The sequence below is a fragment of the Bos javanicus genome, chromosome 13 (assembly GCF_032452875.1).
Source record: "Bos javanicus breed banteng chromosome 13, ARS-OSU_banteng_1.0, whole genome shotgun sequence".
NCBI classification, from domain to species: domain Eukaryota; kingdom Metazoa; phylum Chordata; class Mammalia; order Artiodactyla; family Bovidae; genus Bos; species Bos javanicus.
In genome coordinates, this window is record NC_083880.1 from 42,175,921 (window position 1) to 42,317,325 (window position 141,405).

General features: G+C 49.5%; 5 protein-coding genes and 1 pseudogene across 9 annotated transcripts; 4 read left to right on the forward strand and 2 right to left on the reverse strand.

Annotated features, from left to right (window-relative positions):
• The first annotated feature begins 272 nt into the window (after window positions 1-272).
• CST8 (cystatin 8) lies at window positions 273-8,794 on the forward strand. 2 transcript variants are annotated; one of them, XM_061436418.1, is made up of 4 exons: window positions 273-605; window positions 700-1,060; window positions 4,890-5,003; window positions 8,506-8,794. In XM_061436418.1, the coding sequence occupies exons 2-4, from the start codon at window positions 821-823 to the stop codon at window positions 8,587-8,589; spliced, it is 438 nt and encodes a 145-aa protein (XP_061292402.1). In that variant the 5' UTR covers window positions 273-605; window positions 700-820; the 3' UTR covers window positions 8,590-8,794. The 2 variants fall into 2 exon arrangements, with proteins under 2 accessions (XP_061292402.1, XP_061292403.1); XM_061436419.1 differs by having other exon boundaries at window positions 273-534.
• Window positions 8,795-20,146: 11,352 nt separating this feature from the next.
• Window positions 20,147-29,060, forward strand: LOC133259211 (cystatin-13-like). Of its 3 annotated transcripts, none has more exons than XM_061436423.1 (4): window positions 20,147-20,366; window positions 21,293-21,612; window positions 26,862-26,975; window positions 27,646-28,359. In XM_061436423.1, exons 2-4 carry the CDS (start codon window positions 21,385-21,387, stop codon window positions 27,646-27,648), a joined length of 345 nt encoding a protein of 114 aa, XP_061292407.1. In that variant the 5' UTR covers window positions 20,147-20,366; window positions 21,293-21,384; the 3' UTR covers window positions 27,649-28,359. The 3 variants fall into 3 exon arrangements, with proteins under 3 accessions (XP_061292407.1, XP_061292404.1, XP_061292406.1); XM_061436420.1 differs by lacking the exon at window positions 27,646-28,359 and adding an exon at window positions 28,890-29,060 and having other exon boundaries at window positions 20,149-20,366; XM_061436422.1 differs by lacking the exon at window positions 27,646-28,359 and adding an exon at window positions 28,890-29,060 and having other exon boundaries at window positions 20,149-20,366; window positions 21,296-21,612.
• Window positions 29,061-33,537: 4,477 nt separating this feature from the next.
• LOC133258776 (cystatin-9-like) lies at window positions 33,538-37,821 on the reverse strand (annotated as a pseudogene).
• A 2,795-nt stretch (window positions 37,822-40,616) lies between these two features.
• LOC133259212 (cystatin-9) lies at window positions 40,617-43,373 on the forward strand. Of its 2 annotated transcripts, XM_061436425.1 has the most exons (4): window positions 40,624-40,982; window positions 42,277-42,402; window positions 42,617-42,671; window positions 43,100-43,187. In XM_061436425.1, exons 1-3 carry the CDS (start codon window positions 40,737-40,739, stop codon window positions 42,641-42,643), a joined length of 399 nt encoding a protein of 132 aa, XP_061292409.1. In that variant the 5' UTR covers window positions 40,624-40,736; the 3' UTR covers window positions 42,644-42,671; window positions 43,100-43,187. The 2 variants fall into 2 exon arrangements, with proteins under 2 accessions (XP_061292408.1, XP_061292409.1); XM_061436424.1 differs by lacking the exon at window positions 42,617-42,671 and having other exon boundaries at window positions 40,617-40,982; window positions 43,100-43,373.
• An 18,696-nt stretch (window positions 43,374-62,069) lies between these two features.
• On the reverse strand, window positions 62,070-66,059 carry LOC133259213 (cystatin-C). The gene is made up of 3 exons (XM_061436426.1): window positions 65,688-66,059; window positions 63,168-63,281; window positions 62,070-62,374 (listed from the first exon to the last, which is right to left on the reverse strand). Exons 1-3 carry the CDS (start codon window positions 65,937-65,939, stop codon window positions 62,294-62,296), a joined length of 447 nt encoding a protein of 148 aa, XP_061292410.1. The 5' UTR covers window positions 65,940-66,059; the 3' UTR covers window positions 62,070-62,293.
• A 3,452-nt stretch (window positions 66,060-69,511) lies between these two features.
• On the forward strand, window positions 69,512-71,642 carry LOC133258777 (uncharacterized). Its single transcript, XM_061435502.1, has 2 exons — window positions 69,512-70,327; window positions 71,455-71,642. The coding sequence occupies exons 1-2, from the start codon at window positions 69,535-69,537 to the stop codon at window positions 71,640-71,642; spliced, it is 981 nt and encodes a 326-aa protein (XP_061291486.1). The 5' UTR covers window positions 69,512-69,534.
• The last annotated feature ends 69,763 nt before the right edge of the window (window positions 71,643-141,405 follow it).

Here is a 141,405-nt window from a genome sequence, read left to right on the forward strand (position 1 = left end):
TTCATGTAATGCTTTGCATTGATTCTCTCTCTGGTCTTTTATTATGCAGAAATACTTGCATAATTTCACAAAGATATTGGAAAGGTGCCCAGCAGAAGGGGTCAGAGGCCAGACGCTTAGGAAGCTGAGGTCATAGTGTGCTTGGCCTTCCACTCCAAGGGCAGAAGCAGGAGGGTCTCGAGTGCCATGTGAACCACCAGGACCAGGGACCAGGGGCCAGCAGGGGCGAGGCGCCCTCTGAGACAGGGTCACAGGTGTGGGATTACATCACAAAGTGGGACTGCCCTCTGAGGCACGGAGGTCGCAGGTGACCACAGACCAGGGAGCAGGAGCAAGAAAGCCCCAGACTAGGGCGTTGATGCAGCTGAGAGTGCTAGGTTCATAGGAGAACTCTGGGCTGGAACTAGGTCAGAGCGCAACCCCCCAAGACGGGGAGCCGGCTGGAAAGGGAGCCAGAGTAGGAAACCTCGGGCCGCCACACCCTTCACAGCCACCTCTTACAAGCCAGAGACACAGAAACAGGAGGCACACGGGGTAGGTGTGGACCTGGGGCTCTAAGTGAGCTCCCTGGAGGAGTCACCCAAGAGGAGCAGGGCAGCAGGCAGGTGGGGATTCTGACCTGGCTTCTCATGGGTGGGGCTCCTTGGAAGACGGGGATAGTCCCACCAGCTGACCCTGATGCTTTTGTCTTGATCCAAGCTGATTCTTTCTGGGTAAGATCTCTGGAAACTGGCGTGCCAGCAGCGGCCACCCCACACCACTCACAGCTCCTTCCCTGGGAGGACAGAGACGTTCACCTGTGTCCCCAAAAGAAGGGACCATGACCAGACTCTGGGGGACCTACCAGCTCCTGCTTGCCCTCCTGGTGGCCCTGGTGGCCCTGGGGGGCAACACGCTTGTATACAAGGACACGGACAAGGTCTTGTGGGAATTAAAGAACGTCAGCAGCTCAAGCGGCAACGTGAAGCAGTGCCTGTGGTTCGCCATGCAGGAGTACAACAAGGATAGCGAGGACAAATTCTTCTTCCAGGTGGTCAAGGTGTTGCGGGTGCAGATGCAGGTAAGGGCGCTTCCTCCCAGTTTGCATACTTGCTCCTGCTTGCCCCTGGCAGCACAGACCGAAGCCAGAATGAGAGGGAGGGTGCGTGAGCAGCACTGGAACCCAGTGGTGCTGAGCCCCACGGCCAGCTCCCTTTCTTAAGTGCCATGACGGCTGTCCTAGGGGCCCCAACCTATGAACTCGGTTACACCCCAAATGGCAAATCACACATCTGTGATCCATGTTTGCTAAGGTTGGGAGACAACTGAGCACCATGAATATGTTTACAATAATGCTACCCTGAGTGACATTCAATCTCCCCATATCCCGTGGAATGTGGGTTGACATGGAATAGGGAGGCTCATAAAGTGCCTCCTCCCAGATCCCTTCATGCTCTCAGTCCTACATCTTTTTAGCGACAGTGGTTCTGTCCATGGCATCCCTCCCTACAGGGCCTCAGGTGACCCAGTGCTGGGAGTCATCAATCACCTGATATCCATGTGGGGGACGCTCCATCCTCACCTGCCAAGTCCAAGAAGAGGTCCTTGGTGTTGGAATTCTGCAGACTTCTAGCCTCAGTCGGGTGTTTGGGGTGTGTTTGGGGTGTAAGTGCACAGGAGATTTGCAAGGATGTGTTGAAAAGACATTCAGCAGACAGGCCATTGTGACAGACTTACCCCAGGTGTTGGACTCCAGTCTTTCTTGTGGCAGGAGCGGGGCCAGTCTACACGTGACCCTGTCTCCAGGAACACGTGCACCATCAGCCCAGTGTCCCCAACACATGATGCTGGCGACTGCACGCTCCATCAGGGGCACCGCCATCACCCTTCATAGTAAAGGCTCCTGGGTCCTGTGACTTCCGCACAGGAAGCAAAGCCCTTCACGGTTTTCTCCTTTGGGACCCAAGTAGCTTGGGCAACAAGCAGTACCAGATGCTGTAGATGAGGCTGAGATGGAAACAAATGATCACAGCCTTTAGGAAGCCAGGGGACCAGTTAGAAGACAAACTGCAAGACTTCCCTGGCCATCCAGTGGTTAAGACTGAGTTTCCCTGCTTTAGGGGGCATAGGTTTGATCTCTGGTTGGGGAACTAGGACCCCACATGCTGCATAATGTGAACAAAAATAAATTAATTAATTAAGTAAAGAGCTGTCTTTCACTGGAAATCAGGTTCTACCCTCAGCCAAGACATGTTGATCAAAGAGAGAGTTAGTGGCTCATTCATTTCTGACTCTTTGTGACCCCGCGGACTCTAGACCTCCAGGCTCCTCTGACCATGGGATTCTCCAGGCAAGAATACTGGAATGGGTTGCCATTTCCTCCTCGAGGGGATCTTCCTGACCCAGGGATTAAACCCAGGTTTCCTGCATTACAGGCAGACTCTTTACTATCTGAGACATCAGGGAAGCCAAAGATGATGAAAAAAAATTAAAAAGAAAACAAAACCCTGAGCCAAGCTGGAGAGCTGGGATGCCGCCTATGGCACGTTGCTTGTGGGGCTTCCTTAGAGAGTTGGTGAGTCCCCTTCCTGCAGCAGCCACACCCTCACCAATTAAGTGAGGGTCTCTGGGTGGGACCTGGGTCCCCTGCATAGTCATGACTGAGACCTGCCTCCCCAAGGAAAGATGAAGGTGACGCCCGAGGGCAGATGGGCTACAGGGAGAGGAGGCTGGTAGGCGGTGTTTTTTTTGGGGTTTCTCAGAAGCAGCTTCTAGGACTAGTGTTTCAGTGAAGTGGTTTATTTGAGAGGCCATCCAGGAAGCACCTGGTGGTCAGAGGGGATTTAGAGGGGGCAGGGAAGTGGCCAGTGCAGGGTAGTCGCTGAGCACGTTGACTGTTGAGGGCATCTGGACTCCGTGTCCCTTGGGCCTCAAGGAGATGGTGCAACACCTGTGCAGGATTGGGCCTCCTGCAGGAGGGGAGCTGGGTTCCTCTCCCACCAGCTCTCGCCTGTCACTGGCTGGGAGCTGCTCCCAGGGCCCTTGGCTCCATCTGGCAGCAGGGAGCCCTGGGAAGCAGCAGAGTAGGTGGGTGCCCGGGACCCCGTCAACAGTCTCTGCTACAGGAGGTCAGCAGGGAGAGTTTAGGGGTGCAGGGGGGGAGAAGGAGTTTGACTCCTAGCCCTAAGGAATGGGTGTGAGCGGCCAGATGGGTGGGCTGTGACCAGGCCAGGCCGGGCCTCCCAGACTGTGGGCGAGATGTTCAGGCTGTCTTAGGAAGACTGAAAGCCAGAGGGGCATCAGGTCAGGGAGTTCTTGGGATCCCCGTGACCAGATGTGGTCTTTCAATCTGCCATTCTGGTTTTCTCACCTCCGGAAAGGGTTGCCACTTTCCTGGAATCAGGTCGTCCTCTGCCTTCCTGTGGCCGGAGGAGCCGAGGCCAGGACCGCAGCGGGAGAGCGTGTTCCACGTCCGATGCTTCTGTCTCAGTCCTGGGTTGGCCGCCAGCTGGCCAACCAGCTTCTCCCACGACAGCCCAGTCTCCCTGTTAGTTCTCTGGAACAAAACTAAGACGTCACTTGTTGTTGATGTTCAGTCGCTAAGTCACATCTGATTCTTTGCGACCCCATGGACTGCAGCTTACCAGGCTTCCCTGTCCTCCACTATCACCCAGAATTTACTCAAACTCATGTCCACTGAGTCGGTGGTGCCATCCAACCATCTCATCCTCTGTCATCCCCTTCTTCTCCCACCTTCAATCTTTCCCAGCATCAGGGTCTTTTCCAATGACTCTGCTCTTTGCATCAGGTAGCCAAAGTATTGGAGTTTCAGCTTCAGTATCAGTCTTTCCAATAAATATTCAGGGTTGATTTCCTTTAGGATGGACTGGTAGGATCTCCTTGCTTAAGGCTGGAGAGGCAATGTGGGAAAGCCTGGTAGCGAAGGTTGAATCCAGGGGAACCTGGACCCAAGCTGCAGATACACTCCTGTCTCTTGCTGTCTTCTTCCTCTTTGCTTTATTTTGCTTCCCCTGGTCATCAGAATCACCTGGAGGCTTGTTCAGACACTGACAGTGCATACCCCACCCCCTCAGCAGTTTCTGACTCAGTGGTTCAAAACCTGCATTTCCATCCACTTCCCTGGTGATGCTAATGCTGTTGATCCAGGGACCCCACCTACAAAGGTCTGGGACACCACTGTGGAAGGACTGCCCTTATCTATTCCTGCTCTGACTCTAAGAGCTGATGGGAGAAGTATTTTTTGCATGGCAGGCTTGGCCATCTCTAAACCCTGCCGTAATCTTTTAAAACCAGATGGGAGAAGATTTATTAATAAATCTACATACAGCAGCCTTCACCTCACTCAATCATTCATGAATTCTGTCAACCACTCCTGTTCTGCTTCCTAAACACTCAGAGAACAGGAAGACAAGCCTGGCTACATGGGGCCCTGGGGTAGGGTTAGGGGTCTTAGGTGGAGGAGCCTCAATGGGCAGGGGATCTCAGGTGACAAAATCTGAAGGGTGTGTATGTGTGTGTGTATGTGTGTGTGTGTATGGGAAAGGGCTCAAGGAGGGGATCCCATGTGGCTGAGGGTCCTGTTCCCAAGAGGCCCAAGTGAACGGGTAACACCCTGGGCGCAGAAGCCGGTTGTTCTTAAGTAGAACGTCTTGCCTTCAGGAAGGCCCCATACTGGATGGAGCCTCTGCCCCAGAGAATCCGGCTCCAGGTAGGGGTATCTTTGTGTGGTGGCTCCACAGGCCATCTCCTAAAGATATGTTTGGAGGAGGGAGGAGGAGGAGATAAGGAGAGGGAATAAAAGGAAGAGCAGTTTTTTCAGGGTTTGTTAAAAACATTAAAAAGTAGAAGAAGGCTTTTTTGAACAAAATTGCATGACTGGTAATCAACAGGTCACAGATCGTCTGGAATACTTTATTGACGCTGAAATCTCCCGCACCAACTGCAGAAAGCTTCCAAACAGTAACGAGAATTGCGTGGTTAAGAACACCTCCAAACTGGAAAAGGTAGGGGACACACCAACTGTCTGCGGTGGTCTTGGCTGCTCTGAGCCCCAGGCAGAACTCGAGGTACCCAGACCTTGTCTTTAAGTGGTCGGCACCTCTCCCAGGGCGGAGCCCCAAAGTGGTCAGTCCTGAGGCCCTTGTAGCAGACAGTGCGGGACAGCAGACGTGGAGGAAACCTCGGCCTAGGGACAGGGTGCTGTCAAGATCACTCTCAGTACAAGCACTCCATTCCTCTGGGTTCCTGGTGCAGGGAAACTTGCTCACACACATTCACTGGGTCCACCCTCTTGGACGTGGAGGTACCACTCTGCTGTGGCCTGACCCGAGGTTGCCCATCCTTGTGAAAGCACAAAGGGAAGTCCATTCATTCACTCAACTGCTCATCAAAGCTTACCTGGCCCCAGGTGCTATGCTGGGTGCTGGAGATTAAGCAGTGACCAGGTCAGGAGTGTCCCCAGCCTCCCAGGCTCAGCCATGGGAAGAGCCCCAGAGGGGCTCGAAGCAGAGGGCTGACATGGCCTGGGGGCTTTTGGCCTCAAGCCTGTATTTCTGACTCGGGGTGGGAGTATCCGGGGTTGACCTGAGGGCTTCCTCTGATGTTGGTGAAGCCCCCCGGGCTCTCTGCAGGTGGAGGTGGCCCCTTCCTTCACACCCATGGTCCTTCACATGAGACATGTCAGAATCATCTGGCGGCCTTGACACACGTGGATGACAGGGTTCCCCCTGCAGAATCAGACTCAGTAGGTCTGGAGAGGAATCTAAGAACTGGCCTTGCTAATGAGCTCCTGCAGTGGGGTCCTTGGGACCGTGCTCAGAACTGCTGTGGCATATGCAGTCACGGTGGGAAACACAAAGGTCCGTTGACCAGAACCTAAAACTTCCTCTGTGGGCTTGCTGTGAACAAATCCATCACTTCCAGCAGAGCAGAGGCTCCTCAGGACAAACATTCAACCAGGGAGCATGCGGGATACCATCTGATCTTCTATTTTAGTTTTATCTTTTCCTGGTAGTAGAAATATTGTGGGCTGAAGTTTATATTTTCTACTGGGTGCCTTGAGCATAAAGGAGAGTTGTTACTTTTTACCTGTTTGTAGAAAATATTAAAGAATTAATATTAAGATTAATTAGGAAACTTGTCTCCAGGAAGCTCTTTTATTCTTTGTAAAGTTTCCATGGCCCATCTCAGTTTTAGAGCACACATTTTTAAGTACACATTTATCGATGAACAAACCTTTGTTCCTTTCTTTCCAAGTGTTTGGAATAATGCTGAAGAGGAGTCATGCTGGGTGGTGTCTCATTCCTGGAGGATTTAATGGGGTTCTTTTCAGTATTTATACCTTATTAGTAAATACTATATCAGGTGTTGATTTTCAAAGTTCTTCCAACTCCCTCTTTACCAAGAGTTATTTTTTTTAATTAAGGATGTTTTCTTCTATTAATTATTCTTTCAACATCTACCAAGTATATTGAATAATTTTTCTTCTTTGACCCATTACTAAAATAAATTCAAATAATAGATCCCCTAGTATTGAGTCATCCTTATGTGTCTGGAATAGGAAGTACATGTCTTTTTTCGGTTGTTCTGTAACTGAGTGTCGTGGTTAATTCATCTGCACTGAGAGTGGTGTCAGGCGCACAGGTCAGGGTGTGCAGACTTTCTGGGTGAAGCCGCATCTTTGGCAGGGTTTCTGGACAACTGGACTTGGACATGCCAGCGGGGGACCGTCCTTGTTCCTCTGACCCGATCAGCTTTGTGGAGCTTGCTATGGACACACACATCTGGCATCCTCCTCTCCTTTATGGCAAATTTCTAGTTCTGTCTGATTGCAAGGGTGCAATTCCTGAAGGTCACTCCGTGGATGTACTTGTGCATGTGGGTGGCTAGTCTCAGGTCACTGCTTTGTTGTTGACAGGACAGCCTCTTTTTCTTGTCACCTCGCTTTGTGGGAGCCATCCTGCCGGGTCCAGGCTGGAAAGAAGCAGTGGCATGGGTGGGGTCTGCCCTCCTCTCTGAGAATATAGAGGGCTTAGTGAAGTGAAGTCACTCAGTCATGTCCGATTCTTTGTGACCCATGGACTGTAGTCTACCATGGCTCCTCTGTCCATGGGATTTTCCAGGCAAGAGTACTGAAGTGGGTTGCCATTTCCTTCTTCAGGGGATCTTTCCGACCCAGGGATTGAACCCTGGTCTCCCACGTTGCAGGCAGACACTTTACTGTCTGAGCCACCAGGGAAGCCTGGTGGCTTAGAGTGCCACTTTTTGTTTATGAATTTTGCTTTTCTATATATCAATATTAAGTACACTCAAACTCCCCAGAGAATGACTTGGAGTGTGGGGTACACACACACATACACACGCGCGCACACACACACACACACACAGATTCCACGGCTTCATCCCAAACCTACTGAATCAGAATGTCCAGATACAGACACTGTACACACTTCATGTCAAGGGAACGCTGAAGAGCACTGCACGAGGGCCAGCAATTGTTCACTATGCTGCCTTTAGTTTGCTGACTTTTAAAAGGATATTACATTTCATTTTACTAGGTAAGTCTGGGTTACAGTTATTTCTTGGTTGTGTTTTGGCTTCAGGGTTTCTCAGGTCTGGTGTAATGAGAACAGGGGCTTTTCGACTTTTTTCTGCAATTAGATCAGTTTAAAAACCAAAAGAGCTTTGGATTCCCAAGGTTTGACATAATTTGCCCATAAAATCATCTTGACTTGGTATCTTGTGGGTTTGTGGGGACGGAGACCCCATAATCCTCCTTTGTATGTGTCAGAATTCAGCCAAAACCTAACGTCCTTCTCTCTGACACTGTTTGCCCCTCACTTCTGAAATGCCCCTGTGTTTCCAGTCAGTTATCGAAGACGGCCATTGCTATTTTTCTAGGATGTCTACCTGCCCGTCCATCTGCCTAAGCCTCTTTCCACCCATTCATCCATCTATTACCCACAATAAAAGTTTTCATTTGTCATTTCAATGACATTTTTAAAGGGAGAAGGGGGAGGTTTGGAATAAAATTTATGTTAGGTCCTAGAATTCTCTACATTGCTCTTATCTGATGTATTTGTTGTCAGAGCAAAAGGCATTATTTGATTATTAAGATGACACATATTAGTTTATACCTGGCACAGAACTACAGTATTTACATTATAGAAAATATTAATATTTTATTTTATAAAAATAAAATCAAATTTATGTCTGATCTCCCACCAAAAATACGATGATTAGTATTTGCTGTCTATCCACGGATGGGATGGGGACAAACACTCCTCCATGTAACTTCTGGTGGCTACAAGGGTCTGCAGCCTCCAGCCGGCAAATTCTGTGGGGTGTTGCTTGACAGGTGGCGACCCGTCTTCTGGCCTGTTCCTATGCTGGCACCTAGCCCCAACGCTGGCACCTAGCTCCTGCGCTGGCACCCGGTAACAGAACTGATTTTTCTCTCGCACTTGGCACACTGCTGACTTTTGCTGTGGTGGTGGTCTTTTTCAGAGACAAATGTGCACCTTCTGTGTGGGCGCACTCCCATGGCACGGCTATTTCACTGTGATGAAGAAGCAGTGTGTGGACATCTAGAGGCTCTGGCACCCCGCCACCACCCCTCGCTTTGTGAAGAAGTGATGGCCTGTGAGCCGTTACCAACATGTTTTCCTCACACATGTGTCCCTGCTTGCTGTTCTACTTTCTAGTTTCTTACTATGTGGTAATGAAAGGTGGGCAAGACCCATGCCTCCTTCCTGGCCTCACAGGAGGCCACTTGCCTTTGGCTGACATGATGGCATGCCACTAGGAATAAGGAACGTTTGTCCCTCAGCACAAAGGGTGGAGTGAAGGCTGATTCCATTTTCCACCGCACACTTGGGAAGGAATCACTTTTTGATTGGATAACACCCCTCACACACACACACACACACACACAGACGTACACACACAGAGGGCTGAATACAGTGGGTGCTAACTCACAGGTTCCTTCTGGGAGCCTCATCTGGCGTCAGACTCCTCCCTCCCTGGGTCCTGAGTGGATGGGCCCCCAGGGGGCTGGGAAACCCCCTGGCAGAAGCGTCAGCCCTCCCCTCCCCTGCGGGGGCTCTGAGAATTGGGAGAATTTATTCTTCATTATATGTAAATGTCAACAGTGGTCACCGATAGAGAGAGATGAGGGCAATAAAGCTTCAGGGGAAGCTGAAGTACACATGTGTCTGGGGTGCACGTGTGTGCACAAGTGTGCACGAGTGTGCATATGTGTGCAGGTTATACTATGTATGCAGTTGGGTATGCAGTTGTGTATGTGCAAAGTGACAGAGAGGACGTAGGGGTCTGTGAAAGAAGTACAGGGATGATCAGTTCAGTTTAGTTCAGTCACTCAGTCGTGTCCGACTCTCTGCGACCCCATGAATCACAGCACGCCAGGCCTCCCTGTCCAACACCAACTCCCGGAGTTCACCGAGACTCACGTCCATTGAGTCAGTGATGCCATCCAGCCATCTCATCCTCTGTCGTCCCCTTCTCCTCCTGCCCCCAATCCCTCCCAGCATCAGGGTCTTTTCCAATGAGTCAACTCTTCGCATGAGGTGGCTAAAGTACTGGAGTTTCAGCTTTAGCATCATTCCTTCCAAAGAAATCCCAGGGCTGATCTCCTTCAGAATGGACTGGTTGATAGTAGGAGATAAAACTCCCTCAAAGAAAGCAGTCATTAAAAATAAGTGTGGCTGGGCTTCGCTGGTGGCTCAGTGATACAGAGTCCACCTGCCAATGCAGGAGACACAGGTTTGATCCCTGACCTGGGAAGATCCCACCTGCCATGGAGCAACTAAGCTTATGCACCACAGCTACTGAGCCTGCACTCCTGAGCCCGGGAGCTACAACTACCGAGTCCATGTGACGCAACTACTGAGGCCTGCACACCCCAGCGCCCGTGCTCCACCGTAAGAGAAGTCACCACCGTGCGAAGGCCATGCGCTGCAGCTAGAAAGTAGCCCTGGCTTGCCTCAGCTAGAGAAAAGCCTGTGCAGCAATGAAGACCCAGCCCAGTGATAAATAAATAACTAGGTGTGTCTGCGGGAAGATTCTCTGATGGATACAGTTTTAGTGCAGAAGCGGGAGGATTCTCTGATGGATACAGTTTTTAGTTTTGCAGGGTGAAAACCTTGTGGAGATCAGGGGCACAACAGCCTGAATATACTCAGTGCTACTAAATGTCTGTTTGAAAATGGTTAAGACAGGAGGTTATATATAGATATATTTGCCACAATTAAAATGTTTTTAAGTAACTAGCCTGTTTTAAAGGTGGCGTTGGGTACAATTCGGGATGACAACTGTGTTCCCAAAGGTCAGGGTTTCTCCTTAGGGTCTGGTGGATGATGGGGAAGCAGCGTTGCTGCCCCGATAGAAGGCCACAAGACCCCAGAGCCATTGCTTTCGTCTCTGGTTCTTCTGAACTGAGGTCTTAAGCGGAAACGTGGAGGTCTCAGTTGGGACCATCACGCTACCCAGGGTGACACCGGGCACTCGCCTGGCATAGCCCTTCCCTCTCCTTCCACTGTCCCTTCTCCCGACCCCCGTCAGTCCCCACGGTCTCTCTTCCAGGCCCAGCCCTGTGCCCCCCACTTTCCTTATACACAGCCCCTGCTCTGCCCCCCTCTCCACCAGGAGCCTCCACCAACTAAGGGCCCAGGATTTAGACCTGAAACAGGCTCTACGTCAACCTAATTCTCATACCCTGATTGAAAACTACTCTTTCCCACCAGCCAGGGGGCTCCATCTAAAAGTGCCCCTTGACACCCTGGTGGGACGCCCCCCAGAGGAGCAGCAGAGCCCCCACCCAGCCCGGTGCCCAGGTCAGCCCACAGACGCCTGCCTGTCCCCCCGGCTCCAGAGGCACACGTGGGTGCCCTGGGAAGGACCTTTTGGGATCAGCCCCTGGGATGGTCCTTCCTTCAGGCTTGTTGTGTGGAAACCACGGGGATCCGGTGTTCAACCAGGCCTGGGGACAGTGTGGGGCCAGCCAGACCACCACGGGGGTGCTACAGGTGTGCCTTGCTGAGAGATGCCTCATACAGGCCTATTTCTAAGTGTGTGTTAACTAACAAGAAAATTTAATCTAACCTCACCTCTTTCCAACCTACCTCTCCAAGGCTCTTCGTTTTCTCTCTCTTCACATGAAAAATGATGCCAAGCAGGCCTCGCTTTTTCTTGCTAGGTTTCATGTCATTTCTGCTAAGATGTCCCTGGAGTTTCTCTCTCTCTCTCTCTCTCTCTCTCTCTCTCTCTCTCTCTCTCTCACACACACACACACACACACACACATGTAGTTACTTCCCCTGAGGGGGAGGGGAGGGAAAGAGCCCCCAAGATCTGACCTGCAGCCTCTACTTCATCCTGCTGAAGCCCACCTGCGTCCTGGACTTTGTTCTGAGACCCCGGAGCATGGGGTCCCAGGAAGTCATGGAGACGAGGGAAATGGGGCCCAACCAGGCAGCCCAGGTGGATTTAGAGGCTGCCCATTCTCAAGACCGGTCCAGGGCTCAGTGGGGGTTGAGGTCTTTCCACCCAGTGAGCAGTCATGGCCATTCTAAGTGAGAACAAGGAATCCATTCAGCCCAGGCCTGGGTGGGGCTGGGGGAAAGGAGGCAGAGCTCTCAGGGCCTGTAGGCATCCCAGGGACCACTCGGGCTGCAGTGGCAGGGGGTGCAGGGCCTCCAACCTGGGAAAGGGCCCAGGGGGCTGCGGGGAGAATGCGGCCCAGTGCTGGTCTCAGAGACATGAACGCCGCACCAGCTCTGCCGTGTCCCCCTGTGACACCTTTACCCCTGACACACTGCAGGTCTGCTTGCCTTGAGCCGGGCCGGCTAGGGACTGCCTGGCTCCTGGGTCCTGCTGGACTGGGAAGCCATGTGGGTACACAGGCTCAGCTTCCATATGCGTCTTGGGAGAGTCCCCCTTTCTACGTGGTTGGTACGTGTAGACTCGGTGGGTGCATTTCTAGGGTCTCCAATGGAGTCAGAGACAAAGGGTCAAGATCCAGACACCGGAAGCGTGTGGAGCGGCCACCACTGTCCACCCTGTGCAGGGGGCTGGGTGGGATGACCACGTGCAAGCTCTGGGATGGACCCAGGCTGGCAAATATAAGGGGGTCTCACTCCAACCCTGGGATCAAAATACAAAGCCATTTTGTTTTATGGGATAAAGATTTGGGTCCTCTCTCAAGATGGATGGACACGGCCAGGGCAGAGGATGGGCAAGCAGGAGGAGGGTGCTACAGCCAGAGGGGAGGCCCAGAGGGTGAGATGGCCCTTCTGTGGCTGAGGGTCCCTGGCCTACCTGGCTGATTTCCTTGGTGAAGCCCACTCCCCTCAGGTCCACCATGGGGGTGCCCAGATTCCCTGATGACCCTGGACAGAAGCAGGCCATTGCACCATCTGCCTTCGGGCATCCTTAGTCTCAGCCAGGGCCACCCCACAAGAGTCATCACAAAATAGACCGGGCGGGACACTCACCTCCTCCCGCAGTCTCTGTCCCCATTACCAGGTTTCTCCTGGACATGTGGGGCCAGGTCAATGCAGCCATCGACGTCACCCAGGGCCAGCCAGAGGCTCTTCAATTCCTCCCTGAGGAGCTGTCTTCTCCTGTGGACTGACCAGAGTGGAAGGAGATGTGACTCGAGGGGCCTGGATGGCCCCTCTACAGCCCAGTGATGATGCCAGTGGGGACCGGACATGCCCTTGTGTGCCCACTTTGTCTACAGTGCCCAGGGCATTTTTAAAACTTTCCTCCTGCTATTCCCCATCCATGGCTTGGCCACACAGGTGGCATGCCCACTCTGGGCTGCTCACCACCCCCAGCTTTCAGCACTCACACACCATGTCCCCACCCTCAGTGGGATTGGCCTCCGTGATGGGCAGCCTCCCCACTCCTTGCCGCACATGAGTTCAGCCTTTGACGGGAAAGGATGGAAGCTCAGGAAGCCATGGCAAACAGAGGTGGGGGTGCCCAGGGCAAGTGGGCACCTGGAGCTTGTGATCAGGCTTGGCCAGGGAAGGCCCTCTCACCACAGTGTTTAACTGACCCTACGAGCAGAGCCTGGCTACCTGGGGACCAGTCCCAGCTAATGGCCTCCATTCTCGGACATAAATGTGTCTGAGCACAAGTAAATGAGTCCCGAGTCCTGGGTGGTCCACAGAGCCCCCCAGCGAAGGGAGTGAAGCCAGGAGCAGGGTCAGCTGTATGACCACCTCCCAGACACCAGCACCCCTGAGCTAGGGGGCTGCTGGCCCCTGCAGGGGGTGGGGTATAGCCACAGGCCAGCTCGGAAGATGAAGTTCTTATCCCAACACTGTCACCGTCTAGTTCAGTCCTTCCTGTATAACTGGGTCCTGGGGCTGCTTGCCTTCACCTTGGAGGACCACACGCCCACCTCTGTGAGCGGGTCCATGGAAGCAAGGGGTGTGCTGGGTCAGCTGCTCTGCACATCCCGGCCGGGGAGCCTGACCATTCCAGCTCAGCTATCAGGGCTGGGACACTTGGATCTGCGGGTCTCTGCTGAGGCTGGGCTGGACGGTGGCCTTGGGGACAATGAGCAGCAGAGGCCTGAGCCCTATCTCTGCAGGTCCCTCCCACTTCTTACTGTCAACGGCTTCCTATCTACAGTTGAAAAGTGTTATTTCTAAGGTCACCTTTGTTCTTGAACTGACACACAGATTGACTGTTTCCACTTCTAAGTAGGCCAAGGACAAAACAGACTGCAAGGCACTTCCCCAAAGAACAGAAAGTCCTGGGGATAGAGGGTGGGAGCGCTTGGGTTGAGGAGTACCCCCGCTCTTATCTGGACACCAGGCGCCTGCAGTGTGTAGCCTTCCCCTCCCACGAACAGGAATGTGACTCTGGGGACTGATCTTAGGAAAAGAATTATCAGTGGCAATGACCTAGTCTCCGGCCCCACGTGGTGCCCCACCATGGATACTGCAGGGACGGGCCTCTGAGCTGTCTGACTTGGTGGGCTCAGCCCAAGGTGTACACATGCCCACGGCCCTGCTTCTAGAACGCTGTCTCAGAACCACATCCAGCCCCCCACAGAGAAATGCAGAGAAAGCCCTTCTGCAATCACTGGCTCCCCCTCAGCTTGTCTGTGCAAAAAACAAGAAGGTGGGACTGTGCCCATTGCCAAGATGGAGAGCTTGCTGTGTGAAGGACTTAGCCTCACCCTCTCAGTGTCACAGCAAACTTAACCCGCGAGAGAGGCCCAGGAACAGGGCAAGGCTACAGAGCAGAGGATTGCTCCAAAGTGCCGGGGGCTGGACCCCATCCTCCCTTCAGACAAAAGGAGGTTTGTAATAAAGTGAGGGTGATTTCTGTAGGATCTCACCCATTCAGGCCATCCTTGGAGCAAGACTAAACAAAAGGCATTGCTGCAAAGAAGAGCCACCAAATGAGACGAACCAAACTGGAATTATGTATGACAGCCCAGTCAAGGGCAATGGCAACCTTCCCAAACTAGGACTGGAGCCAGGTGTCTGACCTAGCAGATATTAAGAAGAGGTGGCAAGAATACATAGAAGAACTGTACAAAAAAGATCTTCATGAACCAGATAATCACGATGGTGTGATCACTCACATAGAATCAGACATCCTGGAATGCGAAGTCAAGTGGGCCTTAGGAAGCATCACTATGAACAAAGCTAGCGGAGGTGATGGGATGCCAGTTGAGCTATTTTAAATCCTAACAGATGATGCTGTGAAAGTGTTGCACTCAATATGCCAGCAAATTTGGAAAACTCAGCAGTGGCCACAGGACTGGAAAAGATCAGTTTTCATTCCAATCCCTAAGAAAGGCAATGCCAAAGAACGCTCAAACTACCGCACAATTGCACTCATCTCACACGCTAGCAAAGTAATGCTCAGAATTCTCCAGACCAGGCTTCAACAATACATGAACCGTGAGCTTCCAGATCTTCAAGTTGGTTTTAGAAAAGGCAGAGGAACCAGAGATCAAATTGCCAACATCTGTTGGAGCATCGAAAAAGTAAGAGAGTTCCAGAAAAACATCTATTTCTGCTTTATTGACTATGCCAAAGCCTTTGACTGTGTGGATCACAATAAACTTCAGAAAATTCTGAAAGGGATGGGAATACCAGAACACCTGACCTGCCTCTTGAGAAACCTGTATGCAGGTCAGGAAGCAACAGTTAAAACTGGACATGGAGCAACAGACTGGTTCCAAATAGGAAAAGGAGTCTGTCAAGGCTGTATATTGTCACCCTGCTTATTTAAACTTCTATGCAGAGTACATCAAGAGAAACACTGGGCTGGAAGAAGCACAAGCTGGAATCAAGATTGCTGGGAGAAATATCAATAACCTCAGATATGCAGATGACACCACCCTTATGGCAGAAAGTGAAGAGGAACTAAAAAGCCTCTTGCTGAAAGTGGAAGTGGAGAGTGAAAAAGTTGGCTTAAAGCTCAACATTCAGAAAACTAAATCATGGCATCCGGTCCCGTCACTTCATGGCAAATAGATGGGGACACAGTGGAAACAGTGTCAGACTTTATATTTTGGGGCTCCAAAATCACTGCAGATGGTGATTGGAGCCATGAAATTAAAAGACGCTTACTCCTTGGAAGGAAAGTTATGACCAACCTAGATAGATATTAAAAATATTAAAAATATAGATATATAAATAGATAAATAAATATAGATATTAAAATATCTATCTAGATATTAAATATCTAAGTATTTAATATCTAGATATTAAAAAGCAGAGACGTTACTTTTTCAACGAAGGTCCATCTAGTCAAGGCTACGGTTTTTCCAGTAATCATGTATGGATATGAGAGTTGGACTATAAAGAAAGCTGAGTGTCGAAGAATTGATGCTTTTGAACTGTGGAGTTGGAGAAGACTCTTGAGAGTCCCTTGAACTGCTGGGAGATCCAACCAGTCCATCCTAAAGGAGATAAGTCCTGGGTGTTTATTGGAAGGACTGATGTTGAAGCTGAAACTCCAATACTTTGGCCACCTGATGCGAAGAGCTGACTCATTGGAAGAGACCCTGTTGCTGGGAAAGACTGAGGGCAGGAGGAGAAGGGGATGGCAGAGGATGAGATGGTTGGATGGCATCACTGGCTCAATAGACATGAGTTTGGGTAAACTGCAGGAGTTGGTGGTGGACAGGGAGGCCTGGCATGCTGCAGTTCATGGGGTCGCAAAGAGTTGGACATGACTGAGCGACTGAACTGAACTGTCCGGCCCTGGGCGGTGTCTCCTGTGTGTCTCGCTCAGCCTCTGCCTTGGCAAGCGACCAGCAAATGTGACTAGGGAGGAAGGTGATTTGGCTTTTTTCCTTCCAGGCTCTTTGCTTTTGAGCCTGAGTTTAAGTTTGGGCCTCAGCAGCACAGCCTTTCGTGGTGGCCTCTGTCTGGCCGAGAGCTCACCCTCCCTACCTCCAAGCAGACCCTCAGTCCTGCAGGTGGCCAATGGCTTTAGGTGGATGGTGGAGAACTTTGCGGGGAGTGGTTCAGAGTGGACAGACAGAGGCCTAGAGAAAGGAAGACTAAATCTCCAAACAACTTATTTCAGTAACGTTCTCTGGCCCTATAGCCCAAGTGGGTCCAGAGATCCTGCTTAGGAGGGCTCACCCACATTGATCCAGGTGGGAGAGGATCTCCCAGGTTTATACAAGAGCTGGAAAGACTCAATCATCCACAGGAAGAAGTGGAGAAGGTACTGATGTTTGGAAACATGGAGTGAAATGGGCTGAGGCCCTCAACTGAACCCTCTAGCCTCCCCCGGCCTGCAGGCCTCAGACTGGGACCTGTATCAGTGTGAGCCCCAGAAACACAGCCTCTAATGCAGGTTGTGAAGCTCCCTCCTCACCAAGGACCCACCAGGCATCCCTCCCCTCCACCCAAGCCCAGCCTGTGCTGTGCTGTGCTATGTCGCTTCAGTCGTGTCCAACTCTTTTCGATCCTATGGACTGCAGCCCATGGGATTCTCCACACAGGCAAGAATACTAGAATGGGTTGCATGCCCTCCTCCAGGGAATATTCCCAACCCAGGGATTGAACCCGCGTCTCTTATGTCTCTACATTGGCAGGTGAGTTCTTTACCACTAGCGCCACTTGGGAAGCCCCAGGCCCAGCCTAGGACCTCAAAAGTGGTCTGTGCTGACAACGCTGGTGAAGATGCTGTTTTGTAAACAGTTGTGTGTTTTCTCACTCCAACACAAGCCTGCTCTTTGCAGCCAAAAGTCCAGGATAGGGGCAGTCTATCAAAGCAGAAGAATTAGGTAATAACAGTTTTATTCCAGCCAAGAAAAACCAGGGTGCCCATGCTCTGTTGTGCACATAGACAAAAATTTCTGTGGGACAAATTCCTGGATTCAGATATGTTGGGGACTGTGTAACTTTTAAATGTTTGACAGAGATTGCTAAATCACTGTGAACAAAGACTGTTGGATCCCCAGGTACCAATGCTGATGAAGGTGGCTTATCAACTAGGCACTGTCATTGCATTCAACCTTTTTCCAAAGAGTAGGGGAATGGTGATACTTCATTGATCTGGATTAATTAGAATTTCTGTTAAAGATGCTGAGCATGTTTTCACGTGTGTTTTAGAGATATTTATATTTCTTTTTCTGTGTTGATGACTTCTCTCCAAGTTTCCTATTAGATTCTTGTCTTTTTAAAGACTACTTCCAAAAACTCCTTGATATGGTGAAAATTGAAATGTTCTACATCACACTTGTCAAGTTCTTACCACTTGTCTCCCTTCATGCCCACTAAAATTTCAGTTCAGTTCAGTCACTCAGTCATGTCCAACTCTTTGAGACCCCAAGAACTGCAGCACGCCAGGCTTCCCTGTCCACCACCAACTCCTGGAGTCTACCCAAACCCATGTCCAATGAGTCAGTGATGCCATCCAATCATCTCATCCTCTGTTGTCCCCTTCTCCTCCTGCTTTCAATCTTTCCCAGCATCAGGGTCCTTTCCAATGAGTCAGCTCTTTGCATCAGGTGGCCAAAGTATTGGAGTTTCAGCTTCAACATCAATCCTTCCAATGAACACCCAGGACTGATCTCCTTTAGGATAGACTTGTTGGATTTCCTTGCAGTCCAAGGGACTCTAAAATGGTGATCATCAAAAACAGAGGTCATAACCAGTGCTGGCATAGATGTAAAATTAGAACCCTCAGACACTGCCCATGGGAGTGCAAAATGCTATAGCCATTTTGGGAAATCACCTAGTAGGTTCTCAAAAAGTTAAATATAGAGTTCAGGTAACTCAGTAACTCAGTGTATACCTGAGAGAAATAAAAGCATACGTCCACACAAAAGCCCGAATAAAGATGCTTGGACCAATACTAGTCATAATAGCCAAGAAGTAGACACAACCCTCATGTCCACTCATTGGTGAATGGATAGATATAACACAGTACACACATATGCAGTTCAGTTCAGTTCAGTCGCTCAGTCGTGTCCTACTCCTTGTGACCCACGAATCGCAGCACGCCAGGCCTCTCTGTCCATCACACACTCCCGGAGTTCACTCAGACTCACATCCATTGAGTCAGTGATGCCATCCAGCCATCTCATCCTCTGTCGTCCCCTTCTCCTCCTGCCCCCAATCCCTCCCAGCATCAGAGTCTTTTCCAATGAGTCAACTCTTCGCATGAGGTGGCCAAAGTACTGGAGTTTCAGCTTTAGCATCATTCCTTCCAAAGAAATCCCAGGGCTGATCTCCTTCAGAATGGACTGGCTGGATCTCCTTGAAGTCCAAGGGACTCTCAAGAGTCTTCTCCAACACCACAGTTCAAAAGCATCAATTCTTCGGCGCTCAGCCTTCTTCACAGTCCAACTCTCACATCCATACATGACCACTGGAGTAAGCGTCTTTTAATTTCATGGCTGCAGTCACCAGCTGCAGTGATTTTGGAGCCCCCCAAATTAAGTCTGTCACTGTTTCTGCATATAAGTTATATGTACTCTGCATGTAAGTTAAATAAGCAAGGTGACAATATACAGCCTTGGTGTACTCTTTCCCGATTTGGAACCAGTCTGTTGTTCCACGTCCAGTTCTAACTTTTGCTTCTTGACCTGCATACAGATTTCTCAGAAGACAGGTCAGGTGGTCTGGTATTCTCATCTCTTTCAGAAGTTTCTACAGTTTGTTGTGATCCAGACAGTCAAAGGCTTTGGTGTAATCAATAAAACAGAAGTAGGTGTTTTTCTGGAACTCTCTTGCTTTTTCGATGATCCAACAGATGTTGGCAATTTGATCTCTGGTTCCTCTGCCTTTTCTAAATCCACCTTGAACATCCAGAAGTGCACTGTTCACTTACTGTTGAAGCCTGGCTTGGAGAATTTTGGGCATTACTTTGCTAACATGTGAGATGAGCTTAGAAAGGGCTCCTGAATTCCAGCCCAGGATTCCGTCTCAGACATCTGACCCTTCAGCAGGTAACTTTCAGGTCTCACATGCCCTGTCTGGATCTCATCTTACAGGTCTCAGGTATGATCCTCCTTGGGCTGTATGTTATCCTGGAAAGAGAAACAGTGATTTCCCAACGTCTGAGTTCATGGAAGTCCCTCACCACAGCTGAACCAGGGCCCTGTGCTGAGAGAGACGGAGTCGTGATCGTCAGGGGAGCCTGACTCGGGATGAGAAGTACACACAGGGGAGGAAACTGGACCAAGGGAGCCCATCTGAGACAAGCCTGGAGATGTGGAGAGATGGCTGCCATCTGTCCATCCCACGGAGGGTCACACACCTGTGGCCATCGCCAGCCTTTGGCTTCGTGTCCTTGGCACTAGCCCTGGGCTCCCCTCCTGAGCGAGGAGGCCCAGGGCCCCTGAGCCTGGCTGTTTGGCGCCTCCTCCTGCCTCTAAGACCAAGGGGTCCCACAATGAGACCCCGACAGAGACTCGCTGAAGGTGGCTTCACTTCCAGCTGCCCATCCAAAGCACAGAGATTTAGAAAGTCCAGAGGCTTGGGACAGGATGGGAACTCAGTACTGGCGGCAGATGCTGTGGGCTCCCCAGTGAGTCCATGGGCTTGAAGGCAGAGGGTCCCTCGTCAGAGGGGCTGGTCACTTGGGCCGCATCAGTGGGGCAGGGCTTAGGTCACAAAGGGGCCACAGAGGTGACCACTGGCAGGGAGGGCAGCTGGGGACAGAAGCATTCGACCTTGGCCCTGACAGACACCCCGAGCAGGCACATGGCTGTGAACTGAGTGGGCTGGAAACGAGCTGGCCACAGGCGGGAGCCACCGTGCTCAGGTCCTGGGGAGGGGGAGAAGCTGCCTGAGGCCGGTGGCCAGCTCAGGGCTTGGCCACAGCATTGTGGAAAGGGACTTGGTGCTCAGGTGGGTCTGGGGGTAGCCCTGGTGGGCAGGAGACGGCCCCGGGTGGCCGCCCATGTGCCCAGGCACATGGAGCAGGAGAGTCACCCCTGCCCCTCGTGCGTCACACTGAAGCTGCCGTGGAGCAGAGCCAGGGCAGGAAGGGATAGGTTACCGCCGGCCGGGAGGGTAGGCACCCTGTATCTGTGTGCGTCAGCCTCCCCACAGGTCAGTCTCTGGGAGGCACAGGTTTGGTTGGTGATTCCTGGCAGGGGGCACGTGGCAACCCCAGATGGGCAGCTGAACTAAGACCCTGGGAGTATTTGGTGCTGGGTGTCTATACCTAGGCCCCAGGAGTCTCTTGGTTTAGACACCACATCCTCTGTTCAGCCCGGACACTCGGTCCTTACTTCTCTGGGCAAACGCACCCCCCCCCCCCGCCATGGATTCAGCTTTGGCTCAGGCTGCAGGCTCCTGGTCTGCCCCCGACACCCGAACCTCTGCTTCGGCCTCGAGAGCTACGTCCTATGGGTCATTGTTGGCTGGAGGGATTCCTCTAAAGCAAAGGCATTTCACAAGTGGCATGCCATCCCTCGTACATGTGGGCGAGACTGAGCCAGACAGCCCTGGGCTAAAGCAGACGCTCAGTCCTGGGACTCTTGCCTCCTGAGTGTAAAGGATATCTCCACGGGGCTCGGAGAGATGGGGACACAATGTGCAGGGCCTTCCACGGGCTGGAGAGACTCACCCCCACTCAGCAGACAGGTCCCAGCACAAATAGGCAGCCATTAGGAAGATCAGGGGTGTGTGTGTGTATGTGTACACAGAGGTGTGTGTCCTTCCAAAAAGGAAGCATCCGTGCTGGGCAAATGGACTGAATTACATGTCTCGCAGGTGGCTTTTTTGGGGGCAGATGATTTTAACAGTTGTTCTCCACTTTCCACCTGCAGCAGCACTGGGAGGGGCTGGTGTGGAGGCAGCAGGGCCCACTAAGCCTTGGCAGGACAGGAGGGACTCGGCCTGAACACCCATTTGAGGAGCCATGGCCAGGATCTGCCCTGGCCTGCTGCTCTGGATGACCGTGGCGGCCCTCGTGTCCAGAGGTGTCCAAGCCTGGGATTCGAAGAAGGTGACGAGGGAATTCCAAGACATCCCAGCCTCCTATGTGTACGTGCAGCAGGCGCTGTGGTTTGCCATGAAGGAGTACAACAAGGCCAGCAAGGACACGTATGTCTACAAGGTGATGAACGTTCTGAGGTCCCAGGAGCAGGTTAGTGGCTCTCGCTTCCCACCCTTTGTCCCTGTGCCCACCTTTGTGGGAGGGCCATTGTCAGCTGAGAGCAGCTGAGAGGTACCTGGAGCCAAAATTTATAAACTTTAGGGGTTTGGGGAAGAAAGTTAATTAAGTTTTCTCTTTTATAATTCTGGGGTAAAACATAATATATCCATTCAAATAACTTAAAAGTAGTTATAGTCACATCAGAAAACAGGTAAGAGCACAGAGGGGCTCTTAAAGGGGCCACGTTTGGGATGGTGTGAGCAGATATCATCCACCTGAGTGTTGAAGGGGATGCGTTATAACACAGTGAACAAGCAAACAAACTCCACACCCAGCTTTCATTGTAAGTAGGAATCAGGGCTGAAGGGAAGCTTCCTCTTCTGCCTACTTAGAAATGTGAAAGAATAGGAAACTAGAAAATCACCTTTTGCAACCACCATGGTAATAACAAACTCAGGCAAAGATCAGCAATGGATCTGCCACCCAGGATGGAGAGAAGTAAAGGGAAGGGGCCATAGCTACAGGGATTGCTTGTTAATTAATTACAACCAGAACACGCTGGACAAACTGATACTACGTGCCTCTGATGGGACATCAGTGCAAGGACGTGGCATCACTTGTATACTGTGTTCTGCCCCAAATGTGAGGGTGCTCGTGAGGGACAATTAGACAAGTCCATGTTACAGGTGCTGCTTCCCAGGTGGTGTCCATGGTAAAGAACCCCTCTGCCAATGCAGGAGACGTAAGAGATGTGGGTTCAATCCCTGGGTCAGGAAGATCCCCTGGAGGAGGGCATGGCAACCCGTTCCAGTATTCTTGCCTGGAGCATCCCCATGGACAGAGGAGCCTGGCGGGCTACAGTCTATGGTGTTGCAAAGAGTCAGACACAACTGAACTGGCTGAGCACACACACAAGTATATTATGGGGCATTCTCTAAGACCACTTCAAAATATCAGTGCTGTAGATTTCAAGGAAAATAATACCGATGAACCTATTTGCAGGGCAGGAATAGAGACACAGACGTCGAGAATGCACTTGTGGACAGAGAGAGGGAAGGAGAGGGTGGGACAAATTGAGAGAGTAGCACTGATATATACACACACTGCCATGTGTAACATAGATAGCTAGTGGGAAGGTGCTGTATAGCACAGGGAACTCAGCTCGGTGCTCTGTGATGACCTAGGGGGTGGGATGGGGGCATGAGAGGGAGATCCAAGAGGGAGGGGATATATGTGTACATATAGCCAGTTCATGCTGTTGTGCATCTTGTTGTACAGCAGAACCTAACACAACATTGCAAAGCAATTATACTCCAATTAAAAAATCAATAAAAATTTAAATATCAGTGCTGTGAAAGACAGAGTAGAGCAGGAAATGGATCTCATGAAAGGAAATTTAGGAAGCATGATGATAAAGGCAAGATGTGTCTCTGTGTTGTCTCTTGGATTTAAAATAATACCAGGGACTTCCCTCGTGGTCCAGTGGCTAAGACTCCATACTCCCACTGCAGGGAACCTGGGTTCATATCCTGGTCAGGGTGCTAGATTTCACATATCACAACCAAGACGTGGTACAGCTAAATAAATAAACAAACAATAAAATAATGCCATAAAGGATGCTCTTAGAGCAGCTGGAGGTTGGAATGTGGACTGTGTCTTAGAGGAACCAGCACTGTGTTTCCTGAGAAAGAGTGTTGTCCTGCTGTCTATGCAGGAGCCCAAGGTGGGGTTGTTGGGGTGCAGGAAGCAGTAGTCACGGTGGGCAGAAGGTGATGTACTGTGGATGATGCTGGCCTGACCCACACCTCTCCTCCACTCAGCCCATCTTCCCTCCAAACTGTTCTACCCACCTTCCAGCCACTGCCAACCTGCCTCCCTTTCCAGCTTCCTTACGTGGGCAGAAGTTTCACTGTGTCCTCACCCCCTAAGAGGTGGGGACACCTGGCACCCTGTCCATCTGCACAGGCTGCAGCCCTGGGCTCCCTCTGGTCCTCTCTGTAGCCCCAGTTATGTGCTTCGTGTTTTTAGGAAGCAACACCTGGGCCAGGAAGTGCGTTCCCCAACGGGTGGCTGAATTAAAACCCCACATCCCTGGGGGCTCAGACTTAATACCTGTTCTTAATGAAGTTCCTGCCTTTCCTGGGACTAGTCCATTTTTCTTAATCTGTGCTCTCTGTTTATATAAACAGAAATAGATGGCTCTGCTTTATAGGCTGATATTTAATCTCTTGGGCTTCTCTGGTAGCTCAGTCAGTAAAGAATCCTCCTGCAATGCAAGAGGCCAAGGTTGGATCCCTAGGTCGGGAAGATGCCCTGCAGGAGGGCATGGCAACCCACTCCAGTATACTTGTCTGGAGAATCCCATGGACAGAGGAGCCTGGCGGGCTACATTCCATAGGGTCGCAAAGAGTCAGACACAGCTTAGTGGCTAAACCACCATTTAATAATAAAATAAACCAAAGACCCACATATCTCAAGACTTATATATCATTTCATACTGTTCGCTGGTTCTTTTCATGAATGTCCATTTTATTTCTTAGTTCACTGTCAGCTCTAGAATTCAGATAAGGATACAAAAGAATCAAGTGGAAACAGGTTAAAAAAGAGGCTAGGAGAGAGGTGTTTTAAGTTCACTTGAAAACATATTGAAGAAAGGAGTAAGGAAGAATACACCATCCCCAAACAAAAGCTAAAAGAAAAATACTGGGTGACAATTCAGATAAAACGTAACAAAATGCCCACAGGCCCTATAAATGGAAAATTGCTCTATTCCACTGAATGACTTAAGTTAAAACTACAAAGATATTTATCAGCAGTTGTCACTCACAGCCTGTAGCCAAATCTGGCCCATGGCCCTTCTTAGTACATCCCATGAGACATGAATGAATATAAGAAACAAAAGGAGACTATTTTGTGACATATGAAAATTATATTACACTGAAACGTATGTCCATAAATACAATTTTATTAGGACACTGCCAGGCACACGTTTTGAATGCTGTCTGGGCTGTGTCCGTGCTGCAAAGCCTGGAATATTTTCTCTCTGGCCCTTAAAGAAAAAACGGGTAGCTACCAGCTCCAGTTCACAGAGGAGGAAAACAGGCACAGAGACGTTTAGAAACCTGCCAGGGTCACACAGATACTAAGAGAAGAGCCAAGATTTAAACCCAGGCTGTCTACTCTTAATCCACCAATGCTACTGCTTCTGAATGATGCCAGCTGGGCCAAAGATACAACGGTGCAGCCAGCCAGGAGGGCACGGTGTCACAAGAGGCCAGGGGAGTCAGAGAGCCCTGGCCATGGCAGGAGTGAGTGGCTGAATCCACAGCTGGACCCTCATTTGCCTCCCTTTCCTGGGCAATCGGGGGTGAAGGTGGGGCTGGGGGTTGGTCAGTGGTTGTTGAGGATGATTTAGGGAAGTCTGTTTTTTTGGTAATTTTCACTTGGAAATTTACTCAAATACAAAGCACTCATTCTCAGTTGGGCATAGATTTTTGCTCTTCGGGGCATTTTTGGCCATAGCCTGAGATGTTTCTGGTCATCACCACTGAAGAGGCTGCTACTGAGATTTGAGGAACGGAGTCCAGGAATGTGGGTCATCACGCCTCAGGCATAGCATGGCCCCCACAGCCAAGAAATTCAAATGCCAACAGCCCCAAATGCCAACAGCACTGGGAAACTTGATATCCAGTCCTGGAAATGGAGAAGGCAATGGCACCCCACTCCAGTACTCTTGCCTGGAAAATCCCATGGACGGAGGAGCCTGGTAGGCTGCAGTCCATGGGGTCGCTAAGAGTCGGACGCGACTGAGCGACTTCACTTTCACTTTTCACCTTCATGCATTGGAGAAGGAAATGGCAACCCACTCCAGTGTTCTTGCCTGGAGAATCCCAGGGACAGAGAAGCCTGTTGGCTGCCGTCTATGGGGTCGCACAGAGTTGGACACAACTGAAGCGACTTAGCAACAGCAGCAGTCCTGAAAAATGTGCTTGGGGTACATTTGGAAGTAGTTTTGAAAGTGACCACTGATTTCTTTACATCCCCCACAGACATCGATCCTGGTGGGCACACCTGCAGGTGTCATTTCATACACTTAGTGCATAGCTGAAAATTTTAAAGTATGTTTTATACTCATGAAACCATACTTAGATTTCTGCCTACACCCATTTTGTTCAATGCCCAGGCGACTTTTCCAGAACTTCCAAAATATTTACTCTATTTTCTGAATTATCTCTTATTCTTCTGCACTCAGGTACAGAATCTAACTAACCTGGTCATCCTCTTTAAATATTCTTTCCTTAAAGTCTTATAAACTTTGTTTTCCTTTTCAGATTGTTTTTATGTCCTGGCTATTGTACATAGTGCTGCAATGGAACATTGGGGTACATGTGTCTTTTTGAATGATGGTTTTCTCAGGATATATGCCCAGGAGTAGGATTGCTGGGCCATATGCAAACTCTATGCTTAGTTTTTTAAAGTCATCTTCATACTAATCTCTATAGTGGTTGTATCAACTTACATTCTCACCAATAGTGTAGAGGGGTTCCCTTTTCTCCACACCCTTTCTAGCATTTTTGTTTGTAGGTTTTTTGATGATGGCTATTCTGACCTGTGCAAGGTGATACTTCATTGTAGTTTTGATTTGCATTTCTCTAATGAATAGTAAGGTCAAGCATCTTTTCATTCTTCAATCATGGGAGTGGACATTTACCATTGCTCATCTGGGTTTCTTTGTGAGGCCGCCTTGAGTACAGGGCTATGGTGGGCTCTGGATAGGGTAGGCAGTGGTGAGGGGAGATGCCTGGAAAGTCAGGAATTTGGGAGGGTGTATGACATGGAATAAGGTGTAGATAACTAAAACTGCCAAAGGGAAGCAATATATTCTAAGTGGATTTCACTGAAAATGTTGATTCTTTCCCAAGCTCCAGTGAACAAACCATTAGTTTTCCCAGGAAAATGGTCTTTAGGAAATAGCTTTCTTGCTTTATCTCGGTGAGAGCTGTCATTGCTTTAAAATTAAATATCATAATGAAAAAGATCGAGAAACAGAGAGACAGAGAGAACAAGGTAAGGACCACTTCTGCGTTACCCCAAAACTCTGTCCAAAGAAACTATAGGAGGGAGGGAGGTGGGGAGATGTCCTTTGCCCCAAGCAGTCAATGACATGTTTGTTTGTCAGAAATGACAACTGATGCCACATATTCTTTGATGATCTCTAACTTGAAATGATTCACGGACAGGTCACGGATAGTTTGGATTACCTTCTTGAAGTCGAAATTGAGCGGACACAGTGCAAGAAAATTTCAGGGAAAACTGAAAACTGTTCAGCACAAGAGGATCCCCAAATGCAGAAGGTAGGTCCTGAGACAGCCTTCAGCAACCTTGAATTATCTTGCTTGAAATCACTCATTAGCCTCCGGATAGTCTTTCCCATCTCTGCCCTTACAGGGCTCATGCAACTCTTAGAGATTCCCCATTTCAGATCTCCTATAGGTTTTGAGCTTATCTGTTTTCTTTATTGAGTCTTATAAAAGAAGAAAGGGTAACTATCTGATCTCCTTGGGGAAAGGTTTTAAAACCTGGTATTATTTTAAATAGTTATAGGCCTGGTTCATGGAAGGAAGGAAATTTAAAAATTTTCCAAAGTATTAAGTAGCTGAAAATCAACTACAGAAGAAAAAAACAAAATCAGCTATAACTACCCTTACGGAAAATTTACTGCTGTCAACTTATTGTTATATATCCTAGTTTTTTTTTTTATATTTTATATTTGTGTTTTGTGTAGTAGGGAATTGCACTGTATACTATTCCATAATTTAGATTTTTACTTAATAATAAAATATAAGAATTTCTGAAACTATACAGTTATTTGAGGGCAGTGTCACTGCAGACAGAGACTACAGCCATGAAACTAAAAGACGCTTTCTTCTTGGGAGAAAAGTGATGACAAACTTAGTGTATTATAAAGCAGAGACATCACCCTGCTAACAAAGGTCCATATAGTCAAAGCTATTGTTTTTCCAGTAGTCATGTACAGATTTGAGAGTTGGACCATAAAGAAGGCCGAAAAAATTGATGTTTTCAAACTGTGGTGCTGCAGAAGACTCTTGAGAGTCCCTTGGACTTCAAGGAGATCCAACCAGTCCATCCTAAAGGAAATCAATTCTGACTATTCATTGGAAGGACTGATGCTGAAGCTGAAACTCCAATACTTTGACTGGCTGAAGTGAAGAACCAACTTATTGGAAAAGACCCTGACACTGGGAAAGATTGAAGGTGGGAAGAGAAGGGGGCAACAGAGGATGAGATGGTTGGATGGCATCACCGACTCAATGGACATGAGTCTGAGCAAGCTCTGGGAGATAGTGAAGGACAGGGAAGCCTGGGATGCTGCAGTCCATGGGGTCACAAGGGGTCAGATGCAAATTAGAGACTGAACAACTAGAACAACTAATATGTTCCCCAACACTGCCAGGAACCAGCTCAACTCATCCTGATCCCCTGCAACCTGGACGCCCCCCCAGTCTGGATTCAGTTCCTCCATGGCCAGTTTGGGTTCCTGGTTGCTTGGTCCTTTCTCCCCCTCTACCTGACCCCTTAGTTCTTTGTATCTTACACAACTTCAGTTCTACTGAGCGCCACGTTGATGTAATGGAGGTTTTCTCACTTTATATTTTCATTCTGATTGAATAAAGATTTTAGGCGAGGAGAGGGACAGAGTGATCTCACCCAGGTCAGAAGCTGGGAGCACTGCTCCTTCTTCAGGCCCTGTGTCTCCTCCCAGCTCCACAGCTGCAAGCTTTTCCTGGTGGGACCTGGCCAGATTCTGATCCCCTTTTCAAAGCCTGTAGGACCCCAATTATTCTTGTGGTTCTGCCTCCCCTGGGAAGGACCCGCTGGGCCCTCCATGCAGCATGGGGTCTCCAGGGGCTGCAGGAAGTCTGCGTGGGGTGGTGGCGGGGGAAGTCCAGAGCTGGACAGGCGGATTTCTCCAGGCTAATTCATCTTGGGCTTCAATGCTTGCTCTCCTGGAGCAAAAGGAGCCCTGACTGTGATGGCCTCATATCACAGGGACATGAACCCAAGTGGCACTCATCTCAGTTGTGAAGCTGTCTCCTCAGCCATCAGGTCAACTGTTCAGGGGCCTGTAGGAGCATGACTGGCCCCTCCTTAAGCCAAATCTTGACACCTGGAAATAGGACCTTCTGGTTTTCTTTTTTTTGGAATTTTTCTTGCTTATGAGTTATTATTCTTTTTATCTCTTCCAGGCATTTTATTGCACCTTTATTGTGGCATCCAAACCCTGGAAATTTGAACTCCAGATGCTAAAGAAAGAATGCAGTCCTATCTAATGGTCAGCTAGCCACTCTACAGCTCTCATGTGCATTTCAAGAAGTGAAGATACTTGTAAAACACTTAAATAACACATCTGACCTCTCGACTTCCCTTTTGTGGCCTGCTTGCTTTTTGTGCGTTCTCCAGGCGCGAAGGCTATGGATGCGGTGCTGGTAGGGTAGCATCTTTCGCTTGGTCAGTGCATTTACCAGCGGGGACAGTCTGCTCCCAATGAATGGAAGAGAATGTGAACCTGTTACCGTATTTCACCGAGGTCTGGGCACAAATTACTTTCCACTGACAGCTCTTTGGAACTAACAGGAAGCCCCACTTCTCCATTGCTTTAGGTGGGGAGTTTCTGCAAGGCCCTGAGGATGCATTGAGAATGTCTGTCCACAGATTTCCACGGATTTCCACGGAAAGCTCCCTCCCAGGGCTGCAGAAGGCACAGCGTCATGGCTTCAGCCATAGTTTTAACCCCTCCCGATCCAACCTGGGAGGTAGTTGGGTGATTGGGAGACTTGTGTTTTACTTTCGTTTTTGAATTGAGGCAGGGAAATGAGAGTGATGGTGCAGGAAGAGAAAGCTGCATTTGGGCATGTGCCTGTGCATGTATGTGTGTACTCAACTCATATGTGTGCTCGCACAGAGTGGGAGGTATGATCTAATGCCTTATAACTGATCACCCTACCCTTGGTGCCTCAAGCAATTTATCTATTTCGCTGTGGCGTCTGTGGGTCAGGGGTCTGGGGTGGTTTGGCTGGTGTCACCTCTCCTGAGGTCACTCTCAGGCTCTCATGGCATGCCATGGTCTGAAGGTGAGCCTGGCTCTGGGGAGCCCGCTCCCGAGGTGCCTTGCCCTTGTGGCTACTGGCTGGTGTTGGCTGTGGGCAAGTGGTCTCTGCTGTCCTCTGTGAGGGTCTGTCTGCACAGCCGCTGTGTACTGGGTGAGGCGGACGGCTTCCCCCAGACAGAGTGTCTGAAAGTCCGGGTTGGAAGCCATGGCGCTCTTGGTGGCCCAGCGTCGGAGGTAACACAACGTCACCTCTTTGGGTTGTCGGCCACCTTGATTAACTTCAGTTCAGTGTGAGAGAGAGGGCTGCGAGGTGTGGCAACTGGGAGATGCCAACCAGGGGAGGCTCCTGCAGTGTGTGTGTGTGTGTATCTGTCTGTCTGTCTCTCTGTGTATCTGTGCATAGGACTGGGCTGAGATGGTGAAGTGAATTAACAAATGAAAAAGAAGCACTTTCCAGAACATAGTGGTGGACACGACAGCCCTGGAGGGCAGGTCAGGGCCAGCCAGGTAAGTGTGAGCAAGCACACAGGAGCAGGTGGGTACCTACCTGACTGCCGGGTGAATCTCCTGGGACTTCTCCTCCTGCAGAACCCACAGTGGGCACCTGTGTGGGGCAGACTGGTCAGTGTGGGATCTGAAGCTCCTGAGAGGAGCCTGCAGCCATTGCAGGACTTGGGAGAGAAACACCTCAGTTCTTTTTTTTAGTAACGTACAGTGTAATTGACATACAACACTGTTAGTTCCAAGTGTAGAACTTACAGTGATGCAATATTTCTCTATGTTACAAAGTGATGGCCATCATAACTCTAGTTACCATCTGTTATCCTCCAAAGGTATTAACAACATTATTGACTGTGTTTCCATGCTGGATGGTTCAGCTTCGTGACTCATTCATACCTAGAAGGTTGTCCCTCTTCATCTGTCATAGCCATTTCACTGCTTGTCAGCATACGTCATCAAGGATTTGGGGGGAAAAAAAGAAAAACTCACAAGCACATTTCCCAGCAGAACATGTTGCTTTCTGGGGCTGACTACAGCAAGAGGAACCCAGAGTCCAAATCCCAGGGTGACTCTAGGCCCCTGGGGGTCTGTGGACCAGGAGGGGAGATGCAGCCTGGGGAGCTGACTGAGGCCAAGGAGGTCCCACAGCTGGTCTTGCCCATCACTTGACAGCCCTGCCCCCACCCCTGTTTCCACGGGTGAGGTCCAGGGAATCTGCAGAGGTAAGGTCTCCACTTGCTTGTTCCTTTGTGTTCAATCCTTATTTATTCAACCCCGAATATTCATTGGAAGGACTGGTGCTGAGGCTGACGTACCAATACTTTGGCCACCTGATGTGGAGAGCTGACTCATTGGAAAAGACCCTGATGCTGGGAAAGATTGAGGGCAGGAAGCGAAGTGGGCAATAGAGGATGCAATGGTTGGATGGCATCACCGACTCAGTGGACATGAGTTTCAGCAAACTCCAGGAGATAGGACAGGGAAGAGTGGCATGCTGCAGTCCATGGGGTGACAAAGATTCGGACATGACACTGAGCGACTGAACAACAGCAAGGGCTCTGCCTGGACCCTGACACCTGGGAAAGCTGAGGAAAGTGTTGAAATGTTTCCTGGCAGATGAGAAAGTGGCCACAGAGCAAATCACAGGATCTAGAGGTAATGCATTGGCCATTGATGCTGTATTTCCTTCCATGGCTCTCCCAGGACCCCGCTGTCAGCCTTGGTGATGGTGCCTAGGGCCAGCAGGTTAGCAGCTGGGAAGGCAGAGACCACTCTACAGTCTTGTTTCTGGAGAGGGTGCGCCTGCCTGAGCTGTGGGTGAGGCTTGGGGCCCAGCCACTTCGCCTCTACTGGGGGGATGGGGTTGTTGCCCAGGGAGGGACAGCTGGGCCAGAAACCCACTCCCATGATTCCTCAGCACACAGATTCCGGACGGAGGAAGGGGCCAGGTCGTGCCATCCCAGGCGAGGTGCACAGGGCCAGGGAGGGAGCTCCTCCCGCCACGATGAGTCCCTCCATCCACACCTGGGCTCACGAAGCCAAGCACTCCCAGGGGCCCTCCCTTCTGGACAAGTGGGGCCAGTGGGGCCAGACAAAGCCAGGCCCTGCAGCCCCCTGCGGAGGCAGGACCACTGACACAGCCCCACTCCCGTGGGCTGACAGCAGCAGCGTCGTCCAAGTGGAAACACCGAAGCCCTCAGTACTTATAGTGGGAATTTCTGATAATGTACTTTCACAGCCTTGGGAAATTTCATAGAAATAGCACCTGGAAAAACAGCATATATCAAGAAACTGTGTTGATGATTATTTTCCACGTTTTTCTTAGAATAATAGTCTTGTTACAGACCCCAAGGCCAAACCCAGAAGGGAGTATGATTGGGATCATGAAAGCATGGGCCTTGGAACACTGGGTCAGCATCAGGCATGAACACTGCCTACGCACTTGCTAACTGTTCCCAAAAATTTCCCAGAAGAGAACAGCTCAGGGTAAAAACAAGGAGATCTGAACTATGTCAATGTAGTGTCTTAGGAAAGATAGGTCAAAGAAAGCCTTGTAGTCTGCAATCAGAAATAAAAGCTGGACTCCGAGTGGACTTTGCACCTCAGTCCAATAGAGGCAGCAGGTCCCCTGACACTGCACCAGATTTCATGTTCTGTTTTCAATCTCATCGCTCGCTCCTGGACCTTTAGGGCAACAAGTACCCCTCTTGGTAGCCCTGCCACTGCCCCAGGAAAGGGGTGAGCTCATGAAGGGCCAGCAGCTTCCCCACTCTGGAGTGACCCCAGGGAGACCCTTCCCAGGAGCTGCTTGAGGGGAAAAGTGGGGTTGATTCCTTGGAAACATGATGGGGATCACAGTGCCTAAAGGACCCTGAAAGCTTCCTTTGATGGAAGAGCCAGGAGTCAAGAAAAGCCTTGGAAGGAACAGAAGAAGGGGTCAGGGAGGGTTGTGGAGAAGAACCAGTGGGGTCTGTGACCAGGTGGCAGGGGACAAGCACACAGCTGTGCCCACACTGAGCGGTGCCCGCCAACAGTGAGGATGCCTGCCAACAGTGAGGATGCCTGAAGCTGGGCTCCCTTCAGCCCTGCCCAAGCCCCAGGCTGGGAAGCCAGTCAACCCTGGGTGGAGGACACTCACATGCTGAAGAGTTCTCACACCACGAGACTGGCCCCTTCCCCAGGAAAGCCTGCCGCACACACGGGAGCAGGTACTGACCTGAGAGGTGATCGCAGGCAAAGGGCTTTCCCTGGGGCTCAGCGGGAAAGAATCTGTCTGCCATGCCAGGAGCCACGGGTGACACAGGTTCGATCCCTGGGTCAGGAAGATCCCCTGAAGGAGGGCATGGCAACCCACTCCAGGATTCTTGCCTGGAGAATCCCAAGGACAGAGGAGCCTGGTGGGCTACAGTCCATGGGCTCACAAAGAATTAGACACAACTGAAGTGACTGAGCATGCATGCTCACTCAGGCCACACAGGGAGGAAAGGAAGGGGGGAGAAGGACCACACGACTGCTACCTAGAGTCCCAAGGCAACCACGGACTTCTCCAGCAAACCTACCTCTGAAGGGCTGCCCTGGGGCAGGGATGCTGAAGCCAGAGACAGAGCCCAGATGCACCTGTGCAGGTTGTTCCACCGGTGGTGGCTCAGGTGTGTGAAGGGGAGAGACCCACCCCCAGGCCCAGCCAGCTGCCCTGATGGAAGGATGGCCCCAGCTGCCCAGCTCCCACCCTCTGGAACCAGGCTGCACAAGGCTGCTTGCAATGCTGACGTTTAATGACCAGTTCTACGGGGTGACATAGACAAGGAGGCGTGTCCACATGGCCTGGGTGCGACACCCAGACAGGTACTCATCCAGAGAACAGAACCAGAGCCGCTTAGACACTGAAGGGACACGACAGGGTGGCAGGGGTACCCCCCAGGCTGGGGTGTGGTCTCACTCAGCAGAGCCCTCCAAGCAGGTGTCATTCAGGAGTTTAAACTTTGTTCTCCATGGGTCAGTGGTGATCGTAAAGTAGCAGATGTCAGTCTGTGGGAATAAGCACAGAGACAGAGTGTGGGGAGGCAGCCTCAGGAAGCTGGTGTCTCCAGCTCTAAAGCCGTACCCACCCTACCTACCTACCCCGGGTGGCCCCCGGGAGCAGCCCCAAGCTCATCCTAGATCTTCCCGACCTGGGACTCTCTGCTGACCCCAGACGCACCTGGGTCACTCTGGCCTTCCAGCCCTGTGATCTCCAGGGACTCCTCCCCCCGACACCAGAATGTCCCACACGATCCATACCCCCAGTGTCCCAACCGGGTCCTCTGACCTGACCTGGGCTTGTTCAGGGGCGGGGCTCACCCCCCTTGTCACTTGGAGCAGTAGCAGCAGGGCAGGGCCTGGGAGGGCATGGGGACTCAGCCTCCATCTGTCCAGCTCTGGGCAGGAGGACCACTCGGCCACGGAGATGCTGCCCCTCCCTCACACACTCCTTCTCCTGAAGGCGGGGCGGGGCAGTGGGTGACGACCAGGGAGGGGACATCTCGTCTTCCACCCAGGGACCCAGACCACGTGGTCAGGAACAATCTAACCCCAGGGGGACCTGGGATGTAGCAGCAGAAATGGGACCAGTGAGTAGACAGGCCAGGGGCATACGAGTGACCAGTGACCCCTCGGCTGGCGTGCCTGGCTGGCCTCCATCCTGCAGACGATCCCTCGGTGTCCTTTGGAATGCCATCGTCATCACTCCCCACACCGCCTGCCCTGATGCAGTGTCCACGGCCCTGTAACCTGAGGGTGGCTGGTGTGTGTCTTACATTGTTCACGTCTGGAGTTGCTTGAAAAGGACAGTTGCCGATGCCTTCGTCAAATTTCCTGCACCTGGTTCGGGCAAACTCCAGCTCCATGGAGAACACCAGGCCAATGTCCACCTGGGTTTGGACAGGCACTGAAGTGGACATAGCCCTCCTGCCCCCTTACGTACCTGGCAGGTAGACCCACACAGTGGGGCAGGACAGGGGTCTTTGCAGGAGGGGCTTGACTGCCAGCTTACTGGATAAATCTGGGCTGAGAAATGGATATTCCCTTTTGCGCCCTGTTGTCACTACTTTCACCTGTCCTACAGCGAGGAAGGAGCCCCATGGAGCTGCAGTATGCTCTCACACACAAATGCACACTCAGGCACACACAAGCACACACAGGACCGGGAGTGCTCCTTCTGCAGAATGTTCTTGGCATTTCTGTCTGCAGCCCACATGAAAACCACATACCCCTGGTTACATTCTGTACAGATTCCATTGCTAGGAGAATGTTTTAGGATGAAGAACGCCATCTGGGATGATTATAAATCACACAGGATCATTGAAACATGGACATCACCATATGTAAATTAGATGACCAGGGCATGTTCGCTGCATGCAGCAGGGCACCCAAAGCTGGGGCTCTGGGACAACCCAGAGGGAGGGGGTGGGGAGGGAGGTGGGGGTGGGGTTCACGATGAGGGGGATACATGTATACCTGTGGCCGATTCATGTTGATGTATGATAAAGACCATCACAATATTATAAAGCAATTATCCTCCAATTAAATACATTAATTTAAAAAATCACACTGGATCCATGTAGACGGAGGCCCAGAAGGAGCCCACAGCATGTGGACTCCGAGGAGAGGCTGTGAGCTCCCAGAGGCCCCTCAGAACCAGGGGCCCTGGCTCCTGACACTCCAGGCGCTTTCCTCCCCACCCTGCTATTTGTACATCTCTATCTCTTTCTTTTTCTCTCTCTCTGTTTTGTAAATTAACCTCTTAAAGTTATTTCCTTGAAATCTTTTCTGAATCTCTTTAATATTTTCTGTCTGCCTGTTAAAAAAAAAAAGGTAAGTAGCTTTATCCCCTTACAGTCTATATTTTGGTCATTCTTCTTTAAGCAAGCTCAAATATAATGAAAACTGAAAATACATTTTACATGTGAGTAGACTGATGGAGCAGAGAAGGCAATGGCACCCCACTCCAGTACTCTTGCCTGGAAAATCCCATGGATGGAGGAGCCTTGTAGGCTGCAGTCCATGGGGTCACTAAGAGTCGGACACGACTGAGAAACTTCACTTTCACTTTTCACTTTCATGCATTGGAGGAGGAAATGGCAACCCACTCCAGTGTTCTTGCCTGGAGAATCCCAGGGACGGGGGAGCCTGGTGGGCTGCCGTCTATGGGGTCACACAGAGTCAGACACGACTGAAGCGACTTAGCAGCAGCAGCAACAGACTGATGGAGATTTAAAACCCTCCCAAGTTATTTCTTTTCTAAAAACTGAAACTACCCCAACAGGTTGTATTTCCCTCTATTTTATGGGCTTCAGATGATGATCAAGACCCCTTGTTAAGCACCCCCAACCCCTACCAGACCCTCATTAACAGCAGGTATGCACCAGCAGCAGGGGAGGGTACCTACAGGATCCTTCCACGACCGCAGTACATGCACCACTTTGTAGGCGTTTCTGCCCTGGCTCATCAGGTTGTACATGTGCAAGACATACTCCACGGTGGCAGGGAGGTAGTTCTTCAACAATCTCTGGTCGTCATTTCACTCTTTCTCTGTGGGACCGCAGATGTGACTCCCCAGGAGCCAGGGACCTAAGAGAAGCAGGAGCAGGGTCCAGGGCTGAGCCCACCTGCACCTCCCCTATCGGCCCCTCATGGCTGCTGCCCCCAGGCACCAAGGCTTCACCCTTCCCATCTCTGGCTTCCACCTGGCCTTCCTGGGTGTGGGTCCAGTCTATCTGCTCCAGGACATACTCTCCCCTGGTCCACCCCTCTGGTCTGATACGCTGTCCCTTCCCTCTCGTGACCCTGCCTCCTCCATCTCAAGCTGATAACATTGCCTCCTGTCCAGGAGAGAGAGCGAGACCCAGGCAGGGTGGGTTGGGAAGGACCAACCGTGGAGGAGGGTCCACTGCTGCTAAACTCCAGCCACACACCCACCTTGGCATTTCACAGGGGTCAGAGGCTTTTGGGGTACGCCAGACTTGGATGCTGAAGGGTCCTGGGACACAGCAGCAGGTGAGGGTCAGAGAGACCAGGACAGACAGAGCCAAAGAGGATGAGTGGCCCAGACTCAGCTTGTGGGTTACAGAAGGTGGTCTGCAGTGGCTGGGAAGGATTCTAAAAGGCCTGCTTGAGAATCACTGGCCTGGAATGTGGGGGCTTTGTCTCTGTAGGCAACAGGCTTCCCTGGGCTTCTATTTCCTTGGTGCTCCTCCCCTGCTGCAGGCAGACTGGCCTCATGACAGAGACACGAGGAAGGAAGGAGGTGATGACAGCGGTCGTCGGCCACAGGCCAGGGAAGGGCGCCCGTGGTAGCAGCCTCGAAGGGGGAGAGGGGTTGGCAAAACCGGGCATTGGACTGGGAATCAAATTCCAGGGGAGTCAGTGACAGAGGAGGGAGCTAGGGGATCCAAAGACACCACATTATCAGTGCCTGGTCATTTTATCATGAACACAGCCAGGTACGAGTGCTACCAGTTACAGAGCTCTGACAAAGGGGTGACGAGGGATGTGAAGAAGCCACATCCAGGTCCGTGACACTCCCATGGGCTCATCAGGACAGCCATGTGAAGACCCCAGGAGTGATTTCAGCCCCATAATTATCAAGGACCCCTGAGTGTCATCTGGGGGGAAGGCTAACAAGAGAGGGTGGGGCACAAGACTCGGGCAGGGGGTTGCCAGGAGCCCTGGATGAAAGTGAAGGACGGATCCCTCCTCCTCCAGCCTGTCCACCTGGGTCACCCCAATGTCCTCCCCTCACTCCCTGGGGACAAGACTGGCACCCCCAGCAGCCCCACACAGAGTGGGCTCTCCACATGCGGGAGCTGCTGCCACTGTCCCTTCTGGACCTCAGAACCATGGGGGTAGCCAAGCCAGGTTCCTGCTCATGTTAGGACACGCACGCAGACTTGTCCCCCTAAGTGTAGAAATCCATAGAAGCATCTTCCTGTGGACCAATTTCCCACTTCCATCACTAGTCAAACGGCACCTTGAAGAAAGTCCACGGCATTGGTCCAGCTCATGACAGGATAGAGTGCTGTGACCGCCATAGCAACTGAGCCTTGGGATGGGCAAAAGAGACCTCATCTATCACCAGCTCTAATGCTCCAAAGGATGAAGATAATGTGGTATGAATACACATGTAATACTTCTCAGCCATAAAAAAGGACCCCGTTCTTCTAACGCAGCAATGTCAATGGATATAGAGAATATTACGCTGAGAGACATAAGTGAGAGAGAAAGAAACATGCTCTGTGTCAGCCTACATGCGGAACCCCCAATATTAATTCAAACAAATCTGTATGAAAAACAGAAGCAGATTCATTGATACAGGAAGAAACTAGTGGTTACCAGTACAGAGAAGAAGGAGGAGGGGCAAATTGGAGGTAAGGGATTAAGACAGACAAAGTACACAGTATACAATAGATAAGCAACAAAGATGCATTGCATAACACAGGGAAATACATTTGTTTTCTTGTAATAACTTTGAGTGGAGTACTCTTGATGAGGGTGAAAGAGGAGAGTGAAAAAGCTGGCTTAAAATTCAACATTCAAAAAACTGAGATCATGGCATCTAGTCCCATCACTTTCTGGCAAATAGATGGGTAAAAAGTGGAAACAGTGTCCGATTTTATTTTCGTGGGCTCCAAAATCATTGCAGACAATGACCACATCCGTGAAATTAAAAGATGCTTGCTTCTTGGAAGGAGAGCTTTGACAAATCCAGACAGCATACTAAAAAGCAGAGATACTGCTTTGCTGACAAATGTTCCATATGGACAAAGCTATGGTTTTTTTCAGTAGTCGTGTACAGATGTGAGAGTTGGATCATAAAGAAGGCTGAGCACCAAAGAACTGATGCTTTCGAACTGTGGTTTTGGAGAAGAATCTTGAGAGTCCCTTGGACAGTAAGGAGATCAAACCAGCCAATCCTAAAGGAAATCAACCCTGAATATTCATTGGAAGGACTGATGCTGAAGCTGAAGCTCCAATACTTTGGCCACCTGATGCGAAGAGCCAACTCATTGGAAAAGACCCTGATGCTGGGGAAGATTGAAGGCAGGACGAGAAGGGGGCAACAGAGGATAAAATGATTGGATGGCATCACCACTTCACTGGACATGAGTTTGAACAAATGTGAAGGACAGATAAGCCTGGCTGGTTGCACTCCATGGGGTTGCAAAGAGTTGGACATGACTTAGTGACTGAACAACAACAATAGCAACAATGTATATACACCTCTGTGTGCGTGTGTTAGTTGCTCAGTCCTGTCCCACCACTAATAATAAATCAACTATAATTCAATAAAAAATGTATAGAAAAATTTTCACCCTAAGATTCCTTGTAATAGCTGTAATTAGAAAATTTTCAATTCTTAGGCATTGACTAAATATGAGAATGAGTTTTTAGTTTTAGGAAGACACCAGCTCTGAGACTGTTTGTGCCAGGGGCAGGAAGGGGACAGGCTGACAGGATCAAAGCCCCACCTCTCCCCACACAGGCACCACCTACCTGCGGAGGCCGAGCTTCTGGAAACCCACTTTTTTCTCTGTCCCCAGGCATGGTAGTTTGACCCCTCCCTGATCAGTGATGCCCCCAGAAACCAGTCTCAAGCCCGCAGCCCCCAGCCCACATAAGTGCCTGACTGCTCAATGTGACTCTGCCCCGACCACTCCCGGGGGACTCTGAACTGGGCTACCCAGTCAGGTCGGCACCACCCCCTGGGAGCCGGCTAAGATGCACCTTCTCTGGGCCTGCCCGGACCTGCAGGGTAAGGATCCTGGGGATGGACAAGGCCCAGGGTCCAGGGCGTCCACAGGCCTCCATGAGTGCTGGGCCCCTCTGAAGTTCTCAAGTAGCTGTGGACGGAGCCTAAATGTCTGTTGCAGAGGCACAGGCCTGAAGTCTTCTCTGGAAAGAGTGTGCTGTGTCATGGTCCCAGGGCTGCTCTGTGCCCCAGCTGGAGGCAGTGAGGTTCTCTTCTGTGAAATGGCCCCTCGCTGCTCACAGGGAGTTGTGTGTCTCTGAGCTGTGGCCATGAGGCCCCCAGAGGGCGCCATCCCCCAGGACACAGCTCAGCTCCTGAGCACATGGGCTTCACGCTCTCTGCTTCCCCTTCACCCCTCCCCTTCCTCTGGTGACAGCCCCTGGACAAAGGGGACAGTGACAGAGGGGACAGCGAGGGCCCGCTGAGTGTCGTGGCCACCCCACCTGGGACACCTCTGAGGGAGGGTGTGTCTGTCAGCCGGCCAGGCCTCAGGCTGAGAACCCAGGAGCTGAGGGGTCATGTCAAGGGAGACTCAGGGATTCTGAGGGAAGCTCCTGGGTCCAGGACCTGCAAACCCTGCTCCCACCCGACCCCGGCACCCGCCCAGGGGCCTGGGAGCCCATGTTCCAGAACTCGAGGGCACTGGGGGCCACGGGGATGGGGGCACATCTGCACCTGAAAGACCCCAGCCCTCTGCTGCTTTCTTGGTGGGGACACCCTTCACCCCTGGGCGGGCCGCCTCTGTCACCCGCAGAGCTGACTGCAGGCCACTCATCCTCTTAGGTTCCGTCCCTCCTTGTCTCTCCAACCCTCACCAACTGCTGCGTCCAGGGACCTCCTTCCACTCACACTCCTTGCAACTGTGCCCTTGATTCGGCATCCAAGTCTGGGGTACCCCATAAGCCTCTGATCCCCCTGAGATGCCGAGGGGGGGCGTGTGGCTGGGCTTCCTCCACGGTTGGTCCTTCCCAACCCACCCTGCCTGGGTCTCACTCTCTCTCCTGGACAGGAGGCAATGTTATCAGCTCGGGATGGAGGAGGCAGGGTCATGAGAGGGAAGGGACAGGGTGTCAGACCAGAGGGGCGGACCATGGGAGGAGTATGTCCTGGAACAGATAGACTGGACCCACGCCCAGGGAGGCCAGGTGGGAGCCGGAGACGGGAAGGGTGAAGCCTTGGTGCCTGGGGGCAGCAGCCATGATGGGCCGACAGCGGAGGTGCAGGTGGGCTCAGCCCTGGACTCTGCTCCTGCTTCTCTTGGGTCCCCGGCTCCTGGTGACTCATGGCTGGCGTCGCAAAGGGGACAAGAATAGTGAAAACACAAATATCTTGGAGCTTTACCTTCCTGCCGTCGTGGAGTATGCCTTACACGTGTACAACCTGAGGAGCCAGGACATGAATGCCTACAAAGTGGTGCGTGTACTGCGGTCGTGGCTGGAGTTGGTAGGTACCATATATTCCCCACTGCTGGCCTCACCAGCTGTTACTAGGGTCAGGAGGTGGTGTCAGCAAGGGATCTCAATCATCATTTGACAACCATAAAACAGAGGGAAATATAGCCTATTGGGTTAGTTTCAGTTTTTATTAAAAAAATAATAATGGGAATTTTTTAAACTCTGGGAGGTGTGTTTTCAGTTTTGTCATTTTTCACCTTGTTTTATGAAGAATAAGCAAAATATAAACTATGAGGGGATGAAACTATTTATTTAAAAAAAAAAAAGAGCCAGACAGAAAACCCTGGATTAGAGATTTAGAATCGACATAATGGAAATCACATTAAACTAGGCTTCTTTAGGGAAAACAGAGAGAGAGAGAGAGCAGGGAAAGCCGCTGGAGGCCTTGTGTCCTGAGGAGCCTCTGGGTGTTCAGGACCTCTCCTCTGACCCCATGTGCTCTGGGCTCCTTCTCCTCCGTGGATCGAGCAAGATTTACACTCTCCCCAGACCATGTTCTGAATCCTAAAATGTTCTCATGGCAATGGAATCTGCAGAACATGACCAGGGGTGCGATTTTCACACTCACTGCAGACAGAAAGGCCGAGAGCATTCTGGGGTCCTGTGTGTGGCCATGTGTGGATGTGTACCTGTGCTTTGCGTGAGTGCCTGGGGGAGAGGAGACATGCTGGGGCGACACCCCCTCTGCACCTCTGGATTGAGTGACAGAAGGAAGGCAGAGTGCTCTCCACGCGGCTCCAGCTTCCCTCCAGGGACAGGAGTGGGTCCCACCTGGCTCTCCTGCCCTCCCTGGGTCTCTGCCTGCAGTCTCTGGCCTGGAGTGCAAGACTGACTCTGGGTATTGGGAATAAAGGCAGGGCTAGAGTAGGGGGGCGCTACAAGGCCTGAAGTCCAGGCAGTGGAGAAGAAGACAGTGCACTGTGTGAGAGGGAGGGTGCTTCTTAAAGTCATTGTCCCAGCCCTGTGAATGTGCCTGTGTGCTTATGTCCTTGCGTCTGTGTGTGTTGATATGTGCGTGTATGTGTGTGTGTATGTGCATGTGTGTATATGTGTGTTTGTATGTGTGAGTATGTGGATGTGTGTCTGTGTGTGTGGATGTGTATGTGTGTGAGTGTGTGTATGTGTGTATGTGTGTGTGTGTGTGTGTGTCTGTGTGTATGGATATGTATGTGTCTATGTGTGGATGTGTGAACATGGATGTGTGTGTGCCTGTGTGTGCAGGAGTGTGTGTGCCTGTGTGTGTGGATATGTGTATATGGGAAGAGAAAGCATTCACTTCACAGTCTGAACAGAAAGAAGAAAAAGGCCTGGTGTTCTCCATGGAGCTGCAGTTCGCCCGAACCAGGTGCGGGAAATTTGACGAAGACATCGACAACTGTCCTTTTCAAGCAACTCCAGACGTGAACAATGTAAGACACACACCAGCCACCCTCAGGTTACAGGGCCGTGGACACTGCATCAGGGCAGGCGGTGTGGGGAGTGATGACGACGCCTTTGCAAAGTCCACCGAGGGGTCGTCTGCAGCATGGAGGCCAGCCAGGCAGGCCAGCCCAGGGGTCACTGGTGACTTGTACGCCCCTGGCCTGTCTACTCACTGGTCCCATTTCTGCTGCTGCATCCCAGGTCCCCCTAGAGTTAGACTGTTCCTGACCACGTGGTCCAGGCCCCTGGGTAGAAGGCGAGATGTCCCCTTCCTGGTTGTCACCCACCGCCCCGCCCCGCCTTAGGGAGAAAGAGTGTGTGAGGGAGTGGCAGCTCGTCCGTGGCCGAGTGGTCCTCCTGCCTAGGGCTGGACGGATGGAGGCTGAGCCCCCATGCCCTCCCCCCCAGGCCCTACCCTGCTGCTCCTGATCCAGGTGACAAGGGGGTGAACTCCGCCCCTGGATAAGACAGACAGGTCAGAGGCCCTGCTGGGACACTGGGGGCATGGGTCATACGGGACATCCTGGTGTCAGGGGAGGAGTCTCTGGAGATCACAGGCCTGACAGGGCAGAGTGACCTGCCCACCCAAGAAGGTAGGGTTTGCTGGATGCCAGCTTTAGAGCTGGAGACACCAGCTTCGCAAGTCCCTTCCCCTCTACTCTGTCCCTGTGCTTGTTCCCACAGACCATCACCTGCTTCTTCACTGTCGACACTGAACCCTGGAAGACAGAGTTCCAACTCCTGAACGACACCTGCTTGGAGGGCTCCGCTGAGTGAGACCACACCTCAGCCCGGGGGGCACCCCTGCCACCCTGTCGTGTCCCTTCAGTGTCCAAGAGGCTCTGGTTCGGTTCTCTGGATGAGCACCTTTCTGGGTGTCACACCCGGGCCATACGGACACGCCTCCCTGTCCATGTCACCCCGTAGAACTGGTCATTAAATGTCAGCATTGCAAACAGCCTTGTGCAGCCTGGTTCCAGAGGGTGGGGGCTGGGCAGTTGGGGTCGTCCTCCCAGCAGGGCAACTGGCTGAGCCCGGGGGATGTGTGTCTCCCGCTCAGACATGTGAGCCAGCTGCCGGTGGCACAACCTAGGAGCACAGGTGCATCTGAGCTGTCTCCCAGCCTCATGAGATGAGCGTGATCCTTAGAGGGATATTGGCATGGCTGGACAGGCAACCCTCAGTGCAGGGTGGACCATACAGGGTCTTGGGCCCCTCAGCACATGCCCAGGGGCTTGCTCACACACATCCACTGATCTGGGAAGCTATGGGATGGGGGAATGTAGGAGGGGCTCCAGCCTCCACTCAGATGGGCCCACCCACCACAAGCTGCAGTGTCTCCTGGAGCCTCTTAAAAACATGCAGCTGCCCAGGGTCTCTGGACCTTTGGAGCAGCAGGTGCATTTCCTCTAAACCCAGGGCCCCTGGGACGCTCAGAGCTGAGAAAGGCTGCTGGTGCTGTGGAGCCAGCAACTGGTCTCCCAGAATAGGACTGAGCAGGCACGTCTGTCAGGGGAAAAGCAGGAGCAGAGTCCAGGGCTGAGCCCACCTGCACCTCCACTGTCGGCCCATCATGGCTGCTGCCCCCAGGCACCAAGGCTTCACCCTTCCTGTCTCCGGCTCCCACCCGGCCTCCCTGGGTGTGGGTCCAGTCTATCTGTTCCAGGACATACTCCTCCCCTGGTCCGCCCCTCTGGTCTGACACCCTGTTCCTTCCCTCTCGTGACACTGCCTCCTCCATCCCGAGCTGATAACACTGCCTCCTGTCCAGGAGAGAGAGCGAGACCCAGGCAGGGTGGGTTGGGAAGGACCAACCGTGGAGGAAGCCCAGCCACCTGCCCCCCTCAGCATCTCAGGGGGATCAGAGACTTATGGAGTGCCCCAGACTTGGATGCTGAATCAAGGGCACAGTTGCAAGGAGTGTGAGTGGAAGGAGGTCAAGGGGCACAGCAGTTGGTGAGGGTTGGAGAGACAAGGAGGGACAGAACCTAAGAGGATGAGTGGCCTGCAGTCAGCTCTGCGGGTGACAGAGGCGGCCCGCCCAGGGGTGAAGGGTGTCCCCACCGAGAAAGCAGCAGAGGGCTGAGGTCTTTCAGGTGTAGATGTGCCCCCATCCCCGTGGCCCCCAGTGCCCTCGAGTTCTGGAACATGGGCTCCCAGGCCCCTGGACTGGTGCTGGGGTCGGGTGGGAGCAGGGTTTGCAGGTCCTGGACCCAGGAGCTTCCCTCAGAATCCCTGAGTCTCCCTTGACATGACCCCTCAGCTCCTGGGTTCTCAGCCTGAGGCCTGGCCGGCTGACAGACACACCCTCCCTCAGAGGTGTCCCAGGTGGGGTGGCCACGACACTCAGCGGGCCCTCGCTGTCCCCTCTGTCACTGTCCCCTTTGTCCAGGGGCTGTCACCAGAGGAAGGGGAGGGGTGAAGGGGAAGCAGAGAGCGTGAAGCCCATGTGCTCAGGAGCTGAGCTGTGTCCTGGGGGATGGCGCCCTCTGGGGGCCTCGCGGTCACAGCTCAGTTAAGTTAAATCCTATCGACTGACTCTTTGCCACCCCACGGGCTGCAGCACGAGAGGCTCCCCTGTCCATTACCAACTCCAGGAGCGAACTCAAATTCTTGTCCATCGAGTCCGTGATGCCATCCAACCATCTCATCCTCTGTTGTCCCCTTCTCCTCCTGCCTTCAATCTTTCCCAGCATCAGGATTTTTTTTTCCATCGAGGCAGTTCTTCGCATCAGGTTGCCAAAGTATTGGAGTTTCAGCTTCAGCATCACTCCTTCCAGTAAATATTCAGGACTGATTTCCTTTAGGATGGACTGGTTGGATCTCCTTGCAGTCCAAGGGACTCTCAAGAGTCTTCTCCAACACCACAGTTCAAAAGCATCAATTCTTCTGTGCTCAGCTTTCTTTTTAGTCCAACTCTTACATCCATACATGACTACTGGAAAAACCATAGCTTTGACTAGATGGACTTTTGTTGAAAAAGTAATGTCTCTGCTTTTTAATATGCTGTCTAGGTTGGTCATAGCTTTTCTTCCAAGGAGCAAACCTCTTTTAATTTCATGGCTGCAGTGGTTTTGGAGCCCCCAAATATAAAGTTTGTCACCGTCTCCATTGTTTCCCCATCTATTTGCCATGGAGTGATGGGACCAGATGCCATGATCTTCATTTTTTGAATGTTGAGTTTTAAGCCTTTTTCACTCTCCTCTTTCATCAAGAGGCTCTGTAGTTCTTCACTTTCTGCCATAAGGGTGGTGTCATCTGCATATCTGAGGTTAATGATATTTCTCATGGCAATCTTGATTCCAGTTGGTGCTTCATCCAGCGAATGATGTACTCTGAATAGAAGTTAAATAAGCAGGGAGACAATATACAGCCTTGACATACTTCTTTCCCAATTTGGAACTAGTCCATTGTTCCATGTCCAGTCTAACTGTAGTTTCTTGACCTGCATATATATTTCTCAGGAAACAGGTAAGGTGGTCTGGTATTCCCATCTCTTGAAGAATTTTCCACAGTTTGTTGTGACCCACACAGTCCAAGACTTTGGTGTAGTCAGTGAACCAGAAGTAGATGTTTTCCTGGAACTTTCTTGCTTTTTCTATGATCCAATGGATGCTAGCAATTTGATCTCTGGTTCCTCTGCCTTTTCTAATACCAGCTTGAACATCTGGAAGTTCTCATTTCACGTACTGTTGAAGCCTAGCTTGGAGAATTTTGAGCATTACTTTGCTAGTGTGTGAAATGAGTGCAATTTTGTGGTAGTTTAAGCATTCTTTGGCATTGCATTTCTTTGAGATTAGAGTAAAAACTGACCTTTTCCAGTCCTGTGGCCGCTGCTGAGTTCTCCAAATTTGCTGGCATATTGAATGCACCACTTTAACAGCATCATCTTTTAGGATTTGAAATAGCTCAACTGGAATTTCATCATCTCCACTAGCTTTGTTGATAGTGATGCTTCCTAAAGCCCACTTGACTTCGCATTCCAGGATGTTTGGCTTTAGGTGAGTGACCACACCATCATGGTTTTCTGGGCCATGAAGATCTTTTTGTATAGTTCTTCTGTGTATTGTTGCCACCTCTTCTTAATATCTTCTGCTTCTGTTAGGTCCATACCATTTCTGTCCTTTATTGTACCCATCTTTGCATGAAATTTTCCCTTGGTATCTCTAATTTTCTTGAAGAGCTCTCTAGTCTTTCCCATTCTATTGTTTTTCTCTGTTTCTTTGCACTGATCTCTTAGAAGGCTTTCTTATCTCTCCTTGCTATTCTTTGGAACTCTGCATTCAAATGGGCATATCTTTCCTTTTCTCCTTTGCCTTTCACTTCTCTTCTTTTCTCAGCTATTTGTAAGGCCTTCTCAGACAACTATTTTGCCTTTTTGCATTTCTTCTTCTTAGGGATAGTTTTGATCACTGCCTCCTGTACAATGCTATGAACCTCTGTCATCAGATCTAATCCCTTGAATCTCTACAGGTGGATTCCTTACTAGCTGAGACACCAGGGAAGCCAGACCTCAGCTCAATGGCACACAACTCCCTGTGAGCAGGGAGGGGGCGTTTCACAGAAGAGACCCTCACTGACTCCAGCTGGGGCACAAAGCAGCCCTGAGACCATGACACAGCATTCTTTCCAGACAAGACTTTGGCCCTGTGCTCCCACAACAGACATTTAAGCTCTGTCCACAGTTACTTGAGAACTTCAGAGGGGCCCAGCACTCATGGAGGCCTGTGGACTCCCTGGACCTTGGGCCTTGCCTATCCCTGGGATCCTGACCCTGCAGGTCTGGGCAGGCCCAGAGAAGGTGCATCTTAGCTGGCTCCCAGAGGACGGTGCCAACTTTGTCTCTGGACCTCACTCTGGGTGGCCCAATTCAGAGTCTACTGCGAGTAGACGGGGCAAAGTCACATTGAGCAGTCAGGCACTTGTGGGGGCTGGAGCTTCAGGCTTGAGACTGGTTTCTGGGGGCTACACTGATAAGGGAAGAGTCAGAATACCATGCCTGGGGACAGAGAAAAAAGTGGGTTTCCAGAAGCCCGGCTTCCGTGAGCAGATGGTGCCTGAGTGGAGAGAGGAGGAGTTGGGGTCTTTGCAGGGGGTGGGAGCTTTGAACTCCACCCAACGCCTCTCTCTCCTCAGGGTGTCCACATTCACAAGACTGCTTACAGCTCATGCCCCCCACCCCAAGATGTTGTTGCCTAGTTTCTGTACAGGTGAGCACCCCAGCCTCTTCAAAGAAAGAGAGTCTTTGTGATTATTCTTTTTACTTTTTGCCAGCTGCATGGCTTTCAGGATATTAGTTCCCTGACCAATGATAGAATCTGAGCCCTTGGCAATGAAAGCACAGAGTCCTAACCAGTGAGCCAGCAGGAAATTCCCTGTGATTTTACTTTTCAAGCAGATTCTGTGGTCACTGTGCCCTGATCTCCAAGCACAGCACTCAGTCCTAGCCGGAAGATGTCTTTTTGCCATTTAGTATTTGCAACAGTGAAGTGGGGCCATGTGATCAAGTATGAGAAGCAACCAGATCTGCGGGGAAAACTCCCAAGAGGTCATGTCGCTGGACCATCTTTCAACCTCAAAACTGAGGGAAGTTGCACCAAGATGGATGGACCAAGAGGAAATTATGGTGACAGAAGGCAGACAGAGGGCAACACGAGGCATCCTTATACTTTCGTGAGGAAGCCAAAGTAGGCAGACTCACAGAGGTGGAAGGTGGAGCGGGGGTTCCCAGGGCCAGAAGGAGGGGAGTGGGGAGACTGTCAGAGGACACGCGTCTCAGTTACAAGATGGATAATTTCTGGACCTGTGCTGTCCAACTTAGGGCCTGGAGACACTGCCATGGACGTGCATCTGGGCTGAGAGGGTAGAGGTGGAGTGCTTTCCATACCAGAAACGAACAACATTTAAAAAATGAAGGTACAGGAGGGCGCTTTGGGAGCCGGTCACCTGTTTGTGGCCTGGAACGTGCAAGCTTTCTCACACGGATCCCAAACTCCAAACTCTTAAGTGTAGACATTGGATGTGTGTGGCTTCTGTCTCTCAATCATACTTTCACAAAGTCGTGAAATCAAAAACTCCACAACAGGCTGTCCCTTTTCTCGGATGGCTGTAAGTTCACTGAAACCGCGAAGGGAATGTCAGTGTGCTTTTTCACCCAAGAATGAGTGTTCAGGAATGCAGTTGGGATGGATTTGGCTGCAATTTTAGCAACATCTCAGTGGATTTGAGGGGGAAGAGCCTGTGGAGACATGTATGAATAGAGTCCTGATATACCTGGACAGGTAAAGAGTCCAGGAATGCCCACAGCTGCCACTCAGAGTTTGTCATTGGAGAAGCCTGAAAAACAGGAGTCTGTCTTGTCACGTCCTGAAGGCAAGCAGCCATGTGCATTCGGAGCAGGTGTCCACAGACAGTCTCACTTTCACATGGCTTGGATCCCCATGCCCAGCGTGCGTCCTCACCATGCAGTCCAGGGGAGAACGGGTTGGGTTGGCCACAGCTGGCCCAGGTCACGGCATGTGGACACGACTGGACCTGACAAGCGGTGCAGAGCCCCTGGATCCATAGTGGTCTGGGGGAGGCCCCCTTCATAGACTGAGAGCTACAGGCACCATCAAGACCAGAACCCAGAAAAAGAGGGTGAATGTGGACCTTAGACTGCGAGGACCCGAGATGTAGGCACAGACAGGGCTGGGGCCTGGGAAACCCGGACGGTGTGCTGTCCTGGTGGGGTCCATCAGTCTCCGGTCACAGCTCTGCACCCAGCCCCGCCTGCACCTGGACTGGACTGACTGCCTTTTCTCTCAAGATGCCTACGCATCCTTCTTGTCTGGATGGGATGTCCCCGCTTTTACAAAGCTGCCCTGATGCCCTGTGGAAGAACTCTGTCTCCCCAGGCAGGATCATGGGCACCAGGTGGCCCCGTTTCCCAGGAGACTCAGGGCTTCTGTCGTGCCCATGTTCATGCTGCTGGCACCCAGCTCCCTCAGGGGTCTCACAGGGAGCCCCCTGGAAGTGCTCCCTGCAGTGAGACTGAACCCATGAAGCCTACCCTCCTATCTCAGAGGCATTGATTTTAAGGGTCAGAGAGTGAGAGCAGGGCCAGGACCAACCCCTAGCCCTTCTCTGGAGATCTGGGGTGAGCAGTCGGTCATCTCTACACAGGACAAAGGACATTCCTCCCCAGCACACCCCCCGCCCCCGCCATTCCCTGCCACCCACCTCATAACTCCACACCTTCCTTCCAAGAAGGCCTGGTGCCCTGTCCTCGTGGCCTAGCCTAACTGGCCGCTCCCTTTCCCATCTCGAGTCTCCTTGCTGGGATCGCACACTGGGTCTCCAGAACACCTCCTGCTTGACACTCCCCTTGGGGCCCCATCCAAATAGCCAGAGATCTCCCAGACTTCCCAGGAGCTGGGAAACAAGGACGTGCTTGAAGTCCCCGATGGCAGAAAAAAGAACAGGCAGAGATACCTCAGAATGGAGCTGCGTGACCTTTGTTGGCCAGGGGAATCAGCTGGGGCAGAGCTGGGTCTGCGCCCCTGCAACCCTCCACCGCACCCCGCCCCACCTCTCCTCCTACCTGGAGGCCCCTCATTTCTTTCTTCAGTGACTTTGAGTTTTGCTCACTTCAGGAATCCCCTTTAGGTTTCCATCAAATTTAAGTTAAAAAGAAGCCCTACAACAGAATCTGCAAGTGGCAAAAATACAAATGTTACCACCAAATAGGTGAGGCCTCAATCCATCTAAAGACACAGGTGCCCCTTTTAATCCTCCATGGATTCACTGATGGGCCATGCCCAGGACCACCAGGGAGGCCCTCAGGGCGGACGGCTCTGAGCTGGGGTCTGGTTTCCAGTTCTTACTTGCAGTCCCAGGGACATATTTCTACTTTCTGTCAGCTTCTGTCTCTACAACCACAGGATGAGAACCACAGGCATTTGCCTGGAGGGTGGTGATAAGATGAACGAGGCAGTGTGTGGGCAGCATCGTGGAGACCTCAGCCCAGCTGGGCTCTGACAAGCGGTTCTCTGCCATCCATGCCTCTCCCTCATCACGGGGCAGAGTCCCTGAGGAGCAAGGCCTGGTCCGGACATCCTGGTCACCAGCAGTGAGACTCAGATTCTGAGCTGCAGCACAAGGAGTGGGGACAGCAAAGGAGGGCCTCGTGGGCTCCGTCAGTGCCTGGCAGATCCCAGAGGTGGGGCAGATGCAGGCACAGGGTGGGCCTTGCTACCTGGCCTTGGACTGATTCATGCCAGGACCAGAGCTCCAAAAAGCTCTTCCTGGAGAATCAATTGGGGTGAAAGGCTCTGACAGCCAAACTTGCCTGCCCAGCTTCCAATTCCATGTGCTGGGGAGCCCGGGGTTCCGTCCCTGTGTTCTGAACACAGGGCTGTGACACAGCAGCTGTGACCCCGGCAGGTACTCAGCCTTCCCAGCCTCTTCCCTCTTCCTGGACTTGGCCTGGGGAGCCCTGGAAGTTTGTGGAGCCCTACCCCAAGGCCACAGGTGCAAGGCCTTGCACCCGAGACATGGAGTCCAGAAACAAGGTCATGTCGGGAACTGACTGAGACCCTTGGTGACCATTGCCAAAAGCCCCTCCCCTCCCCAATCATCATCAGCCTGACCCCAAATTAGGTGAAAATGCCCACCCTCTGCTCATGCTATAGTGCCATACCCAGTCACCTAATGCCAGGCTTCCGGCAGGAATTTTCTTTGTGTTGAAAGTGAAAGTGCAAGTTGCTCAGTCGTGTCCAACTCTTTGTGATCCCATGGACTATACAGTCCACAGAATTCTCCAGGCCAGAATACTGGAGTGGGTAGCCTTTCCCTTCTCCAGGGGATCTTCCTAACCCAGGGATCTAACCCATGTCTCCTGCATGGCAGGCTGATTCTTTACCAGCTGAGCCACCAGGGAACCCCAAGAAAACTGGAGCGGGGAGCCTATCCCTTCTCCAGGGGATCTTCCCAACCCAGGAATTGAACTGGGGTCTCCTGCATTGCAGGCGGATTCTTTACCAACTGAGCTTCTTTGTCTTGAGACTATAAAAATTGGCCGGAAAATCGCCGGCTCTCCCCAGCCTGTCAGGAGGTTGGCCTGCTGCATTTGCAGCGCCTTTATTATCTCTACTCTTTGCTTTTAATAAACTCAGTCCCTTCTGAAATGCTCTGTCTGGAAATTCTTTTCCAACCCGAGCTCAGATTGCCATGACAAAGTTCACGAAAGGCGTGGGCAGCTATGCTGGGATCCCTCAGTCTGGCTGAACCCTGCCGTCCCTGCCCCCACTGCTGCTGGCCAAAATCTTGGCCTTCTCTGCCCACCAAAGCTGAATTTTCGGAGATGGAGTTTGGAGGAAATAGAAAGGTGGCGGAGAGGGGGACAGAGTAGGCTCAAACCTCAAGAACTGTGCCCTCTCCTTGAGGAGTCTGGGGGTTTATATAAGACGAGGGGCTCGCAGTTATCAGTGATGAGGAACAGAGGTGATAGGATCTGGATTTCTCCCTCTTGGATTGTTTCGAAGACAGTCATCGACTTGCGTTAGTAACCCGTAATTGAGCCTGGCAGTTGGGTGGCTCTGCGGCCTTCTTTCTGATGTGTAACTACAAGGGGAAGGGTGTTGCAAGGGTGAACACCAGATAGGGGATGTATTTAGCATGGAGTCAAAGGGAAAATGTGAACTGTAGCTCCTGCAGAGTTAGGGGGCGGAAAAACCAAACTTAGTTACAGACATGCGGAGTTAAAGTAAAAAAACTAGGAATGCTCAGGCCTGCTCACTATTCTTTTTTATCATTTTTATTCTCTGGAAAGGGCAAAAGAAAAACTCATTCCTCTCTTTTTCCGCTTTTTCACTGCAACACCACCCCCAAGTCAGCAGTGTAGGACTCTTGTTCTCTCCTGGGACGAAATCAGGCAAGGGATCGCACAACCTCCCTCCAGTCAAGTGCCTCCCTCCACCCCTCCTGGCCAGAGCTCCTCCCGTGGTGCCTTTGGGGCTGTCCTGGCAGAGCCACTTTCTCACGCCATGTGGAGCCCTCCAGACGTTTCATTCTGACAACTCTGGGCAGCGTTTACCAATGCTCTTTTCACAACGGTTTTTTAGATCCTGCCAATTTGACAAGCTTGTCCCTGTCGCCTTCGCGGCTACTCCTACGCAGATGCTGGCTGCTTTCCCTTGAAACGACTTCATTCAGAGTTGGTTTGGGGTCTCTGCCACAGTCTCTGTCAATTCAGCCAAATTTCTACTTCTTCAATTCACATTGTCTGGGAGTCAGGCCCTACACTGGTGCTTATTTTAGAAACATCACACATCAAACTTGGTGTGGAGATGACACTCCCTTTCAGGGATCCAAAGACTGATCCATCCATGTTCTACCTTCTTTATTTTTTCAGGCACCTCAGCTGTTCTCCACCAAGCAAAACTTTCTGAGGCCTCCCACCACCCACATGAACTTGGGCTAGTCAGACTTGAATCTACCTCCACAGTGCCCACACACAGAGGCTCCAGTCAAAGCACATGTAGTGCATTGTAGTATTGGTACTTAGTAGTACCAATACATGAGCACCAGACACTGGAGGGGAGGGCCATCCTGTGTGGGTCCACCACCCCTTCCATATCAGAGATCACACAGGCAGTCTGATACCGGCCAGTTCAGGGCAGCAACAAAAGCCTGCAACCAGACCAGCCACAGGGAGGCCCTGGGGGAACTGGGACATAGTGACTTGCTCCCGCGCCTGGTCGGCAGCTTGGAGCCACAAAGGGGCTGCTCTTCCGTACATTTGTCATGAGTTGATTTGAATTTGAGAACAAAGGAAATAATGGTTCCCAGCTTTTTGCTTCCCTGTGAATGCGAAGAGAAGCTGTGAGCCCCCCTCAGAGTGATGTGGGGTGGGGCATGGGCAGGAGGACTGGATGGGGGAGGCCTTCCTCTTTGTGGGTGTCCTCCACAGGATGTCCAGGTGAGAAGCGGGACAGGAAGAAAGGATGGTGCTGGTGATAGCCAGGGCTCACTCGAGGAGTGGTCTGTGGCACTTGTCCTATAGACTTTCTATCTAAAAGTTTAAGATACCCAAGGGGGCAGGGCTCTACTAACTACTGCCTGCCCCAGAGCTCAAATCCTAAGGAGGCTGCTCTGCCCTCAGGGTCCCCACCTCCCCAGGTCTCTGGGCTCCTCCCTCTTCTGCGCTTGCATTTCAAGAGATATCAAGGTTTGCTTCAGGAAAAAAATGAATTCACAGCAATGTTGACTTATTCTGGCACTAGCAAACCCAACCAACCAAACAAAAAACCAGAAGACACCAAAGGACTCCTTAATGAAAGGGCTGGAGACCATCAAAACCTTACCTGATGCTGCTGAAGGGCAATGGGAGGAGTGAGAAACCTGATTTGGTTGGAGACTGACCGTTCCAGCAGTGAAGCCACGGTTCTCAACATTAACCTGCAGCACAAGCCCCTAAGGGGTGGGGAACTCCTTTTCCATTGTGCCGGACTTAAGTCACTCAGTCATATCCAACACTTTTGCCCCTTCATGGACTGTAGGTCTGCCCCTCCTCTGTCCATGGAATTCTCCATGCAGGAATACTGGAGTGTGTTGCCATTTTCTACCCCAGAGGACCTTCCCAACCTAGGGATCGAACCCTCATCTGCTGTATTGCAGGCAGATTCTCTTCCGCTGAGCCACCAGGGAAGCCCAGTTACCCATTGCTGTGAAACAAATTAGGCTTCCCAGGAGGCTCAGTGGTAAAGAATCCACTTGCAATCCAGGAGACACAAATTCTATCCCTGGGTTGGGAAGATCCCCTGGAGGAGGGCATCACAACCCACTCCAGTATTCTTGCCTGGAGAATCCCATGGGCAGAGGAGCCTGGTAGGCTGCAGTCCATAGGGTTGCAAAGAGTTGGACCTGACTGAGCTTGCAGGCACGTGAAATAAACTAACAACTTCAAACAGTGAGCACTGATTATCTCACAGTTTCTGTGCCCCAGGAATTCAGGTACAGCCAAACTGAGTGCGCTGGCCAAACTTGATGGCGCTGGCTGGTGGGGGACTTCTTCCAAGTGCCCCATGTGGCTGCTGGCCCACCTCGGTTCCTCATCTGTACATCTCTCCAGGGGCTACCTAAGCCTCCTTGTGGTCACACTGAGCCAGCCAGTGTCTGAGGTTGGAAGCCGCAGTCCACAAACATTTTGGGTAGATTGGGCAGTGATGGTCATCACTTCTGCTATCGTCCTTTCATTCAAAACTAGTTACCAACTGTACAAATTCTGAATTGAAACTTACGAAAAAAAAATATTTCTTTCACACAATAACAAGAGACAGGTCAGGAATATTGGAATCAAGATTTAAGTTTTAAAATTTAAAAGGTTGTTATGTGGGGTGTTTTCACTGGAGTAGCAGATGACCTAAACATAAGAGAAAAATACTTTCTGTTCTAAAAACCAAATGGCATTTTAAAAAGACATCAGCAAAAGAGACACAGATGTATAGAACAGTCTTTTGGACTCTGTGGGAGAGGGAGAGGATGGGATGATTTGGGAGAATGGCATTGAAACATGTATAATATCATATATGAAATGAATCACCAGTCCAGGTTCGATGCAGGATACAGGATGCTTGGGGCTGGTGCACTGGGATGGCCCAGAGGGATGGTATGGGGAGGGAGGTGGGAGGGAGGTTCAGGATGGGAAACACGTGTACACCCATGGCGGATTCATGTTGATGTATGGCGAAATCAATACAATATTGTAAAGTAATTAGCCTCCAATTAAAATAAATAAAATTATATTTTTAAAAAATTAAAAAATAAAAAATACATCTTTATTCTCCAAGAAATCAGATGCAGTTGTAGTGATGATCTGTTTTCTCTAAAATTTGACACTGCCATCCTGTATATTGCTATTATTGTTGATTAGTCACTACGTTGTGCCCGACTCTTTTGCGAGTCCATGGACAGAGGAGCCTGGAGGGCTGCAGGATTTCCCAGGCCAGAATACTGCAGTGGGTTGCCATTTCCTCCTCCAGCAGATGTTCCCAACCCAGGGATAGAACCTGAGTCTCCCCTGCATTGGCAGGCGGATTCTTTACCACTGAGCCACCAAGGTACATTGTTGTAAATATTCTGATGGAAATCAGTGATTTGCCCTAACTTTGCAGACTGCTCTTCCTGTTTTCTGAAGCTTAGACCTTATTTGTCTATTTCTTCATTTGTTTATAAAGGTGGGCTCTGGTTCCACTGAATGCATTATCTTGTGTAATGTGCTGATTTTATGTCTTTTTAAAACTAACTTGATGAAATAAATTATTTTTTAAACCGAAAAAACAAAAATTAGTCACCAAGTCCAGCCCATACTCAGGGGAAAGGCATTACATGAAGGCAAGAATCTCAGGAGATGGAGGTCAGAGAGACCAGCCAGGGTGCTGCCTGCCAGTTAATTAGCAGGATTATGGAGCTCCACCCAGACTTTATCATTCAGCAGGCAAGGGCCGGAGCCAGAGAATGTTCACTCCTAAATAATTCCTGGCAGGCGTTGCTGCTGCTGGTCCAAAGACCACATTTTGGGAATTGCTGCTTTAAAATCCCTTCATCCAATAAATAAATAAATAAATAAATAAAACCCTTTCGTCCAATCACAGGGGGAAATAAAACCCCTTCGTCCAATCAGAGTGGGAAACAACCTCGAGCTGCTGCAGGAGATTGGACTTCACCCAGGCAGCACTCAGCCCCAGGCCTCCAGTGCTGAGATTCTGGCTGAGCCTGAGCTGAATAAGAATTTAGGGAGGATTATGAACTTTAAAAAAAAAAAAAACTTTGGATTTTTAACTCACAGGAGAACAAGAGCACTCTATTTGGGGTTTAATTCCTTTGGACTTCAATTTCTTAGGACTTCATTTCGCAAGAGGAGTTAACCTTGAAATCTTAAATTTGCTTTTTTTCCTGGGAATGAGATAATAGAGGTCCAGTCAGGGTGGAAATTTCTAGGTTGACTTGTCATTAGAGTACAATTGTTTGACTGTACTTGTTTAATTTTGTTGAGGCTTGGAAATGTGGCCAGAAGTTATTTGGGATTGGAAAGAGAATACACAGTAAACATTTGGTTTGGGTAAATTGTAACTTTAGAGTGAATTTTTACAAAAACCACTTTATTCAGATATACTTCACAAACAGCACAATTCAACCATTTAATGTGTACAATTCAATGGTTCTTAGTATATTCATAGAATTGTGCAACTATTCCCACTATCTAATTTTAGAACATTTTCATTATTCTCCAAGACAACCCCCTACCCATTACAGTCACTTCCTGCCTCTCTGCCACCCCCAGCCCTGGGCAACCACTAGTCTCCATTCTGTCTCCATAAATTTGCCTCTTTTGGCCATTTAACATAAACAGAATTATACAATATGTGGTGGTTTTGTTGCTGACTTTTTTCAAAGCATAATGTTTTCAGGGTTCACCCACGTGGTAGCATGGATAAATACTTCATTCCTTTTATTGTCTGATTATATGTCATTGTACAGATATACTACATTTTGTTTACTTGTTCATCATTTGACAGACATTTGGGGTTTTTTTTCTTTTCCTATTTTTTGATACTATGAATAATATTGCTATAAGAATTCATGTATTTTTTTTTTATGGTCACATTTTCATTTATATCACCATTTATATAGGAGTAGACTTGCTGGATGATGTGGTAACTCTACCTTTAACCTTTTGCAGCTGTACCTTTTTATATCCCCACAAGCAATCTAAGAAGATTCTAATTTATTGTCTGTCTTTCTTATTATAATCATGTAGTGGGTGTGAAGCGGTACCTCAGTTTGGTTTTGATTTGCGTTTCCCTAGTGGCTAATGATGAGCACTCTTCATGTGCCTATTGGTCATTTGCATGTCATTTTTGGAGACATGTCTGTCCATATTCTTCAGTATCTTTAAATTGAGTTATTTTTCTTTTTAAAAATTTAATGGGGTTATTTTTTAATTTTTAAAATTGGAGCTTATTTATTTATATAAATGGATTAGTTGTCTTCTTACTGGTTGTAAGAGTTCTTTATAAATTCTGGCTACATGTTCCATATCAGATATATGATTTCCAGATGTTTTCTTCCATTCTGTGCGTTGTCTTCCCTCAGACAATCTTGAAGATTTGACAATCTTCCACAGGATTGCCAAATGACAAAATCAAAACAATTTAGGAGCAAGTTTATATCCTTTATTCAAGGGGAAGATATCCTTGGGTTAGGGGTTACAGTGGTACACCCTCTCAAGGGATTTTGGTCAAGAGCGAGTTTCTGGAGCATTAGAAGCAGCAATGTAGAGACAGGGCATAACTGATTGGGCTTGCATATCTAACTTTATTTAGAAAGATCAAGGAACAAGGAAATAAGCATGGAGCCAGAGGTGGTTTGGTGAGTAGGGTTGGACTGATTGGATATCGCATTCCTGGTCCAAGGAAGCATTTATGAGAATGTGAAAGGTCAGTTTGCTGACACGGCACCTTCAGCAGAGCAGTCCCATCTTGGGCCTAGACATTTATTTCCACAGTCCACCCTTTTGGTCAGCCTCTTGGCCACTCTAGTGGTTTGATGAAAACCATTGGCCTTAGTATGAGTCAGTTATCATTACATCTTTGGGTCCCAGTGTGGTGTTCACAGAAGAAAACATCAAGTTCAAATTCTAGGAGTTGGCTATGTCCTCTGGTCTCTTTCATCATCCTAGGCCATGAGAGACTAACCATTGCCTAGTCAATGGCTGCCCACATGCATTTAAAGCTTTTGAGAGAATGAATGTATTATGAAGACAACAATTTTTAACAACGAGACAATGTCCATGGTTTGAACACTCCTGAGTGGGTGTCCCCATGAACCAGTTAAAGTCAAATAAATCAAGAAATGATCCACAAGAAGGAGATACTGATCTTCTCAACTTACAATGTGCTTACAGCCGGGTAAACCCATTATAAGCTGAAAATATCATAAGTCAAACACGCATCTAATATACCTAACCTACCAAACATTGAAACTCAGCCTGAAAAGAAAGTGAAAGTTGCTCAGTCATGTCCGACTCTTTGTCACCCCATGGTCTACAGCCCACCAGGCTACTCTGTCCATGGAATTCTCCAGGCAAGAATACTGGAGCAGGTTACCATTCTCTTCTCCAGGGAATCTTCCCCACCCAGGGATAGAACCTGGGTCTCCCGCACTGCAGGCGGATTCTTTACCATCTGAGCCACCAGGAAATCACCTCAACTGTGTTCAGAACACGTACATTTCCTGTAGTTGGGCAAAACCATCTAACGCAAAGCCCGTTTTCTAATACAGTATTGACTTTCTCATGGAATTTATTGAATACTGTACTGAAAGTGAAACAGAGGGGTTGTGTGGGTCCAGAACAGTTGGGGTATGTCGGTGTTCACCCTGTGTTGAGTGCTGATGGGGAGTGTCAGCTGCTGCCTGGAGCCACGAGAGAGGATTAGAATATCTGTTTGGACATGAAAAGGAATTTCACCCAGAAGAATAAATATAACATATTAAAAATAAAATTTAGGAAAGAATAGAGAGGAGGGCTCTTACCTAACAGATATGAAACCATTATATTTCAAATGGAGTAGTTGGCACAGAAAAATGAACCCAGCTAGATTCACCACTGACATGCAGAAAGCAACCCCTGATGCTGTGGGAACGATGCTTTGTCTTTTGAAGCAGTTCTTGGAAAATCCACAGAAAAAAAAAAAAGCCTAATCACCTCATTTGAAAACATTATGTTAGACTCTTTGAAGACACCATCTAAAACTAAAACCTGTTGACATTCTGACTGGAGACGTGAGATGCATTTATGTGACAAACTTCAGTGGCTTCATGTGCTGTGTGCCATTCTAAGTGTTTACAGGCACGAACACACAGGATTCCCGTGACCCCACAAGGAAGGAGCTCCCTGGTCCCTCCCCACCACCCCGAACACCTGCAGCTCAGCACAGCAGGGAGCTGGGAGGTCACATGGCCAGTGCAACATTCACCCAGCTTCCCTGGGCATCACCCCTTCTGTGCCAGTGCCCACAGGCACCAGCCCCAGACCCACCACATGTGACAAATCCCTCGAACACTGGGAGGTGAAGTCCAGCCATTTTCTCTTGCTTGGGGCTCTCATGGGACTGCAGTCAGGTGACAATCAGAGCTGCAGCTCCTGGCGAGTCCAGACGGGCTGGACATCCATGGTGGCCCAGGCACCTGGCAGCAGGTGATGTCAGCTTTGGCTGCGAGCTCCTCTGAGGATCTCCTCATGGCTTCCCCTAGGGCAAGTGTCCAAGAGAACTCAGAGAAGGAAGCTTTCTCTGCAGCCTAGAGGTCACGGGGCCACTTCCTCTGCAGTTTTTGGTGGAAGGAAGCCCACAAGCCCACCCAGAGTCAAAAGATGGCTTCTAGACGCACTGCTCAATGCAAAGAGTGTCAGCCTGCCAAACAACTGCAAAATATAGACAGATCAATGAGCGTTTGTCCGGAGCCAGGCACTGGGCTAAATCTATTTCTATGATGACTTTCACTTAAATTATACACAAAGACAAAACCCACAGTCCCCAAATGGTGTCACGTGTGCTAAACCCCAGGATACAAAATTTAGATTTAACACCTCACATAATTGTAGTCTCACCTTCCTTAGAAATGTCACCTTAATCAGCAACATGGGATTTTCTGCTCAGCACCATGAGGTCACCTGTCGCGTGGGAGGTCCAGAGGAAGAAGAGGCAACCCACATGGTAAAACCTATGTCCTCCCTGCTCCCTTTCCTGGCATCTGGGGCCAAAATACCCGCCTCACACACACACACACACACACACACACACACACTATTTTTTGCTGTCTTCCTCGTCCATCCTCCTCTCTATAGAAGCTTCTGTGTTCTAGGACTCCTCTGCATGCCCTCGTGTCCCTCCATGAAATGCTACCAGATTCATGAGCCCTTGGGTGAAATCAAGACTTTCAAATTCACTCAGTTGAATCCTGCTTTTTAGCTGCACTTTTATTTATGTTTAAAATAAATAAGCCTAAAAGTACAACCATGCAGATGAATGTGGCAGGAGCTGCGTTTCCTCCCTAGACACATGGTCTGGGTTGCCTCCTGATCAGCGAACCTTCTGGGTCACCCCACCCCACCCACAGTCCTGCCTACTCCCTGGGGACTTGGGGTGGTGCTAACCTGAACCCTGAGGTGTGGGCTGCACAACAGGGGGCTGGGTGAAGACAGGTGAGCCAGGTGAAGCACACCCCAACCCGACCGCCCTGACTTCCACAGGAACAGGGCACTGGAAGCATCACAAAGGGATGACTTTATGGGTAGTCAGCCTGGATGCTGGCTGACTTGTGGAAAGTCAAGATTTTCCACCCAGGAGAGCCTCTGCAGGGAGGCTGCCCCAGCCTTCACTTCCATGTCCACAAGTCCCCCAACTCCCTGTAGGGACCAGGCCCAGGTCCAGATCTGGCCAGTGCAAGGCTTGTGGGCAACCTTTCACTCCTCGAATTCCAAAGCCCTTTTGTTAAGTCCCATCTGGGGTGAGAAAGCTCTGCTGTGCACTACATGAAGATAGAGACAGGGGAGGCCCCTGGGGCCCTGTGAGTCAGGGAGCAGCAGGAGGGAGGGAACGGTCCCCACCTCTTCCTGGCATCCTAGTTCTAGTTCTGCAGGTGCACCATGGCATCTAGGGTGGCCTCAGAGCCACCTGTGTGAGTCCTGTTTGTCACTTTGCCTTCTGTGGACACCGTGGCACAACAAGGGGGCTGGTCAACGTTGCCCTGAGTGTCTGCCTCTGGGAGGGCAGCCTGTGAAGAAGCGTCACCCTTGGGGTGAATGGTCAACATGAGAGCAGTGCTGGGGGTGGGGAGCAGGACTGGACCATTCCCAGCTGGGGGCACTAAATATCCACTCTGCTGCCCAGTGATGGTGACACTGACAGGTGACATCTCCTATTGATTAAACACTCCTTAGGAAAAGAAGAAAGTCCACTGTGTGTCTTAAGTTCTACACGCCTTCCGTGGCAAGCTGCGCTAAGACTCGTTTCACCTCAGAGCCCAGAGAAGGGTGGGAGGGGTGTGAATGAGTAAATTCCCTATAGATTCCACAGCTCCTGAAACGTATCCAGGAAGCTCTCCTACTTCACTCTCAATTCTGACCTTCACTGACCTTGATTCTGATGGGTACTCCCCCCACCCCATTTCCATAGTTACACATATTTTTAATCTTTGTCTTTTGGTAGGAGCCCAGAGTTGTTGTGGAACAAGGATGACATAAGCCACTCCTTATTTTGCTTCTAGGGAACATGACCAGTGAGTCATCCAAGCCGTCTGATCAGCTCAGCACATGCGCAGCTCCTCAGAGGGTGGCCTACGCCTTGGGCTCCATCACACTCCCCGGCCCTCCTGTCCAGCCCCAGTGCATGGTCTGACATTTTGCAAACACAGCAGCCAAGTCTCTGGGGTCAGCAGCTCAGGTCCCCTGCTCTCCCCTGTCTGACCATCAGAAGTCACCGAAGCTGAAGGTCCAGCTCCCAGCCGTGTCCGCTCCCTGCCCCCTGCCTGCCCTCAGAGCCAGTGAGAGGGGTAAAGTAACAGCGTCGACCCTTCCTTCTCAACCTTCTGAGACAGTGAGCAACTCAACGAGTAGCTGCTGTTACTTTTTTATTGAGTAAAATAGCAGAGCACCGTGCACTTGGAAAGCAATTAGAAGAAAGAAACGAGTTAGAGTCCCCTGGCAGATCAGACAATGCCCAAGGAGCCTGTGTCTGCAGGGGCGGCATGGGGAAGGCACGGCCAGTAGGCAGTCACCCACCACAAGTGTGGGCACTCTGCAGGAGCGTGCGTGAGAGGCGGTCAGTGGCCTGCCTGTTAATCCTGGCAGCTAAACTTCACCAGGTTGATGGTGTTCATCCATGGGACGACGTAAACCTGGAAGGAGCACAGCTTTTCCTGTGAAAGGAAAGAGGGGAACAGTGGGTCAGGGTTACAGTTAAAGACTGAGGTGTACCCCCCAGCCCCCCTCCCCAGAGCGCTGGCACTGAGACAGGTCCAGAGGGAGGACCCAGAGGCTGGGATACAAGTCCAGGAAACCCCTGCAGAGGTGGGGCCTGGGAAAGGTGACCAAGGAGTGCAGCCCTCCCTGAGGCCAAGACCCCCAAGAACCAGCCAAGCCCCCGGGAGAGCCTGGGCTTTGGTGAGTGGGCAGCATCTCAGGGTTTCAGCACGGTTCAGGCCTCTGTGCGCATACTCGTTAAGCTGCTTCAGTTGTATCCAACCTTGCGACCCTATGGATTGTAGCCCACCAGGCTTTCCTGTCCTGGGATTCTCCTGGCAAGAATACTGGAGTGGGCTGCCATGTTCTCCTTCAGGGCATCTTCCTGACCCATGGACTGAACCCCCATCTCTTATGTCTCCTGCATTGGCAAGTGGGTTCTTTTCCACTGGTGCCATCTGGGAGGCCTTTACAAGCCTCTAAAGCCTTCTAATCTATCTGGGGTGGGGGTGGGGGACAAGGATGGGATTAAAGGGCCCTTTCTTGCTCCCTAGCAAACACCCCCAGCTGTGTCCTCCATCCAGCAGACAACAACCCCCAAAGCACACGGTACCCCAATTCCCCAGTGGAAACCCCCTACAGACACACAGCAGTCACGTGCACACGTGCATCCTTCCCCATCACACCCCCAGCCACAGCTGTGACGTGTCCCCAAGGGCACCCCCATCTTTGCCCCCAGCAGGCACATACCCTCTTCAGGTGCGGCTGGTTATGGAAGGGACAGCTGTCTAAGTTGGCCTGGGACTTGGTACATGTAGTCCGGCCAAGCTCCACGTCCAAGAAATAGTTCATCCCTGACACGACCTGGATATGCAGAGAGCAGACACAGTTAGCACACCCTGTGACTGTGAACATGCACACACACACACACACACAAACACACACACAGACACGGTTACATTCCTCCCACCACACCCCAAGTCCATGGTCACAAGTTGCCAGGGCCGCACCCTGGAAGCACAGTGGCCTCTTGACAGCCCCTGTATCCCAGGCCCTCCCTGGAACTTCTTTACCAGCTGCTCCAACCAGGAGTCTCCCACAGGGACCCAGAAAGGGGAATCCACAGGCCAACATGCTAACCAGGTCCAGGAACAGAAGGCACAGCTTTGAGGAGCCAGCCAGGGTGCGGACAAGAAACCGACCAGCGCCCCAGGCCAGGGCGGGGACTGAGCACAAGGTGCGGCCATAGCCCACGCCGCACCCACAGGAAGGCTGCTGCCTGGTGGTTCCTTTAGCGGAGCTTCAGTCCCCAGTGTGGAGCCCATGGCATCCCATTCCCTGTTCGTAGTCCAGGTTTATCCACTCCCTCTCGGAGAGGGGGAACCAAGAGCTTCACATTCACGGATGTTCAGGCCAATAGAAGACTGCCTGGCATGCCTTCCTCTTAAGTGTGACTTCTGAGAAGGTGTCACATCCTCTGGGTCTTTTACACTTGAGGTTACAGGAGAGATGTGAACTCTAGCCTCACACAGGCACTCGAGACATGCCTGGTTAGAACTTGCAGAAGCATGAGGGGCAGGGACCGGGCTCCAAGTCCCACCTCGTGGAACCATGATCCCTTTCTGCTGTCACTTTCCCATATGGCCAAGGAGCTAGTGTCACCCTGGAGAGGAGCAGGCTGGAGAGGACCTGGCAAGTGGGGGGAGCAGTCACATTCAAAGGGAACAGCACCAGCCCACTGCCATGGGAGGAGAGATGGCTGTGGCCCTGACCCACCTCCTGTGGTTTCAGGAGAAGGTAGCAGGAAGCCCTGAGGCTGGCAGGCAGGACCACACTTCCGCTGCTTGTGTGGCTGCAACCCACTCTCCAAGGGGACATAGGCCAGATGGTCTCAACTCTAGCCTTCTTTCAAGGACCAGTGCAAAGCCCTGTAGTCCTTCCTAATTCTCCCTCCTGCCCTCTTCCCAACTCTGACAACAGGCTCCTCTCTGGCCAGAACCCCAGGCAGAGGTCAGGCTGTCAGCAACGGTGTGTCCATCTCAGGGTGGGGGTGTGACGTCACAGCCCAGAGGCTGCTCCTATGGACAGGACACGTGGATGAACCACAGTCCACGAGCCTGTTTTCTTAGGCCAGGTCCCCTGCCGTGGGACACACCTGAGACCACAGGGCCCACTCATGAACTCATCTGTTTGCTGATAACCTCCGGGTTCTCTGGAGAGCAGCCAGGCCCCCTGCAAGGAGGGTGTTTGGCGTGTCTGACCCCCACGTCACTGCACGATGATGAGAGGACCACGGGAGGCCAGGTGTGTTCAGTGGCACCTGCGGAGAGGAGGCTCAGAGGAACTCGCTCTTCTGTGTGACTCAAGGCTCAGTTTGAGGAAACATCAAGCCAAACCCAGACCCAGTGACCGTCTGAGCCATGACTGGCAGACACTTCAGAAGCAAAGTCAAGGTCATGAGACAGACTGGCAGCTGCCCCAGAGTAAAGGAGATCACAGGACAGAGGCTGAGGTGGGGGGCCCGGGAATATCCTTGGCTGTAACGGACACAGTGGAATGTCAGTGACATCTGAATAAGACCTGTGTATCAAAGTGTCAGGGTTGATATCTGATTTTCAAAATTGTATTGTGGTTATGGAAGAAAATGCCTGTTTTTACGAAATATACACAGAAGTGTTCACCTTCAAAAACTTCAGAAAATAAATGCACATATGTACATCCCTACACACAGGTACGTGGGGAAGAGGTGGATCAAGCAAATACGGCAACTTTTCAACAGTTAGGGCATCTGGGTGAAGAATCCACAGTGAATCTATGCTAGGTACTGTTTCTGAAACTGCTCTGTAAGTCTGAAATTGCGTCAAAATAAAAAGCTAAAAGGAAAAGGTGCTTAAAGAATCACTCAGTGTGCAGTCAGGTGTGAGTTTTCCTTCGTCTGTGGTCATTTAGTTGACAGCTCGCGATGAACCTCGGGACCCAGTGACCCCAGCGCCTACCTAGCAAGCTGGCCAGTCCCGCGAAGGGCTGCAGGCGCCGGGAAAGGCCGAGGGCCGCGCCCGGGTGAGAAGCGCAATTGCATCCCTGGCGATTCCCAGGGCCTCTAGGTGCTGGGGGCTGCCCTCCCGCGCGAGCTCGGGGCCGCCGGGCGGGACTGGTGACTGCGCGCAGGCCTCGCCCTCCGGGGGCCGGGCTTCGGCAGAGTGCCCGCACCCCTACCCTGAGGCCTGACCTGCGGCCCCTGATCTCCGCACCCTGCCCCGGCGGACGCACCTGCTTGCGGGCGCGCACCACGCGCACCACGCGGCTCTGGTAAGCGTCGTTGCTCCGCTTGTTGAACTCGCTGACCGCAAAAGACAGCGCCTCCTGCACGCCCTCCTCGTTGACGTCCGCCTCCATCAGGCCGCCCAGCAGGCGACCCTTCCTAAGGCCCTGCGCTGCCGCGGGGCTCACGGCCAGGGCCAGGGCCAGGGCGACGATCAGGGAGGCCAGCAGGAGCAGTGGGGCGCGCGGGGAGCCCACCATGGTCTCTCGGATGCAAAAAGACTGCAATCGAGGGGCGATCCGCGGGTGTTAGCATCACCCCGTGCGCCGCGGCGCCTTTATAACCGGGCCGTGGTGGACCGCCCCGCCCCCTTCCACTTGGCCTCGCCTCTTCCGCCCCGTTGCCCCGCCCACGTTCTCCGCCCTAGCCCCGCCCCTCCCGGAGTTACCGTCCTCCCAACCCCGCCCACTCTTTCCCAGTCCCGCCCTCCTCCCATGGTCCCCTACCTCCCCGCCGGCCGCAGTTCCTTTACGCCTGGGCTGTGGGGGACCGCCTCGCCCGCTCCTGCTTGGCCCTGCCTCTTCCGCCCCGTTGCCCCTCCCGGGATGCTCAGTCCGCCAGACCCCGCCCACTCCCCCAGTCCCGCCCTCCTCCCGTGGTCCCCACCCGCCCTGCCCCCTCCCACTTGGCCCGCCTCTTCCGCCCAGTTGCCCCGGCCACGGCCTCCACCCTAGCCCCACGCCCCCGACCCTGTCTGCTCCAACCCTGCCCGCTCCTCCCCAGCCCCGCCCTCCTCCCGTGGTTCCCCATCCGCCCCCAGCCTGTCCCCGAGTCCTGATCTTGTGCTCCGGCGCTCCTCGAGCCGGCTCACCGCGGTCTTTCAGAGGATGTCCCCGCACCGGGCCGTCGAAACCTATGCACCCGAGCTCTGTCTCCTGGTCTGAGAGGGCCTCTCGGCCTCCTGGCCGTCCGGGCGCCTGCTCCGCGTCTAGGAGTCCACAGAAAGCACGGCTGAGGTTTCTGAGGCAGCGGGAGGAAGACCTTGGTTGAGCCCTGTCTCGGAAAGTTCTTCCCCACAGAAGCTCATCGGGTTCTCTTTCTCACAACTCGTTTAATTATTCAACCATACACCTTTCTGGGGCTTCTCCCTGGCCAGAGTGTCTGGGCCCTGTAGCTGGGGGCGGGGGACTCTTGAGGCAGTAGAGCCCCCGCTTAACCCGTGCATAACTACATTTTCTAGGAGACACATTAAAAAGTGTAAGATGGTAACGGACGAACCTATATGCGAGACAGCAAAAGAGACACAGATATAAAGAACAGACTTTTGGACTCTGTAGCAGAAGGAGAGGGTGGGATGATTTGAGAGAATAGCATTGAAACATGTATATTACCATATGTGAAATAGATTGCCAGTGCACTGGGACAACCCAGAGGGATGGGATGGGGAGGTAGGAAGGGTGTTCAGGATAGGGGACACATGTACACCCATGGCTGATTCATGTCAATGTATGGCAAAAATCACTACAAATTGTAAAGTAATTAGCCGCCAATTATAATAAATGAACAAATTTTTTAAATGTAAAAAGAAAAAAATGTATAATAACAATGATTTTTATTTAACTCAATATATCCAAAATGTTATTTCAACATATACAAGCAATTGTGAATGACAACTTTTACACTCTTCTGTGTGTGTACATTTTACCCTTAGAGCAGATGTCAAGGCCAGTAGGCCTCATCTCCCAGAGGAACTGTTGTCTTGCCTGGCCCCGCTTTAGAGGGGTGGGGTGGGGACGGGGTCAGTGATCAGTGATTAAGATCAAGGGGTGATGTGGGGTTGTGTTGGAAGTGAAGGGTGAAATAGACATTGGTACCTCTGGATGCTGGTCAGGGAGGCCTCTGAGAGGACAGACGTTTGGGCTAAAACCTACCTAAAGGGCAAGAAGTCCTGCCGACACAGAGGAAGAGCACTTCAGGCAAAGGAAGAGCCAGTGCAAAGGCCCTGGGATGAGGCTGGGCCACCCTGCTCTAGGGACAAGAGACTGCTGGTGTTTAAGCAGGGAAGGGGAATGACCCGGAAGCTCACCCTGGCAGCTGGGTGCACCCTAAACCGTGGGTGGGGGGACCCCTTCCTCGTGGGTGTGGGAAGGACAGCCCCTGAGGGAATGGATGGAAGCCTGGGGGCTGCTCTCGCTCCTCTCCTCAGAGAAGCACAGCACTGGCTCTGGTCCTCTGTCCACTGCCTGGAAAACTTGCTTGATTCTTAAAAATCAACTTGAATGAGGTATGACACACACACAATAAATGCCTTATGTTATGTGTCCAGACAGGAATTTTAGCAAATGCATACATTGGTATTACTTCCCCTCCAAGCTCTAGAACACTTCCATTAGCCTGTTTCCTCCTACCTCTCTGTGGTCAATCTCTTGCTCGCCCCTGGGCTTGGACGATGCACACCCCTGTTTCTGTGGACTGAGGCCTTGCCTGTTCTTGAACTTTCCACAAATGGCCTCATGCAGTGTGTTCCTCTGGGTTTTGAGCATACAGACTTTTTATTTAATAATAAAATACTTTTTATTTAACCCAATATATCTAAAATATTATCTCAACATATACAAGCAATTTTTGAGCCTCCTCTACTGTGTTAACCTAGTTGTTGGTTCTCTTTCTTCCCAGATTGAGAGGATGTGGTCAGTTGGGTATTGATTGGGCTGCCAGATCCTTTAGTCTAGGACCATGCAGATCCAGGCCGGAGAATGGCCCTGGGAGTTGGGGGAAAGGCTGTTCTCTAACCTGTACCCTGTGTGCCCGAAGATGACCCAGTAACCAATGACCTAAAGAGATGGTGGCAGAAATACCAGGTGGCCTCTGGGCCTGTGGTGCACATCCAGAGGAGGACTCTCCCAGGAGTGGTCAAGGCAATGGTCAGTGAGCATCAGCCCACAGCCACTGTGGCCTTAGGGCTGGACCAGCAGGAATCTGGCATGAAATCCAGAATGATATTAACTGTGAATATTTATGTTCAGTATTTGTGAGACCCTGTTGTCTTGAGGCCCAGTTATAACTGTAGGGAGTGGGAAATTTTTCCTTATACCTTTCTAGGTTCTTTGGCTGGCCTAATAATTAAATTGCCATAAGACAGATTAACAAGAGAAAAATACATTTAACTGTATACATTTAGAAACCCCATAAAGGAAAGACACAAAGGCAGTCAGGCAGTTGAAGCTTATAAGCCACCCTGACCTAAGGAAAGGAATGGGGGGCTGGGACTTCAAGTAGAGCAGGGGTGACTCATGGGAAGATGAGATGAGCAGGTGCTTGGGGATCAGATGTCAGCCCTACGGCACAGATTGCTCTTTCAGATAAATATGTCTCTCTGGTATCTAAATTCCTTTTGGCAATTCAGAGGAGGTAAAAGCTTTTCCTGAGGCTGCTGGATCTTGATTCCTTCCGTTCAAAATACCCCACCTGCCATGGTGGCACGTTAGGGGTGGTGTCTTCTGCCCCCTCCCCATCTCCCCCTGCTCTGACTCAGGTGTGTGTGTGTGTGTGCTCAGTCGTGTCTGACTCTTTGCAACTCCATGAACTGTAGTCCGCCAGGCTCCTCTGTCCATGGAATTTTCCAGGCAAGAATACCAGAGCTAGTTGCCGTTCCCTTCTCCAGGGGATCTTCCTCACCCAGGGATCAAACCCAGGCCTCCCGCACTGCAGGCAAATTCTTTATCCCTGCACCGCCTGGGAAGCCCAGGGGCCTCTGGAAAAGTTATGGCACCCAATAGGTGAAGAAGGGTTGCCTTTGCAGTACAGTAAGAGAGAGGAGTGAAAAGCAAAGGAGAAAAGGAAAGATATACGTATATGAATGCAGAGTTCCAAAGAATAGCGAGAAGAGATAAGAAAGCCTTCCTCAGCGATCAATGCAAAGAAATGGAGGAAAACAACAGAATGGGAAAGACTAGAGATCTCTTCAAGAAAATTAGAGATACCAAGGGAACATTTCATGCAAAGATGGGCTCGATAAAGGACAGAAATGGTATGGACCTAACAAAAGCAGAAGATATTAAGAAGAGGTGGCAAGAATACACAGAAGAACTGTACAAAAAAGATCTTCACGACCCAGATAATCACGATGGTGTGATCACTCATCTAGAGCCAAACATCCTGGAATGTGAAGTCAAGTGGGCCTTAGAAATCATCACTATGAACAAAGCTAGTGGAGGTGATGGAATTCCAGTTGAGCTATTCCAAATCCTGAAAGATGATGCTGTGAAAGTGCTGCACTCAATATGCCAGCAAATTTGGAAAACTCAGCAGTGGCCACAGGACTGGAAAAGGTCAGTTTTCATTCCAATCCCAAAGAAAGGCAATGCCAAAGAATGCTCACACTACTGCACAATTGCACTCATCTCACACGCTAGTAAAGTAATGCTCAAAATTCTCCAAGCCAGGCTTCAGCAATATGTGAACCGTGAACTTCCTGATGTTCAAGCTGGTTTTAGAAAAGGCAGAGGAACCAGAGATCAAATTGCCAACATCTGCTGGATCATGGAAAAAGCAAGAGAGTTCCAGAAAAACATCTATTTTTGCTTTATTGACTATGCCAAAGCCTTTGACTGTGTGGATCACAATAAACTGTGGAAAATTCTGAAAGAGATGGGAATACCAGACCACCGGCCTGCCTCTTGAGAAATCTGTATGTAGGTCAGGAAGCAACAGTTAGAACTGGACATGGAACAACAGACTGGTTCCAAATAGGAAAAGGAGTATGTCAAGGCTGTATATTGTCTCCCTGCTTATTTAACTTATATGCAGAGTACATCATGAAAAACGCTGGACTGGAAGAAACACAAGCTGGAATCCAGATTGCCGGGAGAAATACCAATAACCTCAGATATGCAGATGACACCACCCTTATGGCAGAAAGTGAAGAGGAACTAAAAAGCCTCTTGATGAAGGTGAAAGTGGAGAGTGAAAAAGTTGGCTTAAAGCTCAACATTCGGAAAACGATGATCATGGCATCCGGTCCCATCACTTCATGGGAAATAGATGGGGAAACAGTGGAAACAGTGTCAGACTTTATTTTGGGGTCTCCAAAATCACTGCAGATGGTGACTGCAGCCATGAAATTAAAAGACACTTACTCCTTGGAAGGAAAGTTATGACCAACCTAGATAGCATATTCACAAGCAGAGACATTACTTTGCCAACCAAGGTCCGTCTAGTCAAGGCTATGGTTTTTCCTGTGGTCATGTATGGATGTGAGAGTTTGACTGTGAAGAAGGCTGAGCGCCGAAGAATTGATGCTTTGAACTGTGGTGTTGGAGAAGACTCTTGAGAGTCCCTTGGACTGCAAGGAGATCCAACCAGTCCATTCTGAAGGAGATCAGCCCTGGGATTTCTTTGGAAGGAATGATGCTGAGGCTGAAACTCCAATACTTTGGCCACCTCATGCGAAGAGTTGACTCATTGGAAAAGACTCTGATGCTGGGAGGGATTGGGGGCGGGAGGAGAAGGGGATGACAGAGGATGAGATGGCTGGATGGCATCACTGACTCGATGGACGTGAGTCTGAGTGACCTCCGGGAGTTGGTGATGGACAGGGAGACCTGGCGTGCTGTGATTCATGGGGTCGCAAAGAGTCGGACACGACTGAGCGACTGAACTGAACTCAAGAGAGAGGAAGTGCTTTCTCAGTTAACTAGAAGAGAGGGGAACTCCACAAAGGGGAGAGTGGGCCGCCATGGCCCACGCTTCTGAGTGGCATGACTGTCTTTTAAGGGCAGGAACTGTCCTCACCAGGGTTTCCCACCTCGCAGGCAGCTGGGACTGCCGCCTCAGGAGGTGTGCTGGGTAGAGACAGACAGGGTCCTCCCATCTGTGTTGTCATCAGGGAGGAGGTGCAGGGCAGCAGAGAATATGGGAGCATGGTGGTGGGTGTGAATGTGTTGGGGCAGCCTGAATGCTGACCTGTGTGGCTGGAGGTCAGTTACACTGGTGATAGGCATTTTGATACAGAGACATTTCTTATCCCAGGAAGGGGTGCCCACAGAACTGCCAGAGTGGCCTGCAGGACAGTCTGATGAGGCAGAGAAGGCTGGGCTTCTCTTCTAGCTGTAAGGGTGACCTTGGAAAATATCAGAAGTATGGCGAGGCCAGCCGCTTTGTTAACCATAGGGACTGGGGTCAGGAACACAGACATGGGCAGGCTTTGGTGGGATGTGTAAGCATGGGTAAAGATGGCAGAGCACCCATCACTCTTACACTGTTGGTGGGAATGTAAATTGAATGATGACTGTGGAGAACAGTATGAAGGTTCCTTGAAAAACTAAAATTAGAACTGTGCTATGACCTAACAATCCCACTACTGGGCGTATATCCTGAGAAAACTATAATTAAAAGGACACGTGGATCCCAATCCCAGTGTTCCTTGCAGCACTATTTACGATAGCCGGGACACGGAAACAACCTAAGCGTCCAACAGCTGAGTGGATAAAGAAGATGTGGTACATATATACAGTGGAATACTACTCAGCCATAAAAGGAAAGAAATTGGGTCATTTGTAGAGTCGTAGATGGACCTAGGGTCTGTCACATAGAATGAAGTAAGTCAGAAAGAGAAAAACAAATATACTAACTCATGCATATAGAATCTAGGTCTTCCCTGGTGCCTCTGGTGGTAAAGAATCTGCCTGCAATGCAGGAGACCTGAGTTTGATCCCTGGGTCAGGAAGATCCTCTGAAGAAGGGACTGGTTACCCACTCCAGTATTCTTGCCTGGAGAATTCCATGGACAGAAGAGCCTGGCAGGCCACAGTCCATGGGGTCACAAAGAGTCAGACATGACTGAGCAACCAACATACTTATGGAATCTAGAAAAATGGTACAGATGAACCTAGTTCCAGGGCAGGAATAGAGACCCAGATGTAGAAAATGGACTTGTGGACACAGAGGCCAAAGGGGAGGGTGGGATGAATTGAGAGAGTAGCATTGAGATATATACACTACCAAGTGTAAATTAGATAGCTAGTGAGAAGCTGCTGTATAGCACAGGGAGCTCAGCTCGGTGCTCCTGATGACCTAGACGGGGGGATAGGATGAGTGGAGGGAAGTCCGAGAGAGGGGACATATGTATGCACATAGAAGATTCATTTTGTTGTACAGCAGAAACTAACACAACATTGTAAAGCAATAGTCCTCCAAAAATTTTTTTAAAAATGAGCAGCCCATGGCTTGGGGTCTGTGACCTGTGGCTCCTGGGATAAAGCAGGAACCCAGAGAGAAAGAGCAAACTGAAGTTGAGATAGGGGGTTCTGGTACCCAACCATCAGGTGCAGCGTGGAGGGGCGCAGGTCTGCACAGGAGATGAGTATGTGTCCTTCTGCCGGGTGAAGAACAAACCAGTCGTATTTCCACAAAACTGTGTGTGTGACTGCTGATCTCATGATCTGAGTTAGCAGAGTGAGGAATTAAGGCGAGAGAGTGGCAGTTCTCTAAAATTAGTAAGCAATCATAAGTGGATATGAAGTAATACTTTAATAAATACATGGCCAAGTGCATAAAACATTCCCCCAAAGTGTAAGTGACCACATCAAGTAGCTAAGAGTTGAGATTCTCAGCACTGGGGCTTTTGAATAATTAAAACCTGGTGTTTGAAGAGTGGGCTTGCCTGGACTTGCCAGGTGGCTCAGTGGTAAAGAATCTGCCTGCCAAGTAGTAAATCCAGGTTGGATTCCTGGGTTGGTAAGATCCCCCGGAGGAGGAAATGGCAACTCACTCCAGTATTCTTGCCTGAAAAATTCCATGGACAGAGAAGCCTGGCGGGCTACAGTTCATGGGGTCACAAAGAGTCAGACACGACTTAGCAACTAAAACCACCACCACCACAGAGGTAGCTTGAACTGAGCAAGTCCTGGGTTTTGTAGCATCTTATCATGGAAAGGTTGGGAACCTCTCTTATGGAGGCACAGGGTTCTCTGGGGTGGAGCTCTGGTGTCCCTTACACACACCTCCCCACAGTGCCCCCTTCCCACCCTCACGCTCCGGGAGACTCAAGGATGCTTCTAAACATGTGCCAATATGGGCAAAGTATCTAGGGCTCTGCTAGGGGTTGATGCCACAGCAGTAGGGCACCAGGATGCTCAGGATGAAGGCTGCCAACAGCCCCCATAGAAGAGGCCAGAGCAAGCCCAGCAGCCTGAGGCTGACCTGTCCTTAATATGGAAGAAGAGAGTCCTCTCAAAACTTGTGCTCAGGTCCACGTGTAAATGGCCCTCCTTGCCTTGTGTTGTCAGTTACCATTTACCAGGGCTGCTCCTGAGCGTGTGTGTGTGTGTGTGTGTGTGTGTGTGCGCGCGCGTGTGTGTGTGTGTGTGTGTATGTGAAGCAGCACAGCCAGGGTGTTAGGGACAAGGAGAGGAGGTCCAGGGATGGGGGAGGGGCAGCTTGTGCATCATCTGCCCTGCTCCCCAGACTCCTCCATCTCTCTGGGCCTCAGTCCAACCAGGAAGAAAACAGCATGGCTCTGAGCCGGATTGAGCAATCCCCTTGGCACCTCCGGGTGGTAAGCATTTCCTTTCCAGATCCACAATGTAATCACTGCTTGACTTCCTCTGGGTGTTTGTGCTGCCTTGAAATCTCATTCCTTCAGCAATCTGTAGTGGGGCAGCCCTGTTAAAGCTGGATCCCTGGATGCTGGGCCTGGCACTCCCTGCCCCAGAGGACAAGTGTTAGGATAATTTCTTTCACACTAGAAGCCAGGCAGGCCGGTGCTCTGTCTAACCCCAGGTCTTGCCTGGAACATGGTGAAAATACTCTTGCCAATTTGGGGCTTGTGAGATGAGGGAGAACCAGAAAAGGGAGATGAGGAAAGAGAGAGGCAGAGAAGGGTGGGTGCAGGAACGAGGAGGGAGATATATTTCCCCTGACATTTCATTGTGGAAATTTTCAAACAGGCAACCAAGTTAGAAGGATCTTACCAAAACACCTATACTTTCACCACCCAGATTCTGCCACTCATACTGTACTTTAGTTATTTTATCAAGTGTGTGTCTACCTGTCCCTCTTTCTCTTCGGCCATCACCCATCCTTTTAAATGTATTTCAAAAGGAGATGTCGACATCAGTGCATTTCACAGCCAAATACTTACACACTAGACCTTGATGTTTGCATATAGCTTCATTTGTTGTAAAATTTACCGATTGTGAAACGTACAAATCCGAAGTGAACATTCACTTGATTTTGAAAGGTATGTGTAACCCTCACCCCTAGCAGCTAAGAAAGATGACCATCACTCCAGAAAGTCACCTCACCCCACTTACCAGTCACTTTGGGCCCCCACCCTCAGAGACAATGCTTCACTGACTGATTTTTTTTAAGTATATAGATTAATTTTATATAGAAACTAAGTATATAAAAATTAAGGGTTTCCCTGGTGGCTCAGATGGTAAAGAATCCGCCTGCAATGCAAGAGGTCCATGTTCAATCCTTGGGTCGGGAAGATCCCTTGGAGAAGTGAATGGCTATCCACTCCAGTATTCTTGCCTGGAGAATCCCATGGACAGAGAAGCCTGGTGGGCTACAGTCCATAAGATCACAAAGAGTCAGACATGACTGAGCAACTAACACTTAACTATAGATTAGTTTTGTCTATTCTGGCAGTTTATTGACTGGACTTCTACAATATGTGGACTTATCGATGTGGCTTTTTTTCACTCAGTTTCTGAGATCATGACTTGCTGTTTAAGTTGTATATTTATAAGTCACCCCTTGACTGCCACCAGAACCCACCAGAAGAGTATCAGGAGGGTCTTGGGCCCTCGATTGCAGGCACAGCTACAATGACCAGGACACCAGCTTTTGATTACCCAGAATGTTTGCTGAAGCTTCTCTTTGCAACCTGAGACAACCTCTTTCCCTTTTCCTCCCGGCCCGCTCCCCGCTTCCCTTCCTTGCCCTATCCTCAAAACTGGCTTTAATTTTTGAAAAAAAAAAAAAAAAGATGCCACCATCACTAGAGGAAAACCTGATTTTAAAAGACCAAGAGTTGATGTTCCCAATGCTTCCTTGTATCTGAAAATAAAATTTCTTGTTCTTTTTTTTTTAAGTCAAATTAGTTAAATATGTTCGTTATAAAAACAAAGAAAAGTGTACAGGGGATAAGTTGCCCGTGGTTGCACCTATGTGGGCGTGTGTACAGGTGGTGGCTGTTTACCTCACTGAAGTCGTGTGATGACTTATCCCTGTCACGTTTCTCCCTGTCATTATGTCATGATTATTTTTCATGAAGTTAATCATCTTCAAAAGCTCTGCTATGCTCCCTATTCAACTTGCCATTCCATAGTTTAATTTTTTTCTCTAATGCAAGATGTTTAGGTTCCCCCCTTTTATTCCTGTAATGAATAATACTGTGATAGAGATTGTGATAGGAAAAAGTCTTAGTGTGTATTTTGATTTTTTGCTTGTTTGTTTAAAGTCTTTATTGAATTTCTTACAATACTTCTTCTGTTTCATGTTTTGCTTTTGGGGCCACGAGACATGTGGAATCTTAGCTCCCTGACCAGGGATTGAACCTGCATCCGATGCGTTGGAAGGCGAAGTCTTAACCACTGGACTGCCAGGGAAGTCCCTTGGTACGGATTGTTTTCTTCCTGGAATTTGAATTATTAGGTCAGAGGCTACAAAGAATTTTTTTGGGGGGTGGGAGGAATGCTACAGATTGCCAAGGAGTTCTCCGGAAAGCTGTGCCTGACTCAGTCGGGTCCAAGGAGCAAAGAGAAAGTAACGGTACTCAAGTCAGATCAGAAGCAGCGTTCTGTGTTTTACTTGGTTTGGGGCTATTTACAAGCCCAGGCGGCCTCGGTGCCACTTCCCTGGGCTGAGACGCTCGGTGCTGCCACCTCTCTGGCAATTCTGTCCCCAGACTATAGCCTTTCTACCTGGATCACATTGTGGTGGTCCCATCTTGGACTAGTTATCTTCCAAGAAAAATGTGACCAGTTCCGTATCTATGCTGTTTCATCGACTTAGAGAACATTTGTAGAACACAAGATGTCAGAGACTAACTTAAACATGGACAAGCTCGGCTCCTGCCCTCCAGAAGTCCTGGCCTCAGGAGAAAGGCTTGTAAACAGGTATTTCAACACTGAATGATGCAAACCGTCATGGTTTCGGGAAGGCCCGGAGGCTGTGCTCTGGGTTCTGCCTGGGCCTCTCACCAGGCACGTGGCCACGGCTGCAGAAGGAGCAGTGTGGTCTTGATTCGCTTGTGAACCCCAAGAAAGCTGGAGGGTGGCCTATTTTTCCTGGTCTAAGTCTGGAGAATTCCCTGGTCCAGCCTCCTTGCCAGCCTCAGCCAGGGCCCTACACTTGCAGCCCCGAGTGCACCTTCCCTCGAGGCCCGGTCGTTCGCAGTTGTAATATCCTCCATGCCCACGACTCCCACGCCGTGTCTCCTGCACAGATCTGCCACCTCACCCCTGATGGTGTTATTTGCATGGCGAGCCCCACCTTCCAAAGTTTCCTTAATGCCATCTCACTTTTATGAAAGACCTGCTTTCACTAATGGAAGGGGATCTGCAAAGGATTTTCATTTTTACAAAATAAAGGGGCAGGAAATGAAAATTGCATTCAGCCTCTGTTCCCATCAAGCCTTTACGGGGTCAGTACACCCCAGGAGCGGGAATAGCCCCACCAGCTCCTTCCCTGGAATCATGATCATTGTCTCATCTTCAGCTGTCAGAGCCGTGAGCTGTGTCTGTGAGCATCTGGGCCAGATCTCCATGTGTTTTGTGCATCTGTCAGCAAGATGTGTCTTAAGGTAGCTGCTTCTTCACCCTAGGCCATTTCTTCCATGAAAGTTTTCCTAGGACACTCTACTTTTGGATACTAGGGAGAACCTCTAATAAGAAACATATTTGGTCTCCATCCTGTTCTTGGCACAGAGCTTCTAAAACTCTTGCAGTTTCCTGAGGAAGGAAACATAAAGGTGTCTTTCATTATGCAACTGAGGAGACGTTTGGAGCCCCACCCAAGGCTGGGGGTTGTTTTCCAGGGGATCCAACCATATGGTTAGAGGGTGGGAACTTTCAGATCCACCACTCACCCTTCACCTTGGGAGTGGACAGGAAGAAGGGCTAGGGGCTGAATCAATCTTGAAACTGGCTTCTGAAGTGGGTGGGGGAGTCAGTTGGTAGGAGTTTACACTTCACATAGACAGTTGAGTTGAATTAAAGGACACCCAGCTGGTATCAGAACACTGATAACTGTGGGGAAAGTTCACACCTCTGAGCTGGTGACCAGCATCAGTCACTGGTACGAGAAGCCTACCTCCAAATCCATCTGATTGCCTCTCCACTTGGTGGCCTGAGACCCCTCAACACTGCCCATCCCCAAACTGCGAGCAGCTTTGCCCCTCTCCTTCCTGCCCTCACAGAGTTCCACACTGTGGTCGGGGCTGTAACTTCAGGATCAGCCCCTCGGGGACACCTTCCACCACCACACAGTTTAAAATTGTGACTCCCTCCCCCTTCTCCACCCTCCTAACTTCCTTCCCTACTTTATTTTTCCCATTGTACCTTCTGAATGTGTGGGTATATAGTTTCCTTCTTTTCTGTCTCTACCCACAGAATGCAAGCTTGGTTTTCCTGTTTTGTTCACTGCCTTTCCCCTTACCTGGCCTATTACCATAATCATATGAGTGCTACCTAAAATAATGAATGAACTGCATTAGTTGTCTTTAAAAAAAAAAAACTGATTTTTGTTGTTTTTGTGAAAATGATGTCACCGTTTCCTCCCACTATAGCTTGTCTTTTTTTCCGATGTTTATTTTTATTTCTTTATTTGGCTGCGCCTGGTCTTAGTTGTGCCATTCGGGATCTTCAGTCTGTGTTTTGGCGTGCCAACTCTTAGTTGTGGCATGTGGGATCTAGTTCCCTGACCAGGGGTTGAACTCCATCAGCATGGAGTCTTAATCACTGGATCACCAGGGAAGTCCCTATAGCTTAAGTCTTATAGAATTGAAGTTAATTCTTTTCAATAAGACAGTGAAAGGAAAGCCCTTCAGGGAATTGGAAAAAAGAGAAGTAAAACTGAAAACAGTCCCTGCTATCACTTGTTTTTCATGTCTCAGGAATTTGGAGAAATGAAATCTACAGCGAAGTCAGGTTCTGTGGTTGAGGCACAAGGAAGGCTGCCAAGGAGGTCAGGTCTAGACACACTCATCTGAAAACAGCTGATGGTCAAAGCATAATCCCATCCCCCTCTGCTTCTTATTGGCCCTCCAGAAGCATGCTTTCTGCACCTGAGGACCTTTACAGAATAAAGCTGCTTCTCCCTGAGCTGTTCTTGGTCAGTGCAAGAGGGAGGCTGGGAGGCTGCCAGCGGATGGGAAGTGGCAGAGAGTGACATGAAGACGGAACAGGGGGTGCCCTCCCTGCCTCCCCGCACAGCTTCCAAGGCCAGGGGTGCTGACTGAGCACATCCAACTTGTCCAAGGAGAGGGAGTCTTTGCAAAGACGGACAAGTGTTAGCCAGCCCCCTGGCAGACGAGACTCTGTCTGCCCATGAGGGTCATGGGGCGGAGGCGGGGAGGCGGGGGTTCCAAGCGCCCTGGGCCAGTACAGTGGGGCACCAGCTCATTCACCATGACCACAAAGACCAAAACAATGGCCACTGTGTTCTCATGCCTGTGTGTGAAAGACTCAGGTCAGCTTGCAAGATGCAGAAGAAATACAGAGAAAACAGGGCTATTTGGGAAGTTTGGGATACGGGCCCAAAACACGACAAAACAGCGGTCTAAAAGTAAAGCACCGAGTTTTACTTTGGGAGGAGACTGTATCATAATTTGTCCAACGTGCTCCTCTGGTTCAGGTTAGTGTGTGGAAGATGAGAGAGAAATAAAATAAAAAGAAAAACGGGAAAAGAGTTTTATTTTTCCCTCGGTTACTCCTTCGCTTCTTCTTTATGTGGACCCGAGTTTCTGCCTGCACTGTTTTCCTTCTTCCCAAAAAAAGAGTGATTCATTTTTCAGTTGTGAGAAGCTCCGTGGCTGATGCCTGGCGCCCCGTCGGAGAGACTGTGCACGCGGATTCGCTCAGGGGTTGGCAGGTCGGGTCCTCTAGGGGCTGCAACGGACTCAGGAACACTCGGGAATGGAATTGTACAGCCAGGCCAGCAGGCTGGGTGCTTGGACCCTTAGGTCTGAGTGAGGAACTCACAGCTCAGCACATGAGATTTTTTATTTAGAAAGATTTCAGATTTAGGAGAAAGTTTGTAAAGATAGATGGTGGGTTTTCTGTGTGACCTTGTGTGCATCCCCAGTTAATCAAGTCCTAATTTGAAGCTGTTGCGAAGGTTCTTTGTGGATGTGATAACAGTCCAGGTAGGTTTGCATGAAGGAGGGGCAGGTATTCTGGGTGACCTGGGTGAGCTTCCTGCAACAGGTCCAAAGACCTGAGAGCAGAACTGAGTTTCCTTGAGTTGGAAGGAACTGCCTGGGGGTGGGTGGGGGGTCCTGGGGCCACAGCTCCAACCCAGCTATCCCAATAGGCCTTTCTCCCCTGGTCTTGTAGCCACCAGAGTCTCACCCCAAACCTTGTGGCCATCTTCTTCTGGCTCTGCTTCTCTACCTGATCCCTGCCAATGCACACACCTGTATCACTTGTGAGCTTTTGCCTGATTCATACCCACACATAAACACACACCTATAAAATTAAAAGTTCAAGTTTGTCCAGGTTGGCAAATGCTCTTAGTCCCAAAACACCTCTGAGGGCACCACTTAACTTTCAGAGATCTCATCTCCTCTTTGATTTTGGACTTTTGTTTCTTGTTGTCTTGCCAAATCTTTGATGCTTTAAGAAATTAAGATTTTAAGTCAGTAGTTTTTGTTATTTCTAGTGGGAGGTTGGTCCCACCCCCATCCTGCCTTCTTCCTGGAAATGGAGTCCTTCTCTGACCTTCCCAGACTTGGCTGAACTGCACACTTAGAAACTAAAATCCAACATGATTGTCTAAGCAAGTTAACATGTGGAAAAGCAGGTGTAAGGTTTTCAAGTCTTCTGTTCTTTAGGCAAAGTATCACTGCAAGTTTCCTTCAAATAGACTGTAAAAATGGAATTGCAAAAAACTACAAAGAAATAGAGGAAAACAACAGAATGGGAAAGACTAGAGATCTCTTCAAGAAAATCAGAGATACCAAAGGAATATTTCATGCAAAGATGCTCGATAAAGGACAGAAATGGTATAGACCTAACAAAAGCAGAAGATATTAAGAAGAGATGGCAAGAATACACAGAAAAACTGTACAAAAAAGATCTTCATGACCCAGATAATCACGATGGTGTGATCACTGACCTAGAGCCAGACATCCTGTAATGTGAAGTCAAGTGGGCCTTAGAAAGCATCACTACGAACAAAGCTAGTGGAGGTGATGGAATTCCAGTTGAGCTATTTCAAATCCTGAAAGATGATGCTGTGAAAGTGCTGCACTCAATATGCCAGCAAATTTGGAAGACTCAGCAGTGGCCACAGGACCGGAAAAGGTCAGTTTTCATTCCAATTCCACAGAAAGGCAACACCAAAGAATGCTCAAACTACCGCACAATTGCACTCATCTCACACGCTAGTAAAGCAATGCTCAAAATTCTCCAAGCCAGGCTTCAGCAATATGTGAACCGTGAATTTCCAGACATTCAAGCTGGTTTTAGAAAAGGCAGAGGAACCAGAGATCATATTGCCAACATCCGCTGGATCATGGAAAAAGCAAGAGAGTTCCAGAAAAACATCTATTTCTGCTTTATTGACTATGCCAAAGCCTTTGATTGTGTGGATCACAATAAACTGTGGAAAAATCTGAAAGAGATGGGAATACCAGACCACCTGACCTGCCTCTTGAGAAATTTGAATGCAGGTCAGGAAGCAATAGTTAGAACTGGACATGGAACAACAGACTGGTTCCAAATAGGGAAAGGAGTATGTCAAGGCTGTATATTGTCACCCTGCTTATTTAACTTCTATGCAGAGTACATCATGAGAAACGCTGGACTGGAGGAAACACAAGCTAGAATCAAGATTGCTGGGAGAAATATCAATAACCTCAGATATGCAGATGACACCACCCTTATGGCAGAAAGTGAAGAGGAACTAAAAAGCCTCTTGATGAAGGTGAAAGTGGAGAGTGAAAAAGTTGGCTTAAAGCTCAACATTCAGAAAACGAAGATCATGGCATCCGGTCCCATCACTTCATGGGAAATAGATGGGGAAACAGTGGAAACAGTGTCAGACTTTATTTTTGGGGACTCCAAAATCACTGCAGATGGTGACTGCAGCCATGAAATTAAAAGACACTTACTCCTTGGAAGGAAAGTTATGACCAACCTAGATAGCATATTCACAAGCAGAGACATTACTTTGCCAACAAAGGTCGGTCTAGTCAAGGCTATGGTTTTTCCTGTGGTCATGTATGGATGTGAGAGTTGGACTGTGAAGAAGACTGAGCACCAAAGAATTGATGCTTTTGAACTGTGGTGTTGGAGAAGACTCTTGAGAGTCCCTTGGACTGCAAGGAGATCCAACCAGTCCATTCTGAAGGAGATCAGCCCTGGCATTTCTTTGGAGGGAATGATGCTGAGGCTGAAACTCCCAATACTTTGGCCACCTCATGTGAAGAGTTGACTCATTGGAAAAGACTCTGATGTTGGGAGGGATTGGGGGCGGGAGGAGAAGGGGATGACAGAGGATGAGATGGCTGGATGGCATCACTGACTCGATGGACGTGAGTCTGAGTGACCTCCGGGAGTTGGTGATGGACAGGGAGGCCTGGCGTGCTGCGATTCATGGGGTCGCAAAGAGTCGGACACGACTGAGTGACTGATCTGATCTGACCAAAACTGAATTGATTTAAAAAAAATCTGAAATTTTCTAAGAAATGTTTTTAAACATTTAATTTTCTAGTCACTACTAAATCATTTTAAAATTGCAATGCTTTATCCAGAAAGTATCGCTCCAGCAAACCTGACCCCTAAGAATGCAAGAGTAATGGCTCTGTGTAAGCCTATTATTATTATTAGTTTAAAAACTTTTTAGTGGAGTATAGTTGATTTACAATGCTGTGTTACTTTCAGCAAAGTGAATCAGTTATGCATATACATATATCCACTCTTTTTTAGATTCTTTTCCCATATAGGTCGCTACAAATTAATCACTAAAGGGAGGTTGCCTATAGGTTAAAGTATACACAACAGTCCATCTCCTGGAACCCTGCATCACTGGCCTGAACATTAAGCTAAAACACCCATTTTTTTTTTAGCTCTCAGGAAACCTCCTGACCAGACTGACAACTGGACCAGGAAACATTTGCAACAACTTATAGCCTTTTTTCAGAGAAGGAAATGGCAACCCACTCCAGTATTCTTGCCTGAGAAATCCCATGGACAGGGGAGCCTAGCAGACTACAGTCCATGGGGTCACAAAGAGTTGGACACGACTGAGCAACAAACACACATGGCCTTTTTTATGGGCTTCCCCAGTGACTCAGCAGTAAAAGAATCTGCCTACAACGCAGGAGCTGCAGGGGATGCAGATTTGATCCCTGGGTGGGAAAGATTCCCCTGGAGGAGGAAATGGCAACCCACTCCAGTGTTCTTGCCTGGAGATTCCCATGGACAGAGGAGCCTGGCAGGCTACAGTCCGCAGGAACTGAGTGCGCACACACACACGGTCTTTTTTATTTACTTCCTCACCTGCCCTTTTCTTTGTTCTATAGAATAAACCAGCATACAGACCCAAAGTAGTTCTTAGGAACATTCATCCACCCTCGTCTCAGTCTGCTGGCTTTCCTATTCCTTTCCGTTCACTATTCCGTCCCCAACCACTCGGATCTCAATTGATCATCCTGTTGTACGGTAAGCAGTAGAGTCTGGACTCCGTATGTTACTAGTTGGAGTCCTCATTCTGGTCCTTGGGCATGCTGCCTCCAATCCCCTTGGCTGGGTAGGGGTCCGGGCGGTGTATGGTGATGCTAGGCTGAGGATCCGTGGAAGAAAGGGCCATCCTACGCCTGTGTGGGTCTCTTCCTCAAATCCCCACCACAGTGCTTAGGAAATGTCACTCCCTTTCTCCCTGAGGCTGTGAGGATGGTGATGGGAAATGGGGACGACCTGGAGGGGGCAAGCGAGGGGAAGGGGGAAGCGGCGGGAAAATGAAGGTGCCACCAGGTCCTTTTCTAAGTGCTTCCTCACTTTCTGACAATCCGAGAGGTCCTTCCCGTGCTTTGTCGATATTGAAATCCACCAAGAATTGGTGATTAGCACATCCTCACACTCACACGGTCAGAAAGGGGACAGGAACCAAGTGTGCTTCTTCCCCATGGACGTGGAAGCAGGCTAGTGTGAAACGACAGGGTGTGGAAAGTGATGGGTCAGCCCAGCAGGGACCAGAGGGAGTGAGAGGCTGGCACCCCACGGGCATAGCCCCAGGGCTGGACCTGGGGAGAGCGAGGCAGGCAGGTTGCTCTGCCAACCTGGGCGCAGATTCCCTGAACATCATGGGGCTGTGTTATTGGTTGGCACCCAAAGGGTCTCCTGGTGCTTATGTTACCAAGGCTTTTACTCTTGCTTTTTAGTGAGATTTCAGCCAAGCCCCAAAGATCTGCAGACCTAAATACATGACCAGCCACACGCAGGGGGTCTCGGTGGTGATGGTTTAAGAAGGGAGAAGTGAGTGCCAAGAATATGTCTATTAAGGATAAAATCCCTGGTGGGCATGCATAGCTGAAGGGGTCTGTAAAAACCAAGAAGTGATTGATAGGGTAAAAAAGCTCTTTCCGGGCTCAATTGTAGATCCTCTGGATTCAAGGCTGACTTCCTAAGCAGTGTGAATTCTCAGCATTTGGTCCGGCATTCCTTCATTAGCTGGTCTGGATAAATGTGAGCTTTGTCCTTTCCGGAATTTGAATTTCCCCTGGTGAGAACAGAGTGGATAGAATAAAGGACTGTACTGTCAGCCAACGCTCTGCACTCAGACTGAGAGGCCACCATCTCAGGCTGGCTGGACTCGCCTGGATGGGGTGGGAGCAGCGTCTGGACAGCGTGGGAAAGAGCCTTTCTGTGTTGGGGAGCCTGGGACCTGGCTAAACCCACACCCTTTGGCACAGCTGTGTCAGGACATGGGCCATTGTGTCTCTGCTGCTTTGAGTGGACTCCCTGTGTTGTTAGCTTTTAACAAATGCACAATGTGAGAGTCGTAATCAGGTTTTATTTGAGGCAAAATGAGGAATACAGCCCAGGAGACAGCAACTCAGCTCCGAGAAACTGCTCCAAAGAGGTAGGGGTCAGTATATATGTGATTTTGGTGAAGGGGGAGAACTTGCAATCAAGCACATATTTTTTGCAAAAGGTTTCTGTAGTCATGAGGAACAGTCATCAGCATGCAGGATTTTAATGCTTTTCTAGATATAAGGAGATACAGGATTTGGGCTCATGAAATCAGCCCCTGAATATATCTAACTATTTGGAGACCTGTTATGCCATTTTTTCCCCCAGAGCATAGCGTGCTTCATTTCTGCTCTTCACCCTGATTTCCTTGCAGTGAATGTGTGTTAAGTCAGTTCAGTCATGTCTGACTCTTTGCAACCCCACGGACTGCAGCCCGTCAGGGTCCTCTGTCTATGGGATTCTCCAGGCAAGAATACTGGAGTGGGTTGCCCTGCCCTCCTCCAGGGGATCTTCCCAAACCAGAGATTGAACCCAGGTCTCTTAAGTCTTCTGAATTGGCAGATTCTTTACCACTAGTGCCACCTGGGACACTGATCTCCTTTCAGGCTGTTGTTGAAATTCAGCAGCTACAGCAACACATGATTTAATCCTTGTAGAGGTAGATGGCAACGGCAAGTGCCAATTTGTAGTTGACAGAGTGCACTCGTTTGCCTGCTGGCTCTGCCCTCTCTCTGCCCGTGGTCCAGAGGAGTGAGGCAGGGGCTCCTGCTCAAGAGGGGGTTTCCTTAGCTCCCTCACTTCGGGCCACAGCGACCTGCTTCCCACTTCCTCTTTCACTTCCTCCCCAAAGGTCTGGAATAAAGAGTGGAATCTGTCCTTAGCACAGGAGGAACTCCGTCCTTCTCCATCCCTCTTTCACTTCCCGATGAGCTGAGCTCCCTGCAAAGGACTGACCAAAGGCTCCACCCCACCCACCTACCCTCCTCCTATTGTTGTTTACCAAGTGGATGAGAGGAGGGGGTGGGCAGCTGCATGGGGTCTGCAACTCACCAGAAAGACCACCTACAAGGTGCCCGGAAGTGGGGCTGGCACTGCTCTGACCTCATGGCTGTTTCCCCTGTGCCTCTGGGGACAGAAGAAGAGGGATGGTGTGAGTCCCTAATACTCACCATCTCCCAGGAGGACACGGGCTTGAATGTCGCAAGGTGATAGACAACCTAGGTCAGAGGCTATCTGCCATGCAGGGCGTGGGTCTGAGACGGGGAGCCCAGTGGGAAGGCATTCCTGGACTGGGTCCACCTGCCGACAACAGGACAGCGATTCTGGAAACAAGCTGGGCAGAACAGCTGGTCTAGAGGCCAGGCAGACCATCCCTGTCTGGGGGCTTCAGAGCAGGGCTTCCCAGACTTGAACGTGCACCTGAAACGCCAGTTCTGACTCGTCCGTTCTGGGATGGACCTGAGACCCTGCATTTCTGCCCTGCTCCTGGGTGACTCGGTGAACCTCAGAGCAGGGGGTGCAGACCCGGGGCTGAGCTGCAAGCACAGTCCTGGGGGTGTCTGGTCAGCTCTTGCCCTCCATCCTTGCTTCCTGTCACATGATTCGCTGGCGCGCTTGTTTGGATAACCTCCCACTGGGGGTAGAGGTGAGCAGGACCATGTGGCTGCGGGTCAACACATGTGTCCAGCATCGAGCCCGTGTCCTCACGAGCAGTCGCCCAGCATGAAGCACATGGACATACGTTTCATATCTCACGGTAAAACCATGACTTTAATTACTTATGACTCTGAAGGCTCCCGTCAGTCTAACTCCAGCGACCCTGGTTCTCTCTCAGAAGCGCTCTCAGGATAAAACCTTTGCAGAGCAGCCTGTGAAACTCGGGCTGATGGATGCTGCTGAAGCCGTCATGATTTAGCTGCTTAGTCAAATCTAAGATTTTAGGTTTCTGTGCTAGACTCTTGCAGCTTTAATGTTTTATTTTGGGGGTGCTGCTGAGTGTCTGAACTGGCTTTGTCTCTGGGGCACCCACTTTTGTGGCTCCTGGGGGAAGCCAGAGTTCCAACCTCAGTACATGACCCTCCTCCCACCCCCTGGACCAGGGAACATGGTGCCCATCATTGCTGCCATTCTGGATTTTAATTTGAGGATGGGGACAGGTGGCTCAGTGGTGAAGAATCCAATGCAGGAGACACAGGTTCAATCCCTAGGTTGGGAAAACTGGAGGAGGAAATGGCAATTCACTCCAATATTCTCGCCTGGAGAATCCCATGGACAGAGGAGCCTGGCAGGCTACAGTCCATAGGGTTACACAGAGTGAGACACAACTGAGCGACTTAGCTCACACACATACAGAGAGACAGGAACCTTTGATGAGGAAGCGTCCGTGTCCCCTGCGGCAGTGCTGGTGGGCTGCACACTGCCCTTCAGGCCACGATGCTCAAGGCCACATCCATTGCTGAGCAAGGGCAGGAGCTGCAGCTGTGACCAGTGTGACCATGACGGTGACTAGGCCACCCAACACCGCTCAGTCTGGGCTGGTTTCCGAGCCGGGCTCTCCAGCCACCTCCCCCACCCCCACCTTTGTGAACCATCTCATTTCCTCGCAAATGGACTTTTCTCTCTGAAGTCATTAGACTTGGTTTCGGTTCCTTGCACTGTGCTCCTTTTCTTCAGAGAATCCTGGTGTTGATATAAAAGACTCACTAATTTCCTCACTTTTTCCACCACTAGTTGCTGATTCTGGGTCTTCTGGGATTTCCCATACTTTTCAGTTGAAAGGCAGTGTAGCCATGTTAAGCTAAATTAGAACACAGCTACGTGTCATTGGTTGTGGTTTCTGGAGCATGGTTTGTAAGCATGTATTAAGTAATTTAATAAGTATCTTCTCTGGAACTGCCCAGGACGTCCAGTGGTTAAGACTTCATCTTCCAATGTAGGAGGTGTGGGTTCAATCCCTGGTTGGGGAACTAAGATCTCACATGCCTCGAGGCCAAAAAAAAAGGTAAAACAAAAGCAATACAGGGCTTCTCTGGTGGCTCAGATGGTAAAGAATCTGCCCACAAGGCAGGAGATCTGGGTTCAATTCCTGGGTCAGGAAGATCCGTTGGAGAAAGAAATGGCAACCCACTCTAGTATTCTTGCCTGGAGAATCCCATGGACAGAGAAGGAGCCTGACGGGCTACAGTCCATGGGGTTGCAGAGAGTCGGACACGACTGAGAGACTAACACACTTTGCTTGTAACAAATTCAATAAAGACTTTATAAATAGCCCCCATACAAACAACCTTTTAAAAATTAAGTATCTCCTCCAACTACCAAGTGTTGAAGCATTGGCAGTGTGCGATGGGCAGGCCACTGCTCCGTCTGGCTGAGATCCAGATGCACTGAGTCCAAGACGGTGACATGCAGGGACTGCACCAGCGTCCTTGAGGTGTGGTCCCAGTGTCCTTTCCCTCCTTGGGCTGCTATCTAACACCGACTAAGAGAAGATAAAGCTCCCCGGGCTAGCCACTGGGTGTTCAGAATTCCACCGGTCAACAGTGGTGAGCACATGACCTTGGACTGCCATGATATTCCCTGAGGTGTGATCAGCCACCCTCCAGTGAAACTTAATTAGCAATGACATCCTCAGAGAACTGCCATTAAAATGTCCGGGGATATCAGCGCTAACAAATGAAAGGGGGTGTGGGAAATCATCGTATATCTTCTGTTTCCAGCCGCTCACCTTGGTACAGGGGTGGAAGTGACAGCATAAGCAGCTGGCTGCAACGCCAAGGTCAGGTGGAAGGCCCCCCTTCTCCTTGCTCTCTCTGGTTCCTCCGAGGACAAGGGGAAGCGTCACCTGTTCTCTTGAGCTTTCAGGCATGGAATCCAAGACAAACCACCTTGAATAGGAACTGTTGAATCACAAATGACACGTTATTCCTCCAAACAGGAAGGTGAATAGCTAACCTCCACTAATGGGACTTACTTGAGTGAAAATAAAGATTAAGGGGCTAATGTGTTGAAAGCCAGAATCCATCACTGAATTCCTCCATTCCTGGATGAGGGTACTGAAGGAAATGCAAGTTAGGCACCAAGTGAAAGCTACATGAACACACACACACACACACACACACACACACACAGATGGCGAGCTGGGACTTCTCGGCACAGGGTGAGCCCCCATCTAGGAGGTGTGCCACTTTACGTGGCCTTTTCCATGTGGCCTGTCCACTTTACTTCCCTGGCATTTGGCTTCCCACCTGGTAGCCAACTTCCCATCTGGCTACATGGTGAATTTGAGGCTTGGGCAATCCTGGCACCTTCTGTTAGCTCCAGCAGAAACTCAACAAGATAGAGGCTTAGAAACATTACAGAAGCCTTGAGATTTGTCCCTGACAAAAGCTGGATTTCACACAGTGTCTGTACTTCAGGACTTGCTATAGCCGGCTGCCTCTAATTTCTAACCCAAACCTTGAACTTGACCCTTCCTGCTGCCTAGTTGGGCCCCAGGGGTGGCTCAGCCCCTCCTAACTCAGGTGAGTAAGGAAAACAGCTCCAGGAGTAGAAGCAGAGACAGAAAGTAAAAAACTCAGGCCTTCAGATTCGCTGGGACATGGAAGTGTGTCAGATGTTGATCCCATGTGAAGGTCAGCCCAGCAGTCAGACTCTTGGCCCACCGGCCTCTTCCTTCATCCCAGCAAGCTGCTGTTGACAGGGGGACCACTCCAGAAACCATGACAACAGGGGGTCTAGAGGAAGGAGTGTAGGTGAAGCCTGTGGCCTGGGACCTGGGACCTGGGACCTGGGACCTGAGACCTAGCCCCCTGCCCTTGGTCAGTGACCATCTGGATCCTGGATGCCATGAGGTTTGAAATGGTGACTTTACACTCGTCACAGCCCTGCTGTCGTCTCGCTCTTTGGTCTTGGGGCAAAAGTAACCTTATGTTCTGGGTTTCACTTCTCTGAACTCAACTTGCTTCCCTTTTACTTCTCTTTCCTGGATGCTCAGCAGCATCCAGGGGGGCAGGGCAGCAAAGCTGGGGGTTACACAGGCGACGAGGATCCAAGGAGTTGGAACTCGGCTCAGTCCCAGGAGGCAAGCAGAACCTGGGCTTCCTCTCCTGAAATGAGCAAGCCATGAGATGCTTAGGGAATAAGGTACTATCTTCAGGCGGGCCGAATCTCTGAACTCAAGGAGAAGATCACAGGCAGGGGAAGCTGTCAGGGTTTTCGAAGCCTCTGCCCACGTGGTCAGTGACGCAGCTGCAGGTTAAGGGGACAGGGGACCTGTGGTGTCAACGCCAGTCCAGGAGGTCATTCTCCTTGCCTTTAGGATGCTGTCCAGTCTTGTAGCCACACTCCCTCCCCAGGCTTCACCGGGGACCTTGTGTCATTGCTCAGGATACTGGGTCCCCAGCCCCACATGTGACATTTCTGAGTGGAGCCCAAGACACCCCCTGTGGCACGGCAACCCCCCAGCACCCCACCAGGCTGATTTGTCCCTATCCCCTACAAATTCGTCTCCAGACAGATGTCCTTGGCTGAAGGCCTGGGCAACTGGCCCCTGTCCTTGGTCAGTGACCATCTGGATCCTGTATGCCATGCCTCCAGAGGGACAATGCTGTGGTGCCACTTAAGTTCCAGGGACCCTGGGGTCCCCGAGAGGCAGGAGCTCACCTGAAACCCACCACTGTTCATGGCTTTCTCTGCCCTCCAGGCTCTGAGTTTCCCCCGGGAATCCCCTTTCAGGAAACCAGCGTCCTGGGATCCCATCTCAGTTTCATCTCTAGAGACCCAGATCCAAGACCACTGTAAACCAGGCAGGGGAGGGCACAGCACCCCGCGATTCCTCCCTAGGAGGGCAGATAGCGCCACTGCTGCTGCTGCTAAGTCGCTTCAGTCGTGTCCGACTCTGTGCGACCCCATAGAAGGCAGCCCACCAAGCTTCCCCGTCCCTGGGATTCTCCAGGCAAGAACACTGGAGTGGGTTTCCATTTCCTTCTCCAATGCATGAAAGTGAAAAGTGAAAGTGAAGTCGCTCAGTCGTGTCCGACTCTTAGTGACCCCATGGACTGCAGCCCACCAGGCTCCTCCGCCCATGGGATTTTCCAGGCAAGAGTACTGGAGTGGAGCGCCATTGCCTTCTCCAGCAGATAGCGCAGGCACCCTGAAGACAGGGTGCAGCCAGATTCCACAATCACCAGGTTTACCAAGAGTACAGGGGGCTAAGAGCTGTGTCCCAGCTGCTGTTTATCAAATACCAAGAATAAATGAAGAAAGTATGTGTTGGAACTCTACTTACATTGAGAAAGAGGAAACTGTGCTAAATCCATGCATTCTTGTTTAGCCTTTAGTTACAGCACACCTGCTGACATTACATCGTGTAAAGCAAGTGGCCGGGCCCAGCCCACAGTGAAGTGCTGGAGAGTAACAGGCCATCATGGCCGGGGGTAGGGGAGTGCGGTGGCTGTGGTGGTGAATACTTTTGAACAATTGTCACAGTAGTGTTGCTTCCTCCCTCCTGGGGGGCTGGCAGAATTAGATGGGACAGGATTTGTAAAGTGCTTAGACCTGTACCTGGCCTTTCTCTTTTACTCTCTCTCCTCTCTATCTTCTTTCCTTCCTACCTTCTGTTTTCTCCTCTCCTTCTTCCTATGCCTATCTATCTAGCTATCTCTAATATTTCCATTTTTTTCTTCATCTATCTACAACCAGTAAAAAAAAAAAAAGGAAGACCTGCAAAATTCTCTTAAATATCTTTAACGTGTCTCCCTCACCTCCACTGCCACAGCTATAAGGAAACCTCTGGGTTTCTCATGCCTGAATTACCTTTGAATTACTGTTCTGCTCCAACTAGACTCCACGCTTCCTGTCATTTTCCCTCCAACCCACTGCAGCAAAGCAGATGGTGATTGTCCGCTTAGAGCTCTCACTGGCCCCTAACTGGCCTCCAGTTAGTAGATGACATGACACGTAACTCTGTGGCCTTTCCCTGATGCTCCCTGCAGGCCATGGGCTCTGGCCTGGTGAGAGAGTCTGGGCTGCACTCCACCTGGAGTCGTGTTGCCATCCTGCGTGTACCTGTCCTGGGTCTCTTTTCGGTCCTTTGGGAGGCAGGCTTCCTGTGGTTTTGCTTGATAGGTTCTGAATACAGTAGCGCTTTGGAAAGAGATTGGAAGCTAGAGGGAGGAAACTGCTGGGCCATGACAGAGACTGGACTCAGAAGGGAAGAACTGGGGCCAGGTGCAGCGTGACCATCACAGGCACCAGAAGGAAGCTCACAGCCTGTGGGCTGAGGGGGCTCACCTTCTTTGGATCCAGTGTGGGTTGGTGGCGGCGGGTCTTTGCTCCAGGGGATGTTCAGGACAGCCTGAGTGTCTGGCCAGTTCCCTGTTGCTGCATACGGAGCCACCTCACAGCTTAGTGGCCTAAAACAACACAAGGCATTTCTCCTGCATCTGCAGTTGTGGAGCAGTCCTTCTGCCAACCCGCCTAGGTCCACTGGTGTGACCACTGAGCTGGGGGGTAGAGTGGAGGGTGGGCCTGGCAGCGATAGCTGGGCCTGTCTTTCCATGAATTCTCTCGTCCTCAAGGAGGATGGACCATTTGTCTCCATGTCAGGAAGCATCCTCAGAGCACAAGCTCCAGTGGGCAGGCCTGGCTCCAGCCCCAGGAGCACATGTTCCCTGATGTCTCATTGGCTGAAGCAGGTCACGTGGCCCAGCCCAGGGTCAGGGTGGGCGGGGCTCCAAGGGTGTGGGCACCCCCAGGCCTGATGCCCTGGGGACTGTTCAGGTGACAGGTGACAACAACCTGCCACCCTACATGGAATCCAGAGTCCTGAACCCTCAGCCTCCGGTTGCTGTTTTAAACACTGTTATTTGGGTGAAATTAATGGCACCCCACTCCAGTACTCTTGCCTGGAAAATCCCATGGACAGAGGAGCCTGGAAGGCTGCAGTCCATGGGGTCGCTAAGAGTCAGACACGACTGAGGGACTTCACTTTCACTTTTCACTTTCATGCATTGGAGAGGGAAATGGCAACCCACTCCAGTGTGTTTGCCTGGAGAATCCCAGGGATAGGGGAGCCTGGTAGGCTGCCATCTATGGGGTCGCACAGAGTCGGACACGACTGAAGCGACTTAGCAGCAGCAGGATTCCCCTGATAGGTACAGTGTCCTTGACCACAGAGTCAGGATGCAGAGGAAGGAAGTGGAAGCCAGGAGTCAGGGCCTAAGTGTAGCCTGTGTCCACCCTCCCTCATCACACGATCTGGTCAAACCATTCCAGCCCCAGTGGATTGGAAAGGAGACAGACAAGCAGAGTTGGGGTGAGCCAGCTGGGAACTTCACCAGCCCTTTGTCTCCCCTGAACCAGGCTACACACCTGAAAACAGATTCTACCTTCTTCAAGTCTTCTGTGTTTTCTTACCTAAAAAAATAATCGTTTGGACTTCCCTGGTGGTCCAGTGGCTAAGACTCTGCCTTCCCAATGTAGGGGGCCCAGGTTCGATCTCTGGTCAGGAGACTAGATCCCACATGCCATGACTCAAGATCCCACATGCTGCAGCTAAGACTCAGTGCAGCCAAATAAATAAACATTGAAAAAAAAAAAAAAAACATTCAGTGACTGCCTGCCCTTGGCCTTTATTTCTCGGTATTTAGTTTTAAGTTTAAGGTGTTTCAGCGTGAGAGTTGGGGTCCGCCTCTTTACCTGGCCGATGTGCTATGACAAAGCAATGTTGGGGCTTGCCTTGTTTTGGAAGGAGTAGTCCCTGGCAGTCAGGACTCATTTGCTGTGCTTTGCACACACCATTAGGATCACTTTATCCAGGATCCAAGAAGATAAGGGCATCAGTCAGGAAGCATTTAAAGCTCTGTTTCCAGCCTTTAATGTAACCACCCTGATTACTTGTTGTGGAGTATGAGTTGTTATGGGGGCCAGGGAAAGAAAAGCCCATAGATGATGCAATGTAGAATGTGGGCTGAATCATGTATTAGTGTTTTGCTCACATCTCAGGGCTTCCCCCATGGCTCAGTGGTAAAGAATTCGCCTACAATGCAGGAGACATCGGTTCGACCTCTGGGTTGGAAAGATCCCCTGGAGGAGGGCACAGCAACCCACTCCAGTATTCTTGCCTAGAGAATCCCATGAACAGAGGAGCCTGGTGGGCTACAATTCACGGGGTCACAAAAAACTGGACAGGACTGAAGCGACTTAGCATGTACACAACGTCACAGCTCGGGTTTACAGCCACATGCTTCCTTGCAGGCTCTCACGTTCACAGCCTGCACGGCTCGTGTTTTCATGGCATGGCCGAGCGCCAGGGGCAGGAGCTGTTTGGTTCAGCCTCTTCTCATTGGGGCTTTGAGTCAGGCAGGAGGACCAGTCACATCATACATGCACCTGTCTCAGCCGCTCACATCCAGTTGGCCAAAAGGCAATGGTATGGGGCTTATGTCTGCATTGTCTAGAGGGAGGGGCTTACTGTGGGCAGAGGGCATGGATGTGTATTTCAGCCAGAGAGACAACTGTCCATTAATCCTATTCACCCCCACTGCATCCTGGAGAAAGCCTTTCCCTAGAATGGGTGTGTCAGTGCATGCATGTTCCCAAGAAGTTATGACCTCACAGAGGCTGAATGTCTATTAATATTAACAGGCTGTTTTCCTCCCCACCCCACTCTCTGCCTGACCCCAGCGAGTCTGGGAAGTCACGGCTCCTAAATGGGCCCCTCCGAGGTGGCAACTTCTCTTCCCAGGTCCCCAGCTTCCTTCTCTTGAAAATGGAGAGATTAAAGGGCATGGTCTAGGAAAGTCCCTGCAACCCTCAATTTTGTGATTCATTAATTACAAAGTTCTTCACCTGGCTTCCTGCTCTTCCCCCAACTGACCCTGGGCCATAAAGCTCTGTGCTCTCGAAATCAGCCACATCCGGGGGGAGTGTGGCTGTGAGTCTTGTGGCAAAAACCCAGGAGGACACAGAACAGAGATGGGAAACAGCAAGCCCATCCCCATCCCCTGGCAGAGGGAGGTGCAGGATGGGGTGAGGCAGAAGCCGGGGACCCTCCCCTTATCAGTCCCCTGCCCTGAACCTTCTCTACTGTCACAGCCTCGCCCCCCTCCAGCCCCACCACCAGCTCCAAGGAGACCATCAGGGGTTTGGAAGCTGGTGGGACTTAATCCCTCATCCTTAGCTGGTTTCAACCTTCTTCAGGCGGTGGTTTAGGAGTTGTGCATTTACCAAGGCATTGGTTACAGGAACCATGGCATGGAGGGAGTCTGTGGGGCACTCAGGGCTTCATGGAGGGCGGTCAGGAAGGGTGGCCCTTCAGGGCTCAGAGAGAGGGGAGGGGGTGTCTGGGGGGCATGTGGGAGGGGTGAGGCAACCCCACCCACAGTGACGAGGATGATCTGCTGAGATGCCAGAAAGACGACCCTCCTTCTCCGGGAGCACCTCAGCGCAGGCTCAGGGCCTCGGCCACCTTCCCTGTGAGTCCGCTGACCCATGAGCTGGCAGTCTGAAGTTCAGATCGCATCCGCCCCTGGACCACAGTGACCACTAGAGGGGGGCCTTCACCCGCCAATGATTTGTCCTTCCCCTTCTGCTTCTTATTCCAGCGTCACCACGTGCAGAACACTCTGAGGATGTCTCCGGGGTGACTGAGGGTCCGACCTGGAGGAGAGCTTTGCAAGCTGATTCCTCCCCTGCCGCCCGGACCCCCCAAGATTGCTGCCTTGGCTTCTGGAGACCTGCCTCCTGGGTTCTGTGCTCGCTGAGCCACCAGGATCTGGAAAGGTTGGTGGATTGTATTGAGCAGAGTAATTGCCAGTAGGGGGCAGCAGGCCCCCATGGTCCTGCTCTGCGGCCCGCGCAGACATCTGCAGGGCAACCACCCAGGACTGACCAGGGGTCCAGGGACCTCACGGGAGCAGGCCATGGTGAGTAAGTTGTCCTTCAAGTTTGGGTCCACATGGTCCACCAGCCAGAGGTGTGCGTCCTCTCTCTAGCCCTCCAGCCCTTCTGAGTCACTAGGGCGTTCCCCATCCTCCTTGTGGGTCATTTCTACTTGTACATGTATTTCTGCCTCATCTGGCCACGGGCTCCTTGAGATCAGGCATTGTCTCCTTCCCTATGCAATTTGAATCTCAGAGGCCACTGAAATCGTCACAAACAGAAAATAGCTGCTACTCTTACCACCACCACCCACCAATGGTGATCACAATGCTCAGCAATTCCCTTTAGCCTCACAATAGCCATTCAGTAGGTAGTGGGACTCTCCCCACCTTACAGATGAGGAAACCGAGGCACAGAGAGGTTAGAAGAGTATCTCAGGGTCACACAGCTTGTGAACGGCAGAACCGGTATTTTTAGCCCACAGGTTCTGGATCCAAGGGCCTTCCCTTGTGGCTCAGTTGGTAAAGAATCCACCTGCAGTGTGGGAGACCTGGGTTAGATCCCTGGGTTGGGAAGATGCCTTGGAGAAGGGAAAGGCTACACACTCCAGTGTTTTGGCCTGAAGAACTCCATGGACTATATAGTCCATGGGGTTGCAAAGAGTCAGACACGACTGGGTAACTGTCACTTTTCTGAATCCAAGTCCATGCTCGTGCTTTGAAGGAATCTGTCTGCAGTCTCGAACTCCTTTGGGTGTTTGACAGATTCTGGGCTTCCCACAGGGCACTAGTGGTAAAGAATCCTCTTGCCACTGCAGAAGACATAAGAGACACGGGTTCAATCCCTGGGTCAGGAAGATTCCCCAGAGGAGGGCATGGCAACCCACTCCAGTGTTCTTGCTTGGAGAATCCCATGGACAGAGGAGCCTGGCGGGCTACAGTTCATAGGGTCGCAACGAGTCAGACAGGACTGAAGAGACTGAGCTCACATGCACACATGGGCCATAGCTAAGCTGCTTCCGAGCTGCAGCTCAGTGTCTGGTTCCCTTTGCAACTCCAGGGTGATAGACCCTCCCATGAATGTGTCTGGGCCCAGATTCTCCTTCTGCTGGGAACACCCTTCCTCTTAAGCTGCCTCACTGATGTCTCTCCACCTTTGGTGATTCAGCAGTTTTCCTTTTTCCGTGAAGGCGACCATCCAGGTTGGGTTGCCAAGAAGCAAATGAGTAACTGTAGGTTGTTTCTGGTGGGGGGCACAACCTCAGGAAAGATTGAGGTCAGGAGGAGAAGGGGTGACAGAGGATGAGATGGTTGGATGGCATCACAGACTCAATGAACGTGAGTTTGAGTAAACCCCGGAAGATAGTGAAGGACAGAGAGGCCTGATGTGCTGCAGTCCATGGGGTCATGGAGAGTCAGACATGACTTAGCAACTGAACAACAACACCAGGAAACATTTTTTGGGAGGGTGGGGAAGCGTCAGAGAACAGAAGAGAGTGTGGACTGTCAGGAATTTCTGGGAGATGGTGCTGAGGGGTCCCTCTGGGGTGTTAGTCTCCTGGTAATCTCCCGGATACCAGCAGAGGCAAAGCATAGAGAAGGTTGGCAGCTGGGAGGTACGCAGGAGGCACTAAGGCAGGAAGACCAAGGGTGAGTGGGCAGCGTCTGCCACCGCTGCATGGCACCCGTCCTTCCCCTACCTTCTGCGTGGGTTTAGTGCCCCCCGTCTGCTCGCCAGTGCCCATCTTATCTCTGATTTCCATTTGCTCACCCAGCACCCATCTTCCATCAAGGCCAAAGGCTCGCTGAGGGCTGAAGGCCCTTCTTCTTGATTAATATCTCCACCACCCGATCATGTATCTAGTGCAGACCTGTTATGACAGGCATGAAACATCCAGAAACTCAGAAACTGTAATTTATGGAGGAATGTGCTTGAATAATTAAAAGAGAGAAATGCTTTATAGAAGCTGCAGGAACAAAAAGCAAAATTGCTTTGTGCAATTTAGAAAATCACCCAGAAAAATTAAAATGCATAACAGGGAAGTGGAGGCGAAAGAAAAGGTAACGAGCAGACTGAAGGCCCAGTAGGAAAATAAGGTAAAAAATGAAAATGAATCACAGGTGGTGGGACACTTGTTCTCTTTCTGGATAAACAAGGATTCAGGCCAGAGCTCAATGCAGCAAAAGGCTGGCCCCCCAGCTCATCGCCAGGTGGTGCTTGGACAGGCGGCCCTGTGGTCCTCCCGTGAGCTTGGCTGAGTTGGAGGGAAAGTGTGAGTGGTCATCTGGGTGCTCTGTCCACATTGTCCTCAATCGTCACACAGATGGGGTAGCTTGCTTTTCTATTTAAGGAATTTTTAGAATCCTGAATAGCATCAGACCCCAAGCATGAGGTTTTGATGTCAGTGTTGACTGGGCATGGGGGATTGATGATCAGGGCAAAGTGGCTTTGAGGTCCTGCCCTGCCTTGTGCTGCCTGTGAGGCTGCGGATACCACCAGGGACATTTAGATGGGCATCCCACTGGCCATTAGGGCTGCCCTCTGGATGCTCCTGCATCTTCCCATGAGAACGAGAGGGCATTATGCTGCCCCTTCTTGTGCACCAGGCATAGTCATGAGACTGGCTTTGGCCAACAGAGCAGAAGAGATGACTTGTGTCGTCTGTCAACACTTCAGGGGGTGGTGCCTGAGGCCTCTCTGTCTGGGACCCCGGGTGACCAAAGCCCGGGCAGAGCCCCCCTCCAGCTCTCAGTGCCTCTTGGAACAAGCAGGACACATAGCTGTCTGTCATGTTACCATCTTGTAGATGAGGTTCATTTTTTTTTTTTTTTTGCAGCAGACTTCAGACTATCCTGACCACTGCAGCACTCAGGGGAGCAAGAAACTCCTGACTGGCACTGGGCAAGGTGCACACAGGCCCCAGGGGCTGTTCGCTGTGTTTTGAAAATTGTATTAGCCGAGACACGGGGAGGAAGAAGAAGAAAGCAAAGAAGAAGAAACAGAGGCATGGGATCCTTGCAACCCCTTCCCTGAAATGTCCTCCTGTTTTGTCCATTATAAGGAGAGGAAGGGGCTCTCCCTTTCATTAGGAAAGGACTGCTCATGCTAAGTTACGTGATGAGGTAAAGTGCCAGGTCAATTCAGCTGTAGAGTAAAACGCATTTCAAGAGCCTGCCTGTTTCGTTGTATTTGGATGACATGGCCACTGAAAACATGCAGGAGCCCCTTTCTAAAGGATCCTTTAGGCTACAAAGGAAATAAAAATTTCTTATAGTACCTTGAAATGTCAACCGTCTGCCTGTAATGGTTGCAATGGCAATGTGCGTCTGGTTTAGAGAGGTTCCATACCATGTGGAAGAACTGTGTCTGCCCCGTGATGGTGAGTCAGGGAAGGAAGTTCATAGCGAGGATAGAGGGTCTCACGGAGGACCACCCCAACTCTGCCCACACTCATCAGCAGGACTGCCAGGAAGAGATATCTGCTTCAGCTCTAAGGGTTTGTCGCACACAAACCCCGGTGGTGACACCTCTGTAAAACCCAGCAGCATGTTTCACAGGCAGAGTCTCCTGCAAGGAGAGGGGACTTTGGCCCCATATACTGGCCCCAGCAGCCTGGCTACACTCACATGGTTCCATGGGTTCTTGGGTGGCCAGTGCTCTTCTGAGGACGAATCCCACCCTCTTCTGTTTCGCAAGAAATTTTGATGAATTTTGATGTTCCCATGGTGATGACACTCAGGGAAGTAGCTGGTGGCGCTGAGCAGGAAGGAAGGTCTTTGAGTCTGATCATCCGTCACTGCCCCTCCTCTTGCTCACCGCTCTCAACTCATCTTTAAACTATTTGCTTCTCTGCTTAAACTTTGTGGGCTGCCACCAACTATGACCTCAATTATGTGGCTTTTGGGCCCGCTGTCACCACGCACTGCCCACCTGCCCACCTCCAGCCTGCCACTTCCCCCAAAGGAAGGTTCCAAGACGCAGTTCTCCCCGCCTTCTTTCTGGTCCTGCTCCCCTTCCCCATCACCTCCCCTGGCCTGTCATCACAGCACAGGTAGAATCACATGCAAGCGGGTGGTCCCCCCAGGGCTGGCGTGGGGCCCCTACACCCCTGGTGCCTCAGGGCCTTGTGGTGGTTCCTGTGTTTTCAGCCTCCCCAGAGCCAAGCCTGGAACACTGCATGTTGGATTTCTCCGAACAGGGTATGAACTGACCGCCAAGACCCTGGACAAAAACAGGACTGTGTTCAGTGTTTATTTTGTATCATTACTACATTGCTTTAATCCTATAGTATACTTTAATATAATGTGTAACAGGCAAGTACTAAATGTTCTTAGGCATTTCTGTTTATTCTTTCAAATGACTCTTAACAGCTTAAAAATGACTGAAAAATACATTCATCGAATGGAACCCAAATCTATAGATTAATTTGAAACAAATTAGTGGGAGGGGCAAATTCGTGTTTTAGACTCATACCCCATTCCCACCAGAGAGGCTCAGAGAGCTCAAACAAACCTCGTGTGCACCAGGACCCAGGGACCCCACAGAGACTGAGACAGAACTGTGTTTGAGCATCTTCTGTGGAGGTACGGGTCAGCAGTGGACTGCCACAGAGGCAGGGGCTCTGGGTGCAGCAGACCTGGGTATGGCATTAACCCTCTTGGAGGAGGTCACCATTAACCCCACCATAGAGCTGCCAGACCTTACACAGGACTGGGAAACAGACTCTTGGAGGGCACAAACAGAACCTTGTGTGCACCAGCACCCCAGAGAAAGGAGTGGTGACCCCGCAAGAGATTGACCCAGACTTGCCTATGAATGTCCAGGGGTCTCCAGAGGAGGCGTGGGTCAGTGGTGGCCTGCTGCAGGGTTGGGGTCACTGAGTGTAGCAGTACATGCATGGGATCTTTTGAAGGAGGCCACCATTATCTTCATTACCTCCACCATAGTTTGGCCCCAGGTAAATAGCAGGGAGGGAACACAGCTCCACCCATCAACAGAGAATTGGATTAAAGATTTACTGAGCAGGGCCCCGCCCATCAGAACAAGACCCAGTTTCCCCCTCAGTCAGTCTCTTCCATCAGGAAGCTTCCATAAGCCTCTTATCCTTCTCCATCAGAGGGCAGACAGACTGAAAACCACAATCACAGACAATTAACCAATCTAATCACATGAACCACAGCCTTGTCTAACTCAATGAAACTATGAGCCATGCTGTGTAGGGCCACCCAAGATGGATGGGTCATGGAGCATTCTGACAAAACGTGGTCCACTGGAGAAGGGAATGGCAAACCACTTCAGTATTCTTGCCTTGAGAACCCCATGAACAGTATGAAAAGGCAAAAAGATAGGACACTGAAAGATGAACCCCTCAGGTAGGTAGGTGCCCAATATGCTACTGGAGATCAGTGGAGAAATAACTCCAGAAAGAATGAAGAGATGGAGTCAAAGCAAAAACAACACCCAGTTGTGGATGTAACTGGTGATGGAAGCAAGGTCCGATCCTGTAAAGAGCAATACTGCATAGGAACCTGTAATGTTAGGTCCATGAATCAAGGCAAATTGGAAGTGGTCAAACAGGAGATGGCAAGAGTGAACATCGACATTTTAGGAATCAGCGAACTAAAATGGACTGGAATGGGTGAGTTTAACTCAAATGACCATTATATCTACTACTGTGGGCAAGAATCCCATAGAAGAAATGGGGTAGCCATCATGGTCAACAAAAGAGTCCAAAATGCAGTACTTGAATGCAATCTCAAAAATGACAGAATGATCTCCGTTCATCTCCAAGGCAAACCATTCAATATCACAGTAATCCAAGTCTATACTCCGGCCAGTAATGCTGAAGAAGCTGAAGTTGAACAGTTCTGTGAAGACCTACAAGACCTTCTAGAACTAACTCCCCAAAAAGATGTCCTTTTCATAATAGCGGACTGGAATGCAAAAGTAGGAAGTCAAGAAACACCTGGAGAAACAGGCAAATTTATCCTTGGAGTACTGAATGAAGCAGGGCAAAGGCTAATAGAGTTTTGCCAAGAGAACACACTAGTCATAGCAAACACCCTCTTCCAACAACATAAGCGAAGACTCTACACGTGGACATCACCAGATGGTCAACACCGAAATCAGATTGATTATATTCTTTGCAGCCAAAGATGGAGAAGCTCTATACAGTCAGCAAAAACAAGACCAGGAGCTGACTGTGGCTCAGATCATGAACTCCTTATTGCCAAATTTAGACTGAAATTGAAGTCTGAATTAAATTGAAGAAAGTAGGGAAAACCACTAGACCATTCAGGTATGACCTAAATCAAATCCCTTATGATTATACAGTGGAAGAGAGAAATAGATTTAAGGGACTAGATCTGGTAGACAAAGTGCCTGATGAGCTATGGACAGAGGTTCGTGACATTGTACAGGAGACAGGGAGCAAGACCATCCCCAAGAAAAAGAAATGCAAAAAAGCAAAATGGCTGTCTGGGGAGGCTTTACAAATAGCTGTGAAAAGAACAGAAATGAAAAGCTAAGAAAAAAAAAAAGAAAAGAAAAGCTAAGGAAAAGAGGAAAGATATACCTATTTGAATGCAGAATTCCAAAGAATAGCAAGAAGAGATAAGAAAGCCTTCCTCAGCGATCAGTGCAAAGAAATAGAGGGAAACAACAGAATGGGAAAGACTAGAGATCTCTTCAAGAAAATTAGAGATACCGAGGGAATATTTCATGCAAAAATGGGCTCAATAAAGGACAGATCTAACAGAGGCAGAAGATATTAAGAAGAGGTGGCAAGAATACACAGAAGAACTGTACAAAAAGATCTTCATGACCAAGATAATCACGATGGTGTGATCACTCACCTAGAGCCAGACATTCTGGAATGTGAAGTCAAGTGGGCTTTAGGAAGCATCACTACGAACAAAGCTAGTGAAAGTGATGAAATTCCAGTTGCGCTATTTCAAATCATAAAGGATGATGCTGTGAAAGTGCTGCACTCAATATGCTAGCAAATTTGGAAAACTCAGCAGTGGCCACAGGACCGGAAAAGGTCAGTTTTCATTCCAATCCCAAAGAAAGACAACCCCAAAGAATGCTCAGACTACCCCTCAATTGCACTCATCTCACACGCTAGTAAAGTAATGCTCAAAATTCTCCAAGCCAGGCTTCAACAGTATGTGAACAGTGAAATTCCAGATCTTCAAGCTGGATTTAGAAAAGGCAGAGGAACCAGAGATCAAATTGCCAACATCTGCTGGATCATCGAAAAAGTAAAAGAGTTCCAGAAAAATATCTACTTCTGCTTTATTGACTATGCCAAAGCCTTTGACTTGTGGATCACCACAAACTGTGGAAAATTCTGAAAGAGATGGGAATACCAGACCACCTGACTTGCCTCTTGAGAAATTTGTGTACACATCAGGAAGCAACAGTTAGAACTGAACAAGGAAAAACAGACTGCCTCCAAATCGGGAAAGGAGTATGTCAAGGCTGTATATTGTCACCCTGCTTATTTAACTTATATGCAGAGTACATCATGAGAAACGATGGGTTGGATGAAGCACAAGCTGGAATCAAGATTGCTGGGAGAGATATCAATAACCTCAGATACACAGATGACACCACCCTTATGGCAGAAGAACTAAAAAGCCTCTTGATGAAAGTGAAAGAGGAAAGTGAAAAAATTGGCTTAAAGCTCAACATTCAGAAAAGTAAGATCATGGCATCTGATCCCATCACTCCGTGGCAAATAGATGGAGAGACAGTGGAAACAGTGGCAGACTTTATTTGGGGGGCTCCAAAATCACTGTAGATAGTGACTGCAGCCATGAAATGAAAAGACACCTACTCCTTGGAAGAAAATCTGTGACCAACCTAGACAACATATGAAAAACAGAGACATTACTTTGCCAACAAAGGTCCTTCTAGTCAAGGCTATGGTTTTTCTAGTAGTCATGTATGAATGTGAGAGTTGTACTATAAAAGCTGAGCATTGAAGAATTGATGTTTTTGAACTGTGGTGTTGGAGAAGACTCTTGAGAGTCCCTTGGACTGCAAGGAAATTCAACCAGTCCATCCTAAAGGAAATCAGTGCTGAATATTCATTGGAAGGACTGATGCTGAAGCTGAAACTCCAATACTTTGGCCACCTGATGTGAAGAACTGACTCACTGGAAAAGACCCTGATGCTGGGAAAGATTGAAGGTGGGAGGAGAAAGGGATGGCAGAGGATGAGGTGGTTGGATGGCATCACTGACTCGATGGACATGAGTCTGAGTAAGCTCCGGGAGTTGGTAATGGACAGGGAAGTCTGGTGTGCTGCAGTCCATTGGGTCCAAAGAGTCGGACACAGCTGAGTGACTGAACTGAACTGAATGCCTTTATTATATTTATCCTCTCATACATAAAATAATAAAGCTTGAGATAGATAGGTCATTTTATCTTTTCTTATTCTTTATAAGGAATATAATAAATTATTGTTATTCTTCATAAAGAACTTACTTGTTTCCTTAAACATTTTTGTATTATTATAAAATATGCATGGCATAAAATTTGCCATTTTAAGTGTACAGTTTAATGGTATTAAGTACATGCATATTGTTGTACAACAATCACCATTTCCAGATATTTTCATCTCCCCAAACTGAAACTCTACCCCCATTAAACCCTAACCAGCGCCACCCTTCTACTTTCCTTATCATTGAACATTACTCCTCCAGTAACCTCAGGTAAGTGGAACCGTGCAGTATTTCTCCTTTTGTGCCTGACTTATTTCCAGTTAGCACAATGTATTCAAGGATCATCCATGTTGTAGCCTGTGTCAGAATTTCCATCCTTTTTTATTTTTTTATATGTTGTTGTTCAGTCACTAAGTCATGTTTGACTCTTTGTGACCCCATGGACTACAGCACGCCCTGTCCTTCACTGTCTCCCAGAGTTTGCTCAAATTCATGTCCATTGAGTTGATGATGCCATCCAATCATTTCATCCTCTGTCGTCTCCTTCTTCTTTTGCCCTCAATCTTTCCCAGCATCAGAGTCTTTTCCAATGAGGCGGCTCCTCTCATCACGTGGCCAAAGTATTGAAGCTTCAGCTTCAGGCCTTCCAATGAGTATTCAGGGTTGATTTCCTTAAGGATTGGCTGATTGGATCTCCTTGCTGTCTAAGGTACACTCGGACACTCAAGAGTCTTCCCCAGCATCACATTTCGAAAGCATCAATTCTTTGGCATTCTCATACATTTGAATACCTTCAAAAAGTAGGTTAATTGGGTCATTCACCTTGATGGCTTTTCCAGTGTGTGGGATCCGGGTGAAGTCCAGCAGTTCCAGACAAGCTAGAAGTAAAATTGTGACCTGGGCAATAAGATGTCATGAGGAAATTATTGTTTCAGTAAGAAATTCATATGCGGATTCACCACACTAGTCAATGTAGCTTGCAATTGTAAGACAACACAATTTTGAAGCTCAAGACAACGTAGTGACAATTTAAAATGCTGTGGTGGGTGAGCATTGTCAATACAGAGTCTTTCAGATTTACCAATGTCAGATCAAGGAAACTTAGGAATTGCTAAAATCTTAGAGCTCATCTTTGAAAGAAAACTGACAGAGCTTGCCCAAACTTGGTAATAATTTGAAAAATTTGCATGCTATTACCAACTCTGAATTTTGAAGCAGAAAGAAAATGTTATATGCCATCAACTTAAAAGTGATCAGCACTGTTAGTAGAAACACTGATTTATCTTTCCTTTAGACTGGTTTATCTTTCCTTTATAGAAAATGGTGTCACAAAATCAATATCCTAAAATAAGGCAAGGCAATCATCATTCATTAGCTGAGGATGAAAATACAAGCAAATATCATGACAAAGTCATGTCAAGAAGTTCATTAGTAAAAATAGTACGTGAGAAAGTAAAAATAACATGGATCATGGAATAAAAACACTGGCCATCTGTTCCATCCACAGGAAGGATGGGGGGATGATGACAGAGCCTGTGGCAACATAACCAGGAAACAGAGATTCTCCTATCTTTAGCTTTAAAAGGTCAGAACCCATCTTCTTTGACAAACTTTGGCTTTCTCACTCAACGAGAGACTTTGTTGTCTAGATTTAAGGGCTGTCAGAGACTTCACTCATCAAGATAAGAAACATTCCACCACCCCAAGGACCAAGATCACTTCGACCCAGAAAAACACTGTGTGCTCAGAGGTGCAGAGAAGACTTTGGAGAAGGGATTCTGGACAGGACACGCCCCCCACCCCAATCTGGCTGCATGTCATGGTTTCCAAGCATATGGACCAGGTTCACTTTGCAGTGACTCCTGGCCCTGTGGCCCCACTTCACTCTGAGTCTATTTAAATATGGTTTTCAAACCCCTTCCCCAAAGCCTGTCATAACCCTCTTCCTCCATTTGGTGACTCGCCCATCTCCCTGGCTGCAGGGAGCCAGTAATGGTGACTGGTGGCTCCACATTTGTTCTTGGAGCACTGACTGTGCCATGACATATGTTATTTTTCTGGATTTTGTTAATGTCTGGATATTTATCAGCATTTTAGAATTTGTAGTAAGCTCTGATTTATTTTCTCTTTCTAAATAAAACAGCTTTTGTGCTTAGTTTGGTATTGGTAATACCAATGTGGTATTTTTCATAAAGACAGTTCCCTGGACTGTCCAGGCTTAGATTCAGATTCAGCTGTTTGAGTTTTAAATTTCCAGCCAGTGGTGGTGGTGGTGGTGGTGATGGTGGTTTAGTTGCTAAGTCATGTGTCTGGTTCTTGGGACCCCATGGATTGTATCCCACCAGGCTCCTCTGTCCATGAGATTTTCCAGACAAGAATACTGGAGTGGGTTGCCATTTCCTTCTCCAGGGAATCTTCCTGACCAAGGGATCAATCTATGTCTCCTGCATTGGGAGGCAAATGCTTTACCACTGAGCCACCTGGGAAGTCCCACAAGGAAGATACATCCCCATAAACCCGTCTTAAGTTGAAAATATTAGCAGTTGCATATGCATTTAATACACCTAACATAAACATCACTGATGCAATGAACATGAACTTGGGCAAATGCCGGGAGATGATGAGGGACAGAAAGGCCTGGCATGCTGCAGTCCGTGGGGTTGCAAAGAGTCGGACACGCTGGGGTTACTGAACAACAAGAGCAACAAACATCATAGCTTAGCTCACCCCACCTTAAAGGGACACCCCTCTCTCAGTGGTGGAGGCCCTACATCACAGATGCCTGTCTGCCACACTGTAGAAGGCCACCAGCATGGTTTACTATGCTCTTTTTAATAGGATATTTCTCTTTTTTCCCCCAAATCAACTCATTTACTGTGTGCCTGTAATATGTCAAGTTCCGCACCAGGCTTTCATGTAGTTCATTTTCCACTTGAACAACTTAAAATACATATTTGCATAGAGTAGACAGTAGCATGGTATTTACTCAGAAAAACAGAACATTTCCCCATCCAATCAATTATACACGGGTCATGAAACATGGAGCCAAAAACTATAGCCTCAGTAAAATGGATGCTTTTCTGGAACTGTGGGAATTCAAACAAAATTGCATCAAAAAGTACATGCTGGCCCCCCTGCAGGTGAGCAGCCTCTGGAGGAAAGACACCAACTCTGTCCTGAGTGAGTTTCAAGGATGTTCTAGGTATGGAGCACGGATGAACAGAGCAGACCGGGAGCAGAGGCAGGTTGTGACATTGTCCAGTGACAGCCGGACAACGGTGATGGCACGGCTGGCTTCCCGGGATGCCTCCTCTGGGCCCGTTCTCAGCACTAAACATGCACCCTCCTGACAGCATCCCATAGTCACTCTCCTCACTTTGGAGCCCAGGAAACTGGCTCACAAGGGAAGCATCCCAAGGCAGGGAGAAAGAATGGGAACCAAGGACCCATGCCAGCAAGGGACAGAGTAAGGACTTGACTGGTGAGGGGAGGGCCCTGCCGTGTGTGCTGGGCCTGCCACCAAGGCCAAGGCAGGAAGGAAGACACCGTGTCCTCAAGCCTGTGTCAACAACAGAAAAGTAACAGAAAGGCAACCCTTCCCACAGCAGAGTTTAAGCCAGCACGTGGCCAGTAATGACCTCAGGGACAGCACTGATGCATACATAACTCCCATCAAAGCAGCCCATTCGTATCTCATGACCTCACCAAACTTACAGCACACGGTTCCACCTCGGATGCTGACCCTGGTACTGCCAGGATGCAGGACATTTGGGCCATCACACAGATCCCTCTTGTAGGCTCTTTACAATAGCACTGACTTCCCTCTGGCCCCCACCTCCTCCTTGCTGCTGCTGCTGCTCAGTTGCTCAGTCATGTCCGACTCTCTGTGACCCATATGGACTGTAGCCCACGAGGCTCCTCTGTCCATGGGGATTCTGCAGGCAAGAATACTAGAGTGGGTTGCCATGCCCTCCTCCAGGGGATCTTCCCAACCCCGGGATCTAACCCCTGTCTCTTATCTATCCTACACTGGCAGGTGGGTTCTTTATCACTAGCACCATCTGGGAAGCCCCCAACCTCCTCCTTAACCCCTGATAAACGTGAAACTCTTCTGTTTCTATAATTTTATCACTTCAAGAAGGTGACAGCAATGGAATCATGACACTACATGTAGTATGTAATCTTTTGGGATTAGATATTTTTGTGCTGTATAATTCCCCTGAGAATTCATCCAAACTGTACCAATAGCTGCTCCTTTCCCTTACTGAACAGGTAGCAGCAGAGTGGAGGTTCCACACTCTGTGTAAACATTCAGAAGTTGAATGACTCACAGGTGTTTGTTTCTAGTTGGGGGGACTGTGAATGAAGGAAGGCTGTTATCAATATTCCTGCACAGATTTTTCTGTGAACATAAATTTTCATCTTTCTGGGATAAAAGCCCAAGAGTGCAATTGTTGGATCCCATGTAAGTTGTATGTTTGGTCTTACAAGATGTGCCAAACTGCTTGCTGGAGTGGCTGAATTATCATACATTTCCAATTGCAATGCCCAAGGGACCAGTTTTAATGCATCCTTGTCAGCACTTGATACTGTAATTATCTTTTAATTGTTCTGATAGGTGTGTCATAATATCTCACTGTGGTTTTAACTGGCATTTTCCTATGGTTAAGAATGCTGAAATTTTTTTCATGAGCTTTTTTGCCATCTATATATCCTCTCTTGAAAATCTCTTTCCTCCATCGAGTTGCTTTTGCACCTTTGTCAGAAATCAGTTGGATATATGGAGTGGGTCTCTTTCTGGGTTCTCTACCATGTTCCAATCCAAGTCAATCGATCAGCTAATGCCTGCCTTTAATACCTTAGATATAAACTAGACCTTCATACTGGGTAGAGTGACTTTGCTCACTTTAATATTTTTTTCAAAATTGTCTTAGTTATTCTCAGGGACTGTGATATTGCATACAGATTTTAAAATAAGCTTGTCTGAGCCTATAAAAAACCTACTAGAACTAGAATATCCAAAATAATCTTTGAAAAAGATGGGGAAAATTGGAGGACTAACACTTCCCAGTTTTGAAACTTACTACAAATCTACAGAATTAAGACAAGATGGTCCTGATAGAAGTGTAGCAATTTAGATCATTTGTCTAGAACTGAGCTCATTTATTCACCCAGTCATCCATCCATCCACCCATCCATCCAATGACCATAGTTGTGTATCTACTGCAGCCGTGAGCTCTGCTGGGCTGCTCCTCTGGGTGTGGATGAGTAGGGACACAGCATGATACGGCACTGCAGGTAGAGGGCACACAGGTGGGGAGCAAAGACAGAGCTTTTCAAGCTCAGGTGATCTGCCCCCTAGGATATCTGGCAATACCTGGAGGGATATTGTCTGTCATGACTCAAGAGGTGCGATTAGCTAGTGTGGCAGCCTTATCCTACAATGAGCATGACAGCCCATGACAAAGAATGATCTGGCCTCCCTTGTCCATAGTGCCGAGGCTGAGACCCCTGCCTGAGTGACAGATGAACAGCTAGTCAGACAAGAAGAGGCTGAGAGGATGTGGGAAGCAGTGTGCCCAGAGAATGTTTCCACACGCAGGGGCCTTGGGGAGCTGAGACGGAGAGGTGAGGCCCCTGAAGGCCAAGATTCTCAACTGTCTTTTTTGTTTTTTTTTTTTAATTTTCAGTGGAGTATGCTACTGCTGCTGCTAAGTCGCTTCAGTTGTGTCCGACACTGTGCGACCCCATAGACAGCAGCCCACCAGGCTCCCCCAGTCCCTGGGATTCTCCAGGCAAAAACACTGGAGTGGGTTGCCATTTCCTTCTCCAATGCATGAAAGTGAAATGTGAAAGTGAAGTCGCTCAATCCTGTCTGACTCTTAGCAACCCCATGGACCGCAGCCTGCCAGGCTCCTCCATCCATGGGATTTTCTAGGCAAGAGTACTGGAATGGGGTGCCATTGTCTTCTCTGTCAGTGGAGTATAGTTGGTTTAAAATACTGTGTAAGTTTCAGGAGTATGGCAAAGTCAGTTATACATATACATGTATTCACTCCTTTTTTCTCTCTTAGAATTCTAAGGAAAAATATCAATAACCTCAGATATGCACATGACACCACCCTTATGGCAGAAAGTGAAGAGGAACTAAAGACCCTCTTAATGAAAGTGAAAGGAGAGTGAAAAAGCTGGCTTAAAACTCAGCATTCAAAACATGAAGATCATGGCATCCGGTCCCATCACTTCATGGCAAATAGATGGGGAAACAGTGGTAACAGTGACAGACTTCATTTTCTTGGGCTCCAAAATCATTGCAGATGGTGACTGCAGTCATGAAATTAAAAGACACTTGTTCCTTGGAATAAAAGCTATGACAAACCTCAAAGAAGGTGAAGTCTCTCAGTTGTGTCTGACTCTTTGCAACACCATGGACTGTAGCCTGCCATGCTCCTCTGTCCATGGGATTTTCCAGGCAAGAATATTGGAGTGAGTTGCCATTTCCTTCTCCAGTGGTTCTTTCCAATCCAGGGATCGAACCCAGGTCTCCCACATTGCAGGCAGACTCCTTACCATCTGAGCCACCAGGGAAGTCATGACAAACCTAGACAGCACATTAAAAAGCAGAGGCATTACTTTGCCAACAAAGGTCCATCTAGTCAAAGCTATGATTTTGCCAGTAGTCATGTATGGATGTGAGAAGTGGACCATAAAGAAAGCTGAGCGCTGAAGAATTGATGCTTTTGAACATCGATGTTCAATGAGAGTCCCTTGGACTGCAAGGAGATCCAACCAGTCCATTCTAAAGGAAATCAGTCCTGAATATTCATTGGAAGGACTGATGCTGAAGCTGAAGCTCCAACAATTTGGATACCTGATGTGAAGAACTGACTCATTGGAAAAGACCCTGATGCTGGGAAAGATTGAAGGCAGGAGGAGAAGGGGACACCAGAGGATAAGATGGTTGGACGGCATCACCGACTCGATGGATATGAGTCTGAGCAAGCTCTGGGAGTTAGTGATGGACAGGGAAGCCTGGTGTGCTACAGTCCTTGGGGTCAAAAAAAGTTGGACATGACTGAGCCACTGAACTGACTGACTCTTTCTTAGATTCTTTTCCCATGTAGGTCACAGCAGAGTACTGAGTAGAGTTCCCTGTGCTATAAGTAGGGCCTTATTAGTTATCTATTGTGTATGTGTCCATTCCAATTTCTCAACTGTCTTGAAGGCAAATGGGAGGTGAGAACAATTCTAAGTAGGAGAGGGGTATGGTGAGACTACTTTTCCAAAACAAGAGCTGCTTGACAGTGAGTGGTTGGGGCAGGAGGTGGAGGGACCAGAGACAGGGGTCCTGTGGGGGCAGGGGCCTACACTGCAAGCCAGGAAGCCCGGCACACACGTTTACTGTCTGATCTCCACATTGTTCTACGTACAAACTGTCTCTTTGGAGATATTTTATTAATTCCTTTTCATTATTATATTTTTCAGAAAATAGAACAGATAAAATGACAAAGACCTTAGTTGAGAAACCATGTCTGGTGTTATTTGTCAGGTTGAGGCTGGACTCTTCCTGACATGAGAAATGTTTCTAGAATCACAGTGTAGCCAGAGATCAAGACCCAGAACCCAGGAATAGCTGGTAGCCGGTTCCAACCCTCCCTTGGTCAACAGAATTCTATAGGAGCCCAGTTTCTGCCCTTGGTTCTGACTAACCAAAGAAAATATCTAATTGAACCCAAAGCAAAATCAATTTTCCCTTTTAATTTTAATTGAAACTTTCAGCTGGCACGAGCATTGAAAAATGAACTTCATTCCCTGTTTGTAATATTAAAGAGAAAATTAACGTAATTAAAAAGTAATCACTGCACATTGTTCTCAAATTTCCCTCCTGAATTATTAACACGAGCAATCCTGCCCCTTGGTGGCCATGTTAGAGCATTGGTATTTCCAGTTTCTGCCTCTCCTTTGCAGCCCTTCTTCCTTAGAATACTTACCCAGATTGACCTTTGTGTATCTATAGCAGGGGCTATAATTCGTGTGGTTGCTGCCAACCCTGGGATTAAATGAGACTCTCTCCTGCCTCAACAAAGAGTCAGCTCATTTCTACTTATAAGAATTAATGAGCAAAGGTAATGTCTTCATCACAGGATTGAGTCTGAACCCTGCATGGAAGATACATTTTTATCCAAGCTAATACTCTCTGCCCAGATGATTTTTCATGCTGTTGTAAAATTGAGCAAGGTTTCATAAAGGAACATGGATCCAGCTTGTAAATGAGGTTGCTAGGGAGTGAAATTATAAATGATAGAAAAAGTTAATCTTTCTCAGGTTAAAAAAAATAATAAATCTCTGTAATTAAGGTGTTTCAATTTTTCCTTCCCAAGTTCAAATTGGATTTTGTATATAGAAAGATCTCACTTGGGCATACATAAAAACGTATCAGAACTGGCTTGTGAGAATTATTTAAGGAGATGTTAAGAGTCACAGCAGATGTATATACAGGCAGAAATGCACAGCAAGGTTCTCTTGGGAAATTCCAGAGAATGTGGCTTGTCTTTCAGAGCGTACATCTTACTTTATTTGGCTTGCAACAAAGAGAACCCTCCTTTACCAAGAGGAAGCCATTCCAGGTGGGGTGGCATCTTTGTCTCTCCAGCAACAAACCATATGAAGCAAAATAGAAGAATTCTGTTTCATGACTTGAGTTGGTATTATTGAGTCCTAGAGCCCATTTATAGCTGATAAATGTGGTCAAGAAAAAAAGTCTTTTTGAAGAGATGAGAATCAGTGGAATCATCACTGACCTCCTGGGTCTGGAAAGACCAGGAATATTGCTGTTATCCCATGAGAGTAGTGACCATCTGCTTCCTGAGCAAGAATCAGAGGAAAGCCCCTTCATCTTGGCATTGGAGATTTGTTTACGATTCTGCGGTAAACAGAATCGTAAACAAATCCGGGTCAGCTGGCCAGTTCTCCTGATCCTGCCACTGATCAAGCCAACAGACCTGCTGAGGAGATACTGGGATGCTGAGATGCTGGGATGACCTCTGCCATTTTCTGGTAGTGTCAAGGTCATGTCCATGTGGTCTCTCCAGTTAGGTAGCCAAGCATCTTATGTGATAGCTCAGGGCTCCCCGAAATACAAGCCATCTTCTGGAAGCTTAAGCCTAGAACTGGTACCACATGACTGCCTCTGATTTTATTGCTTATAAAGGCTTCACAGGGCCAGCCCTGATCCACACGTGAGGGTGTGTGCTTCAGGGCATGGTTCTACGGGAGACACCCATCCAGTCTACAACTGCGGCCCTTCCAGGGGATGGGAGGTCTCTCCTCATTTCCCAACAGAGGGTAGCTTGTCAATCTCTCCAGAAAGGAGCCACAGGTGTACCCTGGGGCCCTTTTGACCAAGGAACACCAAGGCTATCCCAGAGGGAGAACCATCTGCCAGCTTGTTTCTCACGCATCCCAGAGGACAGAGAGTGGTGTGCTTTCCCTTGCGGTGGGGCTTATCCCTGCTCCAGAGGCTGCAAAAGCCCTGGTGGGTCTGGGTGACGAGGGGGAACTCTAGAATGAGTGGAAAAAATATTTCAACTCACTCAGGACATTCAAGGCTGTGAGAGAGGAGGCCCAAAGTGAATAACAAAACGTTCGGCTGCTGTTGAACTAGAGGAAGAATGACAAGAAAATTTAATAGGAAACAGTAATGAGAAGCTTTAGGAGATGTAGTCAGGGCACCAAATTACTTTCAGGAACTAAAAGTAGGCGAAACAATTGAGTTTTCAATTAAAACGTGTAACAGATGAAGTGAGAGAGAGAGGGAGACGATTACAGCAGACAATTGAATTACAGAGCTGGAGAACAAGCAGAGGAGATAGTCTGTAGCACAGGGAACACTCACACACACACACTCAGAGGTATGGAAGCCTCAGGGGAAAAGAGCAAAGGCCTGGAGGCCAAATTCCACATACTCAGTATATGAACGATAGTCTACAAGAAACTAACAACCAACCAACCAAAAGCAATGGGTGTAAGGAGAGTAATACCAAAAGACTCAGAGTAAGCCATGAGCATGTCTACAAAGCAGAAACAGACTCCAGACCCAGAAAACAAACTTGTGGTTGCCAAGGGGGAGGGGGAGGGGAAGGATGGAGCAGGAGCTTGGGATTAGCAAACTAATATATAACATGTAGGATGGATAAGCAAGTCCTCATATATGCTTTAGTATACAATAGTTGTTCTGTTTCTGACTTACTTCACTCTGTATGACAGACTGTGGGTTTAGCTTGGTGCTCTGTGATGACTTGGAGGGGTGGATTAGGGGACGGGGAGGCACAAGAGTGGGGGGTATATGTACATATGTAGTTGATTCACCTTGTTGTACAGCAGAAACCAACACAACATTACAAAGCAATTATACTCCGATCCAAAAATATTATAAATTTAAAAGCAAAACAACCACAAAAAAACAAAACAAAACAAAACAAAACCACAAGGTCCTACTGTATGACCCAGGGATCCATATTCAATATCCTGGGATAAACCATAATGGAAAAGAATATGAAAAAGAATATATATATGTATGACTGAATCACTTTGCTGTACAACAGAATTAACACATTGTAAACTAGTGATAGTTGAATAAAATTTTAAAAAGTAGAGTGAGCCGTGAGATGTTTAAAAGCATTCTGCTAGCCCACGGGTGGTCACTGTGGAGCTGGTGTCTTTCATACACATGGAGGAGTCCTCTCTGTGTGGGTATTTCTGGGCTGATGGCCACTGGTCAGTTCCCAAAAGGCAACATGCTGGGGCTCAGGGCTTCCCTGGTAGCTCAGCTGGTAAAGAATCTGTCTGCAATGCAGGAGACTCTGGTTTGATTTCTGGATTGGGAAGATGCCCTGGAGAATGGATAGGCTACCCACTCCAGTATTCTTGGACTTCCCTGGTGGCTCAGATGGTGAAGAATAAGTCTGCAATGTGGGACACTTGTGTTTGATCCCTGGGTTAGGAAGATCCCCTTGAGGAGGTCATGGCAACCCACTCCAGTATTCTTGCCTAGAGAATCCCTATGGACAGAGGAGCCTGGCAGGCTACAGTCCATGGTGTCGCAAAGAGTCGGACAGGACTGAACGACTAAGCATAACAACAACAGGGCACTGACTGGTAGAGCTGGCGTTCCTGGGACACCCTTCCACCCGCCCTTCCCACACTGAACACTGACCACACCGAACATGCTCCCTACCCACACGCAAGGAATTTCAGCTCTTACTTCAAGAGTACTGAGGTCTTTATGACATCAAAATAGTTTTTTGCTGAACTAGAATGATCCAGAATCTTTATTAGGTCCTTAGGATAGATTGAACTAATGACCACAAGTCCATGGCTACATGTATCCTCACTGTTGAATCATGACATTAAACAGTCTCCCATCCAGAGATGGAGTCTGTCTCTCTAATAGCTGATATCTGAGTTGGCTGTGTGAATTGCTTCGGCCAATGAGATCTTAACAAATGTGATGTTCACCAAGACTTGAAAAGTACCTGGGCATCACTGCTCTGGCCCCCCAGGGTTCATGGGTACCAAGCCCAGACCAACCTCTTGAACAGTGGAAGACACAAGCCAGCCCCCCAGCCCACAGCCAGGCAGCTTACAAACATGTTGGAGGCCATCCCAGACTACTGAGCAACCTTGAAATCCTCCTGCCGAGATGAACAGAATGACCCAGGTAAGTTCAGACAAAATTGCAGACCTACAGAGTCATGTGTTAGGTAAATTCCTGTTTTTAAGTGACCGAGCTTTGTGCTGCTAGTCATGCAGCAGTGGACAATGGATACGTGGTGGCCTGTAGTTATACACAGCAGATGTCACCCCGGCAGACCCCACCCTCGGCATCTATACTGGACACAGAGGAGCGGTGCCCACACAGCCCTGGTCTCTACGCAGGAGAGGTGACAAGTCATACTGGAAGGAGAGTACCGGCGAACACAAGCCATTGACGGGGCCCCACTGGACAGTCTAGTTGGCCGAAGACTGTTCTAGAAGTGGTGTCGGAGCATAGACAGCCTGACAGGCCAATAGCATCTGGGCTTTTCCACCTTGCAGAGCACCTACGAACCTGCCTTAGAACTCTCTCTGTGGAGGTGGCCTAAAATCCTCTCCTGCAATGGGTGGGGACTGCGTGGGAGCCCCGCCCATAGGGCGGGGGCAGCAGCCAGGGGGCTCAGCCCGGATGCTGCAGGGCTGGGTTCTTCTGGGCAAGGGTACCAGCGGAGCAGGCATGTGGTCGGAGCCCTGCTTCCTCAGTCGGGTGGGGAACTAGAGCATCCAGGTTCTCTCCACTCAAGCAGGACGTGTTCATCCCCTCATCTGTCATGACAACGCATCTCTTGGCTGAGGTGGGGTCCTCAGGCTCAGCCATGGTCTGAGCTGCTGCTTCAGTGCCAACACGCAGGAGCGAGTGCAGTGCCTCACCTTAGCACCTTTCTCAGGTGGGATCACCTGCTGTGGAGTAACTACAAGCTGCAGATCCCATCCCAGGGCTGCTGAAGGGCCATGCTGGGGAGCACCGGGCTGTGGGCTAGAGGCAAGACCTGCAAACTCTCACCACAGTACTGACAGCCCACCCCCAGCTATGAGCCTCACTTCTTGTCAAGATCAACAGAGATTGTTCCAAATTGCTTCCTTTAGTTCAAAATAGTTTGGAGAAGTCATCCATTTTCAAATTGTGAGCTGTTTGAAGTAGATAAACCATGTTCCCCTCTAGCCAAAAAGTTCTAGAGTTTCTATCTTTTTAAAACCTATACATGCACAGAATTTAAAATAAATCTAGCAATGAATGTCGTCTTCATTACCATTGCCTTTGGGTCCCATCAAACAAAATTTCCTTGAACGATATTTTATTAAGGTCACCATTGATTCCTCAGTCACTTCTCTGGGCAGAGGAGAAACGAATTCAGTCTCTTCTCACTGGGGGAATGGAAAGCCAGGCTTTCCAGGTTTGATATGGGGCTTCTTTTCTGAACCTTCTTCCTTGGGCTTTGCTGTGGGCTTGAGAGAAAAATGTGCTAAGTTCCCAGCAGGCTGCAAACTCTGAGGGTCAAGGGGAAGTGAAACAAAGAGATCTTCTCATGCTTTCTATGTGCTCCATTTTGGAAATTCCTTTAAATATACAAGGATGCTGGCTGATGAGACAGGAAAGACCCCAAGGATCCCTTGTTTACTAAAGGCCCCTTAGCTGTTATCAGAAACGTTCCAAAATCTTCCCCTTCCCAGTTATTATGCTTCCTGCTTCTCCCACAGAGGCACCACCAGCCATGGCTACTTGCCTTGCCTGGGCACATCACTGAGTATCATGATGATGCTCAAATGCAGGGCAGGGGGGTCTTCCCTGGTGGTCCAGGGATTAAGATTTTACCTTCCAGTGCAAGGGGTGCCAGTTCAATTTCTGGTCAGGGAGCTCAGATCCCACATGCATTGTGGTCAAAAAGCCAAGCTGCAAAACAGAAGCAATATTGTGAAAAATTCAATAAAGACTTTTTAAAAAATGGTCCACACGCACACACACCACAAAAATATCTTTAAAAAATTGCAGACCGGCTGTCCTATTAATACCTTTAGAGTATGAGATCTCAGAATGCCATTTCATGACGGGCTCATATATTTCCTGTGGGTTATTGCTTTTTAACCTAGATCATCTTGGAGACAAATAGGTTTCATTTATATTCTAAACTCATGCAAAGGGCGGCCAAGCTTGCTATTTCAGGAGTCTGATTTATTTTAAAGAAATTAGCATAACCACTAAAATCAAATCCATTCCCTGCCCCAGTGGGGCAGCTGAAGCGGCCCATTTACATGGCGAGAGTCCAGGAGAGCACCTCATTTTCCTGGTGTCTGGTGTCTGTTATTTTGGGTGGCCTTTTGTTATGTGCATGAAACCGTCCCCCCAGCTAGCTGGTCCTCTCCCTTCACTCCGGAACTAGCAGTCATTGTTTCTTATTTTACACGACATCTCCTTCTGATTTAGATGGCGATTCCTTTTTTTTTTTTTATTGTAGTAAAATATCATTGTACAATGATCATTGTAACAACTTTTAAGTGTACAGTACAGAGGCATTGTCCATTCACAATGCAGTGTAACCACCCATATCCATTTCAAGAATGTTTTTATCTTTCCAAACTGTGCTCTGAATCCATGAAGCAGTAACTCCTTTATTCCCTCAGAAGTAGCACTACCCTAGGCTCTACTGCCTTCTTATTTTTCCACTCCGACACTGAGCAGAGCACGAGTGACCAAAGGGTGAAACTTTGTAGTTCTCAAAAGCCCGCCCACGTACCTGGATGCCCACTCGCTGTCCTCAAACTCTCCTACGAGTCCTTCTCTGCACACCTGTGGCTCCTCAGAGAGCTTGCTCCCCAAGCTGCCCGGATGGTCAGGAGCCCTCCTGAGCTGGAGCACATCCTGGAGCATCCTCACACCCTGGAGCATCCTTCAGCCAAGAGGGACAGTAGGATGCTGGATGCTGGTGCAGAGTAAAACCCTTCCCTTCAGCCTTTCAGGCAGGTCTGGGACACGTGCCACATTATCCCTGCGACCTCTAGGATCTTACATGAGCTGCCCATGATGGTGACCTTCTGTCAGTTTCCCGCACATGATGAGGGTCCCCCAGGTAGCAGACACTGACAGCAAGGTAGCACTTCCTGCAGTTTCTTGGGGGCGATGGCTGTGAAGAGCAATGAGGGGAAGAAGCAGGTTGGGCAGAGAAAGGACTCTGCCATGCAGACCCCACACCTCTGACGGGAAAGGGTCAGCCCGGGCTGTGATGTCATGCTTCTGGTGAGAGAGGACCTGAGATTTGCATCCGTCTTTGATGCTCTTTTCCACAGTGGTTTGTGCTACCATGAGCTAATTCCATTTCCACCCAAGTTGAGGTTATTTGCAGGGAGAGTCCTGGTAACATGTTGGCCGAATAGATAAAGGGGCAGAGCTGATGTAGAACTGTCATCGGCTACAGGACCATGGCAGGAGTTGTCTTCCCAGACACTGTCACTCTCTGGGGATGCATGGAGCCCTGGGTATCAGTCAAGAGAGGGTGTCACAGGGAACCAGGCCAAGTTGTGCCCGGGGCTCTCAGGCCCCCTCATTAGATGTCACAGTCTTGCAAGGTGAGTTTCAGAAGACCCTCCAGAGGAGCAGGCCCACTTGGAAATCATGAGAGACTGAATCGCTGCAGAGGAATTCCCATGCTTGCTGGTTGCTGAGCATCCAACAATGAGAGCTGCCTGGGGACCAGGGCAGTCAGAGCTGCGTGTTTGGGAGGCATGGGGTTTCCATCTGGTAAGACTGCCCCACAGGGCGCCTTTTCTACTGCATTTTCCCTTTATGGTCCCTGAATAAAAACGCCAGTAAGATGCAGATCAAACAAAAGGCATTTGAACATTGCAGGATTTGAGACAGGCATCCGGCTATCAGGAGGTGATTGCATAAAAAAATCAGTTAAGAGCAAGGTTTCCAAATTCCATACATGCTCAGCTTTGTCCCACAGGTTATTAGAACAACAAGCCAAACACTGCAAAGCTGTTCACCTGCACACACCCTGAGTGCTTGAAAATGGAGACCAGCTTCTTTAATCACAGCTGCATGGAGCAAATGTCTGTTTCTCAGAGGAGCTGATTTTAAAGGTAGCTTGAAATTAAGTGACTCCAAGGCCCACGTGGGCGTCCCAGCAGCAGCCATGTACCAGGGTGACTTCCTGCGTCATGGACCACAGTGCAGGGAAGGTTGAAATAATGAGGAGATTGGCTCTCCCTTCACTTGCTTCCTTAGTCTTCAGACTTCATCAAGGCAATTAAGTCCTGATTGTTCCTCCATGCCTGATGCTCTGAGACACGAATTATAAGCAGTGAGCCTGCAAACCGAGTGCTAACCCCTGGCCACTCAGGGAATGACCCCAACAGAAGCCTCCTCAGGAGAGCCAGGTTTCTTCCAGTCCTCTCTGCTCACCTATCTCAGCTCAGGTCATGTCCCAGCACAGGTGCTCAGATCATTTCCTCGTCCCAGGGGGAGACAAAGGGGATGAGGAAATGGGGCATGAAGATGGGTTGTCTGTGGGAGAAGCAGAGCTGAGTGAGACAAGAGGACTATCCCAGACACAGGGACAGAAAAGGAGGAAGGGGAGGAGAAAGAGGAGGTGGGGGAGGAAGGGGGAGGAGGAAGAAGGGGGACGGGGAGGAGGAGGAGGACGGGGAGGAGGAGGGGGAGGGACACAGCCTGTGCTCATCACGCTGCCCATGACGAGCACACTTCCCCTCTCTCTACCAGCTTTACTGTTACTTTGACGTCAAACGAAGCATACTTTTCTAAGTTTGCTCTTTGAAAAATCCTATAATTATGGTAACAGTGACAGCTTGACTCAGTGCAGTGCTTCATTCGCTACGACATACTTGAGATGGTATCTTACTGTTTTCGGGTACAGAATGAGCCACACTGTGGGCCCCCAGGGAGCTGGGTTATATGAAAACTGCAGGGTGGAGTCCACCCTCATCCGAACAAGAGAATACCTCCGGGTGATGCTCTTAGGGGCTGAGAGGTATCCAATGAGGAGTCCCAAACTCAGCAGCTTAGAACATCACTAGTGCTGCTCTCAGGCCTGGGGGGTGGGTGCTCAGGAAAGGCTGGGCTGTGTGATTCTCTCCCTGGCTGGAACAGCAGTCCTCTGCAGACTCAAAGCAGACAGTGCTCCTGGCCTCTCCAATGCACCCCTGGGGCAGTTGGACGTGTTACAGGGCATCTGGAACCCCCTTCCCCAGAGAACAATCCCAGGAGAGCAGGTGGGAGGTGCGTGCCCTTCTTCCACCCCCGCTGAGTCCCTTTCTGCAGTGTCCTGTGTGTTCTGTTCATGACAGATTCAAGGAGGAGCTCCACAGACCCCACTTCCCAACAGAAGGAGCAACAATCACATGGGACTCTATTTTATAATCACCAAGAGATGGCCCCAGGCCAGCCCTATCCGAGGACTAGGATCCCAGGTACTTCTCTGCTCTACAAAAGTCTCCTGAATCTTGAGGAGTAAAGCACACAGGATGGGGGGACTTCCCTGGTGGTCCAGTGGCTAAGGCTCCCAATGCAGAGGGCCCAGGATTGATCCCTGGTCAGGGAAATAGATCCCACACATCACGACTAAGACCAAGCACAGCCAAATATATAAATAAATACACTAAAACACACACACACACATACACACACAACATCCCACCATGGGGCTGAAGCTCTGTGTTTTTAACTAGGTTAACATTTAGGTACCTTCCTCGCATGGACTATCAATTAACGTATCTTCTGTTGAGTGGCGGGAAGAAACCAGGGATGGTGAATGGGGGAGGGGAAATGGAAGGGATTCTGTGTCTGCATGCATGGAAGCGAGTGCTAGACATGGAGCGAGTCAGGACTGCCTCTCCTCTGTCTTACACGCCTCAGGAAGGAAACACTCATCTCAGACAGAAGTTGCATGGCTGGCATCTGGTCCTGGCCAAGAAGCCTGCACAGACAGTGGTCCAGGCACAGCCCTTCACACCAGCCCTAGCCCCACTGATGAGCATGGGGCAGCCACAATTTGATGTGTGCATCCTTGTAGAACCAGCTGTACACTTCTCATATTCTTCTTCATTAAGGAAAGTGCTGCGTGAGCATGTATGTGGCTGGTGTGATGTAGCAGTGGGAATAGACAAGTAAATGTAGATCCTGCCTTCAAGGGGCTCACAGCCCAGCAAATGAAGCCCAAACTGCAAACCTGTGAGCCCACTGAGAGTTGCCGATTTTTCCTGGAAGAGCGTTTCAGGAAAGGCTTCTTCGAAAAGGTGAAATTTGAGCTGAATCCCGTAAAGTTCGCCTGCATCTCGGTATGCCTGCCTAGTGTGCTGAGATGGGGGTGAGGATGCTGCTGCTGCTGCTAAGTCGCTTCAGTTGTGTCCGACTCTGTGCGACCCCATAGACGGCAGCCCAACAGGCTCCCCGTCCCTGGGATTCTCCAGGCAAGAACACTGGAGTGGGTTGACATTTCCTTCTCCAATGCATGAAAGTGAAAAGTGAAAGTGAAGTCGTTCAGTCGTGTCCAACTCTTAGCGACCCCATGGACTGCAGCCTACCAGGCTCCGCCATCCATGGGATTTTCCAGGCAAGAGTACTAGAGTGGGGCGCCATTGCCTTCTCCGGGGGGAGGATGCGACTCAATAAAAAGGCGGCTACTAGCTGGAGGTTTTGTCTGAGCAGCCAAAGAGAGAGGAAAGGGCAAGGTTCTTCCAACTTTTGCCACCTCTGGTGTTCCAGGCAGGTCCTCCCCCACAACACAATCAGGCCTTAGCCCTGGTGAGCTCCCAAGAAGTGAAGAAGGGTGGCAGATGGATCTGCCCAGGGTCCCAAAGCATCTTTCTCTGACTCTGCTTCACCCCAGTTCTCTCCTTCAAAGCCACCAGGACTTGGGAAGCTCCAAGACTGTACTAAGTTCTCTAACTATTGGCAAATGTAGCTTCCTATTGAGTCCCAGGTTGCTTTCCCTTTGGTCCAGTTCTGCCCTTGGGTACACAGAGGGAAGCATAAGTAACTGTCCCCCAAGTCAACCCTCTCACACTCACCAGCCACAACCATGTTCATCCCAGTCTGGACCTGTGTTGTGTTGTGTTGTGTTATGCTTAGTCGCTGCAGTCGTGTCCAACTCTTTGAGACCCCTGGACTGTAGCCCACCAGGCTCCTCTGTCCATGGGATTCTCCAGGCAAGTATCCTGGAGTGGGTGGCCATGCCCTTCTCCAGGGGATCTTCCCAACCCAAGAATCGAATGCAGGTCTCCCACATTGCAGGCAGATTCTTTACCGTCTGAGCCATCAGGGAAACCCAGTCTGGACTTCTTTGGCTCAAATTACTTCTACTTTCAGATAAAGGACATAAGGCTGCCTCCAAACACATCTAGGTTCATACCTATCTCTTCGTCTGGAGGACCAGACTTTTATAATGGTGCAAATTAATTCCAGTCAATGAACTGTGTTTTGTCTCCCCTTGTGTCTATTTAAATAATTGGAGGTGGCAAGTTCTGATTTTGAATTTGACTTAGCTTACGGGAGCTCTGACCGTCTTGACAGCTGCTTGGAAATTACTCTGACTCAGGCTGAGTTGTGGCAGATAAACAGCAGCCACAACTTTGGCGATGCTGCTGTGATTGATTATCGTTGGTGAAAGAGTGGTCTGTGTAAATGGCTTGAATGAGCTGGAGACACTTAGGATATATCGTTCAGCCACAGGGACTCTGATCCGCACCAAAGTAAAGCAAAACAACCTCATTATTAACCCAGCAGTGGAGCTGGCTCTTGCCTCCAAATAAGGGGTAGTGCCGTTCCTGCTGTCACTGATAATTTTGGAAACCATCAGCCGAGCAGAGATTATTGTTTCAAAAAAGGACTCAGACAGGTGGTGGCTCTCACCTTCTTTCCAGGAGCTGAGAGGTCAGCATGCTTGTTTTCAACTAGAAAGGGATTAAAGGTCAAGAGAAATTGGAATTATTGCCATGCAAGGAGCCCACTTGGTGCCGGCAGCGACATGATGGTGTCATGTGTGGGATCGGCAAGCTAAGGCATTGAGAATTGAAAATAGAGTAGAAACGTGAGTATTTTTAGATATAATTTAAATTTCATACTTTTTAGTTTGAGGTACATGTTTTTCATAATGTGTTAATAGCTATCAAAGTAATATACGGCAAAAAAAAAAAAAAAAAGGAAGGTCCATGGATGCACAGTAAAAGACACAGTCCCTGCGCACCTCAATTCTGTCCCCTACTCTTCAACTCCTTCTGTTACGCATTTTGGTGGTTACCACCAAAATTCTCAAGCCTATCCTGCTACTTCATTCATCTTAAAATAATTTTCAGGCTTCCCAGGTGGTGGTAAAGCACCCCCCTGCCAATGCAGGAGACACAAGAGATGTGGGTTCAGTCTCTGCATTGGGAAGATCCCCTGGAGGAGGGTATGGCAACCCACTGCAGTATTCTTTCCTAGAGAATCCCGTGGATAGAGGAGCCTGGTGGGCTGTATCCCATAGGACTGCAAAGAGTTGGACCCAACTGAAGCAGCTGAGCAAGCACACGCATACCCAGCTCCATAAAAGCAGAACACAGAGAGAGAAGGGGGCAGAAGAGGACAGGACCCTGGGTCCCTGCCCTGTGACATCTGACGCCCAGTTGGCTGTGATGCATGTGGCACCTTGGTCTAGTCCTGCTAAACGGCTTTTGAGTATGTGGTAGGTTTTCCATGAAAGCAGGAGAGAGACGTGCTAAGCAAACTCTCAGAGCTCACACGAGAACAAAGTGACGGAACAGGAATTGGGCCGCAAGGCCACTCTGACAGCAAGCCAGAACTTGTCCAAAAATTACCATGAGCTAGTTGAATTCAGAAGCTTTGCTTGACTTCTTTCAGTTTTTGTTGTTCAGTCGCTCAGTCGTGTCTGACTCTTGGCAACCCCTGGTCCTCAACCATCCCTGTCCTTCACCATGTCCTGGAGTTTGCTCAAACTCATGTCCATTGAGTCAGTGATGCCATCCAACCATCTCATCCTCTGTCGTCCCCTTCTCCTCCTGTCTTCAATCTTTTCAAGAATCAGGGTCTTTTCCAACAAGCCAGCTCTTATAGTCAGGTGGCCAGAGTATTAGAGCGTCAGCATCAGTCCTTCCAATGGATATTCAGAGGATTATAAAGGAATAAATAAAAGGAATAAACGTATCCAATTTCTTTAGGATTGACTGGCTCGATCTCCTTGCAGATTTATGAACTGACATTTTCGGGGATGAAATTTTCTTTCACATCTATGATCATTACAAATAAAATCTAGAATAAGATCCTGCTTAGGCTGATACAAAGTTAATAACTTTGCAGAAACGTATGTCCAAGGGCCAGTATGGCAGCTAGTCCTTACATCAGCAGAGGCTGGAGATCGTCCCTCCTGGAGAAATGAGGACCCGGCAACGCTGTCAGTTCTCAGAACCTCTGAGGAGGATACAGCTGCCACAGTGTCAAGAGAAGGGACTTCACTTCCGGTTGGTCTCTGTCATCAGATCGTTTTCCCATAACTGAAGGGGAGATTTATCAGTGGCAGAAATAAATTGCATTATATGCCAGCTCTGTCTTTGCAGTCCTGCGCGTTCTGTCTGTGTAATAACCTGCTATGATTATGTATGAACTTCTAAGTGGGAACAGAGGAGACTTAATTCCATTAAATTTCCCTGGAGATGGGGAATCTGACTCAGTTCCAACACAAAGCTTCTGTTTGTTATTAAGCTTTAGTGTTTGGAGCACTATTTTGCAGAGTTGTTGACGGTGTCTTGATGAGATTTTTCAGTTTATGTAACCAGCCCAGGCTCCCCACACTCACAAATGTGAGAGGTGGCAACACAAAGAACTTTCTTCCTTCCGAATGAGTAAAAGGCCCTGCTTTTCCTGCTCCACAATCTAGGGGATGTGATCTCATGTAATTTCATTTTCCCTCTTTTCCACAGACCAGATTCTTTCTACTGATGCAGAAGTTCTACTAACCACAGACACAGTTTGCCGACGGTCTCGAATCACACAGTTTTGCAAAGGATGTGAAAAGTGGCAAAAACCATATAGAATCAAGAGACAAGACAAGGGCTCTGGTTTAATCACACAAACTTGTTCTTGGCAACGTTGTCATGGCTGCGTGACTCTTGGGATGCCTAACAGAAACCCAATGAAGGATCTACACCTTACAAAAATTGGGGTGTGTACCATTTTTAAAGACTTTATTGTATTTGTTACAATATTGCTTCTGTTTTATGCTTCGTGCTTTTTTTTTTTTTTTTAACACAATGATGCTTGTGCGATCTTAGCCCCCTGACCAGGGATTAAACTTGCATCCCCTTTATTTAGTGGAAGGTGAAGTCCTATCTATTGGACTGCCAGGGAAGTCCCAAGGATCTGAAGATTAAGAGGATTGGTTCTATTGACCCGAGACACAGTGGGTGAGAAGTTGATGGGGCTGGGAGCAACAGGAAGTCATCCATTCCCTCTGCCTGGCATCCTTGGCCATGCCCTCCTGTCTCGACACGCCTGCTTTACCTTTCTCTGCAGGCTGCCCCTGCCACACGCTGACCAGTGCTTTCCTGTGACCCCAGCGCCCACAGCCTGAGTCAAGCAAGTGTTGAGCTCAGGTCTGCACAAACGATAGCACCTCTGTCCCTTCTCACACCTCAGAGGGAGGCTCACCTAGATGAGCCAGAGACACATCCGCCTTGGATCCCCTCAGCCATGGCCGAGGAGCGGGTGTCCCGAGGAGTAAGTTGGTTTCTTCCTGACCACAGCCTTCCACGACGGAGGAGGGGAGTTAGCAATGAATGCTAGGGGGAGAATGTCTCCCGGGACTTCCCTGGCAGTCCAGTGGTTAAAACACCACACTTGTACTGCAAGGGGCATGTGTTCCAGCCCTAGTCGGGGAACTGAGACCCCTACATGCTGCGCGAGACAGCCGAGAAAGGTAAAAGATTGCAAAAAGCAGAAGAATGTCTCCACAGATGCTCATGTCCTAATCCTGCATCCGTGAATGTCACCTTCCATGACAGGGAGAACCTAGCAGGTGTGGTTAAGTCTTGATATGGGAGATGACCCTGGACTTAGGCAGGTGGCCTGACATCAACAGAAACTCCTCGTAGGAGGGAGGCAGGAGGGTCAGAGGCAGAGAGGCCGATATGACCATATAATCAGAGGTTGGAGTCTTGTAATGAAGAGCCATGGACACCTCTGGAAGCTGGAAAGGCAAGGACCAGGTTTGCCTGTGGAGGAGAGAACCAGCCCTTCCAGCTCCTCCATGCGGCCCAGGGAGGCCTGCAACAGACTTCTGATCCCCAGAACTGTAATTCACTTTTGGGGTGGACATTATTAGAATCTGCAGGTGTAATCTAGCTGGAATATACGAAATGCATCCTTTGAATTGTATCCTTCATTTAGGTGTTTCTGCAGTAATTTATCCAAAGAGTTTATGTGTGAGAGAAAGGGAGAAGGAGGGAGAAATATAAGGGTTAAACTGTCTTTATTTTTACTTAGAAGTGATTCTGGGTTTGGTGATAGCAGGGTTGTCCCCTGTTTTGAAGAGTGTGTGTAAAAAGCTCTACGGATATTGACTAGAAGTGATTGGAATCCCTGCAGGCTGCCCCGTGTTCCATGCCCTCATCTTCCCCGTGAGTCACCGTGAGGCTGAATGGCCTGAATGACAACAAGGGAAACTCTTCTTCCAGTTCATGTTCTCTATTGTGAAAACGTCTGAGTCCCTGAAGTCAATCTCTGGCACCATGTCTATGCCCTCCAGGCTGAGGATACCGAAGCCCCAGGAAGATGTTGGGAGCACCCCATTCGGATACTTGAAGTGGGCACTGACCGGGGCAGGCATGTGCTTTAGAGGCAAGAAACACATCTGACCCCTGAGATGTGACCGAGGAGACCCTCAGAGCCCAGGAAGGGGTTCCGGCTCCTGAGGGCAGGATGAGGTTCACGGACTCAGTCTGTGATAGCTGTCTCAGACCAGGCCGCCAGAAGACAGCTGAAAAGGGAACTCGGACCCGTCCCGATCCAGGGCTCACACAGCATCTGCATGAACCAGGGGAGCCAAGATGGGTTTTCTGAACACTTCCACTTTCATCTTCTGGCTGCAAAGAACCCCACCGGCTCCTGAAGGATTAGATTTGGGCTTTTTAAAGAGTCTGTCCAATCTTCCTGTAGACAAAGTCTGTTTTGCTGAATTATTTAGAATCAGGTAAGATCTTCTGAAAATTATAATTTGTGGTTTATAAACCCGTTCTTCACCTTTGCCTGAGAAAACGTCAGGTTCGACCAGAAGGAAAAGTTGAACTGTTAGGGATCTTTCAGGGATCATGAGTTCATTGTTCAGGAGAAGGTGGGGGGCCCAGATGTAGATCTGAGTCTGACAGCAAGGCTGGCCAGCATTGCACTCTTGGGACTTCAAAGAAAAAGCCTGACTCACCAGGTGAAGACAGTCAAACAATATCCATCCCACCAGGCACAGCAGGGCAGGGAAGGTTGTGATGGGAGTGCTCCTATGACATCTGGCCAGGTGAATGGAAACCTGAGGCTAAGAGCCAGCAAAGGGAAGAAGCATTTCACACGTGTTTGGATAACAAGCTTGACTCAAGGAAGAGAAGCAGGGTATGGGGAGCTTAACAAGAAAAACATCAGGAAAGCCATCCCTGTGGTTCCTCCCTGTGGTCTGAAATGTTTAGTTCATCATGAATCTAAGGATGTGGTTCTTCTGGGCACTGTGAGAATGCATGAGGCCATCTCTGATTCTCCAGTGATTTCTGGAGCCCTGTTACTGTTCAGTGGGTACAGCTCAGTGACACTGAATACCTTGTGATGCACAGAACAGGTGTGCATTCAGCAGAACAACAAACATCAGCTGCCACATCAGAAAACCCCCAATTCTCAGGGGCTTCAGCCAATACACGGTTATTTCCTGCTTTCAGGAGTCCCATGAGAGTCTGGGGGCTCCTCCATCCTGGCTTCCAGGTCCCTCTGGATCACATGCCCAAGACACACACCCACGGATCACTTCTGCCTCCAGTCCCGGGGCCAGAAGCAGTCACATACCCACAGCGTGCCTGCCAAGGAAAAGGGAGACTCAGGGGACACAGGAAGTTTCAGGGAGCCCACTTATGCTGACGTCTCCACAGAACGGTTGTTCACCTCCCTCCAGATGTCCACTCTCCTGCCTGAGACCCAAAGCCCCAAAAAGCCTTAAAATCACCCATAGGCTAAAACTGTACCATACTTCATGCGGCTGCTGCTAAGTCACTTCAGTTGTGTCTGACTCTGTGCGACCCCTCAGACAGCAGCCCACCAGGCTCCCCCGTCCCTGGGATTCTCCAGGCAAGAAGATTGGAGTGGGTTGCCATTTCCTTCTCCAATGCATGAAAGTGAAAAGTGAAAGTGAAGTTGCTCAGTTGGGTCTGACCCTCAGTGACCCCATGGACTGCAGCCTTCTAGGCTCCTCCGTCCATGGGATTTTCCAGGCAAGAGTACTGGAGTGTGGTGCCATTGCCATGGAAACACAAGTTAATTCTTGCCCAGTTTTAACAAATACTGAAGCAGGAATTGGAAAACCAGGTAACTTGAGGGGAGGTGACACTGTGTTTTGAAACTTTCTCAGAAGCTGGTCACCAGCTTGGAAAACTATGGCACCAGTGAGAAACCTGCTAATATTTGCTTTGTGGATAAACACTTAGCTTTCGTCTTTTTCTATGTGTCCATGGGTAATGCTGCACATGGATACAAGAAACTGATTCCTTAGGCCTAAACCGTTCTGGTTTGAAATAAAGACAACTGTTATTTATCTTTGTATTATCGTTAAGGGCATAGCTTTTGAAAAATTACATGTATGGGTAGATATATCATCTATTGATTTCATTTCAGGATAGAGATATGGGCACTGGGTTATATTCATATTAAAGGGGTGCACAGGTCTGATGAGCTTGAGAACCACTGATTCAGAAGGATGAACTCGGCGCTCTGTGACAACCTAGATGGGTGCAATGGGGGATGGTGGAGGAAGGTCCAAGAGGGAGGGGATGTATGTATACATATAGCTGATTCACTTCCTTGTACAGCAGAAATGAACACAACATTGCCAAGCTATTATACTCCAATGAAAAAATTCTTTTTTAATTTAAAGATGCTTTGGGCCTAATTTAATGCCAGTATGAGGGAGGAACCTGATAGGATAAATATGAAATCAGGGGAAAATGCACACTTAAAGAAGTCTTCAAAGTTAGAGGCAGGAAAACCCCTCAGAGAAGAGACTCTGTAGTCAGCCCAGTCCAGGAGTGACTGAAGGGCTTACTTGGTGGCTTAGATGGTAAAGAATCCGCCTGCAATGCAGGAGACCCAGGTTCGATCCCTGGGTAGGGAAGATCCTCTGAGAAGGGAATGGCAACCCACTCCAGGATTCTTGCCTGCAGAATTCCTTGGACAGAAGATTCTGAAGGGTTACAGTCCATGGGGTCTCAAAGAGTCAGACGTGACTGAGCGACCTAGCATTCAAAATGTGAAGCAGTGGCCAGAACAAGGACATGGAGGGTCTGGGCAGAGGTAGGAAGTAACCTGGATCTCATGACTGATGCTGCTGTACTCTCAGAAATGTTCCTCAAGCCCTAACTGAGGGCAGGGTGACTTCTGGTTCAGAGATGGAGCTAAGGGGCCCATTTATCCCTTATCTTAGAGCCCACACCAGAAGCTGCAGGCAAAGGGGGCGCTGAAAGAGCACAGAATGTGTAGAGGACAGAAGCTCCAGAAACTGTCCCCAGGACCCTACAGGACCTCTGAGCCCAAGATACAGTGTCCCTCATGCCAGTTACACATGCAGTGTGACCCTCCTGAATAATGCCCAATGCCAGGCATTGAGGAAAACATTGATTGTACTCAGAGAACTCAGTTAAGTAAGCAGGAAACAGAATTACATATTTTAGAAAGATTTTCATGCAAATGTTTAAATGCAATTTTGGCTTTAAAGTAAGTTTGTATCATCTAGAACATTTAGTTCCTGGCTGATGCTGGATGCACTTTTTCATCTTTTGGTTTCACTATTAATATAACAAAAGCTGGGCTGAGGACACCGGGTCTCCATGCTTCAGTCCGACTGTGACCAGAGCAAGCTCCAGGGAAGGTGGACCAGAGATGCTGAACTCGCCCCGACCCTCGGAATGTAGGTCGGGGGGTGGCCGTGATGCAGCAGAGGAATGATTCTCCAATCGAGCATGGTGGCTTCTTGGCCATGTCCCCCTGGATCTCCTCATCCCTCTGATGGATCCTGTGCCCTTTGGCTGGCCTGGCCTCCGACAGCTGCCCCTGCAGCTTCTTTCAGGGCAGCCAGCAGGTGACGACATCCCCAGGGTGCAGGGCGTAAGTGCCCTGAGTTTAACTCCCTGTGTCACTGTGGAGCTGCCTGCCTATACCGAAATATGACAGCCCAGCCCCTTTCCCCGGGAGAGGATCCATGATCAGTGCTCCCTTCAGGGTCAGGCTGAGCCTGAGACTCCGCCCAGAATTGCAAGCATCCTGCCTTCATCCTGCTTCCCCCCAACCCCCTCGATCCTCAGGGGTTCTTCCCTAATGCATAGTGTCTGACACTAACCAATCACTGCCTAGTGTCTGCTCTGGGGGAACCTGACTTCAGACAGGAGGCGAGCAGATGATTACCTGCAGGAGTAGAATCCCCGCTTTCATTCAAAGCACAGGATCATCTGTTTTGCTTCATTTTATCTAAGCAACCCCCTAAAGAACAGTCTTAATCCCAGCATCCTGTCTGTTTACCATGAAACCTGGGATGCAGCAGCTGGTGGAGGAAGAGGAGGTCTGGAGCCTGGAGGCCCTGCTGTGTCTGAGACCGTGTGCCAGTCTGGACCAGATGCGGATTCACACGGCAGGTGTCCTGACTCCAAAGTGAGTCAGGTGAACTTGCTCAGTCGTGTCCGACTCTTTTCGACCCCATGGACTGTAGCCTACCAGGCTCCTCCGTCCATGGGATTTTCCAGGCAAGAGTACCGGAGTGGGGTGCCATTTCCTTCTCCAGAGGATCTTTCCAAGCCAGGGATTGAACCCAAGTCTCCCACATTGCAGGCAGATTCTTTACCCTCTGAACCACCTGGGAAGCCCCAACCAGGGGCAGATCTGATTCAAAACTTTGTACACTACCACTCTTCCCGACCCAGGGATCGAACCCGGGTCTCCCACATTGCTGGCAGACACTTAACTGTCTGGATCTGGCGGGCGTCCAAGTCTGACTTTCAGTTTGAAAATTCTAGGGTCTCTCATCTTGCCTGATCAGGTAACCCTACAGATAACAGTCATAAATATGTGTATGTGTCTAGATATGTATTTACACATCACGTACATATGTGTATAGGTACACTTTACTAATGTTAACATTTTATCTATGTTTAAAACGTGCCAGAATAGGTGATGACTATGACATGAAGAACACTTTAAACATTTAAGTTATTTACCAGCAGTACAACATCTTTTAGTAATGACAATAATATTTTAATAAGAGCAATAGAATCAACAATGCTTCAGAAATTTTGAAAGAAAAATTTAACCTTCTGTAATATATCAATTTGAGAGTATATTTTATATTGATTTATTTTTATATTTAGTTTCAAAGGCTGTCAGAGCAGACAGAAATATCTTACATGTGTAAAACATTGCTTATATACTCTAAATCTTAAAATTCATTTTTGATCCTTCCTACCTATTAGGTAAAGGTGTTTATTTTAAGTTACCCTCCTTCATATTGATTTTAATGAATAACTTCATAACACATGAAGTCTTTTCATTTGGAAGTTTTTTTTTTTAATCTGAATAATGTATAGGTAACAGTAACACTGAGGTAACACACTTCCTTCATTCTTAACAACAAAATTATGTGGCAAAGCAGATTTTCCAATATTCATCTCACAGTGCCTCTCTATATGATGAGTGCTCTTCAAGAGACTTATTTACAAACTGGAAATGGATTCACAAGCTTAGCGAACAAACTTATAGTTACCAAAGGGGAGGGATAAATTGGGAGCTTGGAATTGACATACACATACAGCTATATTTAAAATAGACGACCAACAAGGACCTATCGGATAGCACAGGGAACTTTGCTCAGTCTTCTGTAATAACCTAAGTGGGAAAAGAAATTGAAAAGGAATAGATACATGCATATGTATAACCGAATCACTTTGCTATATACCCGAAACTAACACAACGTTGTTAGTCAACTACACTCCAATATAAAATAAATCTTTAAAAATGGAGTAAGTAGCTTCTTTGTGGAGAAAGCAATGGCACCCCACTCCAGTACTCTTGCCTGGAAAATCCCATGGATGGAGGAGCCTGGAAGGCTGCAGTCCGTGGGGTCACAAAGAGTGACTCAGCGACTTCACTTTCACTTTTCACTTTCATGCATTGGAGAAGGAAATGGCAACCCACTCCAGTGTTCTTGCCTGGAGAATCCCATGGACAGAGGAGCCTGGCGGGCTACATACAGCCCATGGGGTTGCACAGTCAGACACACCTGAAGCGACTTAGCACACACACACACGCATGAACTTTCTTGTACCTAAAAATGAGTCTGAGGCAGTAACTGAAAGTGACAGGAAAATCATGGAAAATTTCTCTGAATTTTAGTCCAGGAATAAGAAGGGAATCTGACCAAGTGTGCTCGGAGGTGGAAGTTAGAGGAAAGTAAACCAGTTTCCTCCTGGGGCCCACAGCTTCCACCTGTCAACTAAACTATCCATGATCTTCAGTTCTGCTGAATAATTATGCCAAGAGCTTTTTCTTCACAATTATACTTCAGGACAAAACCCCAGTGGTGCAGATCCCATAGTTTGAACACTAGACCCTTAGGAGCACTGTCTCTGAAGTTCTGGGAAAACCAAGAACCTTGTAAAATCTTCCCTGGTGGCTCAGCTGGTAAAGAATCTGCCTGCAATGTGGGAGACCCGGGTTCGATCCCTGGGTTGGGAAGATCCCCTGGAGAAGGGAACAGCTTCCATCAGAATCACAGCGGCCGCCTAGTCCTGCTGCCCCCCAACCTCACCATCAGCAGCCCCGTTGTGAGCTGTTTCACAGGCTGTTTGGGGCTGTCTCTCCCACGACTCCATCCTGCCCCCTATCCCTTTCACCCTTTCCCCTTTCCCCTGTCCCTTGCCCCCTGTACCCCATCCCCTGTCCCTTGGCCCCTGTTCCCCATCCCCTGTCCCCTGTCCCTTGCTCTCTGACCCCTGCCCCTGTCCCCTATCCCCTGTCCCCTGCCCCCTGTCCCTTGACCCCTGTCCCCTGCCCCCGTCCCCTGCCCCCATCCCCTGTCTCTTGCCCCCGTCCCCTGCCCCCTGTCCCTTGCCTCCTGTCCCCTGACCCCTGTCCCTGTCCCTTGTCCCCATCCCCTGTCCCCTGTTCCTTGACCCCTGTCCGCTGCCCCCATCCCCTGTCCCCTGTCCCTTGCCCCCATCCCCTGTCCCCTATCCCTTGCCTCCTGTCTCCCATCCTTTGTCCCCCATCCCCTGTCCCTTGCCTCATCCCCTGTCCCCTGTCCCTTGGCCCCATCCCCGTCCCTTGCCCCCGTCCCCCATCCCCTATCCCTTGTACCCTGTTCCCTGTCCCTTGCCCCTGTCCCCTGCCCCTCGCCCCTGTCCCCTGTCCCCTGTCCCTTGACTCCCGTCCGCTGCCCCCATCCCCGTCCCCTGTCCCTTGCCCCCGTCCCCTGTCCCCTGACCCCTGTCCCTTGCCCCCTGCCTCCTGTCCCCCATCCCCTGTTCCCTGTCCCCTGTCCCTTGACTCCCGTCCGCTGCCCCCATCCCCTGTCCCCTGTCCCTTGCCCCTGTCCCCTGTCCCCGACCCCTGTCCCTTGGCCCCTGTCCCCTGTCCCTTGCCTCCTGTCCCCCATCCCCTGTCCCTTGCCCCCATCCCTTGTCCCCTGTCCCCTGACCCCTGTCCCCTGCCCCCTTCCCCTGTCCCTTGCCCCCTGCCTCCTGTCCCCTGACCCCTGTCCCCTGCCCCTTTCCCCTGTCCCTTGCCCCCTGCCTCCTGTCCCCCATCCCCTGTCCCCTGCTCCTTGCCCCCTGCCCCCCCACACCCTGGCTCCCAGGAGGCACTCCCCTCCAGTCCAGAGAGCAGCACAAACACCAGGTCTCCGTCCCGGCCCCTGTGGTTTCACATTCCTCACAGACCAACAAACACAGACGCAAATGGACTCCTCACATCACTTTTTCAGACTGTGTTTCCCTGCTGAAGTCAGTGCTTTGTTTGCCCTCTATTTCTAACTTAGCCTGAGGATTTTAGGTTTCATTTTGGAACACATTCCCAAGCAATTTAAACATTTACACAAGACAGCTTTTTTTCTCTGAAGCACTGTAAACATTGAGCAGATTGAGAAAGAAATGCCCCAACACCTGAAGGCAAGGATCCCAGTAAGACAGGGCCAGCAGGTGAGCACTTCATGGAGGAAGCTGTGATCGCTGGTGTTTGGCAGCCACTTGGGGCTCTGCGGGCTTGGGGCCGTACTCTCTGGGGGCCCTGGATCCTCATCTAAGGCTACCCTCGCTGGGACCCTTTATACTCTAATCTCAAGGAGTCTGGATTGACTGAATTCTGCCTGTTTCAGCTCCACTGCAAAGCAGGTTCCCAGTCCTGTTGCTTCCTCCCACCTCCCGTACCCCATCCCCACCTCCCACCCTCGACTGCCCCATTGCTATTTGCATCATCACTGTGATTGGAAAGCGATGGGCTGATTGACCTTTTTCCTTGAAAGGAAGCTCCTTCCACACGTAACCACTTAGTGGCGACATCAAGCGCTTCCTCCAGTGTCATTCACCCAGGGCCACTCCTGCTCCCTGTGCTGTCACAGATGGACACACATGGACACGCAAAAACTGCACCCCACCCCCCAACACACTCACTCTCTGTTGACTCTGAGGTGTTGAGGAGAGAGTTTTGAGCAAAGGCACATTCTGAGATTTCAACCCAAACCCCTCTCATCTTCTATCTTTCTTGAAACCTCCCCTGAATATCTGCCTCTCTACCTAGGACAATGACACTCAGATGTCACCTCGGATGTCCCCTGGTGTCACCTGGTCCTGGGGTCCTGCCCTCCTGCATGCCCCTCAGCTCTAGACAGAGCCTCAGGAGTTCTGTAACATCCATCAGGGACTTCGGGGATGGAGAAAATGTCCCCGTGGACAGTCATGTCTTTGCACAGTCTGGTCCCCTCCTCTCTGTTTCCATGGATACTCTGGGGAGCAAATGCACTGATGTCTAATGGGACGTAACATGTACAGTGCTGGTTACATGTGGTACCTTGATTAATCATCAAGTTAACCCTGTAAAATGTGTGACACTTAGATAAGAACATGAAGGCTTTGACTTGCCCAAAGTCACGGCTGGCCAGGAATTGAGTCAGGTCCCCATGCCAGAGCTGCTTGGCCCCATCACCTATGTCGGCCCAAGTGTTCCTGATGTTTTCCTTCCCTGACCCTATACCTGGTTGGTAGTATCTATTGAAAATAAATATTAGCAGGATAAAAATGCAGCCAATAGGGCAGTATTTCCATAGAGCCTGTCCAGGCTGATGGATGTTCTGTGGACTCCAGCTAGGCTTCCAAAATATTGTTCTATGCACCAGAGAAATGCTTACCATGGACATCAACTGATGGATTCCATTGCAGCCATCAGCCTCTGGCCTTTGCTGTTCATACCCTGCTACTGTTCACTTGAGGGCAGGTGCAGGACTCCTGGCCCCAGTAGGGGCAGGCTAGGATGGCAAAGAGCCAGTGTCCTGGGAGCAGCCATCAGTCCATGGTTTAGTGGATAAAGATGCTTCCCCTGACCTTCACCTGGGGTGGCATGGAAGCCCGCGCTGTCTCCCAGGCCCCACTCAGTGTGGACACAACTCATCCTGGCCCCTTGCCCGGTCCATCAGTGCCTCCTAGCTCATAGCCTGCACTCAAATCCCATTCTATCAGCATCTGCTTGCAGCCCCAGCCTGGGGCAGCAGCTCCCAACAGGATAGTGCCCAGAGGTGTTAGGGCAGAAGAGACGGAGCATAACAGCTTTACTAGTCTCTGCGGGCATCCGGGGGTCAGCTTGATAGAACAAACTGCATGCCATTCAATGACGAGAAATGAGCTGGGATGTGGAAGGATGTGCATGAATTTCATGAGAACCGGAGTGTCCACCAGGGTAGATGAGAGTGTCCAGGTCTCACACAGAGGGACCCTCTCAGCCCCTCTCTCTCCCTCTTGTCTATCTCTCTGTCCATCCCTCTGTTTCTCTCCCCGTCAGTTGAGGCAGGATTTGTGAGTTCACTCATATGCCTTTTTTCTTGCAGGGACTACTGTGCATTTACATTCTATATTTCCCTCTCCCCTGAAAGAGCGATATTAGATTATGGTGATGATAGTGTGCTTCTAATAAAGGAAGACAGATTAGACAATTTCCACATGAGCAGAAGCTGCTGTGATTGGCCACCTTCCTCTCTTCCTGGCCCACGTTTTCTGTCTCCTTGAGCCATCTGCAATGACAAAGTTCTGAGGTTGCTCAAGCAAGCACCTGGTGCCCCTTGTAAAACCCAGTGAGGATAATCTTAGTTTGCTAAATTCTACTAATCTAAACACGTGCTTTTGGCATAATTTGGTATCTGGTATGTTGAGGTCCATTCTCCCTCATGTGGGCACCGCTATAATCATATTTGATGCAGGTCCTTGAAGCCTGATTATTCTGTGTATTCTCAGTGGTTTTGTTTCACGTTTATGAATCCTTGATCTGAGTCAGATTCATCCTGAGGTTGAAATATTTTAATTATTTAGAAAGTCAGTGTGATTCAAGCTCAGTCGCTTCAGTCATGTCCAATTGTTTACGACCCCACGCACTGTAGCCCACCAGGCTCCTCTGTCCATGGGATTCTCCAGGCAAGAATATGGGAGTGAACTGTCATGCCCTTCTCCAGAAGATCTCCCCACCCCAGGGACTGAACCCAAGTCTCCCGCATTGCGGGTGGATTCTTTACTGTCTGAGCCACCAGGGAAGCCCAGCATGATTCATGAGTTACTTAAACAATTCTTACCATTGAGCATTATTCAAACAGGAAGTTATAAAGTCAGTTCTTTGGCCAGAATCTTTTGGCAGAAGGAGAAATTTCAACCAGAGAAAGCAGCTAGTGACAAAGCAGAATTTCAGCAATGGAACTGCCACCTCATCCCTCGCAGGAATGTGACCTGGAGAAAATCATGTCCTGTTTCTGGAGAAAAGAGGATATGGGAAAATTCTCAGGAAAACTCCACTGTAAACTCTTACGTATTAAAGTTCTTTAAACTCAACTGAGTCTCTTTGGGAAATCCTCAAGATCTTCCTGACTTCTTTCATGGCATTTACAACCCCCCCAATAAAGACAAGTTTGCTTACCATGATGTGCAGGGTCTGTGTTTTTGGCCAAGCCTGTGCAAGGCCTTATGGCTCAACTGGTAAAGAATCTGTCTGCAATGCAAGAGATGTGGGTTTGATCCCTGAGTTGTGAAGATCCCCTGGAGAAGGGAAAGACTACTCATTCCAGTATTCTGACCAGTAGAATTCCATGGACTGTATAGCCCATGGTGTCGCAAAGAGTTGGACACAACTGAGTGAATTTCACTTTCCCATGCAAGACCCAGGAGGCTGCTACCCCCATGTCTGGACCCAGCCAAGGCACAGGGGCTAGTCCTAATTTACTCTTGCTTCTAGAGGGCTTGGCCATTGTCTTGTTGCCAAGGCAATGCAAGAGGGGTGCTGGCCTTGGTACTGAACACAACAGGACATGTGTCAGAGGTTGGACATACGCATTCCTAACTTTTTCTTTCTGTTTTGAGCCTCCTTTGGGGGTTGGATTGCAAAATAATATGCACTCTACAACCTTTGGTTTTAGCAAATGCCAAGAATGGTCTTTTCCCGTTGGAGGCAGTGTGCGTAGAGTAAGAAGGACTGCAACAGGGCATTTGATTGCTCTGGCTTGGAAGTCTGTGGCTTAGGTCTGGGCCCAGAACCACAGCTTCAAGGACAATAGGTAGAAAGTCTTCATCCATCCCACCTCTGACAGACGGAAGAGAGGAGACTGGCTTTAGGGATCTTTGTACTGGGCAGGGCCACTCATCACTCAGGGCAGGGGAAATGAATTCAGTGTTAAAACAGCTCTGTGAGTTATCCTCTGCCATGGGTCCACTCAGCCCAGCAATTGGGATCTGGCAGATAGAGACATCTCTCACCTTCAGAATGAGGTGATGTTTCTCACCTCTCTCCCAAGGACATGACCTCTGCATTGCTTCACCAGCATCTTGCCTGGCATCATCACTAGACATCACCTGTTGGGTCCTGGCCTCTCTACCTGATGGAACAGGAGGCAGGGCTCTGGGCTGCAGGAAGAGCTTGGTGGTCTTTAAGGTGAAACACATCGTGCTGGGTCTGTGTTTTTCTTTTGGAAAATGAACAGCCCAACTGAAACTCTTGCAAGCCGCAGTTCTCTCAGCTCTGCACAGAAGAGGGGAAACCCCTCTATGCAATGTTGCAAATATTTTAATCTGACAAATTCACCATGTGAACAAATGAGAAGTTAATTCATAAACACAGAGCAGGCCTGAAACAGTTAGGATTGGGAAATGTTTCAAGGCAGGCATTCCAGTCCCTTACACCAGCCAACAAAAATTCTCAATGTTTTAAAATCCTCCAGGTGGTCTTGTTTTGAACCATGTAGCTTTCTGGTGAAATGCCAGGATGGATCAGTTGTAAAATGTATTCAAAGTAACTAAAGAAATTGCCTTTCTATGTCATTATTGATTATAAAGTAAATTTTGAGGGTCGTGTTTCAAAATCATTGATTTTAGTGTTAGTACAATTGATCTGAGGTCATTCTGTTTGACAACATCAGAAAGAAAAATGAGTGGCTTATTAATATCTCTTTATGACAATAAAATTTCTCAAGAACTTAAAGGAGACTCTCTTGTCTATTCTTCTCAGTAGGAATACACTCGGCCATGTCATTGAATAGGAGCATTAAATACTTAGAATATGTATGTGTGTATGTATATATATATATACATGTATATATAACATACTTTACATATATGTGAGAAGAGACAATAGGTATCTTTCTTAGGTCATTTTATTTTTTCTACATGCTATTTTTTATTGAAGTATAGTTGATTTACAGTGTTGTGCTAATTACTGCTCTACAGCAAAGTGATGCTGTTATATATATATATATAACAAAAATATATATTTGTTGCTGTTGTTCAGTCGCTCAGTTGTGTCCAACTCTTTGTGACCTCATAGACTGCAGCATGCCAGGCTTCTCTGTCCTACACCATCTCCTAGAGTTTGCCCAAGTTCATGTCCATTGAATAGTGATGCCATCCATCCATCTCATCCTCTGTCACCCTCTTTTCCTTCTGCCTTCAATCTTTCCCAGCATCAGGGTCTTTTCAAATGAGTCAATTCTTCACATCTGGTGGACAAAGTATTGGAGTTTCAGCTTTAGCATCAGTCCTTCCAATGAATATTCAGCATTGATTTCCTTTAGGATGGATTGGTTGGATCGCCTATAGCCGTGACTTTTTGGAACTTTGTTGGAAAAGTGATATCTCTGCTTTTTAACACACTATCTATGTTTGTTAGAGCTTTCCTGCCAAGAAGAAATCATCTTCTAATTTCGTGGTGGCTGTCACCACCTGCAGTGATTTTAGAGCCCCAAAAGAGGAAATCAGTCACCATTTCCATTGTTTCCCCATCTATTTGCCATGAAGCAATGGGGCTGGATGCCATGATCTTAGTTTTTCTAATATTTAGTTTTAAGCTGACTGTTTCACCCTCATCAAGAGGTTTTTTAGTTCCTCTTCACTTTCTGCCAGTAGCTTAGTATGTGGTATATATAAATATATACAGGCTTCCCTGGTGGCTCAGATGGTAAAGAACCAGCCTGTGATGCGGGAGACCTGGGTTTGATGGGAAGATCCCCTAGAGGAGGGCATGGCAACCTGCTCTAGAGAACCTGCCTGGAGAATCCCATGGACAGAGGAGCCTAGCGGGGTCCTGGCAGGGTATAATCCATGGGGTCACAAAGAGTTGGACACGGCTGAGTGACTAAGCACAGGATGTATATGTGTATATAGATAGGTTGATAGATACACATTTTTTCCATTTTGATTGGTTAGAGGATATTGAACATCATTATCTGTGCCATGGAGTAGGACCTTGCTGTTTATCTGTTCCATGTGGATGGATATCCAAAGCCTACATGTGCTAACTCCAATCTCCCATTCCAGCCCTCACCCCCTCCCCCCCAACAGCCGCCAGTCTGTTCTTCACATCTGTGGTTCTGATTCTGTTTCATAGGTAGACCAGGGATGCAGGGACACAGCTGCATGGTTTGTGTGAGTTCGTTGGCGTGAGCCGTTGTCAGAGGAGAGGGAGGCAAGGAGGCTAAAGCCCACTGATGCAACATATTTTCTTTTAAATGAGGTCTTCACCAATGATTTTCAATCCTGGGTCAGGAAACAGAGGCCATGCTCATTTCTCTAAGGGAGTGTTATTAACATTTTGGGTAAATATTAATTTAATTTTCTCTATGATTTTT

Coding starts and splice junctions, on each gene's coding strand:
- CST8 (XM_061436418.1), top strand. CDS start 821: ATGACCAGACTCTGGGGGACCTACCAGCTCCTGCTTGCCCTCCTGGTG. Junction 1,061..4,889: donor TGTTGCGGGTGCAGATGCAG/GTAAGGGCGCTT, acceptor GGTAATCAACAG/GTCACAGATCGTCTGGAATA. Junction 5,004..8,505: donor ACACCTCCAAACTGGAAAAG/GTAGGGGACACA, acceptor GGTCTTTTTCAG/AGACAAATGTGCACCTTCTG.
- LOC133259211 (XM_061436420.1), top strand. CDS start 21,385: ATGGCCAGGATCTGCCCTGGCCTGCTGCTCTGGATGACCGTGGCGGCC. Junction 21,613..26,861: donor TTCTGAGGTCCCAGGAGCAG/GTTAGTGGCTCT, acceptor ATTCACGGACAG/GTCACGGATAGTTTGGATTA. Junction 26,976..28,889: donor AGGATCCCCAAATGCAGAAG/GTAGGTCCTGAG, acceptor TATCTCTTCCAG/GCATTTTATTGCACCTTTAT.
- LOC133259212 (XM_061436424.1), top strand. CDS start 40,737: ATGATGGGCCGACAGCGGAGGTGCAGGTGGGCTCAGCCCTGGACTCTG. Junction 40,983..42,276: donor TGCGGTCGTGGCTGGAGTTG/GTAGGTACCATA, acceptor TTCACTTCACAG/TCTGAACAGAAAGAAGAAAA. Junction 42,403..43,099: donor CAACTCCAGACGTGAACAAT/GTAAGACACACA, acceptor TTGTTCCCACAG/ACCATCACCTGCTTCTTCAC.
- LOC133259213 (XM_061436426.1), bottom strand. CDS start 65,939: ATGGTGGGCTCCCCGCGCGCCCCACTGCTCCTGCTGGCCTCCCTGATC. Junction 63,282..65,687: donor TGGTGCGCGCCCGCAAGCAG/GTGCGTCCGCCG, acceptor CTGCATATCCAG/GTCGTGTCAGGGATGAACTA. Junction 62,375..63,167: donor ACCAGCCGCACCTGAAGAGG/GTATGTGCCTGC, acceptor TTCCTTTCACAG/GAAAAGCTGTGCTCCTTCCA.
- LOC133258777 (XM_061435502.1), top strand. CDS start 69,535: ATGAATGCAGAGTTCCAAAGAATAGCGAGAAGAGATAAGAAAGCCTTC. Junction 70,328..71,454: donor ACTGTGGAAAATTCTGAAAG/AGATGGGAATAC, acceptor CTGTCTTTTAAG/GGCAGGAACTGTCCTCACCA.